A 114,170-nucleotide genomic window follows, 5' to 3' on the forward strand; every position below is an offset into this window, starting at 1 on the left:
TCAAATCTGTTAGGCGGCCTAATTGTAGTTGATCCACGGCGCGTTGTCGCCGGTCACCACGGTGACCGGTAAACAGAGAGGATGTACGGTGACAAGGTTTGCCTTTTATCTGTCTGACTCAACGTGTTTGACTGTTATTAAATAAGACACAAAACCCAGCTGGGAAAAGTCCGTTCAAATATGGTTTTAATTGATGTGTATACGTATGTTTTACACAACATTTGTATGCACATGTTATGTTGCTGGCAGATTTCTGGTTTAAATGATTTAATATGCATTAAGTGGAGTGCATATAAGGGTAGTATGAGACTGAATAAATAGTTGCAATGTGTTATAGTACCGCTAAAAGATGAAGCTAAAATAAGAAGCAAACACATATTATACATTGTAGGTTATATTTGTAGTCAATCTTGTAATATAAGTACTAAAAAATGTATTTACTAAAATCAATGTGAAAGTTTTTAATCTATACAATTGGTAAAAGTCCTTTGCCTTGCAAAACGTTCAGTCAAAACGAGCATCCAGACGCCATGAGAGCATTTAGCCTTTAGTTCCAGCCTCAGACAAAAGTCAACGTATGAACACGAGCTGCGAGGAGGAACTATTTGTCAGGGAAGTTTATTGGTGTAGTTTTGGTCATGGATGAAAGCAGCATTTGAGGAAGCCACAGAGTACAAGTTATTGCTCTTTTTAGATTCATTCATGTTTGAAAATATACAAAACACAAAGAAGATACTTCTTTATCAAATCTGTTTAATTCGGAATCAAATTGAATGCACACCATATCAACCAGCCATCATATTTTGTTGTTTGTAAAGCAAAGACACATTTGAAGAAAGAGTCTTGTTCGTCTTGTATTTTTTTTTTTTTACAAATATGGTACCAATAACAAAATATTATTTAAGAAATGACAAATAATTACCGAATACATACAAAAACACAAACAACTGCTGAATCAGACCTCATCAATATGTACTTTATTACAAGCAAGATATCCATTTCAACATCACTTTCACATTGATTTTGATTGTAGTGGTTTGCATCAAAGGCCAGGCACAAATCCAAGTAAATATTACAGAATGGGAGTGTGTACATCTGTTTAGGAAAATGTGTTGCAACTGTAGGAATTCAGTGGGACAAACGACTGAAAGGGAGTTTCCTGATTGTCAGTCATTTCGAAATCCATTCATTTATCCAATCCATCAACATCCAATCCATCAACACATCCAGACTGTAAAGCAATATACACATTCAGCGTGTGTGTGTGTGTGTGTGTGTGTGCCTGCGTGCGTTTGTGTGGAAAGGGGACCGGTCCTCTGTTCCTGCTGAACTGAGCCAGCCAACGTCACACACTGATTATCAGCACAGCAGGCACAGGAGACTGACCCATGAGGGGGGGGGGGGGGGGGGGGGTGCTCTATGCACACGCATGGACATAAACACACTGATGCTCATGCAGAAATCCACAGGTGGAGCATGAACTCAATATAAAGTCACACAACGCTACACACACACACACACACACACACGGTACAAATCAGAACATGAGCTGGGACGTCGCTCTCCCGACAGCAACAGGAGAGGTCTTTGACGCTAATGAGACGGCTGACATTTAGCAGACACGGACAACACTGAAGCTGCACAACTTCAGTCCATGAAACAGATTAGCAGCTTTTTGTTTTTGGCTCATGGTCAGTGGTAACTGCTTCCGCACGGCCCCCTTGACCACAATGCGTCATTCTTACGCTTTCACGACTAAATCGCAACACACAACATTTTTACATGTGAGCTGGATTTGAGCTGCTCTATTCAGCCAAGTTTCTATCCAAATTCAGCCACTTAGTCTGCAAAAACAAAATGGGAATTCACATTGTTTTTTTTTTATCCACCACTTTATTTGAAAATCCACATCGAGATAAAAAGCTTGTTTGCAGCCATTAAACCGTTGTAGATTTAGAGTGTGCAGCGAGATGATGTCCTCGTAAAGTGCCTGAAACAATTAAATAAAACATTAAATAAATTGCGTTTGTTTTATCTACTGATTTCAGGACGATTGCAGTGTTTTCATTGACTCATGAAGACACGTAGGTGGATTTTTTTTTCTTTCTTTTAATCAAAGCGAGCCTCACATTTCATCTCGTCTGAAGCTCTGGCGTCGATGCAGCTTGATGCGGTCCGGCTCCTCCCTGACCTTTACCCCCCGCAGGCTGCAGCCTTGTGGCGGCAGAACTTAACCACTGTGAACATGGCAGACACTCACTGCTCACATGTGGGTTAAGTCCTGCTGCCGCACAGCCGGGCCATCCCAGCGTCTGTTCGTGACAGAGAGCTAAGCGGCTTTGTTTGCATATGCAAATGGAGGAAAAAACATGGCCGCGTCAGTTATCAAATTCGACTGTGTTTCCGAGAAAGAGGTTGCGTTCTTCATGTCAGCCATTGGAAATCCCTGGCAATGTGATTCAGTGCGGTAGTCTCAAAAATCACTCTGCCAGGAATTCCCCTGGCCATCAGAGACGACTATCAGTTTCAGGAGGACTTGTAAAAGATGCATTAAACAAATAACATAACCGGCCCCCCTCCGTCATTGTTACCTCTAAGTTTGAGGCCCTACCGCTCATCTAAAACCTTTGTGGGAAAGAGTGAATTATCACAGCGGTCCGATGTGCTCGCCACATGCATTCACAGGTCGGAGTCATTGCGCTCTCTCAGCACTGTGTGTGCTGCATGTGCGTTGGTCAACTCCCAGACTTCCCGTGGCCTCTTATGAAAATAGCTTTTCAATGACAGAATGGAGAATTAGGCTAGCAGGAAGTGGCCAGTGGAGTGGCGCTCCCTCCAAAGACGCTGGCGCCCGCTCCGTTCCACTTGCAGGCCCCTTTATCGGTGCCCCTTCTGTGGAGAGAAAGAAAAGGGACGGCGGCTGCTGAGCTACCGCTACCTCTCTTCAGAAATTGTCAGGGATTTTCATCCCGACGATTAAAGAACACTGCTGTGTTCATGTGCTACTTCAGACCGACCCTGCCGAATGATACCCGATATCAACAGGCACGCCAGACGCATCGCCCCTGGAGCGCCGCTTAATACTCTGGATTCCCTTTTGTTGAAATGTACCTGTCTGGACACGACGTATTGAGATCCCCAGTGGATTTTTCTTTTTCACGCCCTCTTCAAGTCTCTTTACTTTCAGCAGCATGAACAGTCGCCCGTGTGCAAAGTATGAGTCAGTGGGACACCCTTAGGAAACTACGGAGTCTAACTGAGGGAGAGAGGGGGGGAACTGAGGTGCTATCACTACAGTTTACAGGCATTTTGAGAGTCTCCCTAAACAGTACAAAAGTCTCTCCAAGAAAGTGGAGCATTTTCAATACCACTCAGCCAAAGCAAAGCGGTGTTCCAATCTTTAAGCTGCAAGCCTTTGACTCGGTGCTGAACCTCCGTTTAGAGGCGTTCTAGTCTCCTCCGGGCCAATGTTCCCTCGCCCCCAGACTATGTTCCAATCCACCAATAACTCCAAATTAGAACACACTGTGATTTTGTTGCTCCTGGGAAGAAATAAACAGTTTCTGCTCTCTTGTAGAATTTTGTAAACTCTTTACACTCAGATTACAGTAGAAGAAGCATTTTTATGGATTACTGCTAGATTAGCGTAACTTGACGGCCAGGTTATGAAAGGTATTGCATGTCGCTCCATCCACGGAAAACTAAAGAATCCTCTTTGGACATTTTGTGTTCTCATTGTAATCTCCACATGTTTACGATTAAACGTGCCGTCTCGAAGGAGAAAGTCATTTGAGGTCCCGGGCGCCCATCAAAGACAGTCCGCTAACTCCTTTTTTAAACTCCTCTCCTCCATCAACATAAAACCCTCCATCCCGCCGTCCTTTCATCTGCCAGTGGCTCCTCTCGTGTGTTATTTTCGCTGCCTTTTCATCTTTTCCATCGGTTTCTCTCCCTCCCCACCACCCCCACCCTCCCCGTCCGAACCCGCAGCCGTTAATGTCCATGAGCTCATTCCTTCCCTCCCCCTGTAATGATGGCGCTCTGGTTGACGCACGCCGTCCAACACCTCACCTCAAAACGCTCGCCCGCGAGGGCCTCGGCGCGTCTCCCTTTCGTGCATTTCTGGCCCGCCTCGCTCTTCGTCGAGCGCTACGGTGGAAGGAGCCCGGCAAACCCCCGTTGTCAGGCTCCTCTCCGGTTTGGATGTTTATTATGGTTTGGAATAATCATACGTTTCTGCCCCGCGGGCTGCGACCCGTCGGCGGCTCATAATTGTGCCAACGTGTTTCGTCCTGACGGAGGCGCGGGATAGGAAAACGGGTGTCACCGGGTGACGATCGGCGGCAGATGGAGTCAGGATGTTTGCAGAGCGTATCTTCGTGGCCCGCGGGCCTCTGCGTGCGGCTGCTTTGATGGTGTTTAGGGTGTGCTCTGCGCTTGTTGTGCTAAGTTTATATTTGCGCACGCGGCGCTCGGAGGCCCCGAGTTGTCGACGTGGCCACTGGCTGGTTTTCACGAACCGTCCCTCTCCCCTTCAGCCGGAGTGCCGAATGGACGTTGCCGTTTACACAAGGACACGCGGTTAAGTGGAAAAGCCTCTGTTGAGACAGCTGGATCTCAACCCCGTGTTGTTTCAACACATATCTTCTCTTTCCCTATGCCCTTGTGTGCATACACACACACACACACCTTAAGAAATGCACACATCCTCACGGGCAACGCAATCCGCCTTTCTTGCACAAAAAACGCTCACTATCGATGGACAAACACGGCGAGCGAACATAGGATGCGAGTTAACCGCCTTCTCACCCCGTCTCTCCACCAGGAATAGAAGAGAAACGCATCGATCTGACATCATTCACACCTCCGGGCTGCCGGGCGCAGAGCAAACAGTGGGTGGGGTGACCCAGAGGCCGACTGTATGCGGCTTTTGTGTACTTCATTAATGGTTAGCCATCAAGCCGAAGCATATGTAATTGTAATTGTTCCCCTGCATCAGATCATTTTACGGAGAGCGGCGTGTTTCCATCCGCAGCCACATGCGAAATCAATCCTATCGAAGTCTAAAGGGTTCACGACATTATGCCAACATCAGAGCACAAGGGTTATAATAACGTCTGATTTCCCTTCTTAAAGCGTAAATACGCCATGATTTGCTTTTCGCGATCGCCGTTGTATCCATTACACCTCTGACACAGCAGAAGGTGGGGCAGGATTTCCTCTGCAGCTTTAATAACCTTTTCAAGACGTCGTCTTCAGCCTTTAAAATCGGCAGATCCGTCAAAAAACAACAAAAAAAAAAACTGCAGGGAAACGAGAGAAGACATCGTGTCACCTTAAACCTGAACTCACACACCTTACAGCGCCACACCCTGGCGCTCTTCCAGACAGACCGCGTGTCTGGGTATGCGTGCGCATGCGGTTATAAGATTGCTCCTTGCGTGTGAGGGCCTCATTACTGCTGCGGCCGTGACATTCACTGACATTCAAACAAGGGCTCTCGCTCTACTACGGGCCCCCTCTGTTGCAGTTGTCCTCAGTCTGAAAGGGCAGCGTTTCGTTGGCTCGGCCTCGAAGCCACACAACAAGCCACGTTACTGTCTTAACATGTAAAAAAACCCCCCAAAAACCCTGAAAAAAACGCAAAAAAGACAGAAAAGCTCAAAGTTGTAAAGCTCGCCCTCGGCAGTGGAGAAGCCAGCCCGAGCCCGTTGTCGGCTCCCTGTAGCCCGACGAGTGTAACCCTATCCGCGGCCCGATCTGTTGCCAAACACCCTCACCGCCACCAGCCCTGCTGCCACGGAACCACACATGCACAAACTGAAATTACACACACGCGCGCGCACACTTTTATTCCACTACGCCACGGTTTCCTGAGTCTTTGCTGCTGGGCACACCCACCCGCTAAAGGCCTCTGGATCCCCACCATCTCTCCTCCTTCAGCTCCTTCTGCTCCCCCTCTCCCCAACCTATCCCTGCCTCCATTCATCCATTCCGACCGCCATGGTAGGCGCTCCAATGGAATGATCTCCCACGTAAAAGGCAGGACAGCGATAATGCCCCCCCTCCCCACTCACACCTCCGCCCCTCCTCTTGCCCCCATCTTTTGTCACCGAGGTAATCAAGAAGTCACGCTTGGTCGCGGACGGAGCAACGCAGCAGATCCTCTCGGTTGGACCGACTCATTCTCGTCTTTCAATCTGTGCTTTCGGGCATCACGTCGATCTCCCTCAGTCCCAGAGGAGAACCGGGACGGGACGAGGTGGGGGACGACGGAAACAGCCGGGCCCTGGCCCGTTTGGTGAAACCAGGTTAGCTCCGGCAGCCGCTGGATTCCCTTCCTTTCATGGAGGTTTGAGAGCTCGCAGACTCACGCGGCCTCTGAACAATGAGAGGAATGTTTGAGCGGCTCCGGCCTCCTTTTACCACCAACATTACGCGTCTGGAGAGGCACACAGACTGATGGCCACCGATAGACGGACAGAGGACACGCATGTGGTGGACGGGTGACACATACATAGTGTAAGCAGAGAGGTAGAGGGAGAGGCAAGCTTGTTACGCTGTAATTAAGTCAGACGCTTGGAGATCTCATCAGTCAAACAGGCAGACAGACATTAAGCCCCATCTCATTGAAAGGAACTATTTACGTCTGACCTTTGTAATGGAGCCGGTCCACAGTGGCAGACCTCAGATCTGGGCAATATTCCAATGCCAACATTTCAGTGAACACACTTTACTGTCGCTCCACGCGAATAACTGTTCCGATCAACAGGTTGCAGGAATTGGCCGTGAAGGGACAGTGAAGTGCCTCAATGCGGAACCGGTGTTTCAACACACACACAAAAAAAAGAGAAAAGTCAAAGAAAGGCGAAAAACAGGTTTGCTGAGTCACAAAGTCATAAAACAGTAAAAAGGCAACAATGAACTTCTGAGCCGAGGCCATGCTGCACCTACCTGACACAATCGTTTTTTTTTTTTTACTCCTTTCTACAGCTCCTCTCTCCTCAGTGTCCCACTCTTCAGTTGAACTTCACAGTTGGCGCCCCCCCCCCCCCCCCCCCCCCCTCTCTCCTCCCCCCCGCCCTCCCTCTCCCCCTCCATCTCTGTTTTCGTCTGCGTCTGCCGGTCCTCGCCTCGCCTCGCCTCGGCGGTCCGCTTCTCCCTCAGCAGACAGCAGTGTGTGTGAACGCGAGTGTGTCTGGTAGCCAGACAGGGTGAGAGTAAGAGAGGAGGCGGGACCAACCCAGAGCAGGGGATTCCTTCATGACGATGTCAGAGGACAGGGGCCCTCCCCTCGCCTCTCCTCCTCTCCTCCCTTCCTCCCCTCGTCTCTCCTCCTCTCCTCCCTCTCCTCCCCTTTGCGGGCCGAGGCTGATGTGAGAACACAGGAAAGGGGGCAGGGAGATAATTGGCTGCACAGCTGCTAATAAATGAGCAAAGGTTGTTTGAGTAGCAGGGTTCAGTGTTTCAGTGGAAAAACCTACTGGGAAAGTTTGTAACGCTGTGGTTTTAATCTGTTCTTCTACACGTTTCCAGTCTGTTTGTTTATCGGAATGAAGTTATTTATCCCAAAAGAATATTTGTCTGGATGTCAGTACATGCTCTCAATACTATTTTGAAAGCTGTTTCTGATCATACCCAGAAACATGTAGCTCTGAGATAATAACATGAGATAATGACTTAATTAATGAATTCATTTGATTTGATGGCAAAGTTAACACAATTAAAAGGGTTTCTGATAAAGTCGGAACCTGACACGTTATGAACGTTGATGATGAAGTTGGTCTGTCTTGGTTTTGTTTCATTTTTGGGTGAAACTTTAAGATGAGATGACCTTAAACTAGAGCAGGAGAGCAGGGTCACATTATTTTGACATATTGACGTCACAAGAGACAGAACAGAATGTCTTTCTCCCTACATTTTATTGCCAAAAAGATACGTACATCAATACTAAGTGTTATTTCATTCACTTGTTAAGCAAATGCAAAATGCAAAAGCAATGCAAATCGGGTGCGTTTCCATCAACTGGTTTAAGAGGAATGAAACCAGCTACATCCGACTACACAGCTGCAGGCAGGAGATGGGGAGGACACAATAAAAGTCAACCTGAGCCGTCACGTTTGTTCATTCTTACAGAAATCTTCTATTAGGTTTCGGTAAAAAGGAGGTTTAGGAAAAGATCTCTGTTACAATAAACCCTTTTGGTTTGAATCCCTCCACATGTTAAACACCAGTAACTTATTACATCACAGTGTTTGCAACTTCAGATCTGGCTTGTGTGTTTGTTTGTGCGGTGCTTGTGTCCAAGCTCGGTTTGATCTGCACCTGTCAAGCATAGGACACCCTCCTACACACACACACACACACACCACAACACAACACACACTCTCCTTCCCCACGGAGAGACAGTAACACGAGCTTCAGAGGGGGGCTATTAAAGGCTTTATGACTTCCCCTTCCTCCCTGTAGCCTTTGGGTGTGTGTGTCTGTGTGTATGTGAGCGGCAAGGTCTCGCACAGACAACCACGCCCCTGCGAGGGAGCGGGCGTCACACATTCCACACACACTCACACACACACACACTGCATGAGTCTCTTAGCAACGCATACACTCAGGCTTAGTGAAATGAGTATGCCGGTAAGACACATGACGGCGACACATCGTTTATCTTCAGATGGGGTGATGTTTGATTTTTGGACCCTTTTGGAACTTGTCTACAGAGACAACGGTTACAACATTTCATAACTCGATGCACGTTCCGCCGCACTCATTACCTGAGCATATCTGTACCATCCGTTCATATAATGTAAAGGGTCAAAGTGAGACTCAACAGTCACCGGGCCAAATAGTCTGGAGACTTTGTGATAAACTCACAGAAGAAAAAAATCGTTTCCGTCTCATTTCTGTGGTCTGAACCCCAAAAGCGTGTTGTGCACGGAGAGGACAATTAGCACGCCACAACAGCGACGTCATGACGGAGATGGTGCAGCGATGCTTTCAAAAGCTCATCACAACCTTCAGCTTAACCAGTGCCTTCAGCACATTATCCAACATTATCCAAATAAACCTGGTATGAAACTTGCTGCTTTTCCACAGTTACCTATTGAGTGAGAACAAACTCTGGTGTGAAATGTTCTGCAATCACTCCTGCTGGCAAGGGAGACTTTTTTCGAAAGCCGCGCTGAAAGAGTGCTGCCTCTTGTCCGATATACCGCGTCTCATAGTCCTGTAAACGTTATCAGTTCTATGGAAAATGCAGCGATACGCATGCCCGGTCGTAAATGTTCCCACCGTGTGTGCGTGTGTGTCTCGACTGATTCCAATCCACTTTGAGATAACAGGCAGGTGTATCCAGAGCGGTTTGTGTGCACGTGTGTATGTGTGTTCAGTTACAGCGTGTGGGTGCATTTGTATAATAAAGGATCCATTCTTTGAAACATCGACCTGTGAGGTCACTGATCTCCAACTCCACTTTGTTTTTTGTGCTTTTGTTTTGCGTTAGAGGTCAAAGTACAAACCTATATATTCGTATGTTAGATGTATGCGTGTATATATAGTGTGTCTAACAGCGTGTGGTGTTTGTGTAGTGTAAAATGTAAATCAACTTTCTTGGTTGTCATGGTGACGGAGATTCAGTTATGCAACAAGCAGTGGAAAATAGTTTTGGAGAGGCAAAGACATGCGGGGCGAGAAAGAGCTGCTCATCTGTGCCAGCTGTTCTGTGAGGTGTCAAAGTCGAACGTAATCATCCAGATGTGTTGGCTGCGAGCGCGTTCTCATCGACAGCTTCCCCGGACAGGGTTAACCTTAATCTCTTCAGGATCAGTTCCTGGAGCATTTCTTTTCAAACACTGTAAAAAAAAAAGGCCACTCGAAAAATCGAGGAAACTAAGAATGAACACAACAGATCCAGCACATCTCACTGAATGTTACTTCTTAGGTGATTGTGTCACGTATAAAGTAGGATGAGATATATTGACAGTTATGCTTATCTACTTATCTATACAGTTATACTAATCTTTCACACAGCTCAATAGAGCAGATTGCTATATAGAGATACACGTCCTGTCAGCATTTCAGTTGATTGATGCAAGCTGATCCAAATGGTTTCTGCTACATTACAGAAGTTCTAGTGTTGGACATATGGACAAAATTTGATCATTCCCCTCGGAATGGTCTTCCTAATCTGGACAAAGCTCTGTTCCACAGCTGGATTTTGGTTATTTAACATGATCCTATTTTGAGGTTGAGGCCTTCCTCTGCATCAGAACCGAACAGTTTTACTTTCTTACTTATAAAATCAATCTTATTTATAATGTACTGCTCTGTGTAAGTAGGTCTAAGTACATTGAGTAGCTGTATTTGCCCTGGCAGCAGTATTGAGCGGGGTTGCTGGAGTGGACTGAACCAGCGAGGCGACCTCCCAAATCAACCTGACATTCCTTCATCCTCCTCCTCCTCCTCCTCCTCCTCCGGCTGCACCCTGAATCAGCAGCCTTGGGCAATCCCCCCATATTCCCGGCCTCTCACCACCCCCCCCTCCCCCACCCTCCACCCTCGACCAACGCCCAGAACATTTGAGGTCATAACTTAACTACACCTCATCCATGCTGGACCATGTCCCTGGCACCCAGTCCATAGAGTCCAGTAAATGGCCGGCGCGTCTTCACCGAGCTCCAACCAGCCAGTTGTGAAGCTTCAGAAGGATCCACTTGACTTTGACTGGTTTGTCCTTATTTTCTCTCTCTCTCTCTCTCTCTCTTTCCCTCACGCTCCCTCTCTCCTATACCTCTCTGGTATTTATGTGTTGGCAGTTACCATGGAAACAAGACACACAAACACTGTGGCGGTAGGCAGGAAGTGCTGCGGAACCACAATGGCGTCACTGCGGCTCTGCGCTCGCTCCCCTCCTCGTTCTTTCTCTCGGGCCCGCCCCGGCCCGGCGTGCACGCTACTATCCCTAGCGGGCCGCGCGGAGACCACACTGCTCTCTCTTTCCCTCTGCGCTCTCGCGCCGCTCTCATTATTATTAGCATTGCTTTTTCAGCTGTGTCCCCGCCCCCCCCCACCTCCATCTTCTCTCGCTTTCAGCGTTACACCACGCTAGCTGGAAAATCTCTCGTCTGCTTTGCGGTGTCTGGAAAACCGGTCTGCAGGGCGTTCACAGCGGATAAGCTGGTCCCATTTCAAAACTGGGTCAAGAATGTGTTTGGGTACACTGTTTGTTTTGGAGACTGTGAGAGGCCCGCGAGTAACGTCAGGGTGGTGCACTGGGTGCGTGTGATCGAAGGAGTCGACCGGTGAAGTGAGAGGCGGAATAACACGGATGTGTGGGATCCCATTGCAGACTCTTACATCAGACTGGCATCAGTGTACTGTACACATCCCTCCTGTTCTCCCTCTGTCTTTATTACACATCGCAGCTCTAAATATACTCTGGAAAAAAACCCTCGAGAAGATACCGCCCTCCACCAAGTCCACATGCTAAAAATACCCAGCCACCTTTACAACCCCCTCCTCGCTCGCCTTTCCTTCTGTCCACTCGCTTGATTGCTGCCGTTGTCACTTGTTCAGTTTATAATGTTACACAACGCAACTTTTTATGTGTTTCTTTTGTTTTTTTACTACTTACTTTAAATCCTTTTCCTGCTTGTTCCTCCTCCCTCTGTTGCTCTCCTCATGGTGGCCTCTGCTCCCGGTTCCTTGAGGCTGCTCAGGCTTTCTGCTGACATCAACAGCCAGCCTTCCCTCCATCACTCCCTCCATCACTCCCTCCATCAATCCCTCCATCCCTCCTCCCATCAATCCCTCCATCACTCCCTCGATCAATCCCTCCATCCCTCCTCCCATCAATCCCTCCATCACTCCCTCCATCAATCCCTCCTTCACTCCCTCCATCCCTCCTCCCATCAATCCCTCCATCAATCCCTCCTTCACTCCCTCCATCCCTCCTCCCATCACTCCCTCCATCAATTCCTCCATCCCTCCTCCCATAAATCCCTCCATCACTCCCTCCATCCCTCCCTCCATCAATCCCTCCATCCCTCCTCCAATTAATCCCTCCATCACTCCCTCCATCAATCCCTCCATCCCTCCTCCCATCCCTCCTCCCATCACTTCCTCCATCAATCCCTCCATCACTTCTTCCATCCAGCCAACTAGTCTTTGGACCAACCGGCCAACCACCCAGCTGGTTAGAAGAAGAGCGAAAAAAGCCATTGAACAGATGAGTTCCCTGGACACACAAACACGACAGAAACCGAGGGTTGGAAAGATTGAAAAGATTGAAAATAGACGTATCTTCATTGAATTTGGATCGTGCTTCCGGCCATTCTGCATCCATAGAAAACAATTCACACGCAAGTCAAGAAACAGTAAACGAGAAGCATCCAAGAACATAATGAAACTGATGCTAAAATAGAAAGCATTGTCTATTTGTCAACTAACGGGATGTAGGGGGACAATGGTTGAAACGTTAACAGCATAAATTATTGTGAATTGAACGCTGCTTTTTTGTTAATGGCCCTTTGCCTGGAAAAGTAGAATAGAAAAAAAAGAAATAAACAGCCAGTTATATATATCATATTTTTCCGTGCGAGGAAGTGTTAGTCGTTTACTGTACACGTAAGACGTATTTTTTCTGTCTTTGTTTGTGTGTGTTCGTGGTGCTCATTGGGAGAGGAAGCATATCTGGGGCCATATGGCGTTTCTGTTCCTGCTCAACTGACATAATCCGGATTGACACCCGGCCCGGTGACTTCCTCCGTCTCGTTAATCACTCTTGTGTTAACAGGCGCACAAACTCCAATTCCTTTGCCCTTTACAGCTCCGCACCACATTCCGCTCTCCCTCGTTAGCTCCTCGGCTCCAGCATCAGCCTGCAATGCTCCTTCCCAGCTGGCCCGGCCCACTAAGCATTGACCTCTGACCCTCCTCTTCCCTCCCATAAACACATCCATGCCATGCTTTCTCCACCTGTTGCTCACCTGCTGTTTGAGGGGTGAAACCAGACGGGAGAGGAGAGAATATGTCTGTTAGTATGGCACCGAGATAACAGAAGAAGTCCCTTTTTTATTTAGAAACACACAACATGCTCCCATGAGCGAGCCGAGTTCGGGCCATGAAGGAAAAACTCCCTCTTAACAGGAAAGAAACCTCGAACAGAACAAGAGTGGGCGACTATTTGCTTTGACTGGTTGGGTCCAAAAAAATAAAAAAGGAGCTTTGTTCTAAGTTTAGGTGTGTACTTTGGCTCGCCGGCCCTTGTGTTGTAAAACTGTGAAAATAGAAAAAAAGAGGTGGGGAAAAGAAGTGAAACAACCCACAACTGTTGGAGGACAGGTGATAGTTCTAGTTTGTTATCTCCACGAGATAAACCGGCCAAGTAGGATCAACGCCGGGCCGTGATTGGCTGATTTGAGCTTAACCTCTGCACATCGGGAGATAAAACGAGAGATTGAAGGTAGGGGAAAGTTGCACACAAAGAAAAACTTTTGGTGGTTAGATAATGACGATTGCTGTATGATTAAAACGCTACTCTGCAAACAATCTTGCATCTTACATTTGGCATAGTGATTTATATCATGGGATCAAAGCTTACTAAATTGAACTGAATGAAGAGGACAAGAGACGGATGGAAACGTGGAGTCATAAAGTGAAAGTTAGTAGTCAGCTTTGTCTATTGGAGCGTCCTTTCATGATACTGAAAAAACAGGGACACGTCGTTGCAGGAGGATGAAGGTGGTCTGTGTAGTGGTAATGTTTCCGCCGGTCTGTCAGGGTCAACAGTAGCCAAAACACACATTCGGTGTGGGATGAGCCACGGTCCGTAAATCACAGCCCACGCACACATAAATCTGCAGACTCCTCAGTGTAAATAAAGCCAGTGTTCTCCACCACCTAAAGGAGCCCTCCACCGAAGCAACCGGTCGTGGGAAAAGAAACACATCAGTCACAGGGGAGGGAGATGAAGGCGGACCCGAGAATAATCAAACTCCCCTCAACAGAGAGATACATTTTTTTTTTTTTCCAGTTTGTTCCAAAAACAGATATTTGTGAAAAGAAACAACTAGATGCAACGTTTGTTTGTGCAAAACCCGGTGGCCCTCCTCAACGTGGAGGCGACGGACAATTAATGGTTGTGTTTTAGCAAGTTAAGCCAAGGTGTGCACAACTGGGTGTGCCTTTGTGTGCGTTTCCGCTGCCGCCCCCACCCATGTGAAGTGTGCTGCTGGGAGAGGGAATGTGCCCGTACTCGTGCTCTCTGATGCGTCGGCTTCCCTTCCACTTTCAGCCCATGCGCGCTCCCGTCCCAGCTCCGCCTTTGCAGTCGCCCGTCTCTTCTTGACTCGGCTTTAATTTGCTTGATTTGTTTGTTGGTGTTGTTGTTGTTATGGTGAGCACCAACGATTCCCCTCTCTTTTCTAGTTTCTGCCCTCTCCCTCTCTGTGCGTGTTGGTGTTTCTTGTCCTTATTTGGCTTCTCCCTGAGTGAGGGGGAGTGTGAGTATGAATGTGACCGTGTGTGTGTGTGTGTGTGTGTGTGTTTCCTCCTGACTGTGAGTCACTGCTTGCCTGACTCACGAGCGCTAACAAAAACACACCGTTGCCATGGCGACCCCCTCCCCTTCCTCTCTCATCTCTCTCTCTGTCTCCCCCTCCCTGCGAGTCTCTGGTTTCTCCTTTCTTGCGGGCACCGCTGCAACCCAGGCAGCCCTGGCACGGGCACACGGGGGGCCGGGTGGGGTGGGGGGGGGGGCGCACTCTAACTCGGGTGGGATGAGAGCAGAAAGAACACAAACGCAAGTAAAGGTAAAACCTGGTGAAAACATTCTGTGCATACAGAAAACTTTAAGGAGGACAGAAAGCAAGCAAACAGTCGTCTATAACCAACGGCTGTATTGGCTGGGAAGGGCCAAACCGAAAGTTGCCACCCCGGGGGTCTCTTCTCTGCTTCCGCTCTCTCCTGAGTCGGCCCTGAACCGCGCCGGTCCTCTGACGTCACTGCTTGACCTCGCCGTAACCGCCAGCGAGGCTTGATATGTGGCCCGCGTGTGGCGCTGCGTCTCGGCAGAGGTCAGGTAGGGCCCTGGACGACCCATCGACCTCACGCTGTTTGGCTTACTTCCTGGAATGTCGAATGCTGGTTGTGCGCCAGCTAGTGGACGGAAAGCACACACGTACACACGCATATACACTGTGTAGGGCAATGAAAGAGGCATCTTCATTTGACTGTGGATTACACCAAATATATATATACAAAAAACAAAGCTACGATTGATTGATATGTATGCCTAAGTTATAGTTTCAGGCCCCTTCAGATGATGCAACTTGTTTCATCTCGGGGTCCTTTCTGATCGTCGCTGGCTGGTGGTGAATTGTCTGAGAACAGGGTAAAACTGAGATAAGTACGCCGGCATAATTGGAGGGGGCGATGGTTGAGAAAGAGAGAAAAGGAGGAAACGGGAGCAAATTGGAGATATTGTAATATCCCAATAAAATAGCCCAATAAACCACTGAGAAGGAGGAATGTGAGAGAATGACATAGTTTCAGCTACAGGATTACGCACTATGGGAGCTTTGAGAGATGACAACAGCAATTTAATATATTCAAAATCGCCAGTCACACTTTATTGATAAAAATGCAACCTGCCATATATACTGTATATGCATCAGTCATGGTAACACAAGAGTATTTTTCATTTTGACTGTCAGAACAAACTCACTGACGGATGCACAGAGATGAATACCCAACACGAGGGCTGATTCATGGGCACAAAACAAAGACACGACGTCCAATTATGGGAGTCTCCAACTTGCGGTCCCTCTCGTAGTGATGCATTTTTATCAACAGAGCAGGGATCAAGGCATCCATGCCTTCTCCACACCCACACGGGACTCCAAATGTGTGCACGACAGCTGTCCCTGTGTGTGAAGTAATCCTCAGTAGGCTCGCTGGCTCCCACAGTCTCTTTCAGCAGATCCTCCGGAGCATCTCTGACGTCACTGCCGGAGCCTCCGCTACACTCCCTCCGGCCCACGAACCTGCACGTCGATCCCGTCCCTGATCCTCCGGCATTCCATCCAGCTACTTCCGCCCCCCCCCCAGGCCCCACGGCCCCACATTTAATTAAAGGTGGATTCTAAGTTAGATGAAAAGAATTTTACACCATTCTAGTACTGTCCGTGTGGTGTCGCATGGAGCTATGTAGCTGGTGGTTAGCTTAGCTTAGCATAAAGACTAGTCACAAGGGACAACAGCCGGCCCGGCACCGCTAAAGCTCACTCACTAACGTGCCGCATCTTGTTTGTTTAATCCGTACAGAAAACAAAGCGTAAAAATGACATTGGAATTTTGGGCCCACCGGTTTGTTGACCCCCGACCTGTTTGCCAGGCAACCGGTAAAAAGTTACTGCGCCTAAACTAAGAAGTTCCGAACAGGATAAAACTGTGGTTTGTGTGAGACGTCCCGCGTTTGTGGTTCAAGTTTGCCCTCTGCTGGCCTCCTCCAATGACACACGCCTCACCGTGCTTTTGTCCTGAGAAATCCGATATTCGTCATTCACCTCGTCAATACATTCACTGCTAGTGGTGCGGCCCTTTGTCACGCACAGGCACACCGGAGCACTTTGGGAAAAGAGGTTAGAGGTGAAACACGATTAAGACGCAGTGCTAGACGACAAGCAACGTGAATGAGCTCTATGTGAAAGGAGGAGACGTCACACACAACCGCTGTCCTTCTCTGGGAGGATTATTACCCGACACCTGCGTGGGCTGGAGGTGGAGGGACTCAACTATTTCACAGTGATCTTCTGACAACTTTGGGAATTCCTCTGACCGATGAGCTAAAATATCACCATGAATATCCACAATCATTGTCGCATAGAACTCTAAATGCAGTCCGTGATGATGGGATACTGGTTTTTATATATAGTGTTGATACATTTTAAATATAAAAATAACTGTCCCCCTTATCTTTTAGAAACAAGGTACATTTGTACACAAGTACACATACACGGTGCTTTTCAAGACGCTCTTCCTTCCCAACAGTGGGATTTTACCTAATTATTCAGTTTATTCTGCAGTCAGACAGCTCTTTTTTCATGCTGTACTTTGAAGAGGGAATGAAAGCTGTTAAATGTTAAATCCATAGTGCAACTCTTTCCGTCCGTCACATTGAGTTCCAGGAAAAAAACGTCTTCTGTTGCATGGGGGATGTTTTGGTTCGTCCTCGTCCTCGCGCAGCGCTGCAGAGCGCTCACATCTCTGGTGTCCTTGGTCCGATGGGGGCGCGGCAGGAGCCTCAGAAATTGCTGAACAGCTCATATTTCTTCATCCAGTCCATTTGCGGCGCCTTCTTCTTTTCTTTGGCGTGCACCTTTAGCTTCTCCTCCGCCGCCGTGGCGCTCAAACTCAGGCCCATCTCAGCGAACGGGTCCGTCATCCGGCCGCCGTCATCGTCCGCCAGCTGCACAGAGACAAAGACAGAAAAGACTTGAAGGGTGCCGCGTGAGACACCAAAGACCAAACGCAGCAGCATCCGTGGACGCTCGCGCCCACCTGTGTGCTGTCGCCCCGGCTGCTGAGGTCGGAGTGGATGGACCTGATGGAGCGCGTGGTGGAGCTGCCGTTGATCCGGGGGTTGAGAGAGCCGTTGGACATGGACGGGCCGTCGTAGTCTGGGAAAGACAAACAAACGAGCAGATATGTTGTTGTTTTTCACGTATGTATGTACATTAATGACACATTATAAAGAATCCAAAATGCATGCTTCGTTCCAGGGGCGCAGCTTCCCAACATGTCCAGCTTATCGGTTGAGTCTTATTAGAGGGGAAATAAGGACGTTGTTGAATTAGTTTACCTCCACTTATTTGTTTAATGTCCATCTAGACAACTATCTCATGTCCTGTTACAACAAGCACCTTTTTAATTCCAGGCCCATCCAACTCTTCAAACAAAGCCAATTTGGGAATATTGAATCTTGCCTGTCCAATAAGTCAAAGATGACCTGATTTTTTCCAGCAAAATGCCGGCTTTGACTTTCTGATACGACCAAGAGCTTTTGCACAACTGCCTTACTAAAAGCTTAGGCTAGTGTGTGCAACATGGGCTTCAGAGCGGTCCTACCTCTGACGTGGCTGACCGCGGGGACAATCCCTCTCCTCTTGAACTCTTCGTCGGTTTCTGGATCCACCACCAACAGCCAGGTCGCATCTCCCCCTTTCTTTATGAAGGCCACCACCTCCGCATGCCGCATACCCTCGATGTTCACGCCGTTTACCTGGAGGACACAGAGACAAAAATGAAAGGGGCTTTCTGGTGAGAAGGAAGGGCATTTGTGATGGTTTTGTAGGTTTGTTGTTGCAGTAATAGGGTTCTCTATCAGCACACCAGTGGCAGACTGGGGCTGTCTGAGGGACTGCATACAGTCTTTTCCGCTTGAGGAGCACCCGATGGCCCTTAATCATGTTTTATCTCCCAGGGGCCTCCAGGAGGGCCCTTTTGAGGCAAATGAAGGGTGAATGTTATGTGTGTAAACCGATGTAAAAGATGTTACTTCCTCATCCATTTCTCGTTTTCAACGCCTATGACATATGACCATTTCCTCACTTTTTGGGATACATGTTTCTTTCAAAGAGGAGCAGTCAACCACTGCTTTATTATACTTTTGATTCAACTTGAAATTCATTTGATTAAACTCTATCACATGGATTGACTTTTACCCTTCTTAATTGTAATGTATTGCCCTACTTTGCCCCTTCAAAAATGCACAATAAATGTCCATTACCCAAAAGGTTCCCAGTTAATTGTGATTTCTGCTCCCTGAAACATAAACAACCAAATCATCAATCATCAGATTTTTTCTTACTCAAATCTCTCCAGGCCAGTGTGTTGTTTCCACATTATTTTGAATGCAACATCAGTCTTTTCTTCTCCATTGTTGACATTGTCAACAAACACTGTGCTACCGCATTTGTCCACTAGGGGGAGCCACGGCTCAACATACGGTCCATACACCCTTTAACATGACTCCTGAGAGCCTGCAGCTCTCCACAAAATGCAACGGTGGTTCAGCAAAGCCCTTGAGGACAGCTGTACATCTAGCAGCAAAGTTAGGATCTACCCAAATGAAAAAAATAAGTATTGTCCAAACTTTCTCAAGAGCATTTGAGGTAATATCAGGCCGAGAAACAGAGGGACACAGTGACTTTGTGTGCAGGCGACTGACCATTGAGGTGTCAATACCGCCGTTGAAAATCCCGATAGTCTGTCATTGCTTGCTCTCATCAAGGAGCCGCATGCGTCTGGATGCCTGCTCGGTCTTGACCGTGGCCTCTCTGAGGCAGGCAGCTTCGCCTCACGGCCAGTTTGTGTTGATACATAATCAATTATTGATGGCTCGCCTGGGCTCGTGGCCTTAGTGCGGGTTTCAGGTGTCCGAGTCCTCAGGGGGAATTTATTTCAATTTCACCGCTTGTGGCAAGACGGGTCATAGTAAAGAAGAGAAAAAAGGAACTTTTTTTGCTCTCACTTGTTGGTTAGGAAAGAGGAAATAGGTCTTTAGGCAAATTGGTTTGATGAGAGACTGGGAATAGAGAGAGAGAGTCCAAAGAAAGGGTGGGATCAACAGATGGAAAATAAAATATATCGAATCTTTTCTTCCCACGACTCATGCCATTGATGAGCCCCTGCGTGTCTCATCAATGGCACGAGTCGTGGGAAGAAACACAACAGTTTGATGCCGAGGGAACGAGCATCTTTGTATTCAGCAAAACAACAGGTGTGGTGTCACGTTTCACAGCCCTTCATTAACAGTCCGTCCCACACAGGACAATACACTCTGCCCACAGGGCTAATTGATACGCGCCGGAGGAACAGTACAGGCGCTTATTTCTCGTGGGACAATTCCTCTGGGAAGCTGTTAGTACCAGTGTGTGTCTGTGTGTGTGTGTGTGTGTGTGACATTCACCGGCACTTTTTTGATGCTGTGTGCGTTTTTGAAAGAGCATCCGGACGAACCTCGGATCAAACCACAACAATTTCAAATGCGTCTGCACATCTGTCTCTGTGACGCACGTATAACGTTCAGGTCTTTTTTTATTTATCTTCTTTTATCAGGATCCCCTTTAGCACTGACACAGTGGATATTATTCCTCACGCGATTAAACACGACACACACATAGCAAACATCAAGCCAAAGTATCATTGATAAATATCCTTCATCCTGCACCTGCACACAATCAATTCCAACTCGGTGCAGATTTCAATTCTTGCACCATAAACAATAGTTCAAACACAGAAAGAGTTCCAAATATAAGCTCAGTTCTCACAGAGGCCGAGCAGCCGACTATACGACAGGTGAGTAATGTGTTTCCAGGAATTGAAGCCTGTTGAAAAGTCCAGGACCAGGACACGTTAAACGTCCTGTTAAAGGTGATGGACGACTCAGCAAATGCACAGCCCGTTTACGCCTCCAAATTCATTCAGCAAATGATTTAAGGTTTTTTCTTTGCAGTAAAAAGATTATATTTCAGTCCGCGCAGTGAGATGTCCCGATGCCTCGGCTCTAAGGACACTATTTGATGATTGAAATGAAGGACAAAGGCTGTTGCAGAAGTCATTTTCCCCTTAATTACCATCGAGAATACAGCTACAACCTCACCAGACACACAGCTGTGCTTTGAGCCAAACGATAATGTCGAAATGCTCAAGAGCGAGATCAACGATGCCGACAGGCTGCTGCAAACCAGCTAAAAGGTTGGCCTAAAAACCCCGTGTGGTTTTGAGAAGTGATGTGTGTGAAAGCTCTGCGAGCCGATCTGTGTCCTATGACGAAACGTGTGTGGCGCACTTTCGTATGTTCATTTATATTTAGTGGCGTCAGCGCTTTCGCCAAACGCTGGCAGAGGGAGGAGCTCTCGTCTCGACCTGGGCCGCGGGGAGAGAAAGACAGAAGGGGACGGGGGGGACGGGGGGACAGAGACCCGCGTCACGGTTGTTCACCTCTGCAACGGGCTGCAGACAGATAACACAAACGGTCACTTGACGCATGGTCAGAGACGGATGCAGTTATCAGTGCGTGAACACACACACACACACACACACACACACACACACACACACACACACACACACACACACATATAATAGCAGCCAACTACATCACCATAGATTTTGAGTCCAACAAAACTTAAATGCCCGTGAAATACCAAAAGGCTAATTCAAGTTTCTATAAAACAACTGGCGTATTTGGCTTGTTTCAACTTGGCCTGCAAACAACCAAAACAAACATTCTCTATAATATCCATTTAGTTAGCAAATTGTTATCACGAACATATAAATCCTCACATTGGAACAGCTACGTTTAAGCGATATTCGTTTCTATATACTTAAAAAACCCAACAATAAAATTAGTTAATTTTTTCTAGACATCTAGTTATATTTCATCTAAGTTATATTCAAACCTTTGCTTTGGCAATGCATATTGCAAATAAAACTTTTAATTGGACTGAATTTGGCACAACTGTGATGCTAAATTGAAGTGTCCATGGAGATGACTGACTGTCACCAGTGAGCTGCTGCAGGATGTTCACACACTCATCCGCCATCCAAACAGTTTATTCATTTTAAAAAGGTGAGACGGAGTCGAAAAAAATGAACTCTGTCTGAGGTGAGACAGAGTTCATTTTTCTCCAGTGTGGTTTTGACCCTGATGTACAGCCAGTGGGGTCAAAGGTCATGGGAATGAAGGGTGAATGTTGTGTGTTTACGCTCAGATTTAAAAAAAACTTTAGGATTAAAAATGACCAAATGACTGCAAGAAATGTAATCGATAGGCAACATATCAAGAATTGCCCACGGATAACTGAATATTTTTAAAACCCTTTTGAAACACTACATCTTGTCTTGTCAGATTTACAATTCTCCAATGTTCCATTGCGATCTGCATCTATCTTATATACTTTTTGTGTTTAAATAAACACTATGGACAGAACAGACAGAAATAACAGACAGGTGAGGAGCTTCACCCAGTTAATCACTTCATTCTCCGACATGTTCCAGACTAAATAATAATCACCTCATTAGTGTGCGCGCATATTTCATGATCTCCACATTCCGCTACCCGGGTCTGCAAGTGCATGAAAGCGTTGACATAATACTTAATATTCCTCCGGTTTATCCCTTCTACTGTGGCGGATTCCCTTCAGCAGATAAAACCCCCTCAGAATGCTCCACAAGTCAGACTCAGAGAGGAGAGAACCTCCGTACCTCTTTATGCCACGTAAACATCTGGATTGGTATCGTATTTGGACCTGCGCCAAAAGTCGCCATCATTTGCTAAAGTCCTCATGAGATGAATATTGAGAAGAAGTGTCAACATTTCATACACAACAGCCACTCCACCCAGGCTACCTCCTACCTCCACCAGCCTGTCCTGAGGCCGGAGCCCGGCGTGGTCGGCGGGGGACCCGGGGTCCAGGGAGCGGATGTACTGCCCGGGCCTGGACCGGTCGCTGTGGAGGTTGAAGCCGTAGCCGGCGCCGGAGCGCGTCAGGTGGCACAGACGCGGGGCGAGCTCAGGCGGGTCGGCTTGGGGTGGTGGCTGCGATTCAGCCGGGACGGGAGCCTCCTGGAGGAGAATGGGGGAGAGAAACAAAAAAAAAGTGTGTGCTCGTGTTTTATACAGGAAGAGAGAGAAAAAGACACAAATTTCATGTTCACATGACGACTAAACACGTGAAGAAGAAGACAGCAGAAGAACTCCATGAAGGTATTGTGATCATTCTCAGCTAAAAGAGGCTCCCGACAATTGGCTCATTTATGTTTTCGTTGCGTGCTGCCATTCGGTAATGGAATGCCGCTTGTTCCGCAGTGAAATTGTCCATTTGCAGCAGATTACCGATTGCTGCTGCAACAGCACCAGGCGAAGACGTCGATGGAACCCGTGCTTCATTTCACCTCGAGCTCTCCAACGTAATCACACTGATTTACCACCTACACGCCCGCGGGGGGAGAGAGAGGGATGGCGGCTGGTATCACGGCGAGGACGGGTAGGGTCTGCATGCGGTGCACATATTGTGTGCATGGGAGGAATGTGCAACACTGTTACGTAACGCGAGGAGTCCACTGTTTTCACTATGTGACGCCAACATCACGGTCCAGCTTGTGCCGCCTAAAAATACATACAAAGTGTGTGGGCAGGGAGAGAGAGAGTTAGAACTTATTCATTTATCTGAACTCTATCTCACTGTATCTCTTTAACATTCCTGTGTGATTCCAGCTAGTTCATGTTAGGAATCATGGCTGACGCTCGATTACCGCGACACTGCCTGCAAATTCACTCTTCAACTGTTCAAAGAAAAGATCACAGATGACAACGTGTAATTTCATTTCAGGCAGTGAAATTCTTGAGGAATTCTTAGCGGGGATCTGGGCCGCTCGCCCCGAGAAGGAGGGAGAGCGAGAGAGAGAGAGAGAGAGAGAGACATTGACAGCATCTCTCACAAATCCCCCAAGATCCTCCTCTTCCTGGCTCGACATGAGGTGCCTGGGTTGGGCAGCTGGGTTAGAGCTTCCAAGTGCGAGAAATACATATTTAAAAAGCAAAACGAAGGAGGAAGAAAAATGGCAGAAGGAGGAAGAGGAGGACAGGAGCGAGCGAGGAGGAAGAGCAGCGTGGGAGGGATAGAAAACGAGATGCGGCGAGAGGGTTGAAAAAGAGAGTTCAAGAAACAGAAACCGCGGAGTTGAGAGCAGACAGATAAACAGGGGGAGTTACAGGGGTGGGTGAGGGGGGGGGGAGGGGTGAGTGACAGGGGTTTCCAGTCCGCGGCCACGGGGACCAATGGAGCTCCTCTAATGTAAACAGTGTCAGTAACGCAGCTGGGAGTCATTATGTGGGGGGGGGGGGGGGGATGTCCGCACCTCGCTGATCACCCTCTGCTGCCCGGCGCGCCCGTCTCACACAGCGCCGGCCTTTGACCTTTGAGTGCGTTTCGGAGGTCTTTTATACGTAAAGGACAGAGACTCCCGGTGGGAAAGATGTCAGGAGCCTCAGGGCGCCGAAGAGGCGGAGAGGGCCGCGAGCTTCCCGCAGGGCGCCGCCGGAGGCCAATTGAATGAAAACGGATCACCGTGTTTGTTTGAACAGAGACTGTTGAAATTGACTTTTTTTTTTTATTTGAATGAAAATCAGTTTGATAGGAGAGGGAGAAAATGAGACTTTGGTCGTTTTTCAGCATGTTTTGTCCCCCGATGTGACGACCCGCTGTGGGAACTATTGCAGAATCCATGTTTTTTTTTCCGGGCTCGTGAATGTCATCATGGAAAATGTGGCCGTAAATCTGCGTGCTTTTTCCAAAATCTACAACAACATGGAATGTTTCACACCCACAGCAGAACATTATGAGGTTTGATGCCCCAACATAACACACACACACATGCAGTGACCGCTGGGACTGTGGCCCACTGAGAGGATGTGCTGTCGATGGATCCCACTACTTTCCCGTCACAATCTGCCTTTGTTTCCGTCAGTCTCACCATATGCATGCGGGGAAAGTGCGCCATACACTCAACGCTTGTGTTTAATAATGCTTGTGTTACATTGTCACACGGGATTGTGAGCTTTTTCAGAGGGAACGTGAGTTTAATGTCTAAGTTTAAACATGAGCTATATTCCCACTCATGATTCACTGTTGACTAACTGCCGCCCCCCTCGTCGCTGTGCCCATCAAGCGTTGAGTGTTTGCTTCATTATTTCTCCACTAAGTCATTTCATCCACATTAATGATTATTTATCAAAACTCTTCAGCACCAGAGGGCCACTTGTGTGTCTGTCGGTGTATCTTGCTCTGCATCCGACTGCTGGCAGCGGCATTGGGGCGGCTGATGAAACTAAATCGCGCCCCGTTGAATAATTGAGCGGCGCCCGACTGCGATGGTTGGTGACCACTCTTAACCCTTTCACAGCCCTCGCTTTTGTCCCACAACACAATGAAGTGCGTACGGCGTGCACGTGTGCATGTGTGCGCGGGTTTGTGTGTGCATGTGTGACATTATACGTGTCTTTGAGTTGCTACAAAGAAACTTAAATCCAGTGTCTGGGTGCATGCAAGCGTGTGAAGCTTTGTTTGTCAACAATGCTCTCACTTGGAAGCTTCCCAAAAGCGGATTAACGTTAATGAAATATGGCCATTCTGATAAAGGTTGAGTTTTTCCTGCTGAGTTTGGTTTGCTCAAGACCGGTGTGACGTCAGTAATTATCCTAGCAACTATTTTCAACGTGACGTGTGGAAACTCACTGCGGACGTTCAACTACACTCCAATAATGCGAGCGTCACCTATTGAGTTCATTTACTAAAGCCAAAGAAAACATTCCAACACGCACTGACAGTGTATGTGAACTGATCAATCAACAGACAGCACGTTAAACGAACAACAAAGCATCAGGTCAAACCACTGAGAGTGAAATTCTGCAGTTAAACTAAACAAAAAAATACATTTTTATTCCATTTTTGAAGCCTTTCCATCGCTCCACCAGAGTTTTTTCATGACCTACAAACTTTGCCATGTTTTTTAATGTTATTTTCCCGGCCTGGAGCCTACTGTCTTTTTTCCAGTTGGAACGCCGATGTAGAAATGACAACAAGCCTAACTGTTAAAACAGCTGAAAAGAAATGGAACTTTCTGGCAAAACATTCCAATCAAAGTGTTTGTTTCACTTTTGACAATTGAACACGGGTCCCAGAATGTTTAATTCCGTGGCGAGTATCACAACAATCCAGGAGTTTTGAGTCCATTGTGGGAGGAGAGGCCTGACTTTGATTGTCAGTTACTGTAAAGGCATAGCAACGGTAACTAAGGGTGGTGTTTAAAACTGGTCGCTGAACGAAAGCGTTGCTGTTGTAGCGCCATGCCAGCACCAATAACAGCAGCACGTGGGACCTTGGCTGACGTCCTGCTTGACGTCTTGTTGTCATGGAGACAGCAGTGGAACCAGCAAAGTCAGTTCCCTCTTCGCTGTATTTACAGCGAAGAGGGAACTTAATTTAGGTAAGGAAATACATGCATACATATGTTTGTTATTAAAGGGAGGTTTAAATTGTCAGAAGAGTTCGTACATCGCTCGGTGTCTTTGTGACGGCACGATACAGACTTCGTGAAAGCGAAGCCCACATGAGGCTTTAAAAAAAATTAAGAAAAATGCTGTCACTCAGATGGCCGTGACAGCCCTACCCTCAAATTGTTATTGTGGGTATCCGTGTGTGTGTGTGTGTGTGTGTGTGTGCGTCTGCAGCTGCTTTGAGTGTTGCTCAATCCAAGAGGAAAAGAGCAGAGCTGGCCAGTTCTCAGTGGGCGAGAGAGAGCGAGAGAGAGAGCAACACCAGAGAAAGGAAATGACAGGCAGCTGGACAAGACCAGAGAGGGATTTGGAACTTGTAAAAATGAAATGAAGGAGAAGGGGAGAGCAGGGAGGAAGGAGAGAGAGACAGATGGGGGCAAACGGAGAGCGAGATGCGGCCCGTGGAGCAACAGCAACAAAAAGGTTCGCAGCAGATAGGACACGGGTACCGGCCACAGATCTCCATCACCAGCGGTCCGGCCCACTGGGCATGTGGAGTATTGCGTAACTCAAACTATAACCTCTGCTGTTCAGCACAAGTTTAATCATTTGGAACAAAAAGATCACCCGTTTGGCTCAGTTTGTTGTAGAGAATTGATGACAGGTTTGATAAAACCTTTCAGGGCTGTTTGATATGAAGCTGGAACGCTGGTTAGCTTATCTTTGCGTAATGATTGAAAAGGGAAAACAGCTGGCCTGGCTGCGTCCAAAGGAAAGAACATCTGGCTCACAGCACATCCACCGCTCACTATATCAGCATGTTGTCTGGTTGTTTGCCTTGATGATCCACTGAGTAAGATGAACCTGCTGACACGCACGTCTCTTCTTTCTTCTGATGACATTCAAACTGATCCGTCTGCAATATGCTTTTGATTATAGTTGCAACATAGTGGATTGAAGAAGGATTTGTTTTCAAGAACAGCACTAGTCCTTAACTTAAAAAGTGAGAAATCAATCATCAAAGTCAAATAATGAGAAATTAGCACAGAGCAACAGCTTTGATGCCCATCTATTATTACTTGTTTCACTCCATCCCTCCTTTATGTCACGTTGACTATCACGCTCCATGTCACGCAATGTCCTGCGTGCTTTCAGTCCAAGTCCTTCCCGCCCTTTGACTTTTATTCTGTGTATTATTCTCCCCCATTACCTTTAAGTGCTGCGTATATTTTATGCAGTCAAGTGGCTGCAGAATACATCATCTCTGCCTTTTTGCATTTAAATGTCAATCTAAAATGTGTGGGCTGCTGGCGAGGCTGATATATTCTGCAGTTATGTGCTGTCATGTGTGTGTGTGAGTGTGTGTGTGTGAGTAGCAGATGAAGGAGTGAGATTGTCAGGGTGAATGTTTCTATTTCATCCTCTTATCATGTTTATTTCAGGCTATCGTTAGATAACTTTTTCCATCTCTGTTTTCACGGCTGACAGGACAGCAGTTACTATTAGCAATGCAGCGTGTGTGTGTGTGTGTGTGTGTGTGTGTCCACACCCCTGTTATCAGTATGTTGCAGACGTCCCTCGTCACTCGTTTGGAAACTTTGGGAAACTGTAACACACGTAAGAGAACACAACATAAATGTGTTGATTAACCGTGAAACTAACAAGTAGATTGATTGATAATAAAACAATCAGTAGTTTTAGCTCTTTATGTGCTATAGTTTGTAGACCTCAGGATACTGCAGCAGAGAAGAGGCATTGACCTTATGGATACGTTATGATGTCATCTGTGAGGCCTCCCCCACACAGAGGCCTCACAGATGACACCCGGAGTAAGATTTAAGTAGCTGTGTGTGCGTTAAGTTTGCAAGAGACAGCAGATGGATTTCCATTTATCTCTCGCCTGCATTCCAAAGCATAATTAATCGATTACAGGGGACTCATGTCACGCTTTAATGCACGCTAGCTTCACCTCTCACACATAAACTAAAGCTGTCCTTCCCCCCCGAGCACCTATAAAACTACCAGCTCATCCACACAAAGTCTCTCTGCCATCACATCCACTTGACTCCCACAAAGAGACAGAGTGTGTGTGTGTGTGTGTGTGTGTGTGCGTGGATCGACGTGTGGGTGCGCGTGCCGGCCTCACAGCTGTGACCACGTGAAGACACCGAACGCGAAGGTGTGGCGAGCAGCGAGTGACACGCGCGGTTAAACCTCTCAAACAGTTGTGACACCTGCTAAAGGACACGTGCGCTCAAACACGAACACGCACAGCGGCACACACACAAGCTGCGCACGGGAACCGCTAACGAAGCATCGCGTTGAGGGTTTCTCTACACAGCGCTGGTTGCTCATTTCCTCGCTCCCCTATTAGTCGGCAGTGTGGTTGTGTGGGCCGCACGCCGATGGATCCTCGGTCCTTCTCTCCGCTGCAAGACTTCGACAGATGGAGTCAAGAACAGCAGCTGTGCTTCTAAACCTGACATTGTTTCTGCTGATAGAAGGTTCTCCATACACGTGTTGATGATTTCAAACAGGGGGAATCAGAGGTCAGTCCCAAAGGATTCAAAGATGGAAGACAGGCCTGTTTTCACATGTTGGGATCTAGTAGCTAAATAAAAGTAGCTCGATTTATGAATAATGCTGAAGATTTGGGTCAAGTTTCTCAATTGCTGCACATCATTTGGAGATAGGAGCAGATGTGTCGGCTTCATAATCAGTAGAAATCATAGTTTATAACTATCACACTTCATCTGTGTGAAGAAGGAGTGGAAATTTGTATAAATTAAATTTTTATAGAACTTTAGCTGTTGTGTATTACTCTATTTCTGATGAACACTGCAGCTTAATCCATGACGCAGTGACAAAGACATTTCCTGTTGGAGTCAAACGATATTCTTGAGTCTGCAGAGAGAGTCAGGTCAATGTCTTCTGGGTTAACAAGGGCAACTTTCAAATATATTATCAGTGCGTGGGGAGATGATATGTGGACACACACAGCTGTGTTCAATCACACACCCACATTTAACACAATACCCTCGGTTGTTCATGTCCGTCCCACGTTACCCACCTTACTTATTCTGTCCCGCACACATCTGCTTTCCCCACTGGTGACCCTTCCACTTCCTTCGTACTAGGTTTTTTACCCCAGGAATTTGGTTTACTCTTTCTCAAACACACGCACACGTATGCAAACACTAAATCTGGACCCCTGCATCTCGACGTAACACAGTCGGTATTCAAACGAGGGGGGCGGAGGGGGGCTCCAACACCAGCTCCAGATGTTGTAAAAAGCATTACACACTTAGCTACTCATCACAATTGTGCAGTCACTTACAAATCGAATGCATGTAACCTCATATTTCATCTGACGTCGACAGCAAACAATTTGTCAGTGGCGTCGGAGGGTGAAGGTGGAACAAATGGAAGAACGTGGCGCTTGATCGACGGGCGACGACCTCACATTTATCTGGCCCATCCCAGTCGCCCGGTTGACAGGCAGAAATGGCGCTGGATGGATCACACGGGCCGAGGCGCTGACGGCCTCCGGGCGACTCCGGTGCCATGTGCTGTTACATTCGAGCCGACAGGACACATCTTTTCCTCATGTATCCCGGGCAGCGCGAGTGAGGGAAACGAGGGAGGGACGTCAGGCGGCCTGACATGGTCCGTCATCCCGTTGTTATAAAGTAACGGCAGACACGATTGTGCTTTGAGAGTCCGGCGCCACAAAGGTATCTAAACAAATGAGAACTAACATTTGTACAACATCTGCAAAGAGATGGATGAATAATTGAGAACAAATTGTGGGATTATTTACCGCTGATGTTTCTAACCTTGTCTTGCCCCTGAAGACATCCCTTCTGTTGACATCTCTCTATCTCACAGATCCACAAGCTTTACTATTTGTGTTTATTCAATTCTGACCCAATGACCTCCAGCCATGACCCTTCAAAGCGGTGCTCCGCGGTGAGGTTTTCCCACGCGGATCTCCTTCACTCCCGTGCACATGTTTGAGTGTCTACAAATTCTCTGCAGGAGGATTTTGTGCTTCTTGTATGTATTTCATCTCCACGTTTGACTTGTTTAGTCTCTGCTGGTGTTTAAATGGAGTTTGTTGAGGCCTCGCCACCTGCGACACACATGTGTAACTCCCACAGCTGACGAACTTACACACACGCACACAATGAGCAGGACATAATATAATGTGTATCTTCACACAAAGTGTAAGATTCTTCATGGTGAGAAGACACATGTGCAATCAGAGACCACCTCCACAAACTCTGACTGTTTTAACAGATGTGTGTGTGTCTGCGTGTGTGCGCTCTACAGGGAGCTGACTATCCCCAGCGGGCCTCTGTAAACCCTGCACATGATGCAGTGAGGTGTATTACAACTTAAAAGTGCTGTTCACCTGTTACGTTTCAAAGCTCTTGGAAATACACATTTTAAAAGGTCAAACTAATAACGGACAGTTTAAAGAGAAACAATGAAATCGCCCCTGAGATTTGTTCTCTTTGCCGCGGTTTCTCTTTCTCACACACTTAATATCCATCTTTCACTTTGCTTTCTTTCTAGCACACACATTCTTCTCACACACCGTGATGTACTTGACAACCAGAATACGCAGCAGAACCGAACAGAGCCTCAGCAAAAGACCACAGTATGTTTTTGTGTGTGGTAAAAAAAACGCTCCCTCAACCAGCAGAGAGGAAAAATTCCAACCAGGGACACAAAATTCCCCAATACAGCTACTTCCATAACTAAGCCAGGAGATGTCTGCTTCCATGGGGATGTGGAATAAACATCTGATATTGATAACATCTGCCTCTCTGCCCATTAATAGAGGAATAAAATGCTCATCAGAATAGCTTGGAGTGAAACGGGATGAAAAATTCTAACATCTCAGGACTTTTGATCAATAATGGAAATGCATGCTGTTTGCAAGTGTGAGTGCCTGCGAGTTGAAAAAAAAGGGTTCCTGTGGGAAAGTGACACCTGACCCATTACCTTGAGCTTCAATGACACACCTGTGTGTGAGTGTGTATTTTACCTCATCAGGTCGAGTCCAGGTTTGTTTTGAGGAGCCCACTTTGTTTTACAGGCTTTCACTTTCAACGTACCATTAATCCTTCACTGTGATACTCATAAGTCATGTCAAAGGCACACAGCTTCCTTTTTTTTCACAGAATTGTTTTCAAGGAAAAAGTGCACAGTCTCACATGCTGCTTTTCCAGCAATCAGCTTATATCAACTCCACGTATTGCACAAAGTGCACAGTGGGGACGCTGGCTAATGGATAATACGTCTGGTTGGACAGGAACGGCAGTCAGGGCAATATGCTTGATGTGACCTTAAACTCAGGGGTTTTATATTAAAAGTTAGTGATGTTCTCAGTGACAGCAGCATTTCCACTACAACAAAACAGCTTTGGGCTATTACAAGCCCCCAAGTGAACAGGCTTATATGCCGCTGTGTGATGCGCAGTAGCTCTTTGTCAACGGCGATGACCTGAACCCGACATGGCTCCACTGTATTTGTGCCGGAGAGCTTTGTGAAGAAATGAGCAAAATAGAGAGAATTGCTGTCTGGTCATGATTGATTTCTGACAATGAGTTAGAAATGGTGGACGAGAGGCAGTAAAATTGAAAAAAAAACATACAGGCGGGGTCCTATTACCCAGGGAACACACACACACACACACACACACACACACGAAACCCCGGAAAATCTATTCCCCAAATGTTTAAGTGATTACAGCAGAAAAGGCTTCATGTTTACTACCTATGTTTCTGCTGTGAGCTTGTTTATGTGGCTGTAAATGTGTGTGTGTGTGTGTGTAGTCTATGAAGTGTGTCCTTATGCCCCTTAGACTGAAATAATCCTATTGGTTTAACAGCGAGGAGGGACGGGGAAAAAGAAAACCAACTGTGGCAAATTCCCGTGTTTTGGTGACACACAATTTGAGTTCATTGCCGTATTATGGGAGCACAGCAGTACTAGCGAACCTCTTCAACAAGTCTCCCACTCTGTGACGCCGCCGGGGGGGGGGCACTTCCTGAATCTTCAAGGATGTTATTGGCTTCCCTCGGCCCATAAGCCGACTGCTCTCCATCTTTCTTTCCTGCCTTTTCACGAGGACGAAAATATGAGAAGAAACGCGCTGCTGTCAGCGAGTCTCGCTGAAACGTTTCACGGCAAACTGAGCTGACTGTTAGACAACCGTAAAAAAACATACATGTACAGTATATTCGTTTTAGCTCAGGTTAATCGTCTGGGTGATTAATGGTTGCTTCGCTGGTCAGTTTGTTTTCCCCTCTGCTGCCGTGGTGGTGATTACATTGCGCTGATTGCCAGCCGCATGCATGAATGACTGCTACACACCAGAGGCAATGTGCTGCATCAGCGCGCCGCGTCAAGACCGGGTCTTCTGATCTGTGGTGCAACACGGGACAGCAAACGGAGAGAAGCAGACGCTCGAGGTACCGATCGAGGGAGAGGGGCCAGTTTCAGAGCAACGGCTCAAACAAAAGATGGTTTATGGTCAGTCAAAATCTAAATATGTATTTGCTTCATTTGTCACTGAAGAAAGAGAAACAAGAGACTTATTAACATTTCCTGGACCTTCTCTGGGCCAATCCGACCCCACCAGGTGCTTTGATTTTATTCCACAGGTCGCAAAGCCTTAGCTGAACAAAGAAACACACACACACACACACATACACATTTTAGATTTAACTGATTGGCCCCGTCACCGCTCTAAATTGTGTCTGAGTGCCGCTCACATATGGGCAGGGTGAACCTAAGTGGAAACACATGTCTGTGTAAATGCAGAAAGCAGGAGTTGAGCCTCTAACACGGGCCACGTGAAGCCAAAGTCCATCAGATCTTTGTGTTCCAGGGGAGGCAGAGCGGACGGAAACATATCCTGTTTTCCATTTCTACATGGAATAACATAACAGCGAATTATTTAAAATGAAATGTATCCAATGACTATTGGGCATTACGCAACCAACTGTGACCACTGTGTGTAAATAAACACAGGAAGACGAGATGTGAGTGGCCTGCAAGACAACATTCCCTCTGGAATATCATCAGGCGTTCAGAAAGGGCCGTCATTCATACGTATCTTTTTACAATTTCCGTGGATTTCCGGTCCTGCAGTGTCACTGCGTGCCGGATTCCTGACCTCTGACTGGTCCCGACCTCTGACCTCTGGCACCCTCTTTGACCTTTAACGCAACATCTGTGTTGCTTTCAGTTAGCTGAAATGTTCTTCCCTCGGGACACGCGCGTTAATAAGCAGACATGGGCGGCTGCAGAACCAGATGGAAACGATGCCTGGCATCCTATAATCTAATCCTATCATCAAGAGAACAGGTCTGAGGTGAATGTCTGAGCTGAGGAGAATCTGCTGAAAGCAATGACTCAGTATCTGCAATCTGTTCGCTAGGTAGCACTTTATAAGCTCTTATGGCACTTATTTGTAGCACTTTCCGTGGTTCTTTGGTTTGATTTCACTTGTAATTCGCTTTGGATAAAAGCATCAGCTCAATCCAAAAAGCGTTCAGTATTCTTAACTCTTGACAAAGAGGTTGCTGAATGTCTGAGTGCTTTGTCTAGTTCTTTGGGCTCGTCCTCTTTACGATTTCCAGGGTCCTCTTTAATCTTAAACTGGATCTATTGATGTGTAGGAGTGATGATTGGTCAAAACACATCATTTCCATACCGGCTTGGGAAGTTGTGATCCACTGTCGAGACTTTAAATGTCTATCTGACAGACGGGTCTGAGTAGAGCTTCCATGGGGACGAGAACTGGCCTCCTCAAAGAGGTGCATCATAAGAACCTTGCTAGATTAATACTCATGGATCCACCTACGAAAATCTAAATGTTGAGTCAACAGCAGCATGACAGAGTACACAGTTCACTCGTGTCTCTGCTGCGTTGGTGGAGCACCAGCTTACCTTCTTCGCAGCCTTCGACGGAGACCTCCTGGTGGGCTTCTGCACCTGGCCGCTGGGCGTGACCGGCTGCTTGGACACCGAGCCGTTCTCTCGTTTCTTGCCGGGCGGTGACGGGTCCGATGGCGGGGGAGGTGAGGGAGAGGCCGGGGGAGAGGATGGGGAGGATGAAGGAGGGTGTCCGGCCATGAGGACGGCCATCTCCTCCGTGGCTGTGAGGCGGAGGCTGCGCAGACTGTCGTGCGTCTCCTGATCCACCACCAGCAACCTGGTCTCGTTGTCTACGGCTTTGATCCGCTGCACCACCTGAGGGACGGGACGGGACGGCCACATACCGGTCATTTTGTTTTGAAATGGAATGCAGGGAATGGTCAATGCTGCAGAGAACCGACAGCCACAGTCCCTGTGAAAGCATCTAGTCAGCTCTTTCCAAGTCAAAGAACATCTTTCCAAAGTCTTTAATATTCACACTTTTCTTCATCGTGTGGGTGTTAGAAATACAAGCATATAGACCAAAATATCAGATGTGATGGAGATTCACTTTCCAAGCAAAAAGCCCAACATTTGACGGTTTCAGCCTGGACATTTCATGGTTTCTTTATCACTTTAAGTGTAAAATATGCTCAGAATAGATCCGCTGGGCTCTATGACAATTCATGGCAAACATCATTATCTGACAAATCTAAAGCAGTTTATTATTTAATTATCTTTTGTTTTTGAATTAAAAAGCAACAATAACAAGCGGTTATTGGTGCTGGTGTTGTTATTTTTTTGTGAGCATGGGGAATTATTATCTGCTGTATCTGCCAAACGTTGAACAGCTGTCTCAGTCTCGTTTGTCAGCGCATAAATACTCACTGGAAATTGTTTATGTCTCAGTACCACTATTGCAACACTGCGTTTTTATTCAAAGCAACGCGTGCTTTCATGTGGGTAAAATTCAAGCATCCCCCCCCCCCCCCCCTCCCCTGCGCGCGGAGGGAGGAATGTGTGCTTGGCTGAAAACGTGCCAGTGCCAGGACGCACGCACCATTCCGTGTGGCCCGTTATTATTGACCTGACCCATCACTGCACAGACGTGCAGCTAGACTTAAAACCACAACAATGAATGCACACCCACTCACCTGGTGGTGTGTTTCTTTCTCCACGTTGACCCCATTCACTGCAACCACGCGGTCCCCGGCGCGCAGCCCCGCCGCTTCTGCAGGGGAGCCGCTCTCCACCTTTCGGATGTATTGTCCGCTCTTCCCTTTCTCGCCATGCAAGTGAAATCCATACCCGTCCTCAGCTTTTGTCATGACACAAAGCCGCGGCTTCCGCTCGCTGGCCATGTCTCTCTGGCGGGTTAAGCCTCCTGCAGTATTCGGTTTGTGTAACGAGGAAAATAGCAAAGATGAGCGTCTAGGAGAGCGCGGCTTAAACTTTCACGGAGCGAAAACAGATCTTTCCGATGCGCATGCTTCCCCCCATGATAAAGAAAGACGGAAACGAAATGCGAATAACTCCAAATGCACGTAAAAAGAATACACCGCACTGTTATAAATGCATGCAACCCCCCCTGCGACCTTTAAGAAAACAGCGCGACTGGTCCTCCGGATCGTGTGTCCGACTGAAGCGCACTGCTGGCGACTCCAAAAGTGATCCGTCGTAGCGCGCGCGCAGACTTCACAACTTCCAGAGGAGCATCCCCGATATTCACCGCAGACGTGTTTTGAGTTGAGAGGTTCTTTCTTCAAATGTATCCATAACAACTGCTCCGACAATATGCCTGCAGGTTCTAACGTAGAGAGCGCAGGGTTTGCGCCTTGTGCGCTGTAGCACCACCTCCCGCTGGCTCGGTTTTCTATTCGTTTCTCTAAAGGAAAGTGAAATGTTCAGGACAGAGGGTGCAAAGCTATACAATGCTGCCCCTAGGTGGCGGTCCTCGGACCGGGGTCAGGCATTTGATTACTTCCCATCATAAATTGAAATGGTTAGGTTCAAACAATACACTCTCTGATAGTGGGGACTGCTTGTAAGGGGAATGAATGGGACGAGGAGAATTTTGCTGTGCTGAAGACACAAAAAACAACTGCGGTCAATTTAGCAGACACTTTGAGTGAACCTATATGGTGTAGTTTACGGTAAACACAATCAAACGGTCCTTATCAGGAGTGAGCGGAGAAAAGTTAAGGTGTAAAAAACACAATTTACTACATCTAGACAGAAAATATAACATTTTACTGTACCAATTCAGATATTTTACAATGTAAAATGTCTCTATTCCAACAGAGTCAAAACTTATTTCCATATTATGTATTTCGTGGAGACCAACTTTGTTAAGATTCTTATTTTGAAAACCGGATGGAATGCGTTTACCGTGAGCGTCAGAATAGAGGTGCACTAAAATTCACTTTTGTGCTGAGTTAACCGCATAGTCTCACAAACAGGTGAGTACAACAACACACTTATTGAACGACAACAACCGCGTTTTTTCCTCCAATAGTTGTATGCTGCCAATGTGGGCTTTATTTTGTTGTATCTCTACGTTGATTGTTGTTAGTGGTGCTTTTAAAATACTGGTTATTCGATTACGCCATTTAACGCACGTGGGCTTAATATTGCTTGTTTGTTGTTAATTTTTGTTTATTGTTTGTTTAAGTTGTGTGTCCTTTGTGGTTCATTGTAATCGCGTCTGGGGTTGTCGTCCTTAACGACAGTTGTTGAAAAATAGTGGAACAATGTTTTATTTTGAAGGGTTTAGCTGGAAGCGCATATATATATATATATATATATATATATATATATATATATATATATATATATATATATATATATATATATATATACACACACGAGCTGGAGTTACTACAACTATAATGTACTCAAGTAAAATTAGTATTGCTTTAAATACATTTTATTCGGGTGAAAACTGTTTTGTAAAAATGTAATTTAAAGTTTTATTCAGACTGAAGAAAATGGTGATGCATTTTCTAAATGTGACCACCAGAGGGCAGTAAACACTTCTGTATTTATTGTATTTACTCTTCGGTCAACTTTGCCTTCTTCTAGCTTCGAGGCAGACAGCCTGCTGACACTTCCTGTCAAAACGGTCAAAATTAAAACGTATTGTATCAAACTGACATAAATGAGATAAACTGGTCCAGAAGCAAGTTCTTGGGACACATTATATGTTGTGCTATTGGTTGGGTACAACATGTCTAAAATGAATATATGAACAGTAAAATGGCTGCTAATGAATACCTTAATAGATACAGTACCTACAATCAACCATTCTGGTATATTCCCATTATGCTATTTCACATATTTGTTTGAAATGTTGTTGTCCACAATGTGGAAAATGATCTTTTAAAAAATATTGAGTGACACCGAACAAGACACGTGAAGACGGATATAAAAATAAACTGTAGAGTGCAACATAATCATCATCCTCTGTTAAAAATCTCTTGCTCCATTTCCCCGCTCATCTCCCATTTTCTTATCACATCACATTATATCACAGCTGCTCCAATGGAGATTGTATAATGTGGTGACACTTGGACCTTTTTCTGTTTATATGTAATAATGGACGCACACACACACACCCACACACACACACGCATGCACATACACACAAGCCATGTTAACAGCCCCGATGAGGTGTTTTGATTAAAGAAGACAGTGGCTGCCATCAGGGTAACATCCCCGGAGGACAGTCCAAGTTTAGTTTTCACTTAAATACCTCCAAGAGTTGACAAACACACGACACATAAAACCTACGCAACACATTTTCTACACTCTTTTCGGACATGTTTAGTTACTTTATATTTATGTATTCTGTAGCTACCTGTCGTTAACGCTTTGGTAACCCTTTTTCGATGTTATGTTCATCCACAAATACAGGCTCTTGTGGATTGCAGGATTGATTTATAAGCATCTACTGCAGTCTTAATCTGATGAGGGATATCTAACATCTATTAAGTGTTTGCGTATTTATCGGGCCTGCCAGCGCTGCGTGTGGTTTTCTTGAGATTGCCATCAAAATCAGATGAGGAAACTTGGAGAGGGGTCAAGTGCTTATGAAGCGTAGACATCCTGAATGCATCTGGTCTGGTTTACTGAAGGAGTTATCTTGTTATACACTATTGAAGTGGTTCGAGACATCCTGCCTCTCCCAGGCAGAGGGAGGGAGAAACACAGTGTGCTGCTGAAGGTCACCGCTCTCAGCTTGAATTAACCACACAGGGCTCCTTCTGATTCCCTTCGCGCTCCTCTACCTGCCGACACATGCAGCTAAAAGACGCCACAAACTGCAACAACGGCGCTGCTTATTTTTGTTGTTTTACTGCAACGCAGATGAAAAATAAAGCCGAGCTCCAGGGGGTTTGAAGGATATCTTAGATTTTTGACTTGTGGTTTGCAATGTGTTCTGGTGTTTTTTTTTGTTTTTTACATGTTTTTTACATTTTTACAGCAGCTTCTTTTGTAAAATCCCACCCGCCAAAAAGAAAATAGAGCCAACAGCCAAATACTTACCACTAAAGTACAATTGGGACCGATTGGAATGTCCTAAGTCTACGCGGGTCTTATTTTGGGGGGGATTTCGAAACAACTGTTTAGATTCATGGTCAGCAAAACCGTATCATCTAGCACCTGGCACTCAGCTTTTATTGTAACCCGATCTGAGAAGAATATTAGGCGCTGATTATTTAAATTTGAGTACAATCCAGCCGTCTTTCTCCAGTTGTAACTGACAAAGAAAGAAATCCCTTTCAATCACATTTAAATATACTTTTGCAGTTATTCTTTTGGGGGTTAATATTTTTTTTTGTTTTATCTTTTGAGTTAAGTTTCAAATTCAACACAAATAGAAAGTGACCAAAAGATGTGACACTGTGCCTCAGTGACCCCCACCTCGCGGGTCGAGAGTCTCCCACAAAGACACCCGTCAACAACTGGAGTAACTCTTTTGTGATTTAGTCTCCAAAAACATAAACAAAAGCTCTCCAGAGCATTAGTGAGCATATACAGTATATTTACCCCTTGAACTTACACTAGCCAATCATAGCGCAGCATCGGGCCTTTAAGGCTGACAAATCTATGGCTTTAAAACACCTCTGAAGTTTGTCTGTTAAATATACTGAATCCTATCTCGATGTTTCATGTATGTTTGTTTATATGTATATGTATAGGGGTTATTTCACTCAATCGAGTTCTTCGAAAAATGTGAGCGTGTCATCAACGATTTTTCTTAGAATCTCAGAGATGCAAAACCAAAATCTGTTGTAGTGCAATGTGCTCTTTTCCATGCTCCATAATCATACTGTTTCTTTCCTGCAGAAGGCACAGAGTGTGTTGCCACCCCCACACAGACACAAAAACAGGTTGTCGGTAAATAGACATCATACAGGCTGCAACAGTGCGGTAAATGTTATAGAAGTACACAATCTAAAGGAAGGAGAGAAGGGCTGATTTTAGGAGCAGCAAAAATGAGAGATTTCGAGACTGTTATAAGCTTCACAGAATCAAAACCTGTCTGTGACAAACGGCCTAACAACTTCATATTGTCAGTGCTCCCGTTTTGAGCCTGCATCAGATAATCACAGAGGTTTAAATAAGCAATACACACACACACACACACACACACACACACACACACACACACACACACACACACACACACAGTACCAGTGAAGTTGGGACATATTTTTAAATGCGAAAGAGTCTAAACTTTTGATACTGTATGTATACATATCATTTGAAATAATTGCACAACACATTGTGTTTTATTTAGTTGCATTTATTAAAGAAACTGTGAAACAAGACCCCACCACCATTAATAACAAACAACCAGTCGGCTCACAGGGAAGCTCTGAACTGCCTCCCTTCGTTTAACCTGACATCGGATATGTATGTAAATGTGTTTTTGAGGAAAGCCATCTGGTCCCATACACCTGACCTGGAATAAAAAAAAATATGACTTTCTTCTGCACTGCTATTGCGTTAAGAATACACAAACTTGTTGACAATGAATTAAATTAAACTGAAGCAAGATTACCATCCGAGCATAAAGCTGCCGATCTGCTCTGTTTCAACTGGAAAAAGCAATAAAGTTATTCAGGCGAAAACAGGCGCATGACCGCAGGACATGTCGGCAGCCCTCGGCCGCGCTGTGTTGAATTAATTAAGGTGAACATGCAAAAAGGACCCGATCGTTTATTCATATTCATGATGTAACAGAAGGACTAAGTTAGGATTTTTTTATAGGGCTGTCATGGAATTCAAGATACCAAAGTTAAAATGACCTTTAATGTGAAGTTTTTAACCCCTTTGAATGCACACAGAAATGTCTGCTTTAAGGAATCCTTGTTTCCTCAGCTCCATTTTAGGGGGTAGTTTTTAATACCAGCGCACACTCACCATGAACACCGTTCACATGGTCTCGCTTGGTTCTATTAATAACTATGGAGATGCCAGTGTTGCCAGCAACTTCCCTAAAATGTTGGCATCGAATGAAAGCTCATAGTCCAGCATGATAAACGGTGGCTTACCTTCACCGTGGAATCCACCTTGTTTTCCACATTTGAGAGACAAGAGATGAATGCTTGGCTGAGCTACCTTTAGGCCTTTTTCACAGCTTTGTAACATTGAAGTTAAGGTGTTGCAAAAAGCCAAACTAACAGACAAACAAGCCAAAAGAAATATGATTGTCATAAAAAAAACAACACTTAGAACGTTTACAATCAACCGACAGACACAAACTAAATACTGCAAGTTCAAAATAAAGAGAGACCAGCGGTTTAGTTTCAAATGACGGCACACAAAACGGCCTGAGGGAAAAAGAATCACTGACCCAACTGCAATGACCTGTATGAACATGGCTCACATGACACATAACCTTCACTTCCACAGAACTCATTTTACAGATTGACTTCTTAAACGGAACGTTTTTTAGGACGCTTAGATCAACACCCTCCTCTGTAGTGTCCTAAGTCACAGTGAAATGGCGGTCCTGGGCTGTTAGGCTCAGTGACATTTGCTCTGCTCGTGCGTTTAGTTATATGACAGAAGTATTAAACATTACAACTTTATTATTAAACATTATAGCTAAAACAATAAAGAAAAATCCACGGTTTTACAGAGGGTGGGTCAGACTTTCTGACTGTAGCTTAGAAGCCTGTTAAATAGGCAGAGATGAAAGTGGTATCTTTCTTGTCATGTAACTCCAGCTGGATGTTCCGAAGCGAAATTTCCAAAAATGATACTGCTGGTTTCCCTCATTGTTTATCCGAGTCTTTCATTGAGTAGGACAACTCAAAAGTTCCTGCTCACATAGGTCTCAGTGCTGTGCAACGTACATTATATACTGAATTAATCAAAATAACGATATAGATGAATAAAAGCAAAAAGCATTGACAGCAAATAAAAGAAAAGCACACGAGAAAACAAGGGTTTTCTTACTTAAATATGATCAAATATAAAACTGAAAAAAAACATCTTTATATAAAGTAATGGTTTGTACAATGCACAACGACATGAGGGACCAACAGAAACGCTGAGATCTGGGATGAAGGCTGGTCCACTCCTCAAATGTCAGTCAGTGAGAGAAGATCGGCCATGAAGACAGGAAATACCAATGCAAGTTCCAGAAATAAATCACCCCGGTCCCATCATGCTGTGCTCTAATACATGGGGGAACTCATGGCTGACCAATCAACTCAGTCTTCTGAAGCTCAAGGTCCCCAATAACTTCCATCTGGACAGGCTCCTGAAACAAAAACAACAGCGACACAGAGATTAGGCAAACAACAAGACTGCATGACAGACTTTGACCCAAGATATCGTTCATCAAAAGAGAGTTGAAATGATTCCTGTCTGTTAAATAAATATCAGACATTAAGGACACTTCCAAAGTATAAATATAAGTATAAACAGTTATTCTTAGGACTGTACAAATTGATGAGTGGCAAACGGACCACTTTACGCACAGCTATGCTGAGCTAGCTGCTGGGCTACTTCCATCTCAACATCTACCCTGCGCGGCACGCTGTTTGCAGAGGACCACCACTGTTGACCTAGTTTGGAAAACAACTTGGATAAATGTGGGGAGATGGTTGGCACTTTAAACACAGCCGTCAGATGATGGAGAGTTGAGAGCAAAGTGCACGAGGACAGCAGGACGAGTCGCTGGTTCAACATGTTCCACCCGGTGGGATTCTGCCTCCAAGATGATCAAATGTTTGTAGTTTTGTGCTTAAAATACACACTTTCTGAAGTGATTACTCATTACTTGTAAGAATTAGTCCGTAGAAGAAAAATCGCAATTAATACATTTCAAAATGTGCGATTAATCAGTTAATTTTTCTATCTATCGACAGCCTTAGTTATGCTTAAGACTTTCAATAAGATAATTAAAATGTTAAATTTATTTAGAGCACAGTATGTCTCTCGCTGTTCCACCTTCCTTCAGCACACCTGCTAAAAAAGGCGATAATAAAGACGGGTGTTTGTCTTTCCTGCATCCAACTCTCCCCCAATTGGCATTTGTGTGCAACGCCTTTCTTACTTACTTTTTTTTGTCAGTTGGACGTTATGTATTCCCTACTTACTGCAATGTAAACACATCTGCATGACTATGATAAAATCCACAAGTAACGTTGTATATCATGTGAGATAGGCTGCTTATAGTGGGTGGAGAAGGGGGAGGAGGCCGGGAGGGGATCGGCCAAACAAACACAGGACTTTTAGCCAACAGAATGGTGATCAAGACCGGTGCTTTCTGAAGTTACTATAGTGGGCTTTTGTTGCGTGTTATCTGTACTAACGTGACAATCATTATTTAGGTATTCTTCTTAAATCACATGGTTGTCAAGTTGTGTCATTAAAAACAAGTTTGTGTTGCTTATCCAGAATCACATGATAACATGAATATTATTTGCACAATACCTGAATGCTCTCCATATTTCCATTCTGGGTGTAATTTCGGAGTGGGAGAGCAGCAATGTTGTTTTCCTTGGATGATGTCTTTCTACCGTCCATCTGGCCTGTGGTGCAAGAGCCCTTTGGTTTTTGTAAGCAAAGCACCTTCTGGAAGCTCTGCTTGAAGTTTTCAGAGAGGAAGCCATAGAGGATGGGGTTGGCGCAGGAGTTGACGTAGGTGAGGATGACCAGGAAGAAGTAGACTGCAGCGTTGTTCTCAGGGATGATATAAACTAGGTTGACGAGGTTGGTGGTGAAGAAGGGCAGCCAACAGAGTACAAACACCATCACGATGATCACCACCATGCGCGTCACCTTCCGCTCCGACTTCCGCCGCTTAGTCAGGCCCGCACGCACGCCTGCCGACCTCACCTGAAATGCAGATGGTCATTTGAAAAGGTTTTGGATTTGATTTTGGGAGCAGAAACTTCCATTTTTTTTAAATTAGACACCAATCAATAAAATAGAGTCTGCATTACCTTGATGACAATAAGCAGGTAGCAGAGGCAGATGACAACCAGAGGACCAAAGAAGCCCAATATGGAGGTATAGAGGATGAAGATGATGGACTGCAACTCATGTGGCTCAGGCCATGTTATGTTGCAGGCATTGAACTCCTCTTGTACATTTGAGTAGATTGTAACCGGCAGCACAATTAAAAAGGACACAACCCACACAACGGCATTAAAAATCTTGGCCACCTGTGGCTTCCTCCACTTAGCACTGCGCATAGGATGAACCACAGCCAGGTAGCGATCAATGCTCATCACTGTGAGGCAAAAGGTGGAGGTGAACTGGCTCATGGCATCAGCAGTCATGTACACCTTGCAGAGGAAATCCCCGTACGGCCAGTAGGAAAGCACACTATTAGTGCCTAGAAAGGGAATTCCCAGGATGTATAGTTCATCTGCCAAGGCTAAATTAAGGATGTACAAGTTGGTAACAGTCTTCATCTTGGTGTAGCGGATGACCACATAGATGACGAGTGTGTTACCCAGAAGACCCACAATGAAGACGATGATGTAGACTACCGCGGTGATGATATTGAAGGGCATTAGCGCCGTGTCCCAGTTACTGTTCTGGGTGGAGTTGGAGGAGGACCAGTTGGCGTTATTGGGTATCACCGTCCAATTGTAGGAGCCATCCATATTGAAGGAGGGAGTGCTGGTATTTGGTGTCTGTTTGGATCACAGTAAAGAAACAACATGGACACAAATTTACAATCACATAACAATTTGTCCTTCAAACAAAAACATACTGGTAGTTTATTGTTGTGGGTGTTCTACGGCTTGTGACCTTTAGTTTTTTGTGGTAAGACTACTCGTTTGCACCAATAATTGGGTAGTGGGCATTCTGGGCAAGATGCCTTTGTATAGTAGACGAGACGAACTTTCCACCTAATTGCCTTGGCCAATGGCCATTTTACTATTTCTCTTACTCGGGAGTTGCACTTAAGAAGATGACGTTGAGCGTGCTCCAATACTGTCACTGCAGTTAAATGAAAGCATTCAGCCGAGTGGCCGAGCCGCATTGGCACAATATCAGTTTCCTTTATTATGCAGACGTTACTCAGAACCAACACCTGTGAACAAACCACCATCAACACTGTCGACCTGCTGAATTGTCTTAATGACACCTGCATGTGGATGTCACAATATGTCCTGCAGCTCAATGCTGTTAGGTTAGAGATATTGTACATTAAGATCCCCCAAAGCTTACGGTCCTGCTTCAATAACTCAGCAGTGCAATCATGGGGTCATTTTCTAAACCTCAGTTTATTAAAGCATGTTAAATCAATGGTTAACTCCTGCGTTAATCATCTCAGAAACCTTTCAAGGAATAGACCATTTCTGTCTTCCACTAATCAGGAAACCATTCACAACCTTTTCAACGTACATTGAAATAAATGCACTGAGTTTGATTCCAGTTACTGACTAAAGCAGCTGGATAATGGACCGCCTTTTATCTGATTATTTCAAAAGAATGACATAGTATTCATTATTTGCATTCTGTCAATCTGAACTAAAATAGCCTAAAGATAAAGATATAACAAGAGCATCAACCTCAATCTCCTATCATGTTTTGTAAAGGGTCTCAAGCTGGTGATGGTTTAGACATTTAAATAGTGACATACTTTGACATATGTGAAATTAGAACAATGGCCTTTGTGGAACTGCATCTCTATATGTCCTTACCTGGGGCCTTGCGGGTGAGTTAAAATAATAATTAACCTATAACAGTGGCCAGACGTTGCAACCCGAGGCTGTAAAAATGTGTTGCACAAATAAATTGTGTGACGTGAGAATTCACTGAACCGCGCTTCTAAACACGGGAGTGACGCGCACCCCGCATCTTGTTGTTGAGAAAACAAACATAAGCCGAAAGGGTCTTGACGTTATACTGTCCACCAAACCGTAATATCTGTGGCCCTCAGTCTCTTTAATGCGTGGCTCGGGAAATCCGAGTTGGAACAAATACATCTTGTCTAAGGTCGTGAGAAACATGACCTTAAACATTCCAAACACTCATGTAAATAATAAGGATCTTCTGAGGAAAAAAAACACATTTACACTGCGAATTTAAATTATTTTGTTTTGTCAAATAGCCGTTGTTTTCTTTTAAATGGCGTAAATATTCGCGGATGGGGTTGAACTCACCTGTGCGCCCCGGCGCGTCTTCTCCTCTCCACTATCGGGTGGCGTGATGCGCGTCTCCGCCGGTATTCGCCAGGTCCAAATCAACTCTCTGGTTCCTTTCCCTGGCCGCTTGCAGGAGAATTCCCCTCACGCATGACTTTTCATCTTGAGGCATTTTCTCCATGTGTCAGCGCGCTCAGATCTCCGTTTGCAGAGGCGCAACAAGCAACATCTTCTGGGGTTTTGCTCGCTGCGCGCACGCACGGACGTTTCCCTCGTCCGACGAGGTTCCCCTCACGCAACTCATCGATGCGCCTCGACGCGCTGGCGGTATTTATGTGGAAAACATCACCCCGCCTTTGCGTGGAAAGGTCCCACCCATGGGTGGTTGTAATCCCATCACAGCACAGCACCAGTTTTTTAGGGGAAAAGCACACCTTTGATTCCTCTTTTCTTGTGTACAGAGCTTCCAGTGAACCATGAAGTGATACAAACTATTTGTTTGGCCTCTGTGGGAGAGCCAATAAAGAGAGGAATGAAAAGGGGACAGTTGGATGTTGATGGCGTATCCTTTATTGGCCCTGTTCGACCGGTCCCAACCGGACCAAATGTGAAGATGTATGAGATTTGTGAGTGTAAAGTAAACACTGTCACTTGGCGGTGCATGGAGGCTTGCCCTGCAGGGACAGTAGCATGTAGCGCTGCTTGAAGGATAATATGGCTCATTTACCAGCTCTTTTCCTCCAATCTGTACCAGCTCTCATTTTCAAGGTTAACGACGGCGTCAACAAAAGCTCTTTTGTCCATTCCCAACAAACTTGTGTCTGGCAGATAAACCTGTTTGTCCAAAATCGAAAAACAGTTCCTTAGAGGTCAAGAGAAAAAAAAAGCTGTTGACATTACAGAAGGAGCATCAAATGAAAACGTGTTCAACCAGACCAAAGTCCCTAAACAAAAGACTCCATGCGCTGTCCACCGTTACGCTTCACCTCCACGCCAGATGCCCTGCAGACTTTCTCCTTCCATTGCAGATCCTGCCGCTCTGCCTGGGAACCACCTCATCGCCCCCACCTGAGCGGCTCTCTACACCTCCACCTCCGCCCCTTACTCCATGTGAATACGCTGCGGCCCACAGTCAGTCTTTGGCTGCATTGCCTTTGCAGCCTCCCGTTGCCTGACGTCTGTGTTCTGGATTCCCTCGCTCCTCGTTGGAGCGAGAGACTAAACATCTGATAAACCATGGACCTGCCACACTGCGGATGGAACACGTTTCTTGCTTTTTCCAGAGCAGCTCATGCTATTTGCTACAGAGGCCGTTGAAGTTGTCCTTAAATGTCCTTTGTCGTGTTGCTTGTGTCTTTACATTATTACATTTGCTCCTAGATCTAGTTTCCTCGCTTAAATGATTTTCCTTTATCAAATAAAAAAACAAAACAAGCCGAGTGCAGAAATACATTGATGATACCTGCATGACGTGGACGTTTCATGCATGTTTAGACTAATCCGAATACTTGTTTCATGCTCTTTTTTGGTGAAAACATTTGCCACATTTTGGCGCCACGTGCATTGTTGTTTTAATTTCACTTCTGGCCTGTGTCTTCTGTTCCGTGTCACAGGTCCTTTCTTTTTCTTGCTCCGATGAGTCACCCTGGCTTCAAGCTATTTACGCGCGCCTCTCGCCTTTCCACATCTGGCTTCTTGTCTACCGGCCTGTGCAACGACTGTCCGGCTGATGACAAAAAGCTGGCGGGGATCGATCGGAGAACTCTCTTAAAGGTCACAGGATTGGGACCTCTGTGGGGTGTTTGTGGCCGACAGGAGCTCTCAACCAATCAATACTCCACCTTTGATGACCAGGACGAGGAAGAGCCTTGTGTGCGTCTGTTTCTGTATGTAGCGGTTGATTGAAGGAGAACGTCACGAATGAGATTACCCAGAGTGGCGACTCAGTGGCTGATGCTCTGCGTTTATGTCAGAAGATGAAGCACTCTCACAATCAATCGGTCTCGGTGTGTCTTTAATTTATTTATAATGAGCCAGCCTATTGAAAAACTGAAAATAGCTGTTTTTATGCGGCAAACCAACGAGTCCACTTATTGACTTTCTTCATACGTTGTCAAATAAATTGATTGAGAAAGGATGAATTGACATCATGAAAGTTGTATTGGTTTGTTTTTGAAGCCAGTTAATTAAGCTGTTAATTTGCCCGCAGACTCCAGATGGAGCTGTTGAAGGCCGTGGACATAAAATAAGGAAAATATTGAGATGAACTCTGCTCATCGGATTAGAGCCTTAACACAATTTCACTTTCACTACTTGTACATCAAACAGGATGCGCGAAGAATAAAACCAAACTACCAAGTTTTTCACGGTTTCGCCTCTTCATCTGGGATTCTTTCAGGCAGTTTCTAGTCCCAGCTGGGATGCTCACTCAACACCGGTGTAAAATCTTTGATCAGGACATTTATTAAATAATGTTTGCAAACAGGAGACAAATTTGACACACATACAAGTCAGGCGTCAAGGCTACTCAAAGGTCTTCATCTTCGTAGCGGGAATATATAGTCGGAAGATGGAACATGCTAAAACATGGGGGGGGGGTGTCTGTGGGAAGAAACCAAGTGCCGGTAGTCAACCTCGGATGTAGACGATCATCTTTGGCACCACAAGGTCATAAACAGCAACGCACAAATATCTTGATTATCAGATGACCCAGAACACCGTGTACCTCTGTGCAGAAGAGCAGAGACTTTCTGTCGTCCGAGCTCTGTTGTTCTTACAGGATCGCGTCTTTCATTGACGACAGACTGAAGGTATAAACAAACGCCGGGATCAAAGATTCCGCGAACCTGTATTTGGTTCCAGCTGACGCCAGTTTACTACACAAATAAGACCTGGGATTTCCTGGTGAATATTATCCAGGAAACATTTCCCCTAATTTGGAGAACCTTAAAAAAAGGTGCTTCCCCTTGAGGGACAAATCAGAGTAGCCAATTAGGAAACACCGAAAGGCGATTCGAAAATCATAATAATCATAACTTGCCAAAGTTGACGTGAGAAGGAGTTTCCCTAAAAATACCTATAATTCAACATTAGCAACATTAGATAGATAGATACTTTATTGATCCCTCAAGAGGGAAATTTGTTATCGCAGCATGTACAGGGAAGAGTAGAATAAAAAGATACACATTATATACACATTATATACAATATAATATTAATATAATAATAATAATATTAGGCTGTTTGCGGAAGTGAGCGTCAGCCTGCGTTTAACCCCCGTCTGCCGTAAAACGGCAGCTCAAAATGACCACTTCGGACGCTATGTGTGTGTGTGTGTGTGTGTGTGTGTGTTTGTGTGTTTGTGTGTTTGTTAGAGAAACAAAAAGTTGCCAGCGTAGCCAGATAAAAGGGTAAAGTGGCGCATGCTGAACATATACTGTATTACTGTAAACAAACCCAGGATTTTGCAGAGGATAAAAAAATCAAAACGTGCCTCGCTCAAATCCTCAGAAGAAGTTATGACCCTAAAAGGTGTTTCTGATTAAGACCGTGGAGACCAGGTGTGCTTCGTCTGAGCCGGTGACATTGGAAAGCAGCAGGAATAATTTAATAATCAGACAAACTGCAGAGACAACGTTACATTATTCTAGATTTCATTTAGTCAACGTTAAATGGAATGTTATTGTGATATGTTTATCGGCACCAAACCAGAGAACAGGAATGTCTGAATTTCTTTCCGTGATTATCTTTCCTGCTAGAAACACTGCGAAAGCACGAAAAAATGTTTCCATAAAAAGTATAATTTAAGAAAAAGTCAACTCAGAAAATCGAGCCGCTCAGAGACGGCATATTATTAAGATTCTGACACCAAGTTTCATCATTCAAAGTAGGAACATTAAAACACGGTTGAATTTCATACATGCAATTATGATTGGATTTAAATGTGTTTTTGAGCGTAAGACACATTTCAACATTTTTACAGGTTGTCGGTGATACTAAAACAAACCTGTGACTCTCAGCGTCAGCACTTTATAAGGCTTGGAGTTGTAGTTGAAATGATTTGTTTTTAAACAGCAGGACCATTTGGTGCACAGTGTTGTGTCACCTCTAAACGGAGACATGAACCGTGTGCCAAACAGTCATCATTTAAAATCTCCGAGGCTCTAAGCTGAAATAACATTATGGAAAAAGACTTTGGGATAAATCTCTCCAAACGTTGTCGTAAACTGGGCCTTGATCTTGTGTCATTCTCCGTGCAGAAGCAGTGAAATATCTGAACATAACCCGCTGTGTGACAATGAATATGTCAAACAGGTGCTCACGTGCATGAGAGACATGCTTCCCACACACACACACACACACACACACACACACACACACAGACACACATTAGCATTATTAGATCCAGCAGCTGGGCCCCGGTCATTGGACGAGGATAACCGGGTTAGCTTGATTTGATTGTTGATTGTTTGACATCGGACTTGATTCTGTTATGCTACAAGAAATATGGGGGGCTCAAAATCCCTTTTTTCAAACCCAAACGGTTATGTCTGTTGTTGCTGTTGTCTGCACATTAAACACACAGTTACAACTGTTAGCTACAAGCTGCTGGGTTAGCCGCCACTGTATCGAGAGCCAATTGAAATGCTCTAAACTGGTATGCAGTTCCTTTTTAAAGTCGTTATAGTTATGCTTTAGGAAGTGAATTTGTAGGGTTACACAAATGCTTGTTCAAATGTACAGTGTATGTATTGACACTCTTGAAGTAGTTACAACTAATTTGTGCTTCTTTTCTTTCCTTTGATTGCTGCTCAGTTGAATTGAAGTTTATTAACAGATAAAAATGGCAAAAAGACCCCCTGAAAAGTGAAAGGAAGTCAGTGCGAGGGTGAGTGACTCAGCTTACAGCTCGTTATCCACTGAGCTGCCCTCAGTGGATCGCCGCATGCAGCCAGACAAGAAATCACATCTCAGTGCCATCCGTATTAAACTGTGGATACAGTACTTGTATAATTACATCTGACATAAAGTCTTGTGATTCCAGTACCATTCAAACTGTGTTGAGAAAAAGCGCAGCTTGTTTCAGCTCAAAGTAAAAATACATTTGGAAAGCTTTAAAGATCGTTCGACCACACTCTTAAACCAACGCACATGAGTGATAATACTCACGTATGCTTCTTTTTACGAGGTCTCAGACAGAGCCGAGTCTTAGAAAAGGACATTGCATAAGTAATACACCAAAAACGAGTGGGCTCAGTGAGAACACTACATTTTTTATATTGACCTTGATCTGGCTCACTTGTCACACATCCGTCTGGCCGGTAGCCATGGCACTTCACCGCTGACACATCCAGGTTTTATGTGGAGCTTTTGTGACGAACACCCCCCTCCCGCCTCCGTCTATTGGAGCCCATTACATTTCCATTATCCAAAGACCACTTGTTAATGATTAATTATGAGTCTGACAGCTAGTAAATCTAATGTTATTACCGATTCTATACTTTTTTAAATTGCTTTTGGACTCATTTTCACAGCATTTATAAACTATATTTCAAAAAAGATTAAGAGTAGCATCATATTCTTAATAAATTCAGATCTTGACTCTTAACGGTCTGACTGAATATCAGAAAAAGTAATGAAAAGTTATTTTTCATTTACTTTATGTATTACTTTTTTTCAAGAAATACTTTTTTCCATGATAATGTTTGACCTAATATTCTTTTGACTTTTTTGGAACATGACAATTCGACCTAACATATTCGGGCTTTTTAAAGAAATATATTTTTTTACCTTTTATTTTTTTAACTTTATCCTTAGAACCTTTCTTTGACTTTTAATACCATGTATTTTATTTTATTTTGACAGTTAAAAAATAAAAATAAAATTCAACTTAATTTTTTTCTACTTTTTTTTTCTCCATGGTATTTTCTTACTTCATTTCCCCCCCAAAAATGTGACTTTGGATTTTTGAAATGATGATGAATTTAACAACTATCAGCATGACTATTGACCTACAGCTACGGTTACATACACTTGTTTTATGGGCACTAAAAGCTCCTACTAGTGAATTGCATTGTTTTAATATACAGAACAATTTATTAATGTGAACTACTGGACCACACTTTGAAAATCACTTGTCTGGTGCATTTCTGTCCCCTCGGTAATCCAAATTAAAGTGGCCCTTATCTAACCGATACCGTTGAACTAAATGTGCACAGTCTTTCTGACTGACGTGAGAATAAAAGCTAAATCTCCTTTTGGCCGGAGCTCACTCACACAGATTGGTGTACCAGCGAGCACAATAGCAGCAGGATTACATGTGAGATTTGGGAGACACCTCTTTAAATTCCCAATTGGTTAAAAAAAGGAAAAGAATGTATTGACGTCATACTTTTTCTAGACGTCCATCCCGCTACGTCACTGACAGAGAAAAGCAAACAACACCTTTTAACAAATCTAACTCCCAACGCTGCAGCTGACTGTTGATTAAAGCATTTATTTTTCATTTTTCTCACACGTGTTTCCTAAAGCTGTAAATCTCTCTTTCTTCCTCTTGTTCCATTTCTTCCTGTCTTACCTTTCGTTGGAGGCTTTGTTTGCCCTTCAGTGTTTGTGCATTTGCATTCATTCCTCAGCTCTTTATAAGTATTTACTTTATCGCAGAGAAACACAGGACAGTGCTTTTTATGCCACTAGGATCAAAGCGATAGTACATTTACTAAACACTTGCACTTCTATGTTTGTTTATGCTACAATAAACACAAAACTACCACATTGCCGGTTAACTAGCTTCGTAACAAGATCTGCATGCTTAGAGGTGCAGGCAGATGCTATTATTTGTTACCTGATTATTTCCTGTCCAGGTGCGCTAACTTCTTCACTTGTTTAAGGCGTAGACATGAGTGCCCTTTCTAATTTGAAATGCATATTGAAAGACAAAAGTGAAAACACACTTGATTTGAAAATGACACTATAATAAACTGAGTATGAGCTCAGTTTATAGTGTACACTCTTTGATTACTCTTTCTGCTTCAGGATCCAAAGTTCTGCCAGGCTATGTTTTATTTTTATGACAGTGATACAGTTTTAATCATTAACTAACTCAAATTATTTTCCAACGTACTGTGCTCCCAATGTTTCATTGTCGTATTAACTCAACGTTGAGAACACTTGGTGAAGAACATTAGCAGAATACAAACACATATATTACGTTACGCTTCCACAAAATGAATCGCTCTAAAAACAAGACAAAATTGCCAACAATTCAAACCCAGGACTCGGTCCCCGTTCGTACTGATAAGCAGCAGCTCACTGGCTCCTAACACAGAACACAAGGCGTATGGAGTAGGCAGTGTCCAGGGTGTAAACAATGACGTTGAGGATCGTCATGAAGGTGACCACCACCAGTTTATCCCAGGCACACAGGTGGCCACAGTTACTGGGTCTCTTGTTGCCACGGAGACTATAGAGGGGCCAGATCACCGTAGCAGTCAGATACATAACCGCCGCCAAAATGTTATAGACGATCACCAGCTTTTCAAAGGGGAACGGGAAAAAAGAGGCCAGCCGTCCAGCGGAGAGGATGATTACGAGGATGGCGAAGATGAAGCACAAGCAGTACACGGCCACGCACCACTGCAGTCCCGGTGAGCCGACGTACTGGCTGTTCTCCAGGGACGTGAAGATGAGACAGGCGAGGAACGCCTCCAACATCTTCATGATGCCGGGCAGCGACGAGAGGAACCCGCTGTTCTGCCCGCTCGGGCGCAGGCGGGTCAGAACCGCCTCGGCCGCGTAGAACCCGAAGCAGACCCAGGACACCACGGAGGCGCCGATCTGGCGGGGGCAGGCCTGGCAGGTGAAAAAGACGGGGTACATTATGGACACGGAGAGGCACATGAGGCTCGCCAGCAAGGCGAAGGCGGTGGTAAAGTCATCCCAGGCGAAGGGCAGTTTGGCGTGGACGCTTGTGAACTCCAGGACGAGAATGAGAAGAGTGAAGAAGAAGCAGAAGCACCAGGTGAACATGCACCACGCCCAGTAGGGGGAAGAAACGACGTGTCCCGCGGACGCCACCAGGCTGAAAGACACGCAGGTGAAGACGGTCGCCATTAATCGCACGACGCCCACCGGCTGGGTGAGCGCGCGTGGGTCGACGACGATCATGGCTGGACGGGGCGACAGGAAGATGTTCTCAAAGTCAGTTGGCTCTGCTCAGAGCACGTTCCCCAAACGAGATCCGGTTGGAGAGATCCATCGGGCCGCTGTGCTCTTCCGAAGTGAGACTGGAGGTGTGGTTGTGTGCCTTCAAACGGAGCATCCTGGGCTTATCTGACCACTTTATGGCTGCATTTCACTCCACGGATTGGATGCCGAGTCGAGTGTTATCGCGTTGGCCTCAGGACACACATGCTGGACTCTTGCCCTCTGGGCATACCTGATTCTCCATGACGAGAAGGGCAGGTCACATCCTGCGGACAATCACTCCTATCCTGCTTTGGATTTACTGCTTTTGGGTGGAGAGTTCAATTCATTGCACCAAAGAAGAAAAACATTTTTTATAAAATTACAAAAAAAGAAACTACAGTATACAACACAACAGAAGCAAATTATATATATTTTTTACACCACCTCTGTCTGTCCTTGATCTTGTGATTATTTTTTGCTCCCTATATCTATCCTCTATCTATCCTGAGTCTCCAATGTTACTTTTTTGAGAGCAGCAATACTTGGGCCGGTCAAAGTTCATCCCATGTTTAAACTAACATTAGCAAACCTGGCATTAATTCTGACCAATTATTCACTGGCTTTTGTTACGTTGTTAGAGAGAGGCTGAACTCACAAACTCTACTCTCGTTCCTTTCCTCATTAAACATGTTAACACAGGGGAGTGAATAGCGGCAGGGGAGTAGTGCAATCGTTGCCTATAGCAGTGTGTGTTTCAGGGTATGCACACTGTGACACACCTTTTGTAAATATGCTTTAAGAAGAATAGGAGCGGCTCCACGGTAACTGTAGTATAAAAGTATTAAACCAAGAAACATATCGCTATTATAAGGGATTGTAATTTATCACTGAAGTGCAGAAAAATAAATAGCGATGCTCGTGGTGAAGAGTGCAATATAAATCCAAACTTTTATTTAATTCTTTTGCAGTTTTTTGCAGGTTAAGAAAAATGTGCTGTAAAAAAACAACTAGCGAAGATGCTGGGATTAGATGTTAATAATTAGACGCAGTGTCATTTACTCTGAGAATACATGGTCTAAAGTGAGAAAAAAATCAACCACAGTGAAATATGTTCTACAAGACGTGCACAGGAAGTGCTTTACATACCATTCTCCTGCTCTCACGTAATCAAGTCCTTGTGGACTTATATGACACAGATTTGCAACTTAGCTTCTACTGATGAAGAACACCAGCCTAAAAGAATAAACCGTATCGGCCAAGTAAGTACCGAGGTTAAAAGAAGTCATGAACGTGATAACCACTAAATTATCCCAGGGACAAAGCAGATTCTGGCAGTAGCTCGGCCGGGGATTGTTCCTGAAGCTGTACAGAGGCCAGATGACCATAGCGGTGATGTACATCAACACTGCCAACACGTTGCAGACAGTCAGCACTTTGTCAAACGACGCGGGGAAGAGAGCCAGGAGGCGGCAGATGGTAAAAACGATGACCAGCAGGGCGAATATGAAGCAAATGGAGTACACCGCGACGCACCACTGGAGCCCCGGGAACCGCGAGAAGTGGTTGTAGTCCAAGCAGATGAAGATGATGCAGGCCACGAAGGCCTCCAGGACCTTGAGAAGGCCCGGGACCGTGGACAGGAATCCACTTATCTCACCCGGTTTAGCCCGGGTTAGCCCGACCTCCACAGCGTACAGGATGAACGCCAGGCAGGAAGTCACGGTTGCACCGATTTGCCTGCCGCAGGTAGAGCAAGTGAAGAAGACGGGATAGATGATGGACGCAGCCAGCACCTGTAGGAGTGAAACGTAAGTCTGTTACTTTCTCGCAGTTGATTGTACTTTGTGTGATCATGAGGATAATTGCGAACCATATTTTATTAGTCCTATTGCATCAGTTCAAAGTAGACCAGTACAGAGTACTTATATAGCTATATAGCGGAAAATTGTGGAAGACACACCTATTATATTCCATTAGGCCACGAGATTGCTGGGGCCACAGGCGGTCACGATTACCTTTTTATTGGGCATCAACTGTTATTGTTAAGAAAATAGACTTTGAGCCTAAACGGGTGCCGCAAGCGCGGGCGACGCCCATGAGACGCATGGGATAAAAATGCGAGCGCATCCGCTGTCTGAGGAGTGCGAGCAAAGCTCACGTGTGTTCTATTTGCATGTTGAATAAACTCAATCAATCAAATATTTGTAGACTCACCTCGGAGAGGTCAGCTGATTCTAGTTACTCTGTCTCTTCATAGAATTTAGTGGTACACACAAAACAACATGAATATAATAAAGTTCCCCAACTTCAACACTGCAGAGCCTCTCAACAGCTACATCATTTCATTTTTTTGTGTGTTGATTTTGCTTTAAAAGTATTGTGTGATGTCTTGTGTGATTTAATTTTGCGTAGAATGTTTTTTGTTTTGTAAACTATTTCCCCGATGCCAGTTGCTCGTCGCCAATGTCTCCCACCAATAATCTGCCGCCAGTTTTTAACACGAAATACAAGGAGTCAAATAGGGTACGCACCATCAGAGTGGCCAACATGGCAAAGGCGGTGGTGAAGTCATCCCAGGAGATGGGCACCTTTTCGCTGAGGCTGGTGAGTTCCAGGACGAGTATGAGGATGGTGACGCAGAAGCAGAAGCACCAAGTGAACATGCACCACGTCCAGAAGGAATCTGTGCTGTGGCCCACTGACGCCACCAGGCTGAAGGAGATGCAGGTTAAGACCACCTCCAGTATCCGCACAACCAGCGTCCTGACGTCCAGGGTAACCATGGCGACTCTAGTCTTGTGGTTCTGCGTTTATCTAGATACCGATTCGGGTTGTCTCTCCTCACCAGCTTGTCTTTTTCAATCCTCGCTGATTTAAAGTATCTTTTTATGTTCTCATGAAGAGCCGCTTGGTTCCCGTCAGTCCTCAGCTCTCATCCTGTGAGTGCCACCCGCATGGTGAAAGGAAGAGAAATGTGAACACTTTGGCCTCTCCCTTTACGCCACACCTTTATTCTTCCCTATCAAACAGATCAAACATTGGATGTGCACGAACAGGGGGTGTTTGTGGAGGAGGGAAGTCTGTCCGTACTTATCAGTTGTGTGTCAATAAACGCAGTCAGATATTCTAGCAGCATGAGCGGCTTCCCCTTTATGACGCACCCCTTTCAAAGTACTTCTCATCCGTCAAGTTTGACAAATTAGCTGCTCTCCCATATATCAATGGGTAGAGTCTGTTAATGTGTTACAGGCCGAAGAAGAATTGGGCCTGCAGCGGTAAAATGTGAGAAATACAGTTTAGGAGATGGCAGTATTGATGTATACTGAACTGAACTGAAACGCGGGCGTGAGATATTGCAACGGAAGATTAGGATATAGTTTTTTCTCAATCAATCAATTAATGAACTGTGAACCATACTGCCAATTATTACTATTTAATCCACAACTTTAAATCGCGTCTCATACATCATCACATCTCACGTATCTGGTGTAAGAATGAAAGTAGTGATGAAAACTATATGAGAGCAATTAAACTATACTTTTACAATGCTATAACCTCAAGTAGTACAGTATAAAACACAGGCACGACTTATGCAGTTATTCCATTTAACTATAATACAAAGATCTCTGTCTGTATGTCATTGGCTTCCCTCAAGAGCCCATCAACCAATCAACTTGCCCTATTATTGTGTATTATAGTGATACTTGTTGCTTTCTACATGGAAGTGTACATGAAAAGCACGCAGAGTACTGAAAACAAGACATTAACTCGACCCAGTAACCAAACTCCCACCCTTCATAGTTGCGGTATTCAAGGACACATCCATCAAATGTCCAGTTATGACTTAGGAGTAAAAGTTGGAAAGCATAAAGCTGGAGGGGGTTTGGTTTTGGCAGCCGCTGGGAAACATCTGGCACTATTTCCTCCTCTCTCCTGTGGGTCATGGGATAGAAAGTCAGCGGTGCAACGGTTGGTAAAACAAAAATCAGTGTGTTGCTTAAGCAGCTCATATTTCTGCTGTTGAGCCATGCTGTTTCCCTCAAAAGTACACCTGCTGCAGCCGCAGAACCTGTTCATGTGTAAAAGCAATACGTAATCTGTGCTTTTAAGAACATTTTGTAATCATTTACCTCTATATATTGTACAGATTCTTCAACAATAAATTATTATTAAAGTTATTTTACATAAACCACTAACACCCTCACTTCTTTGAAACCCTGATGCGTGTCAAACTAACAAAAACACACTTTCTGTCCTCTCCTGCTCGACAACTGTATGTCTGATTGGCCGTCCTGTCAATCAGCCCTCTCCCCTCCTCCTTCCCACCTTTGTGCCGCCTTCTTTGCAGTCGCTTATCTGCAGGAGCAGAAATGAAACAGAAATGAAAGATCTGAGACACAACGAATCCGATGAAAGGTGCAGAGAGACCGGAGCGGCCATCGGGGGGGGGGGGGGGGGGGGTCATTGAAGACGTATCCCTTTCTGTCACTGGTTTGAGTCCTCCAGAGTCAAACTGTGGTGTTTTCTGTATTCTACATTCCTGAATGCGCTCAGCATCGCATCAAGGCTCCACTTCTTTCTGTAAAACCTTAGTGTTACTCCACTCTGTACAACACGGAATCTACTTTTTTATTGAAGTACTTAAGTGGGAGTAAGTCTTAGGTGTGCGTGATGAAATCACCTACAAAAGCTATCAATTGTCCAACGACTTGACATTTCCAAAAACATTTTTAAAGTGATTTATAGTACTAAGAAAATAAAAAGACAGTTTAACATCTTTGCAATCACATCAGCTTTCACCGTTGTTTTTTTAAAATGTTTTTATTAGAGTTGCATGTGGAGCAAGTAACTGTTCATGGAGAATGATAAATAGCAATAATCACATGATAAAGAGCGACTTGTCAGTGGGTCAGAAGTCTTTGGGGCAGGAAGCATCATGGGTAACGTGGTGGGTTCTGGTATCCCTGAAATGACCTCACAATCTGCCCTCTGTGGGAAACAATGAACAAACCAAACATGCTCATAGTGCATATCTGCTGCCCTCTAGTGGCCATTCACCAGAAATAGCTATTCCCTCTGGATTTCCTTCCCATGTCAGCACCCTTGAAGTGTGTTGCAATCCAGATGTGTTGGGTAATGTCCTCTGAGCTCTCGGTATCCTCTCCCGTCTCCTGACTCTCGTCTGGCGCGCGTTCTCATGCGTTCTTCACACTTCACAATTAAAGGACACTGACGAATAATCAGTATTTCCAAAAACGGGTCATGTTTTCTTGGAACTCGTATCCTTTTGCCAAACTTCCCACTGATGCGACCCATATGTAGCCCACATTTAAAGACCCTGCACATACGTTCTTCACCTTAAAAACGAGTCACTGTTGCTTCATTCATAAGACGTAGAAAAACTAAACTATCCTGAACAAAAAAACACGGCGTGTGAGTTGCATACAACGTGGTTGAAAGGATTTTAAACTGTAAAGAAAGTGGAGCAAAGGTTATTTTTGTGTGGAGGATGGGGGCTCTGACAGATGTTTGTGATCAAGTGAGTGAGAGCAGCGGAGCACAGAAAACAGAGGTGGGCCAACGGGAAACGAAACCGTTCTTCTTTAAGCACACAGTTTTTTAAGCAGGCCCTGTCAGAGTGTTCCTAAATGCTGACGTACTGAATGTGTGCGCTCTGTGAGCTGCCAGAAACCGCCACGGATCCTTGATACAGCGCAAAGAATACTTTGTTCTCAGCAAAAACACGTCTCTCTGCATCTCTGTTCGCTGACACATTCCTGACTCACTGATCGATATTTGAATATAATAGAACAAACATACTTATTCTGGCAATTTCCTTAAGACCCACCCAGTGACGTGGCGTAAAAGGGGGGGAGGAGGAATTAATGACTCCTGGACTGCAGTTGCCTTTACACTAGAAACACAAGCAAGAAATCCGGAAATATCACCCTCCTCTATGTTTATTCCACCCGCCGTGGACTCCTCGTGACTTTCCCTCCCTCAGTACCAGGCTCCGTTAGAGACGGGATGTAACTTTCTCTTTTATTTTGATGGGAAGAAAACAGGTATGTTTGTATAACTATCATCTGTAAAAGCTATTATCTGTATGATGTGGATGTAGACCTTGTACGGCGGATCCTATTATTTCATTACTGTTTATACAGATTCGGATCGTAGATGATCGTAAAAGCTTATTCCGACACATTGACCAAACAAAAGAAAGGGTGAGGCACAAGTGCATTGCTATGGTTGATCTAATTGATTTATCATGGATTTGTGAGGAGACCAGGAAGTGTAGCAGGGACTGGCTGGGCTTGTCGAGAGAGATAAGCATGAATTAGGGTGCCGCATTGTTCTGTTTTTCAAATGAAGCATTAAAGACGGTTGGTTTGCTTCGCTGAAAGATGCTCTTAAGGATTTGGACAAGTACAGAGCTACATTAAACTTTTAAACTTGAGCTCTGTTCAGCTCTGCTCCACTCATGAATGAACAAAACAACATATGTAGTTAGCTTATCAGATGCGATGCACTGTAAATGATTCTCCCAGCAGTGTTTTGTGACTCCCAAAGCTCCCACAGCTTCCTTTTTTTTAAAAAAAAAGCAGAAGAAAAGTTAACACAGTACAATACCCACTTCATCAGACAGAAACATGCTGTAGGAAGTCCTGAAGCATTTATTGTAACTGCTAAATAGCCAAATATTTGTCTCACGAGATGGTGGAGTGAATATTGGATTTCCTGTTTACGAGACAAAGAGTGTTGCGGAGTTTCAGGTCAGTGTGGTGTGTAAAGAAGATGTGAAACTTGGTCAGAAGGTGTAAAAACACTAAGGAACAAGGCTTTTCTTCACATCCTCTTGCTGCTGTGAGCAATGAGTCAGAGTTGAGTTCAACCCAGCAGTCCAGCCTGATCATCTCTTAACAGTATTTTGTAGATATTAAAAAGTGGACACGTTGTGAGGTGTGACCGTTTGCTTCTACGTCTACATTTGCAAAAATCTATTTGCTAATTTCCAAATGATCCAAAGTTTGATGCAGGCTGGGTCACAATACAACATTTAGTTTTGCTCCAGTTTATAATAATAGCCTTTGCCATCGCCACGTCGCCATGTAATAAATAGTGTTCACAAACTGCAATGTCTTATATTTATAACTAAGCGTATAATAAAATTGTTCTTATTAACTTGTTCATGACACAAAGACAAATGTTAATACACATTTCTCACATGCAGTAAAGCTTTCTGAAGATGGAAAAAGGAAATCCACCACAGGATTTAGCTCCACCGTACCCCGGCCCACCTATCAACTATGGAAGTGCAGTGCAGCAGACGGGGACGTACCCTCAGCCGGGGACGTACCCTCAGCCGGGGATGTACCCGCAGCCGGGCTTCCCGTCCACTGGGCCTCCGCCTGCTGTGTACCAGGGAGGTCTGTGTCCGACCCGGTCGACAAGCTGATTCTGTAACACCACGTGACACCATTCTCTTTCAAACAAATGGACCTTCATTTTCAAGCTGTGTGTGTACAACTATACCACGTACTTAAGAGTACTTTTAGCAAAGCCAGTTACTGTGATTTATAGATATCATTGTTTTGAACTGTCCTTTCCTGGTTTTTCTCTGACAGGCGTGCCCTACATTGTGGCCCCGGTTCCAACCACCTCCACAGGTTGGACTGTTGTTTTTACGCAACACAAATAGCATTTGAATGAGACAATGGAATTTTCCACAGGGTGCGGTAAATTACACTGTGTGTGTCTCCTGTGAACTAAGTACTATTGTGGCCTAAGTGTAAGTAGTAGTAGTATTAGTTTTCATGTCTAAAGCTGACAAAGCACTTCTGTTACATTTTTGTCTTTTTTGTTTAGAGTTTGTAAAGTCTTTTACAAAGTCTTTCTAAGCCAAACGCTGGTGTTCTTTACCAAACCTAAATGGACCTAAATAAGGTTTTAGGCTTCTCACATCGAAGGATGTGTCGCAATTCTCATACATTGATATCAATGTACTAATTACCATGACACAATGAGAGGGATCTGACCTCTAGTCTACCATAAAACCCTCTATGTTTGGATGCCTCAATTACATCAATTACAAGACGGAACAAAACCTCACTAGTAAGTTACAGTTGCTTTGCTATTGGCAGCCTCTGCTGGTCTTGCTGAGTGAGTGCAGTAAGTATATTTTATCCTCAAACCTGGTAATGAAATCTCAAGCTGGAAAGTCTTCAATAACAACAGTAACACATATTATTAGAAAATTGTTTTTGCTTTTACCTATAAAATGAGAAGTGAGGAACAGGGAACTTCCCTTATTTTCTTTGCACAAGCTTTTAAAGTGAAAATGGAGAACCAAGAATATGACAATAGATCCTGAACTTATGCGTTGTGCGTTTCTCGTCCTCAGTGACTCACTTGGTTGTAACACCGGCGCTACAGGACGTCCCGGGACAAACTGTGTGTCCCCAGTGCCAGCAGACAGTGATGACGCACACAGAGCACACTGCCGGCCTGCTGACCTGGGCCATCTGTGGGGGCCTCGCCTTCTTTGGGTAAAGAATTGGTTTTGGTTAGAAACTTGTCTGGCATCTATTTCATAAAAAAATTAAAAATTAAGTTCACAATTCACTTGGTTTTCACCTACAGGTGTTTTCTCTGCTGTTTCATCCCGTTCTGCATTGATTCCTGTCAGGATGTGGAGCACCGCTGTCCTTCTTGCCAAAACGTCATCTACATATACAAGCGAATGTAAAATTGAGAATGAATGGAGGTAATTTCCTAATGCTTGTTTGTAGCCTCTGTTGCTCTACACTTTTTAATGTATTATTATACAAAATGTACTTATCCTATGTACTTATCTCCATTGTGTCACTCTTTCGCCCTATCATTAAATGCTTTTTATATGCATTGTACTGTATGTAAGTTATCCATCCATCATCACTCCACTTGCACGGAGGATTGCAGGGGGAGACAGGGTACAGGGATTGGTCGCCAGCCAAACGCAGGGCCACACAGAGATAAACAACCATTCACACACACATTCACACACCTACGGGCAATTTAGAGCCCCCAATCAACCATGTTTTTCAACGTTAAAATATTCAACTACAAAAAATTCAACCGCAAATAATTCAACCGCAAAAATTCAACTGCAAAGAATTCACCCGCAAAAATACAACTTCGGCTTGTCGACTATGATGACCGGATTTCAGCCATGTCCATTAATAATGGGGCTTCGTTGAGTGTTTTAACTTTATGCCATCCGTGGAGAGACAGCGAGATCCTCCTTGTGGGGGGAGGTGGGGGGGGGATCGGGTGTGTTCCGCGGGGGGGTCGGTGGTGTTTCGCGGCGATGTGTAATTCAGTGGCAACAGTGGCACTCAATGGCACAACTCGTGGCCACAGTGGCACATCAGTGGCACTCAATGGCACAACTCGTGGCCACAGTGGCCACTCTGGCAATTCATTGGCAACCTGTTAGGCGTCCTCAAAGCGCCACTGGATATCCAAGCTGCCACAATAATACCTCTAGATGTCAGAGTTTATTCCAAAAATACTCTTTTTAAGGTTATTTTATTCTGTTATGTTTTCAATTAAAAGTGCTATTGGAACAGAAATTCAGTTGCACATGAAAGCATAAATATTTGCCTAATCAATAGAGCTGAAGTTGTCATAAGTGCGACCATTAGAAGAATTAAATAAACTGAACAAGTCCCACTCTTTGAACAAAGCAATGACTTTGTAGCCCTTGTCAATAAACTGTGCCACAAACATTTGGTAGTCACTTCTGTACTGGAATTCCACGACAAAGACATTTATCGGTGCGTCTGCGTCGTCCTCATTTTCATCCATGGAGTTCTTAAGGTCTTGCAATGCTCGTAGCTGGTTGCCTCTGTCCTTGTTGGTAATTTCAGGCAAGGTTACCTTCCCCTTAAATGCTTTTGTCTGCAACCACTTTGCTGCCAACAAGGTGTGTTCGAGCATTTTCATTTTGCCCTCATTCTGCATTTGAAGAAAAGGAGTATCATAAAAAAGGCATACATTTTAAATATATATATTTTTTAATTAACGTTGACTATAAAATATGAAACAATAAAAAAGCAATCCATTGTATTTCAACAAGACTGTATGTATATATTCTATGTATCTAGCATAACAATTACCTGTTGGTCTTTCGCATCTGTGCCTGCAGTGCTGCTGGTTGGGCTATGCTTCACTGAACATAACGAGAATAAATCATCACATTACTTGCAGGATATACTTTTCTCTAAAAGATGAAAAGTCCAGTTATCCGAAGCAACTACATCATTTTATTATCACACATTTCTAAATTTATTAAAAAATGTAATTTATCTGTTGTTAATTGTTGTGGTAGAAATCCATAATTTCTTCATTCAACACATACTTAGCACCTAGCATACCTAGCACCTCTATTTATACAACCTTACTTAGAAATTAATTCAAACAAACATTTACGTCATTAATTTCATTAACTTCACACTTAAAAAAAAACAGACCACAAATTGTCTGTCTCATAATTTTGCCTGCAGCAGCCTTCTTAAATAAAACCAAAATCCACTTCTTAATATATTTGCTTTTTTTGGGGATAATCAATTTATATTTCATTTATTCAATACATTTAGAATTAGCCCCTATTTGTGTCTTTTTTTATTATTAACAACAAATGTTAAATACAAATGGGGAAAATGCTTCATACCCATGATGAAGCTTCATGGGATGTGTACAAAGGATTCATTAACATCAAAAGTGTTATTTTTCAAACCATATATTTACTACATATACAAACAGAAAATATGAAGATCATTCATTAATTACACAATGGCCATGACAAATTACCATTACAACCATTTATTTTAAAACATCACATGTAGTGTATATACAAACAATAAAGAAAAAAATGAATATTGATTCAGTTTAGTGTTTTTTTTCCCACCTGTCCCTCCACAGAGGCACGGCTGCGGCTTTAACGGAGCGTGTGCAGACGCATAACCCCGACAGTACTTGCAGGTTATGCTGTTTACATGCACGACCATTGCATGTCCATGGTGATGGGGCTTCGGTGTGTTTTAACTCTATTATATGCCATCAGTGTGATTTGTGTCTGTAAGATTCAGTAATAGACAGCTGACATTTGTACATTGGACGTGAGCGGAAGTTAAACGAGATGACGTTCGGTTGTTGTTTTTTTCAAGCTCTCAGTACGATGTCATATATTATATAGTATCATAAAAAAAACACCAAAAACACGAACATATCAGACATATACACATTATAGTGTGACAAAGGTGTATTGTCCCATACGACCTTACAGTTGTGAAGCAGAGATTGTGATCTGTCACTGAACTTTTAAAAAGTTCTTAAAAGTGAAGACAGTTGAGTAGAAGTTGTGATACTAGTAGTTAACGTCTGCACACGCTCCGCTAAAGCCGCTTCCCCCCCCCACTACGCTGCAGCGGCTCCTATGCGCTCTACAAGCGCGTTCCTGGTTTCAAAACTCCGCCAATCACTCCTAATAGCTTGTCGAAGCATCCCAGCATCAGCTGTCTATTACTGAATCTTAGAGACACAAACCACACTGATGGCATGAAGTGAAAACACTCAACGAAGCCCCATTATTAATGGTCATGGCTGAAATCCGGTCATCATAGTCGACAAGCCGAAGTTGTATTGGGGCGCTCGCTCCTTTTGCTTGACGCACGCTCCCGATCTTGAATCTAGAATCGATTGCTCTTCCTTGGGTTCCCGGATGTTGCGGTTGAATTTTTTGAGGTTGAATTTTTGCGGTTGAGGGTATAGGAGGAGAATAATAATAATAAGGCCTCTTTAGACCAAATCTCACACTGATCTATAATGCCTGAAGAAGGCCCTTTGTCTACCTGCAGGACACTCAAGTTGTTTTTCAAGCTCAGTCATTGGGTGAGACTCAGGTGATGGAGCAAATATGCAACATTATCTGCAGAGATCAGGGAGGCCAGTGCTGGCATGTTATTGAAGCCCAAAGCTCACTGTTATCCGTCAAATAAAAAGGAAAATGAAAGGATTCTAAAACAGTTAAAGCTGCGGAGCTTCTCACAATAATGTTCAAAGAACCAAACACCAAACAGGCATTAACAACTTTGTATTTCTCCGGATTCTGTTATTTAGTTCTGTGGTCACATAATCAGATTAGTGATTATCATTTGGTCATTGCAGTGAACCATCATTACTTTCTAAAGGCAAAGCAGTGGAGATAAGATTGTTTTAAATATTATCAGTTATAATATTATAACCTTTGTAGCACAGTCCGCTTTTCATAGAAATAGTTTGCAACATGAACAAACTTCTTTTTTAAATGCTGCCTTACTGTCCGTTTGCAGACATGGGCGGAAGATTGACAAGATTTCAGGACATTGTTTGAACTCAAAAGAATAGGTTGCTATAGTCTACTTATCAAAAGTGGGGAGTGGTAAATAATATCCTGAATGTTGTCCAACATAGAAAAATACATTTGATGAATAAGATACAATCAAATCAAGATACAAATGACTGATTTGTGTTTTGGTTATATTACATCATTGTGGGTTGTATTACATCATTATGTGCCCTCTACTTGTCAGCTTTGATTGAAGATTAGAGGAAAATACGATGGGGGTGACTGGTGTGTTTAACTCATGGTGCCTCTGGTGTTGTTTTTTTAACTAACTTTTTGAAACTCAAACTGTACAACTGCACCAATTATTTGGTTGTGACTGCCTCTTGTACTCTCAATTTGTGCATGTGGTCAGTTTCAGTTTCATGGTGGTTTAATTTAATAGGTGCCTCTGGCAACAGTGGAGCTATGACAAAATATTAGTAACATGAATAAAACTGATAATAATGTTGAAGTGCAGTGAAAGGATTTGACATATAATCTTACCTTTTCTTTAATAGGCTCCTTTTGTTGTATTCTAGTCCTATAATTTCTTGTAATGTAATACGTTATTACATTATATTGTATATTATGTGTTAAGGCAGCACAACAACACATCTTAAGAAAAATCCCAAAACTGCACCGGGGCATGAATCGACCAATTATTATTAAAAATTATATAAAAATTATAAAAATTGAAAATTACACATCTGCCACTGTCAAGTTTCGTGTGTTTTTTCTGATTAATCGCGGCTCTGCCCAAACTTGAAAAGAGCTTTCTCTCCGGTGGACACAAAGGATAACTCGAGAACTGTTGATTTTATGATCCTTTATTCCTCTTAAGGGTGGTTTGGTGGATCGGACAAAGAACAGAGCAGGTTGATAACCTTTCAAACAAAGCAAAACCCATGAATTAGTCGAGTACATTTCGATAATAACTTTCTTAAAGTAATAACAAATAAATGCGACTGAATTCCCAAACCAAACCCAAATTATTCAGATAAACCTAGGATAAGTCCCCATTACTTAATTTAAATGACACATTTCACTAAGTAAAGCAAAGCATGAACAAACAATAAATCATACTGTCCTACCAGTTGCGTCTCTGGGAGATTAGGAGCCGTGGCCACAGTGTCCTTTTCCTCAGGGCCGAGTGAGAGGGCCATCTGAGCTCTCCACAAACATTTCATGCCATGCGCTTCCTGTTCGTACGCAGACACTTCCTGTGGGTGGAATCTCCATTAGCCGCATCGTCGCTCCCTGCAGTCTGGGTGCGCTCCGACTGTCCGGGGTGGATATGGGCCTTGAGTTCTCTGTGCGGCTTGCGACCGGAGATTGACGCAACAGCCACAGTGGCTGGTAAGCAAAAATGTTAATGTCAAGCTTCTAGGTTACGTAATCCTTTGACAAACGCAAGCAGGAAGCGAACGTGCACCAGCTTATGATTTTTTACTTCCTATTTTAGTTTTATGTGTTTCAGCGTCAATTTCTTCTTTCAGAGGAAATGTATTCTTGTTTGTTTTTTTACTTTTTGTTGATGTTAGGAAGTAGAAAGGCACCCTAGCGGTAGAAATTATGTCTGATCATAACTAGTGGTAGAATTATAGCTTATTAGATATTATATAATTATGTTAGATTAATAACCATATTAAAAATGAAATATAATATATATATATATATATATATATATATATATAGAATTATATATATTGTGGCAATCCAGGGGAGAGGGACCGGCTCCCTGCATAAAATAAGCGGCTCGGAGGCAGGAAGTGCAAAAACAAAAAGGGTCCTTTTAATATTAAGATCAAAATACAGGCCAAACTCAAGTAGAAGTAGCTCTCAACGCGTGGGTAGTGACTCCAGTCTATTCCATGGCTCCTTCGTCCTTTGAGGGGTAGCGCAGAGAAACGGGGGTGAGTCCTGCCGCTATCTTGTCTCTGCTACTGGGTCTCTTCTGTTCTCCTCTCGAGTTGGTCTCACTCCCTACATGTATCCTCCACCTCTAATTACCTGATCGCTCGCAGGTGTGACCAATGCCACGTTCCCAGTGGCTGCAGCACCTGCACAGGATAATATATCCCCTCTATTACCTCCCCCAATCAGAGCTTGGAGATCTGCCTCCTGTGTTTGGTTCCTCCCCCTGGTTCACCACAATATATATAACTGTACCAGAGGAAAGAGTCAGAAACTCCCTGAGAACCCTCTGTGTTGGTCATATTGGACCGAGGACGAGAGAGTCTCTATTTCCCGAAATATTACACTATTCATAGCGCAATTCACTTTGTAACTGAACTTGTGTCACAACTTCTTCAGTTAGAACCCAAATGCAGGCTATGCAAGGTAGATGGTGACAAGGTGAGTAGGGGGAGTGGTATTCCCGCCATGCAGATACTGTAGATGAATTTCGGTGAGGTCGTTATGTGGGGGAAAGGTTCAGTTTGCCAGGCCGGAGTGACGGGAATCTAGGGTGAATGAACTAGAGACAGAGCATCAAGAAATAGATAAGCACACAAACCACTACAAGAGGTGAACAGAGATAAATTCACTGTTGAGGCTGACACAGACCTCCCGCCTTGTCGTCGTTGCTCGGCAACCGGAACAAACAGACACAGACAAACAGGAAAACATACTCGGGGAGCTGTGGTCGTGGAAACTTGCTTCTGTTAGTTTTTAAATCATTTTTGCCTGTTGATTAATTTGGATTTGCACCACCGGCGATGGAAAAGTGAAAAATACGCTCGGCCTTTGTTCTGGGAAGAGGTTTTGACAAAACACCAGCTCGGCCATTGATTGGTTGCTAAATCATGACCAAGATTTCACACAGATGTAAATTCTGTAGTATCACATTCTCCCTGCTCTGTTATTACTACAACCCTGTTTCCTCTGCGCTCTGATGTCACTATGGGAGACAAAGACATGTAATGAATCAGTGCAAATTACTTACGATGTTAATGACGAACATTACATTTGGTTCTGATTGAGTCTGAGGCGTCTCGCCACCTGTTTACATCATTAAAACTAATTCACAGCCATCTAGTTTCTCATTTATTCTGAACTCATTTCTGCTGCTGTGGTTCTTTGTGCATCAATCTGCACAAGAGGTTGTTTGATTCAGTCTGCATCATTTATACATGTGTAAATACCTCAAATCAAGGACTTTGTTTCCAAGCTGTCTCTGTACAAAAAAAGAAAACAAATATTCCAAAATGTCAGGTGTATTTTTAGTAAAGCCAGTTGCAGGTGATTCATAGACATCATTGTTCTGAACTGTGCTTTCCTGCTTTGGTAAACTGGTTCTTCTCGAATAGGTGGACCTAATGCTCCAGCCCCGAATGAAACTACCTCATCAGGTTGAACTTGCTTTTACGTAACACAAATAAGTTTTGAATGAGTCATTGCATGAAGTGGATGAATGTTCACTGTGTGTGTCTCTTGTGAATTAGGTACCTTTGCTTAACATAAGCAAGTATTAGTTGTCATGCCTAAAGCTAAAACAGTACTTTTGTTACATTTATGTCTTGTTTTGTCTTTTCAAGCAAAACCCTGTTTCATTTTATTAAACCTCAAAAGTCATTTGGTAGTGTTTTTGCTTATGTATTGTTCGTTAGCCACATTTCGTGGAATAGTTTCCCTGAATTATATTTCAAAGTGCAGTTTATACTGTATGTATGGAAACTTAATTATATAGGAAACATGAGAACAGAGGTGTGAATAAGTGGAAATGCCTTAAACTTTTCAACAAAAAGAAAATATTGTTACGGCAGAATAAGTCTTTATCGGTACATCTGTTTTAGTCTGCTGTTAAAGTAATACGTTATTGTTCATTTAGTTGGCCTTGGTGTAGTGGGGAATGCTTCCCTCATCCAACAACATATTTGTATGGTTAGTGAAAACAGCTGGCTTGACTCCTCCCCTAATTCTTTCCCCTATAAGATTATAAAAAGGTACCTATCTGCTCAACTTTTGTCTGTTGTTTAGCGTGGCTGAGGGTGTTTGGGGTTCTTGCTGTAATTTTAAATGTTGGCTGAGTATATTTTGTGTTGAGACTCCATTGCTGACCTGCCTACCTTGTTGTAGGGTCACAACATTAAAGCGTACAGCCAAAGTTGCTCAGTGGAGAGCAGTGTGCAGCAACACATTTCTTCATGCATTTAAACTAAATTATACCCAGTACCACTAAATGTTTAACTGCAAGCTTATTTATTTTATTTATTATGGAATCATTCAGATCAGAACATTCAAACAAAAGTTTTTTGTTTCATTTTTTTAGTAATTAGTCAAAAGTATTTTCGGAACTTTAGTCAAAGTACAGTTTGTGCTCAATTAGACGGAATAACCAGCAAGGAGAAGTAATTCATCAGTTTTGTTCTCATATACAGTACCAGTTTTATTATAGAATCAGGATAAAATTATACATTACTCTAATCATATCCTTCTCCTATTGTGAATGAAGTCACATTATTGTCTGTATCTGAAAGTGAAAGCATAAAGCCTAAAGTATATAAGAAGATTCTTCCTGCCTGAAGATTCTACTTGACGCGACACTCTGCGGAGCCACAGCTACAAAGGTGAGTGATTTCTATCATGTCTACCAACTATTTTGATGAGAAATGTCATTGTAGTGTATTATCATTATTCTCCTGGTGTTCTTAAATATTCCACTGAAAGATGTAAATGACCTGTACATCCAGTGCTAGAAAAAATAGTAAATGAAACATTTTCCCTTCTAGCCCCAAGGGATGTTTGATTTAATTTATTCATAAGGTTGATACAGCGTTTTTCTCTGTATGACTTTTTTTAAAAGCGATTTAAGACTTAACTTTCACTTTGACCTCTCTATCTAATTAATGAGCGAAATTTTAAGTGAAAATTGTCTTGACTTTCATTTCAATTTGGTATGCGTTGACAAGACTGTAAAAATAATAAATGGGTTTTCTCAATTTTTTTACCATTGTCTTAATGGTTTTAGAGGTTGTGTCTTGCTTACTTCTGTGTTTTTAATTCTTTATTACATTGCCTATTTCCTACTGCGAGGCTTAACCTGTTACTCTTGTTAAGTTTAATATTCAACTTTGCTAAATCTCTCCAAAAATGAATATAATTACAGTATTTCATTTGAACTTTTTATAGGTAGGTCTTTACTTGCCAATAATGAATTTTAGGCATTAGCAACATTCATTCTCGAGGAAATTGTATTTAAATTCATTCACATTTACATTTTTGGTCTCCTTTTACAGCAATGGCAGGTACGTCTTGACCTGTCATAACTTCAGCACCTAAATATTTAACTTGTTGCAAAAGGTCTTTGAATATTTAATTATGCCACCATTAACAAAAAAACCCTCTTTAGGATTTTTTAGTCATCGATGGAAGAATATTACATAGTGAGTATGATTCATTGAAGTCTGTTCAAAGGTGATGAGTTGCAACATACACGTACACACACGTACACTTTTTTATTTTATATATATATATATATATATATATATATTAGTAAATTATGTGTAATGTGTAAATATTGCCTTACTGTCCTTTTGTAGCATGTTTGGAGGATCACCACAACCTGAACCTGAGAGTAAGATACTCAAAAAACATTGTTCAAAGTCAAAAGATTACTTTTCTGGTCTACATATCAGAAGTGGGAAGAGTAGATCAAAAGTGTAAATAAAATCCAGAACATTGTCCAACATACAAAAATACATTTGATCAAATATACTGTTTTTGTTATATTACATCATCATGTGCCCTTCACTTGTCCGCTTTGATTGAAGAATGGAGGAAGATACGTTGGAGGTGAGTGGTGTGTTTAATTTGTGGTGCCTCTGACAACAATGCAGCTACCACCAAATATTTTCAACATATGGAGAACTAATAATAAGGTTGAAATGGAGTGAAAGGACGTGACAGATAATCTTACCTTTTCTTTAATGAACAGCCAAAAAGAGGAGGACCTGCAGTTTGTGAAGGATTATCAGCCTTTCAACAAAGAAGTCAAACAGCTCAGAGTTCTGCTTCATGGACCTACTGGTTCTGGAAAGTCCAGCTTCATCAACTCTGTCGACAGTGTTTTACAAGGAAAAATCACTGGTCAAGCTTTGACAGATACAGCTTCCTCCAAAACGTTCACCATGAAAGTATGAATCCCTTCTTGTTTAACTGAGGTCGTATGTCATGCACTGTAACACTTGAAGTTAAATAATTCCTCCACATATTGTTGATTCACTCACTTTGTGTTATCTTGTGAAGATAATTGCAGCACACAGATAATTCGAGCAGCACTTTGAGCAGCTTATGATAATATTTATGAGCATGAGATAAAGTTCCTCATAGACATTCATCAAAAGGTTTCAATGATGTCATCATATCTTCTTTTTTCTGTTTTACAGCGCCGAACCTATAAAATTGACAAAGGAGGACCAGGGACATTTTACCCTTTTGTCTTCACTGACATCATGGGCATCGAGGGGTTAGAAAAACAAGGAATTTGTGTGGAAGACATCAAACTGGACATGAAGGGACACATAAAAGACGGTTACAACGTACAGTCCAATTAATTACTGACATCATTGAGTATTGTTGATGTATTTCAATAAAACCATCCAGCTTCCCTTTCTGTTTTGTATCAAGAATTGTATTTATGTAAAGATGTTTCAATAAGTTTTCACAAAAGTTATCATTTGATTTACATTGTTTTTACAGTTCAATCCGTACTCTGAAATATCAGAGAATGATCCAAACTACAACAAGAGCCCCACCCTGGAGGACAAAGTTCATGTTCTGGTTTGTATCATCGATGCCAGCAAAGAAAGTCTACTAAGTAATGAATCTAAGGAAAAGATGAGGGAGGTCAGACTTGCAGCTAGCAGACTGGGTAAGGTTTATATTGTGTGGTTCATAGATGGAATCAAATAACCTGTCAAACATAAACCTGTTGTATTCCCCTTTGTATTGGCAGTGATTCCTGAAGTGGTTGTTCTCACCAAAATTGATGAAGCTTGTTCAGAGGTCCGCTCCGATGTAAATAACGTGTGTAAGAGCAAGTACATAAAGGAAACGGTAGGTTTCTATTTCATGAGTTGGTAGAATGTTGTTTTTAAAATTGAAAACACTTTCAAATTCAAATTCACAATAACTTTGTGAGCAGCATTTCTTGATTGTGAATTTTTTCCAAATTAGGTGGACAAAATCAGTGTGGACCTGGGCCTTCAACCAAACTACATCTTTCCTGTGAAGAACTACAACACAGAGATGGAAACAAATGATGAGATCGATTCACTGATCCTGAGCGCAATGAAACGGATCATTGACTTTGGAGAAGACTTTGTCAACAAGCTGCAGGCCTAAAATACTGCGGAGGCAAATCTTGCTCCATCTCAGCTTCAAAAAAAGTATGTAGTAATATGATTATAATAAATGGGCCTTTTTTCAGTTCTAAAGCTCTAAATGGTCTTACCTATAATAAACAATTAAAATAAGTATGTTAGGCTGTATCACCCTCACCACGCTTTAGTTTTTGTATTATTATTTTGATTTTGTTGATTTAGGTGGTAATGTCCATGTTCAAGCTCCCCAGGTAATCATAAATCTAAAAAAAAATCAAAACAAATAAGTCTAGATGGGGCTAAATTTGATTGTAAAACTTGTCTACTGATTATTCATTGTTTTATTTTAATGTTTTGACCTTATATTCACACATTGTGCTAGTACTGCTGTTTAGGTAAACCCACAATAAATAACATAAATACTGTCATTTGTATCTGTCTCCTTCTATTGTATTCCTTACAGTACTTACCATTCACTATATTGTAATGTAATGCAGTATTACACAATATTGTATGTGGTAAAGCAGTAACACTTCTTAACCACTTCTTAAACCCCCACAACTGCACCAGGGCATGAATTGAGCAATTGTGGCTTAAATAAAAATGTAAGTAAAGTTATTGTAGGAATAATTTCAGCTTGATTCCAACTGAGCGAGTGCAACTGGAGGTGCCTGCTGAGAAACATGTACAAACAAGGTGTGTTTAGATTCCATTTAAATGTTTGTCATTTGCGTCCGGATTGTTAAAAAGATACTCACGAAATTAATCTTTATTTTTATCTATGACCAAATGTGAAAAACTGATAATTATTTCGTGGCATATCTTCTTTATGACGTCAACACATGACCTGGTGAACAGCTCGGCTGAGGTGCTATCTTCATGAACAATTGGAAATCTTAGAACTAGAAGGCAACTCCGACGAAAACAATTTCTGGTTACGTTTTCTCCATTATTTTCTCTGTCATATCGATATATTACCAACACATATTACGGTGCCACACTGATCCACTATAGTGCAACAAAATATGAGTTTTATTCCCACAAAATCAAACCAACTTTTCCGGTCGCCTGACTGCGATTTTGGCGTTAGAGTGAACCTGGAAAGCTATGAAAAAGCCCGTGAAGGCAACAAGGGACAAGTGGAGGGAAAAGGGGGGAGACGTCCACGTATCGTCTCTCCTGCATCCCAGCCGCGTAATGTCCTCAATGTCCAACGGTACGCGTGTCGGATGAGACGCTGCTCGCAGTCAAGCCGATAACGTGTCCACGGTGGCGGCGTGACGCGGAAGGGAGAGGAACTAAACATGGAGCTGTACCAGGACGACCCGGGGACATCGGCGATGATGACTGAGCGGGTGTCGGGCCTGAGCAACTCTATCTACCGCGAGTTCGAGAGGCTCAGAACCTGGAGAACCTGGAGCACGAAGTGGAGCTGTAGCTGCTGAAGGAGGACGGCGAGCAGCTCATCACCGCCACCATCTGGACTGGAGTGTGTAACAGGACTTTATGCTTTATGTATGTGTGGTGGAGGGGCGTGGTTAGCTCAGCTGCAGGGGGGAGAGCGGGGGAGTGGTTCAGGGGACGGTGCTGGTAGGTGAGGAGTAACCAGGTGTAAATGATCTGCACTGATTGTCTTCTACATAAGCAGTGAGCAGGATCCAGGTCGGGAGATCGTGAGCAGAGCAGAGCGGAGCACGAGAGCTGAGCTGAGCGGAGCCGGACAAAACGAAACCGACCATGCACATAGAGCGACCTCCTTCCTGCTCACTGCCTTCCCCGTTTGGACAATAAAGACTGGTTACCCTCATCCTGTGTCCCTGCGTCTTTACAAGAACCCGCCGGTGGTAGCGCTATCACGGCTACAGTGGCGCCTGGCTAGGGATGGACGCTAACGACCACGGAGAGGGCCTGATGCAGCCGGCGGTGGCGCTTGGACGGATGCTGGGGGAGATCGCCGCGATGCAGCGCGAGCAGGCCGAGGCCAACCGGCACTTCCTGGGGGCGCTGCAGGCTGCTACAGACCGGCAGACCCAGGTATTGGAGCAATTGGCGGCCCGACCGGTCGCTTCCCCAACGGCGCCGGGTCCCTCGGCGTATGAGGGCGTGGTGGTGCACAAGATGACCCCGGAGGACGACGTACAGTCATACCTGGAGATGTTCGAGGCAATGGCGGGGGCGTGTGGCTGGCCGGCGGACGAGTGGGCGATCCGCCTCCTGCCGCTCCTAACCGGGGAGGCGCAGACGGCGGCCCTGGGCCTGCCACCCGGTCCCAGGCACGTCTACGCCAGCGTGAGGAAGGCCATCATGGATCGACTGGGGCTCTCCCCCGAGGACCATAGGAGGCGGTTCCGAGAGGCGAGGCTGGGGCCGGGGGACCGCCCGTTCGCATTTGCCCAGCGACTCACAGACGCGGCCAACAGGTGGCTGCAGCCGGAGGGCGCGGGAGGGGCGCCGGCGGTGGTGGAGAAGGTGGTGACGGAGCAGTTCCTGGAGGGTCTTCCGCCGCGGACGGCGGCCTGGGTCCGCTACCACCGGCCGACGACGCTGGAAGCCGCCGTGACCCTCGCCGAGGACCACCTTGCGGTGCACCCCGGGGACCGTGGGGAGGGCGGTCGGCTCACCGCATCGACGCAACCCGTTCCCGCGCCACGACGGAGTTCCCCGCGGCCTGTTGCGACTCGGCCCCCTCCGTCCCCGCGCGCCCTAGCCCCTCAACGGGGTACTGATCCACCCGGCCTGGCCGGCACCCTCCCTGACCTACAGAGGGCTCCTCAACCGCCAGGGCAGGAGTGTTGGAGGTGCGGGCAGCCCGGACACTACCGGCGGGAGTGCCCGCTAATGGAGGTGGGCCAAACGGTGCGGGTTGCCGGGCCTCCAGCACCCTCCCCCGGTCTGGGAGCGACGTACAGCGTTCCGGTAAGGATCCAGGGGGGTATACATCAGGCGATGGTGGACTCTGGCTGCACGCAGTCTATGATCCACCAGAGACTGGTTCGACCCGGGGCATTGGTGGAGGCATCCCGGGTGAGTATAAAGTGTGTGCATGGGGATATTCACGACTACCCAGTGGTGCCGATAGAGATTAGGTTTGGGGGTAAAAAGCATAGAGTAAGGGTCGCGGTTAGCTCCCGCCTGACGCACCCCCTGATTTTGGGGACAGACTGGTCGGGGTTTCATAGGTTAGCGGGGCAGTGCGCGGGGGTGCGTTCGCGACCGGTAGGGACATGCGGGGTGTGTGCGGCGCTCGGCGGTGACGCGAGGTTGTCCGACGCTGCAGACTGGGAGGAGGGTCCGAGCCCCGGTAAGAACGAGATTCAGTACGTCCTGGACCTGCGAGCCAAACTCCACACACTGGGTGAGTTGTCACGTGAGAATTTGCTCCAGGCCCAGGAACGTCAACAGCGGCTGTACAACAGAGGGGCCAGGCTGAGACAATTCACACCGGGAGAGAAGGTGCTTGTATTACTTCCTTCTTCCAGCTCAAAACTTCTCGCCAAGTGGCAAGGGCCCTTTGTGGTCACACGGCGGGTAGGGGACGTCGACTACGAGGTGGTGCGATCTGACAGAGGGGGAGCCACACAGGTCTACCACCTCAACCTCCTTAAAGCATGGAGAGAGGCTGAGTCCGTGTCCCTGGTGTCTGCAGTGGCGGAGAGCGAGGAGCTGGGCCCAGAAGTCCCAAAGTCCACCGATCCCACCCGGCTCCCGTCCGATGCCAGTCTCTCTGCAGCCCAGCAAGCGGACATAGCCCGGTTGCAAGATCAATTTAATGATGTGTTCTCCTCCCGGCCAGGTCGCACGGACCTCATAGTGCATCACATTGAGACGTCCCCGGGTGTGACGGTGCGGACGCGGCCCTACAGGCTTCCTGAACACAAGAAGAAAATGGTTCAGCAAGAATTGGCCGCTATGCTGGAGATGGGGGTAATAGAAGAGTCCAACAGCGCCTGGTGCAGCCCCATCGTTCTTGTCACCAAGAAGGATGGCTCAATAAGGTTCTGTGTGGATTATCGCAAGGTGAATGCGGTCTCACGGTTTGACGCTTACCCGATGCCCCGGGTCGACGAACTCCTGGACCGATTGGGCACCGCGCAGTTTTTTACGACACTGGATTTGACCAAGGGCTACTGGCAGATTCCCTTGTCACCAGAGTCCAGGCAAAAGTCGGCGTTCTCCACTCAGTTTGGATTGTACCAATTCACCACGCTTCCCTTCGGGCTGTTCGGCGCCCCGGCCACCTTCCAGCGCCTCATGGACCGGGTGCTGCGTCCGCACGCTGCGTATGCTGCCGCCTACCTGGATGACGTCATCATCCACAGCACCACGTGGGCGGAGCATGTGCGGCGGGTGGGCGCGGTGCTGGAGTCCCTGAGGCAGGCCGGGCTCACCGCCAACCCGGGGAAGTGTGCAGTTGGACGGAGGGAGGTACGGTATCTGGGGTACCACTTGGGCGGCGGGCGGGTGCGCCCGCAGGTGGACAAGACCGCAGCCATTGCAGCCTGCCCACGGCCCAAGACGAAAAAAGAGGTGAGGCGGTTTTTGGGGCTGGCAGGTTACTACAGGAGGTTCATCCCGGGCTTTGCGGAGCTGACCAGCCCCTTAACTGACCTGACCCGGAAAGGTGCCTCAGATCCGGTCCAGTGGACGGAGCGGTGCCAGTGGGCGGTTGAGGGGGTGAAACGAGCCCTCTGTGGGGAACCATTGCTCCATACACCTGACTTCTCTCTCCCTTTTGTCTTGCAGACTGATGCGTCGAACAGGGGGCTGGGGGCCGTTTTGTCCCAGCAGGTGCAGGGGGTGGACCGCCCGGTCCTCTACATCAGCCGGAAGCTGTCGGAAAGAGAGGCCAGGTACAGCACGGTTGAAAAAGAGTGCCTGGCCATCCGGTGGGCGGTCGACTCCCTGCGGTATTACCTCCTGGGACGCCAGTTCACTCTCTGTTCGGACCACGCCCCGCTGCAGTGGCTCCACCGCATGAAGGATGCCAACGCCCGGATCACTCGGTGGTATCTGGCTCTACAGCCTTTTAACTTCAAGGTGATCCATAGGCCGGGGGCGCAGATGGTCGTGGCGGACTTCCTTTCCCGCCCTCAGGAGGGAGGGGGGGGGGAGTCAGTTCGGCCGGATGGCTCCCCGGCCTAAGTCGGGCGGTGGGGGTATGTGGTGGAGGGGCGTGGTTAGCTCAGCTGCAGGGGGGAGAGCGGGGGAGTGGTTCAGGGGACGGTGCTGGTAGGTGAGGAGTAACCAGGTGTAAATGATCTGCACTGATTGTCTTCTACATAAGCAGTGAGCAGGATCCAGGTCGGGAGATCGTGAGCAGAGCAGAGCGGAGCACGAGAGCTGAGCTGAGCGGAGCCGGACAAAACGAAACCGACCATGCACATAGAGCGACCTCCTTCCTGCTCACTGCCTTCCCCGTTTGGACAATAAAGACTGGTTACCCTCATCCTGTGTCCGTGCGTCTTTACAAGAACCCGCCGGTGGTAGCGCTATCACGGCTACAGTATGGTTAAGACTTTATGTCCAATTCTCAGTTGAATGATGACACCTTTCTCCTTGTCGTGACATGTTTTTGTATTCCAGTTTCCTGATCATCCCAATACTCCTGCCAAACTGTATTTGTATATCTTCTGAAAAATTGCTTAGCCTCAATTTACTTTTAATTTACTTAATGGAACTTGTATGGAAAGTGTTTTTTTGGCCAGAATAACCACCTGTTCATTCCCCTCCACACCAACGTAAGCTGGAACCCGGATGAAATGTGTAGCTTTGCCTCTAATTTCCATCCTATACATTATGAGTAATATTTCTTTAATTCCATTTCATGACATGCAAGCTACACATCCAGAGTCAAGAACAGACCTCATTAAACCCAGTATATATTGTTATTATATATACTGTATGAATAATGTACGGAATGATGTAAACTTGCTGCAGTGCCGTCAGAGATGTGAGATCTGCTGCTTGGTTTCGGTACGGAGTCGTCGCTGGATGATACATCGGAGAAGTCTGCTGTTAAAGTAATATGTTCTTCTTGGTGTAGTGGGGAAAGCTTCCCTCATCCAAGAACATGTCTCATATGTAATTCCCCTATTAGGCCCAGATTATAAAAGTAACCCGTTGGTCTGCTCGTATTTTGGTCTTAGTTTGTCGAGGCTGGTGGTTGTAGAGGAAAAGTCCTCACTGTCATATGACTCATGTTCAGCTGAGGGACACAATACACAACTGACCTTGACACATTTCTTTATTCATTTAAACAAAATTATAATGAGTCTCTTCTCTCGCACCGAGACCAGTCGCACCGAGGAGCAGCTCCGCTCATTTTTTTCCACTTTCACCTCTGGCAACGGCAATCGCTTAACGAAACAAAGATCAGGAGCTCTTGGATACTTACAAAACCAGTGGGATTATATTTTCTTTTAGATAAAACAGGCATTTTTCAATATTTTTACGACTTCCTCAACGCTACGCGAGGAGGCCTACCAAACAAGATAATCCTGAGCCTGTGCTACAGTGCTAAAGGTAATTAGCAGAAGCTGCCTCCCTTCTCTACGGAAGATTACCACAAACTCGTACAGAAGATTTTACGGCTGGAAGCAAAAGTTAATCGGTTAGAGGTAAATGTAGAAGTAAATGGACCATGTGGGAACAACACCACTCTAGCAATGACTCAAAACAGTGGACAAGAGCATGCTAGAACCCAGCTAACTAGCAATGATGGAACTATGAAGAACCTGGAGGACTCTGTACAGGGTAATAAATCTACCAGCGACAATCCTCCCTGGACCACACTTGGTGCAAAGCCAAAGAGAAGACCAGACAAGGGAGAACGGATAACTTGCAGGACGCAGCGGCCCGATAGCTGTGATCTGGCCGACTGGCCTGCGTTACCATCCAGGCATAACGCCTCCTCAACCCCCGTGCTTCGTAGAACAAAGCAGCGGACAACTGAGAAGAGAGGAACTACCAAGAAACCTCCCCAGCAAACAGGTGTAAATCTACAAAACAGGTTTGCTCCACTGTTGCAGGACCATGGATCCCCCTCTAAATTTCTGGATAACCCTCCACCACCACGCAGCAGGGTAAGACCTGCTAACTTAAAGCCACAGAGAAAGCTAACGACAGGGCCTGAAAATCTGATTGTGAGTGATTTTTCTGTAAAAGATATGAAAAGTAGTAACAACACCAAAGTACTCTGCTTCCCGGAGGATATGGTGTCTGACTTGGAAGAAAGAATTTTGGAAATTGTGGCTGAACACCCAACTGTGAAAAACCTAATTCTGCACATTGGCTCTAATGACATTGAAAAGTTGAAAGAGCACTTCGATAATCTCCTAGAAACAGTCAGCTCTGTGAATGCTGAGGTGTTTATCAGTGGTCCTCTGCCCCCGACCGGGAGAGGAGCTGAGAGATTCAGCAGACTGTTTTGGCTCAACAAATGGCTCTTAACTGCATGTGCAGTTCGTTCAATGCATTGTATCAACAATTTTAGCTTTTTCTGGGACCGCAGGCATCTTTTTAAGACAAATGGACTTTGCCTAAATAAGATGGGATCAAAGCTTTTCATTACCAACATGTTTTACATCATGCGTCATCCATCTGTCCCCACTGCCAAGGACACGAGACAAGAAGAGGAGCCCACAAAGAAGGAAGAGAAAACACAGCTTATCAGAAACGGCGAAGAAGGACCGCCATTGCCATCCCCCTCTAACCCTCCTTCCATTACGTGTGAGGATCCCTCTCCCACCCCCCCAGAGCCCCCATCCAGGTCCACGTCTCCCTCATTCTCCCTCCCTTCAGTAAACCTTTCTCTCCCCTCCTCCCCCTTGGAGTTCCAAGAGTTACCCCCTGCCCTACTCCTATTTTTACTCCCTTAGATCAACCTCAGCGCCCTCCACCCTAGCGTCCACCTGCACCAGCTCATCTCAGCGGTGACGCCATCTTACGCCGATCTGCCCCCCCACCTCTACGAAGACGTGCTCCACCTCCACAAATCCATCCCAGCTGTGACGCTGCTCACTCCCCCCCCTTAGACCCACCCCCTCCTCCTCCTGACAGCAACCCTGAATATTACTGAGATAGAAAAGGGTTCAGCAGTAGACCGCATTATCAGCTGGACCCAAGGTCGCCTACGTCAAAACATGGCACCTTCTGCATTCCTGTTGTGACCACCAAGAGAGTGAACATTGCGAAACTTAGACACACTGCTAATCTAACAAATCTCATTCCTATTCTCTCCAGCTGAAAGTCAACCCCGAAGCCTGTGAATAACACCATCAGGATGGCTCTGCTTAATGTTAGGTCTCTTAATAACAAATCGTTTTTAGTCAATGATTTTATTACCACTTCTAAACTTGATTTTATGTTTTTAACTGAAACATGGGTAGAAGAAAATAAGAGTGCAAGCATTAATGATTGAGGCAGCACCCCCCAACTATAACTTTATTGATGTATGTAGATCTGGAAAAAGAGGTGGAGGGGTTGCTGCTATATTTAGAAATATATTTCAGGGGAAACAGATGTCACTTAGTGATTTTCTATCATTTGAATATCTTTGTGTTGTATTGAAAGGTTCTCCCAGAGTTCTCCCGGTAATTATTTACAGGCCACCTAAATATTCTGCACATTTTTTCGACAATTTTACTGAATTATTGTCTAGCATCTCTACCGACTTTGACTGTCTAGTTATAACTGGTGACTTTAATTTTCATACTGACGATTTGAATGACAAGGGTGCAAAAGAACTTTTGACTATTTTAGACACATTTGAACTGTCTCAACATGTGAAAGAGGCTACTCATTGTAAGGGACACACCCTGGACATGATTATCTCTCCTTTTACAGCAAACAGAAGCGGTGAGTCTTGACCTGTCATAATTTCAGCTCCTAGATGTTCAATCCATTGCAAAAGTGCTTCGAATTTTTTATTATGGCAACATATAAAAATGTGTCAAAGTTATAATAATTCATTGAACCATCTCCTTTTCTTTTTAGAGGCACAACAGTTTAGGTATGATTCTTTGAATATTACAAATCAGATAAAAATGTAACTAATATAATTGAGAGATTAAACCACAATTAAAGAATCAGAGTCAATTAAAACAACACATATTCATTAAGAATACATTACAGGATTTGCTTGTACAGCACCTGAGTCTGTTTTAAAAGTGATGAGTTGCAACATGTCTGAACTTACGCTTTTTTATAATAAATTATGTGTAACAATGGTTCTTGTTTAAATGTTGTCTCACTGTCCTTTTTCAGCTATGGGTGGAGGAGAGTCAACACCTGCTGCTCCTCCTAAAAGTGAGATAATTACAACATTACAGAACATTGTTTACTCAAAAGAATACTTTGCTTGTCTACTCATCAAAAGTAGAAAGAGTAGATCGAAAGTTGTAAATAAAATCTATTGCAAAATTGCTTCAAAATTTAAATTATTCCAACATTAAAGAAAAAGAAAATGCCAGTTACCATATGTAACTTTCTCTTTAGTACATTTTGGTCAGCCATGGAGGGATGTAAAAACGTGAGTATGATTCACATGTTGTACATTTAATAATGGGAAGTATTAGTGTTCTAATTATTTGTTTCTTTGTTGAAAAGAGGCTACCTGAAGAATTATACATTTCTGAATTCTTACAAACCTGGACACCCAGATGTCAAAAATCTGAGAATTTTGCTTCACGGACCAGTCGGGGCTGGAAAGTCCAGCTTCATCAACTCTGTTCAAAGTGCTTTAGGAGACAGCGTTGCTATTTCAGCTCAAACGGATGCAACCTCTGGAAGCAGCTTTACACGGAAAGTATGAAAATTGTGTAAATTGTTTGTGGACTCTAAAGAACAGTTAAAACAAATTCATACCGCAATTGATCTATTGAGCTTTGTAGGCCAATGCAGGCATCATTCAGCCAGAACAAAAGAGTTTAGAGCTGATGATGTTCATGTCAACCTCCCTAAGAGCTTTAAAAAATGATGAATAACTTATCCGTGAAAACAACACAAAATTAATTTAACATGTGTGCATATTTGCATAAATAGAAATACATTACTATACAGAGAGATTGAAATAGAGGAATACAAATATTTCCCCCTAAAGCCCAGCCTTGTGAACCCATGACTGTTCAGATGTTGCTCAAAGTACACATTTATTTTGTTACCGTGCTGATAATGGAAGCTGAGAAATCACTTGAATGCCTCACCTATTGTTTCTTGGTAGAAGTAATAATGCAAATAATTCCACCTTCTTTACAGTACAAGGCTTACAAAATAAAAAAAGACGATGGAAGCTATTGCTCTTTCATTTTCAATGACATAATGGGCCTTGAGGAAAAGACCGAAATGGGAGTGAAAGTGGAGGATGTGAAACTGGCCCTAAACGGACACGTGTCAAAAGGTTATCAGGTAAAGCGCTGAAGTTATCAACTTTTCTTTTTGTGACACTTTTTGCGTTACTTTTTATTCCAAATCCTATTGTTTAGCTGTTCTATTTGATAGTTAATAGTAGTTTCTTTTTTTAATTGTTTTACAAGTTCAAGTCGGACCTCGAGATTCAGGAGAATGACAAATACTACAACTCATCTCCCACTCTGAATGACAAAGTTCACGTCCTGGTGTCGGTCATTCCTGCTGGTTCAGTGTCTATATTAAGTGATGGAGTTGTGAAGAAGATGAGAGAAGTCAGACTAGCAGCCAGTGATATGGGTAAGAGCAGATATCTCAATGGAATCAAGTCTGTTTTCATGAATCAAAACACCAGCAAAGTAGAACAAATTATGTTTCTGTCTTTACAGGAATTCCTCAACTGGCTATTCTGACTAAAATTGATGAAGCGTGTCCTGAAGTGAACACAAATATGGACAAAGTATATGGCAGCATATACTTGAAGGAACTGGTACGTTTCTATTGTTGACTTTGTATTTGTTGTTAGAGTATATATAGAGTAATATCCTGGTATCCCGTCTTAGGTTGACAAATTCAGTGTTTTGCTCGCCATTTCTCCAAACTGCATCTTTCTCGTGAGGAACTACCACGAGGAAATCGACACCAATGATGACATGAATGCGCTGATCCTGACTGCAGTGAAACAGATGATTTACTTTGGAGAAGACTTTGTCGACAAGCAGTAGACCTTCAAACTGCTGAGACGTGTGGTGGAAATTTGTGGATTAAGCCCTTGTGAGAAATCAAAAGTATCTTGAACTTGCTTTGTGACTAATTACTAACTAGAATATAGAAACATGATAAAGAATACAGAAATCATCAACACAAGCAGTACAGACAGAAGTCAAATGACTGCAATACACCTGAAAAGGGGCAGATTGTTCTTTCTCCCACAGAGGAGCTAGAAGATCTGACCAAGTTTCTGGGGGAGAACAGGAGCTTTTATACACATGAAAGGTTTGTGTCTAGGAAAACAGAAGACCCCCCTACAAAAGGAAGATTTGTTGTAAACAGATGTCGCTGGGAGACGCCCGTGACCCCTCCCTTAAACGGGCCCAGTCAATCATAGTTTTCCAAGTAAGGAAAGGTTCCTGAGACAATCACAATTTCCAGCTCAACCAATTCTCCCCCAACAAGATGAACCTTAGCATGACAACATTGCTTTGAATACTTTCTATTACGCATTTGGGCATGTTCTTAACATGAAACCAGGTACATAATTTAAGTTACATAAGAAACTTTTACTCAACACCGGCGTGAAATCATTTAACAAGACATTTATTAAATGCTTGCAAGCATGGAACAGAGTCAAAACATTGATCGAGTAATCATCGATCTGGTAAATAGAAGATCAAAACAAATAGTTAAGTCTAGACGGGGCTAAATTTGATTGGATAATCAGTAGACTAATACAAGTTTGAATGTTTTTAATGTGTATTTACACATGCATGCTATACTGCTGTTTACGGAAACCCACAATAAATAACAAATAATGACATTTGTTTCTAGTCTCTAGTTTTGTTGTATTCCTTCTAGTACTTACCGTTCCCTATATTGTCTTATAATGTAATACAGTATTACACAATATTGTCTTATAATGTAATACAGTATTACACAATATTGTCTTATAATGTAATACAGTATTACACAATATTGTCATGTTGGTTGCGGTGCAGGACCAGCTGCTGGAGAGCAGAACACTGAGCAGAAGAGGTTCAACAGTCTTTATTATTTAGATAATTTTTCCTTGAACAATATATTTAGGTTTGACAGGCCTCATGCATCCAGAGGAAGAGGAAGGGCAGGAATATTAAGGCCTTGGCTTGCTCCGCTGGACAGGATGTGGACGCTGACACACACTCAGAGGTCCTCCCATTAGAAAACTGAGTCCAAATCCTGCCCCTCTAATGCTTATTCATCTTTGTGTAGAATACCCGTATTATTCTCATACTACTTATGTTGAAAATAAGAAAAGTGGCTAATGCATTAATGGTTTCAGGTTCTCGTTAACTTTTAATGACACAGAAGAGTTTTTTAGCTGAAATTATTATCTTTTTATTCTAATATGTTAATAAATGACAAAGGGATCCAGATTGACCCTACAACCGACTACATGAGTTTTGATGGCTTTGGGATGAAGGGCCAGTGACCACGCTCGTTGCTGCGTACCAGGGAGGTCTGTGCCCGAGCTGGGCCCTGTTCCTCGTACGTGGTTCAACTAAGTCGATCAAATGTCCGATTATCCAGCTCAAATTACAAAGATGATTGAAATCAGGCTCTCGGTTCCTCGAAGGCGGATCGGCGTTCAAACCGTCTCGTTCGTTTGAACCAGATGTCAATCAGGATAATGTTGTTACGTGGAAGGGTCGATCTGGAAATAAACAAAGCGTATCTTCAACCCAACAAAACTAAGGGGAGGCACTCCAGCTCGTCACACGTGAGACAGACGCAATGTAAAATACAAAAAGGTAATTTTATTAAATTCAATTTACGGTTTAAAAACTGTAAAAACCTCACTCAGTCTGGGACGAGCAACGGGGGAACCAATCAGGGCTGAGACTTAAGATGATGGACTGTCCAAAGAAAAGGGGACCCAAGGAGCACCACACGCAAAACTAAAAGTGAAGCAAACTCAAACACGCAAAAACATGAAAGAGGGACACCACCACCTCGGACACCAATCCACCATATCTTTCTAAATTTGATTTTGAGTTTAAAAAAAATATTTTTATGTGCTCAGACTTGTGCTCCGACCATGTGTATGTGTGTGCATGTGTGTGTGTGTGTGTGTTTGTGTGTGGTTTAAAAATGTAGATGTGTGAATCGGCCTGCCAGCCTTGAGCCTTGAATTGAAGAGAGACTTGTCGTGACTCAGACCGTCTGTCCCAGCTCTTTTGACTCGGGGCCTCAGGACATCGGGGACAGTGTGCTGTGGACACGTAAACGTCTCTGCACACTCATTGACAGTGAAGCCGTGTGACAGCTGGACGCACACAAACACTCACACACATGCTGCACACCGTGACCATACAGTGTGTATCCTTCACATGTGCAGTAAATGCTCAGTGTGCTTCAAGGATGTTTGTCTCCTTCTTCAACAGATTTTATTCCTTATTTTATCCTTATTTATTCCTTGTTTGGGAGCAAGGATGTCGTACGTGTACAGATAGGAAATCCCTCTGCATGACAACCGTAAAATATTTTATGTAGTTTATGATATTATTTTTAATTAAAGAAGCTTAAGGTGAAATATTGTCATATTGATGAGCCTGGTAAGGTGAGCGAGGGGAATTCCAGATTTGCTCACCAGATGGAGACAAATGTGATAAAATAAATAAAGGTGATAAAATGCCTGGATGTGGATGACAGCGGTGAATAACTTGGGTGGAGCTATGTTTGGATGTGCATCCAGTCACATCATTCAATAAAAACACACCCCACAAGATACATAAAAACTGTACCAGAGGAGAAAGAGTCAGAATCTCCCCGAGAACCCTCTGTGTTGGTGATATTGGACTGAGGACGGGAGATTCTCTATTTCACGAAATATTACACTATTCATAGCGCTTTGTAACTGAACTTGCTTCTGTTTTTTGTTTTCAACTTGAGCCAGTTTGATTAATTTGGATTTGCACCACCAGCGATGGAAAAGTGAAAAGTACGCTGGGCCTTTGTTCTGGGAAGAGGTTTTGACCAAACACCAGCTTGGTCATTGATTGGTTGCTAAATCATGACCAACATTTCACACGGATGTAAATTCTGTGGTATTATCACATCCTCCCTGCTCTGTTATTACTACAACCCTGTTTCCTCTGCGCTCTGATGTCATCAGGAGACAAAGACATGTAATGAATCAGTGAAAATTACTTACGATGTTGATGACTAACATTACATTTGGTTCTGATTGAGTCTGAGGCAACTCGACACCTGTTTACATCATTAAAACTAATTCACAGCCATCTAGTTTCTCGTTGCTTCTGAACTCATTACTTATTTCTTTTGTGTATAAATCTGCACGAGAGGTTGTTGGATTCACTCTGCCTCATTTATACATGCGTAAATCCCCCAAATCAAGTAGAACTTTGTTTTAAAGCTGTGTCTGTACAAAGAAATGAAAACCTATAAACCACGCACTCAAGTGTATTTTTAGCAATACATAGATCTATAATTGATGATAGATATGTTCTGAGGTGTGCTGTCCTGCTTTGGTAAACTGGTTTTCCTCTAACAAGGGGACCTTACGCTTCGCCGCGACTGAAACTACCTCAACAGGTTGGATTTGCTTTTTAAGTAACACAAATGAGTTTCGAATGAGGCTACGGAATGTTGCCAAGTGCGTGATGGATGAATGACTGCACATACAGGAGGTAACTTTGTGTGTCTCTTGTGAACTAAGTACTTTTGTTGCCTAAACATGAGCAAGTATTAGTTTTTATGCCTAAAGCTAACAAAGTACTTTTGTTACATTTTTGTCAGGTTTTGTTTTCAATCATTCAAAGTCTTTTTGAGTCAAATCTAGTTGTTATTTATTAAACCCACAGAGTTGTTTTGGATTGTCTTTTGTCTTATATGTATTGTCCCTTAGCCACATATTTTGATCAGTTAACCTTAATTATATTTCAAAGGGCAGTTTATTCTGTTTGTATGGACACTTAATTATATAGGAAACATGAGAGCAAAGATCTGAAAAAGTGGAAATGCCTTAAACTTTTCAACAACAAAAAAATGTTGTTACGGTAGAATAAATCCAGTCCAGCTTTAGGGCGGGGCTACCTTGTGATTGACAGGTTATCTTTTGCGGCCAACCCAAACCTTTAATCACAACTCTGATCAAAACATAAACTAGGGATGAATAAATGACCTTAAGAATTTAACCAATTAAAAATGTATTAACCGACAATGTATGTTTTGTATACCATTTTCTCCGGAGCTCATGTGCCGTGTTTTCCGCACAATAAGGCGCATAAGATACTGCAGTCTATCAGCGCAAATTAGTGATGGCAAAGTGAAGCTTTCTGAACCAGTGAAGCTTTCCAGCCAATCGTATCGGGAAAAGGTTCATTCATTCAACGCATCGCAAACTCTATGGTGACCTCTGCTGTTGAAAACCTATAGTGCAAATGTATCGAATAGCCTACCAGTATATTTTGGCCCAGTCTCTGTGGGTTGAACATGATTATGAAACGTTGAACCAATAAATCATCTAATAAATACATGGATTCCTATATGAATGAAACTATTGTTTTCAGGTTTGCAGTGTGTCCTTGTTTGTGTATTTCAATTCTCTGTACATTGGGAAGAAGTGGAACAAATACTTATCTATGTGTCTTTCTGCACCTTTGTGCATGTATGTTTGTGATCATACTAGCAGAAAAATGAATAGAATATATATGATATATATATATATAATGTTATATGTAGGTAATATAATTTAAAATACCAGCAAGTGCTTCCTACTGCATGTGCAGTTCATGGCAGTCATAGGGACTTAAGTGAATTGTTTGAATGTGGGAAGTGATTTACAGAGGAAAGGTCAGTGGGGCAGTGATTATGCTTTTGGACATGTTTCTTATGACAGGATATTGAGGTGCTTGTGGACACATGGGATGGGGCATGAAATTATTATTGATTTTTATTGAGAAACACAATTTTCTTCACAGTATTGGGGTTGAGTCGGTTTCTTTTTGTAGATACTATTTCCCCAGCTTTAGAAAAAAGGCGCTCACGCGGCACGATGAGGCAGGAATGCTCATAAGATTACGTGCTAATACAAACAGATGTGGGTACACATGTTTGTGTTTGACCCAATATTTTAGCGGGTCTTCACTCTGTGGAATGTTTGGCTCAGCCAAATATCTGGTGGTCTCCACAATAAAAATAAACATCCATAATTACGCAATACAAATGACAGACTTTGCCTGCCTATCGCCAACCGTGTTAGAGGAAATCAAATTGAAGTGCTCCCACATCTCGAAAGTTCCGGATCCAAATTTTACTTTGTCAATTAATTATGATTTGCACCGGCCACTGAGGAGGATCTTGTGTGTGTGTGCTACCCTCAGCTTCACCTGGGTTCTTATCTCAACCTGCTTTGCATCTTCTCGTAACTGGCACGGAGAATGTCCTTCACATGTGTATAAAAACTCAGCGTCTTTAGTGCTCGGAGACGCCATTTCCACAGAGCACCGTGATACGTGCTAGTGTATTTGACCTCCTGCTTGCAAGCAATAAATGGACTTTTGCAACTTTGATCATTCATCAAGACTCTGTTTTATCAGACAAATCATTCTCTACCGAGCTTTTATTGAAATATTCCATAACACCATATCTACATTTTATGTCCTGTTGTTGATATTGTTGTGTCTAGTGGAATTGTTCTGGTTAATAACACAAACACACTGACTGACACATATTCCATAGTTGTCTTTTGGGGATGGCTCTTCATCTGTCCTAAATACATTTTTTTAAATGGTATGTTGTTTTGAGTTTGTATTACTTATTATAGCTTGTATCTACAATTAATTTTGAGCATTTTGTTTTGCAAGCAAAAAATGAAGCTTCCTTGAATGCTAAAACTAAGCATTTTCAAAAAATAAAAAATAAACTAGCAAAGCCGCTTTAAAAACTAATTAAAACTAAACTGAAATTGAAAACAAAAAGTTAAAACTAATTAAAAATAAAAACTAGTGAAAAATTCAAAACTATAATAACCTTGCCCTCAACCTCAGAAATTCTCAGAAACCACCGTGAATAAATCACCTTTTAACTTGTGGAAAGTCCCACAGACTGAAAACAACCCCCTCTGTACTCTCTGTACCCTCTGTAATGATTTATTGCCCTCGGTACCATTTCAGGGCAGTTTGCTTGATTGTAAGCTGTTATGTTGGTCCTTCTACGCAGAAGTCAATGAAATATACAAAGACAAATTTCTCTCCCTTTATTCGGTCAAACGTCTACCACAGGGGTGTTTGGGGTTTTAGCTTTGATTTGAAATGGCTGCGCATATTGTGTGTTGGGACTCCGTTGTTGTCCTTTTGCACAGTGGAGAGCAATGTGCAGCGACACATTTCTGCAATTTTAACTAAATTAATCAGTACCACTAACTGTTTTAAGGGCAAGCTAATTTATTAGATTTATTACGGAATTATTAAGATCAGAACTATCAAACAAACATTTCCCTAAAGTATTTTCTGAACGTAAATTCACTTTAGTCAAAGTACAGCTTGTGCTCAATTAGACGTAGTAACCAGCAAGCAGATCCATCAGTTTTGTCATATACAGTACATATGTTACAGAAAATCAAGATTACATGAGACATTATTCTAATCCTTTACTTCTCCTAAATCACATGATTTACTGTATCTGAAAGTGAAAGCATAGCCTACAGTATATAAGGATCTTCTATCCATCATTACTGCACCATTACTGCACTGCACCACTTCGGCACTGTGCAGAGCCACAGATACAAAGGTAAGGGATTAATATTATGGCATTGTAGCATATTATCGTTATTCTCATGGTGTTATTATTAATCTACTAAAAGATGTAAACAACCTGTAGATCTAGTGCTTGAAAAATGGAAGTAAATTAAACGTCTTTCCCTTCAGCCCCAAGGAACGTTTTATCAACCTTATGAAGATATTGTGTTAAGCTCAATATATTCATACGGTTGATAAAGTGTATCTGTTTTGACTTTTAGAATTTTATAAAAGCAATGCTTTACATATTAAAGAGGGTTGATTTCACTTTGAAATTATTTTATATTTTTGTCAAATTCGTGACTGTTGTCTTGATGGTTTTACAGATTGTCTCCTGTTATCATTTGGTTAACTAGTGATTGCTGAAATGTTCTTCGTTGTTCATAAAGTCTTACTTTGCATGCAGGTGTACGCCAAAGTTGGTCATTTGCATGTTACAGTCTCCTTTTACAGCAAACAGTGAATGTTACAGTCTCCTTTTACAGCAAACAGTGAATGTTACAGTCTCCTTTTACAGCAAACAGTGAATCTTGACTTGTCATCATTTCAGCTCCTAAATGTTCAATCCATTGCAAAAGTGCTTCATTTTTTATTATGCCAACATATACAAGTGTGTCAAAGTTATAATAATTCTAATTGAACCATCTCCTTTTTCTTTTAGAGGCACAACAGTTCAGGTATGATTCTTTGAATATTACAAATCAGATAAAAATTTAACTATATAATTGAGAGATTAAACCACAATTAAACAATCAGAGTCAATTACAACAACACATATTCATTAAGAATACATTACAGGATTTGCTTGTACAGCACCTGAGTCAGTTTTAAAAGTGATGAGTTGCAACATGTCTGAACTTACGCTTTTTTATAATAAATTATGTATAACAATGGTTCTTGTTTAAATGTTGTCTCACTGTCCTTTTTCAGCCATGGGTGGAGGAGAGTCAACACCTGCTGATCCTCCTAAAAGTGAGATACAACATTACAGAACATTGTTTACTCAAAAGAATACTTTGCTTGTCTACTCATCAAAAGTAGAAAGAGTAGATCGAAAGTTGTAAATAAAATCTATTGCAAAATTGCTTCAAAATTTAAATTATATATAACATTAAAGAAAAAGAAAATGCCTGTTAACATATGTAACTTTCTCTTTAGTACATTTTGGTCAGCCCTGGAGGGATGTAAAAACGTGAGTATGATTCACATGTTGTACATTTAATAATGGGAATAAATGAAGTATTAGTGTTCTAATTATTTGTTTCTTCGTTGAAAAGAGTCTACCTGAAGAATTATACATTTCTGAATTCTTACAAACCTGGACACCCAGATGTCAAAAATCTGAGAATTTTGCTTCACGGACCAGTCGGGGCTGGAAAGTCCAGCTTCATCAACTCTGTTCAAAGTGCTTTAAGAGACAGAGTTGCTATTTCAGCTCAAACGGATGCAATTGCAACTGGATGCAGCTTTACACGGAAAGTATGAAAATTGTGTAAATTGTTTGTGGACTCTAAAGAACAGTTAAAACAAATTCATACCGCAATTGATCTATTGAGCTTTGTAGGCCAATGCAGGCATCATTCAGCCAGAACAAAAGGGTTTAGAGCTGATGATGTTCATGTCAACCTCCCTAAGAGCTTTAAAAAATGATGAATAACTTATCCGTGAAAACAACACAAAATTAATTTAACATGTGTGCATATTTGCATAAATAGAAATACATTACTATACAGAGAGATTGAAATGGAGGAATACACATATTTTCCCCTAAAGCCCAGCCTTGAGAAACCATGACTGTTTAAATGTTGCTCAAAGTACTAATTTCTTTGTTACCGTGCTGATAATGGAAGCTGAGAAATCACTTGAATGCCTCACCTCTTGTTTCTTGGAAGAAGTAATAATGCAAATAATTCCACCTTCTTTACAGTACGAGACTTATGAAATAAAAAAAGACGATGGAAGCTATTTCTCTTTCATTTTCAATGACATAATGGGCCTTGAGGAAAAGACCGACATGGGAGTGAAAGTGGAAGATGTGAAACTGGCCCTAAACGGACACGTGTCAAAAGGTTATCAGGTAAAACGCTGAAGTTATCAACTTTTCTTTTTGTGACACTTTTTGCGTTACTTTTTATTCCAAATCCTATTGTTTAGCTGTTCTATTTGATAGTTAATAGTAGTTTCTTTTTTTAATTGTTTTACAAGTTCAAGTCGGACCTCGAGATTCAGGAGAATGACAAATACTACAACTCATCTCCCACTCTGAATGACAAAGTTCACGTCCTGGTGTCGGTCATTCCTGCTGGTTCAGTGTCTATATTAAGTGATGGAGTTGTGAAGAAGATGAGAGAAGTCAGACTAGCAGCCAGTGAAATGGGTAAGAGCAGAGATCTCAATGGAATCAAGTCTGTTTCATGAATCAAAACACCAGCAAAGTAGAACAAATTATGTTTCTGTCTTTACAGGAATTCCTCAACTGGCTATTCTGACTAAAATTGATGAAGCGTGTCCTGAAGTGAACACAAATATGGACAAAGTATATGGCAGCATATACTTGAAGGAACTGGTACGTTTCTATTGTTGACTTTGTATTTGTTGTTAGAGTATATATAGAGTAATATCCTGATATCCCGTCTTAGGTTGACAAATTCAGTGTGTTGCTCGGCATTTCTCCAAACTGCATCTTTCTCGTGAGGAACTACCACGAGGAAATCGACACCAATGATGACATGAATGCGCTGATCCTGACTGCAGTGAAACAGATGATTTACTTTGGAGAAGACTTTGTCGACAAGCTGTAGACCTTCAAACTGCTGAGACGTGTGGTGGAAATTTGTGGATTAAGCCCTTGTGAGAAATCAAAAGTATCTTGAACTTGCTTTGTGACTAATTACTAACTAGAATATAGAAACATGATAAAGAATACAGAAATCATCAACACAAACACTACAGACCGTATTCAAAGGACTACAATTCACATGAAAAGGGGCAGATTGTTCTTTCTCCCCCAGAGGAGCTAGAAGATCTGACGAAGTTTCTGTGGGAGAACAGGAGCTTTAATACACATGGAAGGTTTGTGTCTAGGAAAACAGAAGACCCCCCTACAAAAGGAAGATTCGTTGTAAACAGATGTCGCTGGGAGACGCCCGTGACCCCTCCCTTAAACGGGCCCAGTCAATCATAGTTTTCCAAGTAAGGAAAGGTTCCTGAGACAATCACAATTTCCAGCTCAACCAATTCTCCCCCAACAAGATGAACCTTAGCATGACAACATTGCTTTGAATACTTTCTATTACGCATTTGTGCAGGGGCATGTTCTTAACATGAAACCAGGTACATAATTTAAGTTACATAAAAAACTTTTACTCGACACCGGTGTGAAATCATTTAACAAGACATTTATTAAATGCTTGCAAGCATGGAACAGAGTCAAAACATTGATCGAGTAATCATCGATCTGGTAAATACAAATACAAATCAAAACAAATAGTTAAGTCTAGGCGGGGCTAAATTTGATTGGATAATCAGTAGACTAATACAAGTTTGAATGTTTTTAATGTGTATTTACACATGCATGCTATACTGCTGTTTACGTAAACCCACAATAAATAACAAATAATGACATTTGTTTCTAGTCTCTAGTTTTGTTGTATTCCTTCTAGTACTTACCGTTCCCTATATTGTCTTATAATGTAATACAGTATTACACAATATTGTCATGTTGGTTGCGGTGCAGGACCAGCTGCTGGAGAGCAGAACACTGAGCAGAAGAGGTTCAACAGTCTTTATTATTTAGATAAAATGAACAATATATTTAGGTTTGACAGGCCTCATGCACCTCTCTGGGAACCGTCACCTTATCGTGGTGGAGAGGTTTGTGTGTCCCTATGAACCTGAGGGCTGTGTTGTCGGGAGCCTTGTGCTCCTGGTAGGGTTACCCTTGGCAAAGTGGTCTCAGGCGAGGGGCCAGACTAAGAATGGTTCAAGACCCCCATGAAAAAACGGAAGAGGGAAGGAGTTACCCGGCCCGGAGGAAGCCCGGGGCCCCCATTTGGAGCCAGGCCTAGATGGAGGGCCCGACAGCGAGCGTCTGGTGGCCGGGTTTACCGCGGAGCCCGGCCGGGCACAGCCCGAAGGAGTGACGCGGCAGCCCAACACTCTACTCCCCATGGGCTCACCACCTGTGAAGGAAACCGATGGGGTCGGGTGCGCTGCTACAAGGGTGGCAGTGACAGTGGGGGGTCTAGACGGAACAGACCTGGGCGGCAGATGCTGGCTCTGGGGACGTGGAACGTAACCTCTCTGGGGGGGAAGGAGCCGGAGCTTGTGCGGGAGGTGGAGCGTTATCAGTTGGATCTGGTGGGGCTTACCTCTACGCACAGCCTCGGCTCTGGAACCAAACTCCTGGATAGGGGGTGGACTCTATTCTACTCCGGAGTGGCCCATGGTGTGAGGCGCCAGGCGGGTGTGGGGATACTCATAAGTCCCCGGCTGAGTGCTGCTACATTGGAGTTTACCCCAGTGGACAAAAGGGTCGCCTCCCTACGCCTTCGGGTGGTGGGGGGGAAAACTCTGACTGTTGTCTGTGCATATGCACCAAACAGCAGCTCAGAGTATTCGGCCTTTTTGGAGACCCTGAATGGAGTCCTGCATGGGGCTCCTGTAGGGGACTCCATAGTCCTACTGGGAGACTTCAATGCGCACGTGGGCGACGATGGAGATAACTGGAGAGGCGTGATTGGGAGGAATGGCCTCCCTGATCTGAACCCGAGCGGGTGTTTGTTACTGGACTTCTGTGCTAGTCACGGATTGTCCATAACAAACACCATGTTCGAACATAAGGATGTTCATAAGTGTACGTGGTACCAGAGCACCCTAGGCCAAAGATCAATGATCGATTTTGTAATCGTATCGTCTGATCTGAGGCCGCATGTTCTGGACACTCGGGTAAAGAGAGGGGCAGAGCTGTCAACTGATCACCATCTGGTTGTGAGCTGGGTCAGAGGATGGGGGAAGACTCGGGACAGACCCGGTAAACCCAAGCGTGTAGTGAGGGTGAACTGGGAACGTCTGGAGGAGGCCCCGGTCCAAAAGATTTTCAACTCACACCTCCGGCGGAGCTTCTCTCACATTCCTGTGGAGGTAGGGGACATTGAACCAGAGTGGTCTATGTTCAAAACCTCCATTGCTGAAGCCGCGGCGGTGAGTTGTGGCCTCAAGGTCTTAGGTGCATCAAGGGGCGGTAACCCTCGAACTCCGTGGTGGACACCGGTGGTCAGGGAAGCCGTCCGACTGAAGAAGGAGGCCTTCCGGGTTATGATATCCGGTGGGACTCCAGAGGCAGTTGCAGTGTACCGACAGGCTCGAAGGGCAGCAGCCTCTGCCGTGATGGAGGCAAAGCAGCGAGTATGGGAGGAGTTCGGGGTAACTATGGAGAAGGACTTTCGGTCGGCACCAAAGTGTTTTTGGAAGACCATCCGGCACCTCAGGAGGGGGAAACGGGGAACCATCCAAGCTGTGTACAGTAAGGATGGGACCCTGTTGACCGCGACTGAGGAGGTTATCGGGCGGTGGAAGGAACACTTTGAGGAACTCCTGAACCCAACTACTACGCCCTCTTTGGTGGAGGCGGAGCTGGAGGCGGAGGAGGGATCATCGTCAATTAGCCTGGTGGAAGTCACTGAGGTAGTCAAACAACTCCGCAGTGGCAAAGCCCCGGGGATTGATGAGATCCGTCCAGAGATGCTAAAAGCAATGGGTGTTGGGGGGTTGTCTTGGATGACACGCCTCTTCAACATTGCGTGGAAGTCTGGGACAGTGCCAAAAGAGTGGCAGATTGGGGTGGTGGTACCCCTCTTCAAAAAGGGGGACCAGAGAGTGTGTGCCAATTACAGGGGTATCACACTACTCAGCCTCCCGGGTAAAGTCTACTCTAAGGTGCTGGAAAGGAGGGTTCGGCCGATAGTCGAACCAAGGATTGAAGAGGATCAATGCGGTTTTCGTCCTGGTCGTGGAACAACGGACCAGCTCTTCACTCTTTCCAGGATCATAGAGGGGGCTTGGGAGTATGCTCAACCAGTCTACATGTGTTTTGTGGACTTGGAGAAGGCGTATGACCGGGTCCCCCGAGAGATACTGTGGGAGGTGCTGCGGGAGTACGGGGTAAGGGGGTCCTTGCTTGGGGCCATCCAATCCTTGTACGCCCAAAGCGAGAGCTGTGTTCGGGTGCTCGGCAGTAAGTCGAAGGCGTTTCCGGTGGGGGTTGGCCTTCGCCAGGGCTGCGCCTTGTCACCAATCTTGTTTGTGGTCTTCATGGACAGGATATCGAGGCGTAGTCGGGGGGAGGAGGGTCTACAGTTCGGGGGGCTGCGGATCTCATCGCTGCTTTTTGCAGATGATGTGGTCCTGATGGCATCTTCCGTCTGTGACCTCCAACTCTCACTGGAGCGTTTCGCAGTCGAGTGTGAAGCGGTCGGGATGAGGATTAGCACCTCTAAATCTGAGGCCATGGTTCTCAGCAGGAAACCGATGGATTGCCTACTCCAGGTAGGGAATGTGTCCTTACCCCAAGTGAAGGAGTTCAAGTACCTCGGGGTCTTGTTCACGAGTGAGGGGAAGATGGAGTGTGAGTTTGGCCGGAGAATCGGAGCAGCGGGGGCGGTATTGCACTCGCTTTACCGCACCGTTGTGACGAAAAGAGAGCTGAGCCGAAAGGCAAAGCTCTCGATCTACCGGTCAATCTTCGTTCCTACCCTCACCTATGGTCATGAAGGATGGGTCATGACCGAAAGAACTAGGTCACGGGTACAAGCGGCCGAAATGGGTTTCCTCAGGAGAGTGGCTGGCGTCTCCCTTAGGGATAGGGTGAGAAGCTCAGCCATTCGCGAGGAGCTCGGAGTAGAGCCGCTGCTCCTTTGCGTCGAAAGGAGCCAGTTGAGGTGGTTTGGGCATCTGGTGAGGATGCCCCCTGGGCGCCTCCCTAGGGAGGTGTTTCAGGCACGGCCAGCTGGGAAGAGGCCCCGGGGAAGACCCAGGACTAGGTGGAGAGATTATATCTCTGCACTGGCCTGGGAACGCCTTGGGATCCCCCAGTCAGAGCTGGTAGATGTGGCCCGGGAAAGGGAAGTTTGGGGTCCCCTGCTGGAGCTGTTGCCCCCGCGACCCGACCCCGGATAAGCGGTTGAAGATGGATGGATGGATGGATGGAAGGCCTCATGCATCCAGAGGAAGAGGAAGGGCAGGAATATTAAGGCCTTGGCTTGCTCCACTGGACAGGATGTGGACGCTGACACACACTCAGAGGTCCTCCCATTAGAAAACTGAGTCCAAATCCTGCCCCTCTAATGCTTATTCATCTTTGTGTAGAATACCCGTATTATTCTCATACTACTTATGTCGAAAATAAGAAAAGTGGCTAATGCATTAATGGGTTCAGGTTCTCGTTAACTTTTAATGACACAGAAGAGTTTTTTAGCTGAAATTATCTTTTTTTTCTAATATGTTAATAAATGATAAAGGGAACCAGATTGACCCTTCATTCTGCAACCGACTACATGAGTTTTGATGGCTTTGGGATTAAGGGCCAGTGACCACGCTCGTTGCTGCGTACCAGGGATGTCTGTGCCTGAGCTGGACCCTGTTCCTTGTACGTGGTTCAACTAAGTCGATCAAATGTCCGATTATCCAGCTCAAATGACAAAGATGATTGAAATCAGGCTCTCGGTTCCTCGAAGGCGGATCGGCGTTCAAACCGTCTCGTTCGTTTGAACCAGATGTCAATCAGGATAATGTTGTTACGTGGGTTAGGGTTAGTGTTAGGGTTAGTGTTAGTGAGTCTGTAGTGTTTGCGTTGTGTGGGTTTATACACCAGACCTAACACAGTTTGATTCATATCCACGGGCGTTTATTCTCCGGCTCTGGTTTACACGTTACCGTACTTCCTGCTCACGTGTCTTGCGCGTCTATCTCTGCAGATGACGTGGTTACGTCATGAACATCACAGAGTCGATCACAGAAAACCAGGATTTTTTATTCTAACAGGAAATAAACTTAAAGCGTATTTCTCCACCGATGAGCAGGAAATGATCATGAACACATATGATGAGATAATGTGAATTTGAATCATTGCTGTCGGATGAATTTAACGTATTATACATGTAGCGACACGAGGCGTGATGTATGGGTGAGGGCAGTTTAAAAATTGTAATGTTGCCAAACAACGCCACCCTAGGAATTTCACCCAGGAAATTGTTTTAAATCTTCAACCCAACAAAACTAAGGGGAGGCACTCCAGCTCGTCACACGTGAGACAGACGCAATTTACAATACAAAAAGGTAATTTTATTAAATTCAATTTACGGTTTAAAAACTGTAAAACCCTCACTCAGTCTGGGACGAGCAACGGGGGAACCAATCAGGGCTGAGACTTAAGATGATGGACTGTCCAAAGAAAAGGGGACCCAAGGAGCACCACACGTGAAACTAAAAGTGAAGCAAACTCAAACACGCAAAAACATGAAAGAGGGACACCACCACCTGGGACACCAAACCACCACCGCAGACTCAGCACCTGAATGGGGGGGGGCTGTCTCTCGTACACAGTTAAAATATGTCTTGCCCCAGTTAGGAGGCCCTCAGCGAAGCACGCAATGAGCAATGTGGAGAGGCCAAAACAAAGCAAACCCAAACAAGGTGAACTTAGCCAAAGGCAAAGCAGCAGTGGTCTCTGGCAGGTTAGCGGGTGTAGTGCTGCTGCTCAATGATCCTTGCCCTGCAAAGGAAAACAGACATGAAAGCCTTAGCCATAACCCATGATGCCACGCCCCTCTCTGTTGATGCCCCGCCCCCCAAGCCACCTCAGGCTCAAAAGTCTGAGTGTGAAAAAAAGAAAAAGATTTGAAACGTGAATAACAAAAAATATATTTAGATGAATGGAAAAATGCTTCCCAAAAAAAAAAGATAGACCTCACGCCCTGATGTGTGTGATTGTGTCATTAGAAGATCTATGTGTATCAAATGTGAAAAGGCGTGTGTGAATCATCCTCCAGGCCATGAGCCTTGAATTGAAGAGAGACTCAGACCATCTGTCCCAGCTCTTTTGACTCGGGACATCAGGACAGTGTGCTGTGGACACGTAGATGTCTCTGCACACTCATTGACAAGTGAAGCCGTGTGACAGCCGGACGCACACAAACACTCGCACACATGCTGCACACTGCGAGCATACAGTGCGTATCCTTCATATGTGCAGTAAATGCTCAGTGTGCTTCAGGACCGCCCGGGAAATGAGGAGCAGTTTGTCCCCTTCTCCTGAGCAGTCTGTTGGAGAGCATTACTTCCAGGTCATGTGATCCGTTGTTACGCACAAGCAGGAAGGGAACCTCCACCAGAAGAGGTTTTGACCAAACACCAACTTGCTCATTGATTGGTTGCTAAATCGAGACCGAGAATTCACACGGATGTAAATTCCGTAGTATTATCACATCCTCCCTGCTCTGTTATTACTACAACCCAGTTTCCTCTGCGCTCTAATGCCATCAGGAGCAAAAGACATGTAATGAATCAGTGCAAATTACTTACGATGTTGATGACTAAAACATTACATTTGGTTCTGATTGAGTCTGGGGCGTCTCGACACCTGTTTACATCAATAAAACTAATTCACAGTCTGCCTCATTTATGTGTAAATACCCCAAATCAAGTAGGACCACAGGGTTGTTTAAATGATTCACATGGTTTTGCTGCATATGGAAAAATAGGGTAATTTGTCATTGAACAAAGTATATTTGGGTTTGTCAGCCACCGAGCAGACTGCGGTAGGCCTCATGCATCCAGAGGAAGAGGAAGGGCAGGAACATCCGCTGGACAGGATGTGGACGCTGAGGTCCTCCCATTAGGAAACTGGGAGGACCTGGAATTTCCAAATGAGGCATTGAGTCCAAATCCTGCCCCTCCAATGCTTATTCATCTTTGTGTAACAGAGTCCCTTTTTCCACCGATACATCTGTATTAAAATGGATGTTCTTTTCTGACGGTTAAAAAGTGACGTGGATAACACCCACTTACACAGAAATACATTCAAGAAAATATATTAAAGGAAAGACCTCCAAACTCACTGCAGCAAAACTTCTTTGGGCTTGGATGAGGGGGTCCGGTGTAAAAAAAACAAATAAAAGACAAAGCAAAACCAATAAGAGGACTGGACATGAGTTTTGTGTTTGTAACTATTTTATGAATATAAAAACATCAACTTTCTTTTTGGCTTTATATATAACAATGTAATTCTAGGGGTCTTGCAACGTCCATACATCCTCTAAGGGGGCTCTGACAGAAAAAGTTTGGTAACCACTGGACTAGAGGGACCTCAAACAACTGTAGATTCCTCACTGCATATGGTTATTCAGCAATTAATTCCACTGGTTTAATGTGCTGGAAAGAAACAGAATCAATGACAAATCAACACGCTATTTTTCTCCTCAACTGAGTTGTAGCAGAGTTGCAGCAGCCTGGAGCTTATTGTGTGTTGAGATTCTTTACGTATTTAAACTTAAAGATCGCTGTACGCCAGCGGACCCCATCCAACTTGAAGCAGCTGGAGCAGTTTTGCCTTGAAGAACGGGCAAAATTCCCAGTGGCTAGATGTGCCAAGCTTATAGATACATACCCAAAGAGACGTGCAGCTGTAATTGTTGCAAAAGGTGGCTCTACAAAGTATTGACTTGGAGGGGGGTAATTATGCACGCTCAAGTATTCAATTTTTTTTTGTCTTATTTCTTGTTTCACAATAAAACATTTTGCATCTTCAAAGTGGTAGGCATGTTATGTAAATCAAATGATAATAACCCCCCAAAAAATCTATTTTAATTCAAAGTTGTAAGACAACAAAAAAAGAAAAACGTCAAAGGCGGGGGTCAATACTTTTGCAAGGCTCTATATGTCCAGAGGGGAAAGAAATGTGTCATCTTTCAGCTGTGTCTTTCCGTGCTGAAGACCTGTTTTGAGTAGTCTTGATCTATGACTTTGTACGTGTGTCATTTTGTCTCCTGCTTGCACGTATTATTTAATAAAATGTCCTGTTTAATGATTTTACATCGGTGTCGAGTAAGAATATTTCTAAAACTCATTTGTTGGATTTTGTTATGGAATCATTCAGATCAGAACTAGCAAACAAAACTTTCCACAAAGTATTTTCTGAACTTACACTCAAACACAGTTCTCAATTAGACGGCAAGCAGAATGATCCATCAGTTGTTGTCATATACAGTAACGTACATTACAGCAAATGAGCCAATCCTATCCTTCCCTTTGCTGCAATAGGAATTCTCATTAGATATGTGATTAACAAATTGTTCCTCACCTGTGTTCTTTTTGTAATGTTTTTTTTTTTGTTAAGTCATTTTTTCAAATGTACTGTGGGCGCCCGACCTCGCAGGGTACGCCAAGGGGTCACAGGGGAGGAGAGGCAGACGACAAGCAGGGTGAAGTTAACAAAGGTTTATTATCAATAATTCAACGGGGAGAGGGGGAAAGGGAGAGGGGAAAGGATAACTCAAAAGCTCTTCACCTAGGTGGCCAGGGACATCAGGAGGCTTCGCCAGATTCCTACTGGTGCAGCAGAGAGAGAATGTATTTCATTGGAACTGTCTCGTTTGAGGAACATCCCCGGGGTCTCATCCTCCTCACGTTCCGGCTGTCTCACTCGCTTTCTTCCCCCATGTCTCCTGGGAGGAGGGCTTAAAACAGGCTCCTGATTGCCTGCGTGATTACCGACACCTGGGAGGGGAGCTCAGTGACACCTGGGGTAGTACCGCCCTTCCACTACCATGCCTCTTGGTGGCCCTCTCCTGGCGGTTTCTAGCCACGTGGGGCACTGCTCACCGGCTGGGCCATCGCAGTACCTACTTCCTTCATTGGTACTTTCCATTGTCGTAATCTGTTTCAGATGAGTTTGCTGACTTTGCTCTCTGATTATCTTGGTGTTGACAGGTTGGGTGATCAAGTTGGTAAATGATTTTATGAGATAAGATATTCCTTTATTAGTCCCACAATGGAAAATTTCACAGGATTGCACAAACAGCAGTGTGTCAAACTGATGCCAGTTTTGTAAGGGAACGAAACTTTTTAGGAAACAGATTTGTTATGTCCTACAAAATCAACAATAGCAGCATTATATCTGTGTGTAGCTGTATCACAGCTCATGTTTTTTTTTTTACACTTTAAGAAAGTTACTGGGTTAAGTGAACCCACATAGCTCCTTACAGGACATTACTATACATGTAGCGGTCACTTATCCAAAACGCCCATGGTTTGACATAATTTTATGTGCAGTTACTGGGGGTTAGGGTTCTTGCTCAGGGACACTGACTTGTCGCAGGGAGGAGCCAGGATTCGAACCGCCGACCTTGCGCTGCTCAGCACACCCTCCCTATTGCATGCGCTGCCTTCGTGTGTCGTTTTCAGTGGCTGGAATGTAAATATTATATAGTCACAGTTGATCTAAAACACCTGTGCAGTTCAACATCGGAGGAGCTTCTCATTGCCTCAAGTAACGTTGGTAAGTGTTATTTGCCTAGCTTGATTAACATTCCTTGTATCTTGTCTTCATCTTTGTAATTTCAATATTTTACCAATGACTGTTTCTATTTTAGTACGTGTCAATATAAGGTAACATTGAAATAAAACAATGGATAATACAAGTTTAACTATCAAATTTAGCCCTGCCTTAACTTTGTTTTGATCTGTATCTACTGGGTTTTGGTTCGTAAATACCCGCCGCGAAAAGCTTCTTAAGATTAGGGTTGAGTTACGTAGATGGGGTTAGGCAGTTTAGAGGGGATGCTCAATGAGATTATTTTGTAGTTTGTGTTGCGCACTATTGAGGTCAATACTATACATTCTTTTGTTTACCGGGAACTGATTGCTGTTCATTGGTGAGGTGGTGTTAATCATTGCAGGAGTAGATGAGTTCATTGCTTTTCCTTGGGAGGAATTATTGGATCCGTGTACAAGGGATCAGTTGTTAAAGCTGGCTGATCATTATAAAATCAGCGTTGGTGACAGGAGGTTAAAGGAAAATGTTCGATCTACTATAAGGGCACATTTGTACGATATGGGTGTTTTAACACCTGTACAAAAAATCACAGTTCTACTAATTTGGCTTTGGATAAGTTTGCCGGATGTGGCTCATAGTGTAGCTTTACATTTTGAACAGTGTAGCGACACAAGGCGTGATATATGGGTGAGGACAGTTTGAATATTATGTTGCCAGACAACGCCACCCTGGGAATTTCACCCAGAGACGTTTTAAAATCTTCAACCCAACAAGAAAAAGGGGAGGCACTCCGGTTTGTCGCAAATGAGGCAGAGACGTAATATAAGACAATGTAATTTTATTAACTTAAATTTACGGTTTAAAAACCACAGTAAAAAACCTCTTCACTCAAGCAACGGGGGAACCAATCACGGCCGAGACTTACGATGGACTGTCCAAAGAAAAGGGGACCCAAGGAGCACCACACGCGAAACTACTAAAAGTGAAGCAAACTCAAAACATGCCAAAAACATGAGACACCACCACCTGGGATACCAATCCACCGCCGCAGACTCCGCACCTGAATGGGGGGGGGATGAGAACAGGTCTAAAATAAAACAAAAACAAATTTAAAAAACAGACAAATGACAAAGGATCCAAACAAATAAGTAAGGCCGGTCTCTCGTCCAGTTAAAATATGTCTTGACCCAGTTAGGAGGCCAAAACAATACATACATGCCAATACATGCCGCTGAAGCCAATCAGCGTGGGTCGGAGGGATCGACGCTACCACGAGAAATACCAGCGTGGACATTGGGTGCATCAGGTGGAGATTAGTATGCAGCCATACCAGTGAGCTTCTAGGACACAAAGAGCACTTAAATGAGCACTGGACGGACAACGTGGGAGCGAATACAGTTGCTGCCGACAGCCTACCGGTCACCACACGGCGCAGGGTAAAAGACGCCAGGCGGTGTCGTAACCCCAGCCTCTGGCAAATGAAATGCAGACAGGTGCTCTGAAGCCACCTTTATACCGCATTGTCATGCAGCGATTGGCTGTGATCCAGACCCAGCTGTTAGAGAAGGAGTTATGGAACAGATGCGGCAGCAAGCAGAAGTTGATAAAGTGTTGGCATTAGAAAAAATGAGGCAGCAAACAGAAATGGCAAAGCTAGATTTGGAAAGTGAGAGACTGAGGTTAGTTAGAGAAGGTCAATTCTATGACTTCTTCAGGAATGAAGAGTTGGCTCGAAGCAGCGATAATTCACGTAATACTTATAGTATCTATTATAGAATAGTTTACGCTTGGTGCCTAAATTTGGTGAGAAGGATGTTGATGTATTGTTTGAGCGTATTGCAGACGCGAGGGGCTGGGCTCAGGAGGTTTTTTTCCTTGTTGTCTCCGGAAGACCGCGGTGATTATGCCAAGGTTAAAACGGCTGTACTGAAAATGTATGAGTTAGTCCCTGAAGCATACCGTCAGTGTTTTAGGAGTTGGAAAAAGGGAGATAAATGATTTGGTGATTCACTTTAGTCGATGGTGCTCGGCCTCAGAAGTGAAGGATTTTGATGACTTGTTTAACTTGATGGTGGTTGAACAGTTTAAGAATTCAGTCCCAGAGCAAATTGCCATGTACATAAGTGAACAGAAGGTGAGGACAGCAGGGGAGGCTGCTGCCCTGGCGGATGATTATTTCTTGACCCTCAAAGGTAGCGGTGTGGAAGTCTGCACGCATGCTTTGTCTGGGGGAATTGTTGTGCCTGCAGGAGGGATGTTTTTTTCTAGGCGGTCAGTTGGGGGTTTTCCTTGAGACCAGAGAGTTGATCATGGAGTCCGTGACTCTGAGTGTCAATTCTGTCATAAATACAGTCACTGGAAGAGAGACTGCATGGCGTTTAAGTTACAGAATAGGCAGTAGCAACAGATAACCAGCAGCATATCCACACGCTAACAATCAATTCATATCCATCTTCGGCATACCTAGAACCATTCAGAGTAACCATGGTTGTTGCTGGCAGCAAGAGAGGTAGCCCAAAAGAGTACAGTTGTCAGTCCAAACGAGTTGGTGTTCGGTCATACTGTGCAGGGAGCCGTTAGCTGCTCTGCAAAATAAGTGGAAGGAATCTCAGGCACCTCAAAATTTGATTGACCATGTCAATGGTTTCAGGCAGCGACTTTACTCTGCTACAGAGTTACTCAGGGAAAAGCTGACTCTTCACAGGAGAAGATGAAACATCTTTATGACCGAAGAGCGGAACGGCGTAGTTTTTGTGAGGGCGATTAGGTTTTGGCTCCATTACCTATTGTCTATACCTGTTACACGGTAGTGAAGAAGTTGTCAGAGCTAAACTACCTGATTGCCACTCCAGAACGTCGTATAAACCACCAACTTTGGCATGTCAATCTGTTGAAAGCATATCATACCTGGGTATCTCAGGAATTGAGTGCACCGGCAGATGATGCTCATCTAGTGTGTGTTGGTAACACAGTTTTGTCTGGTAGTGAAGCTGCTTGTGAACATGATTTACCAAATCATAACTCTAAGGTTCTTTCAATGTTAAACAGTGTATTGTCTCACGTGTCTGAGCTTCAGCGCACAGAATTAATGGAGGTTATACAGGTGTATTCCAGTCTGTTTGGAGATGTGCCATCTCGTACACATGTTTTGGAGCATGACATTGAAATAGTGGGCGATGTAAAGCCAATCAAGCAGCGTTTTATCGAGTAAGTCTGGAAAAGTGGACATTTTTGGATGCTGAAGTTGAGCATTATCCACCTCAGCTACAAAAAAGATCTTTCTTGGTTTGGTGGGTTACTACAGAGGTCTCTGTAGAAATTTTTCAACTGTGGTATCACCATTGACAGATCTTTTGAAGGGTAAGGTAAAATATATCTGGTCTCTTAGCTGCCAAACCGCTTTTGAAAATGTGAGGGCAATTCTGGGCAATGCTCCTGTTTTGGCAGCTCCTTCCATGGACAAACCATTTAAACTTCAGGTGGAGGCCAGTCATGTAGGGGCGGTTGGGGTGCTGTTACAGCAAGATGAGTTTGTTATTGGCCGACCGGTGGGTTTTTATTAAAAAAAAATTACCAAACATCAGTTGAACTATTCTGTAATTGAGAAAGAAGCATAGGCTTTGATTGGGTCCTTGCAACACTTTGAGGTGTATATGGGTTCAGGTCCGGTGATTATTTATACAGATCGCAAGATTTTTTAACTCGCTACACTGCCCAAATCAAAGACTTTATTTATCCAGTCATACAACTTGGATATACATCATGCAAAGGGCAGAGATAACAAGTTGCAGATGCTTAGTCCAGAGCCCCATGTCAGTGATTGTTCTATAATTCTTCATTGTGGTGTCTGTATCTCACTCTTCAATCGCTTCCAGGTACCAGTTGCCATGGTAACTGACCCTGAGCTTTCGTTACCTCCCTTTGTGAAACGGACAAGCCAGAGTTTCCGTCATCTCAGGGTTGACAAACTCTTTCCACTAAACCCGCTTCTCGAAACGGACCCCAGGTCTGTTATTTATTGTTCACAAAAGACAATTATGTTACTTTCAAAATTCCGTCTTTATATTATCTTTAAACTACGGGCCGTATCAGACTTCAAGCCTTGTTAATACAAAAACACATTCGCAACAAACGAAACGTTAAAGTAACGTTATTGTTAATATTATCTTATGTTCGTGTGTGAGATTTTAGCTAACGTTAGCAAAAACCGATTTGCCAACTATGATAATATACAAGGGAGTGCAATAAAAAAACGAATAAGATGCAAACACTTATCGCCAGTGGACACAACGTACAGTTTGACATTGTATTTTCAAAGAAAATCTTTTAAGAGCAATGAACACACGAGTGCTGAAGGTTAAAAGTACCGTGGTTACTCCGCATGTCGGATGCAAATCTCAGACATGCAAGTGAGATGCAAGTCAGTACGTTTTAATTGGCTGTTTTGTAGGCTTGAAATCGCAAACTGTTACGTTGTTCTAATGAAACCTTACTGAATACATTTAGTAATTTTAACATAGCAAAGTTACACAATGTGAACAACATGGCAATTCCATTTCATAGAGCTGACAGCCTCGTCCTCTTTGGGTAAAAAGCGAATGTAAAACTGACAATGAATGGGGATCAATTTCCTAATGCTTCAATTAGCCTCGCTTGTTCAACTTTTATACTGATCAATATTTTAATACAAAATGCACTAATCCGACACTGTCATTTTGTGACTTTTACCCTATAATTAAAATGCTTTTGATATATGCATTGTACTGTGTTATCTGTAATGAATTTAGCAACAAAAATGGCAAATTAAAAAACACTCACCTATTTTGTCTGGTGGTAAATCAAGTTGGAGTTTAATAATGGTTTGGTTCAATCACAAAATTTCTTTGATCCTCAAAACAAAAATAAGCCTTGATGCCAGTTTCGTCCGGTTCCACCGGGTGGGGGGGGGGGGGGGTACCGACTTTAACCGGACGACACCGGGCCCACCGGGCCACATTTGCATATTACGGTCTCCTTTTACAGCAAACAGTGAATCTTGACTTGTCATCATTTCAGGTCCTAAATGTTCAATCCATTGCATTTTTATTATGCCAACATATAAAAATGTGTCAAAGTTATAATAATTCATTGAACCATCTCCTTTTCTTTTTACAGGCAAAACACTTCAGGTACGATTCCTTGAATATTATCAAATCAGATAAAAGTTAAACTATATAACTTGTCGAGAGATTAAACAAGAATTAAACAATCAGAGTCAATTAGAACAACACTTAATAATTAAGAATAAATTACAGGATTTGTTTGTACAGCACCTGAGTCTGTTTTAAAAGTGATCAGTTGCAACATGTCTGAACTTACGCTTTTTTATAATGAATTATGTGTAACAATGGTTCTTGTTTAAATGTTGTCTTACTGTCCTTTTTCAGCCATGGGTGGAGGAGAGTCAAAACCTGCTCCTGCTCCGGCTCCTGCTCCTGCTCCGGCTCGTGCTCCTGCTTCTGCTCCTCCTCCTGCTCGTGCTCCGGTTCCTCCTCCTAAAAGTAAGATACTCACAACATTACAGAACATTCAGGACATCCAATACATGCTCGTGCTCCTTCTCCCCCGCGTGCTCACACTCCTTCTCCTGCACCTGCTCCTAAAAGTAAGATACTCAATATATTTGTAAACCTTGTTTAAACTCAGAAGAATACTTTGGTCGTCTACTTATCAATATCAGAAAGAGTAGATCAAAAGTTGTAAATACAATCCTGAACGTTGTCTAGGATGTATGAAAATGCAAATGTATAACGACTGATTATTCATTTGTGTTGTGGTTATATTACATCATCGTGTGCCCTCTACTTGTCAGCTTTGATTAAAGAGTGGAGGAAAATACGATGGAGGTGAGTGATGTTTAATTCATGGTGCCTCTGACAACAGTGCAGCTACCACAAAATATTTGTAACATAGATAAAACTGATAATAATGTTGAAGTGCAGTGAAAGAATGCGACAGATAATCTTACCTTTTCATTAATGAACAGCCAAAAAGAGGAGGACCTGCAGTTTGTGAAGGATTATCAGCCTCATAACAAAGACGTCAAACAGCTCAGAGTTCTGCTTCATGGATCTACTGGTGCTGGAAAGTCCAGCTTCATCAACTCTGTCGACAGTGTTTTACGAGGAAGAATCACTGGTCGAGCTTTGACAGATACAAACTCCTCAAAAACGTTCACCATGAAAGTATGAATCCCTTCTGGTTTAACTGAGGTCGTATGTCGTGCACTGTAACACATCGTGAAATTCTTTCACCTTTTGTTGATTCACTCACTTTGTGTTATCTTGTGAAGATAATTGCAGCACACAGATGATTCGAGCAGCACTTTGAGCAGCTTATGATAATATTAATGAGCATGAGATAAAGTTCATCTTAGACATTCATCAAAAGGTTTCAATGATGTCATCATATCTTCTTTTTTCTGTTTTATAGCGCCGAACCTTTAAAATTAACAAAGGAGGACCAGGGACATTTTACCCTTTTGTCTTCACTGACATCATGGGCATCGAGGGGTTAGAAAAACAAGGAATTTGTGTGGAAGACATCAAACTGGACATGAAGGGACACATAAAAGACGGTTACAATGTACAGTCCAATTAATTATTGACATCATTGAGTATTGTTGATGCATTTCAATAAAACCATCCAGCTTCCCTTTCTGTTTTGTATCAAGAATTGTATTTATGTAAAGATGTTTAAATAAGTTTTCACAAAAGTTATAATTTGATTTACATTGTTTTTACAGTTCAATCCGTACTCTGAAATATCAGAGAATGATCCAAACTACAACAAGAGCCCCACCCTGGAGGACAAAGTTCATGTTCTGGTTTGTATCATCGATGCCAGCAAAGCAAGTCTACTAAGTAATGAATCTAAGAACAAGATGAGGGAGGTCAGACTTGCAGCTAGCAGACTGGGTAAGGTTTATATTGTGTGGTTCATAGATTGAATCAAATAACCTGTCAAACATAAACTTGTTGTATTCCACTTTGTATTGGCAGGAATTCCTGAAGTGGTTGTTCTCACCAAAATTGATGAAGCTTGTCCAGAGGTCCGCTCCGATGTAAAGAACGTGTGTAAGAGCAAGTACATAAAGGAAACGGTAGGTTTCTATTTCATGAGTTGGTAGAATGTTTTTAAAATTGAAAACACTTTCAAATTCAAACAAATAACTTTGTGAGCAGCATTTCTTGATTGTGAATTTTTTCCAAATTAGGTGGACAAAATCAGTGTGGACCTGGGCCTTCAACCAAACTGCATCTTTCCTGTGAAGAACTACAACACAGAGATGGAAACAAATGATGAGGTCGATACACTGATCCTGAGCGCAATGAAACGGATCATTGACTTTGGAGAAGACTTTGTCAACGAGCTGCAGGCCTAAAATACTGCGGAGGCAAATCTTGCTCCATCTCAGCTTCAAAAAAAGTCTCCATGTAGTTATATGATTATATTAAATGGGACTTTTTTCAGTTCTAAAGCTCTAAATGGTCTAAGCTCTAATAAACAATTAAAATAAGTATGTTAGGCTGTATCACTCTCACCACGCTTTAGTTTTTGTATTATTATTTTGATAGTCATACTTTGTTGATTTAGGTGGTAATGTCCATGTTCCAGCTCCCCAGGTAATCATAAATCTGAAAAAAAATCAAAACAAATAAGTCTCAATGGGGCTAAATTTGATTTTAAAACTTGTCTACTGATTATTCATTGTTTTATTTTAATGTTTTGACCTTATATTCACACATTGTGCTAGTACTGCTGTTTAGGTAAACCCACAATAAATAACATAAATACTGTCATTTGTATCTAGTCTCCTTTTATTGTATTCCTTACAGTACTTACCATTCACTATATTGTCTTGTAATGTAATGCAGTATTACACAATATTGTATGCGGTAAAGCAGTAACACTTCTTAACCACTCCTTAGACCCCCACAACTGCACCAGGGCATGAATTGAGCAATTGTGGCTTAAATAAAAATTTAAGTAAAGTTATTGTAGGAATAATTTCAGCCTGATTCCAACTGAGCGAGTGCAACTGGAGGTGCCTGCTGAGAAACATATACAAACAAGGTGTGTTTAGATTCCATGTAAATGTTTGTCATTTGGATCCGGATTGTTAAAAAGATACTCACGAAATTAATCTTTATTTTTATCTATGACCAAATGTGAAAAACTGATAATTATTTCGTGGCATATCTTCTTTGTGATATGACGTCAACACATGACCTGGTGAACAACTCAGCTGAGGTGCTATCTTCATGAACAATTGGAAATCTTAAACCCACAAGGCAACTCCGACGAAAACAATTTCTGGTTACGTTTTCTCCATTATTTTCACTGTCATATCGGTATATTACCAACACATATTACGGTGCCACACTGATCCACTATAGTCCAACAAAATATGAGTTTTATTCCCACAAAATCAAACCAACTTTTCCGGTCGCCTGACTGCGATTTTGGCGTTCGAGTGAACCTGGAAAGCTATGAAAAAGCCCGTGAAGGCAACAAGAGACAAGTAAAGGGAAAAAGGGGGGAGACGTCCACGTATCGTCTCTCCTGCATCCCAGCCGCGTAATGTCCTCAATGTCCAACGGTACGCGTGTCGGATGAGACGCTGCTCGCAGTCAAGCCGATAACGTGTCCACGGTGGCGGCGTGACGCGGAAGGGAGAGGGACTAAACATGGAGCTGTACCAGGACGACCCGGGGACATCGGCGATGATGACTGAGCGGGTGTCGGGCCTGAGCAACTCCATCTACCGCGAGTTCGAGAGGCTCAGAACCTGGAGAACCTGGAGCACGAAGTGGAGCTGTAGCTGCTGAAGGAGGACGGCGAGCAGCTCATCACCGCCACCATCTGGACTGGAGTGTGTAACAGGACTTTATGCAGAACCAAAATAGATAAATAAAGGAAAAAAAAACATTAATTCCCCAATAGACCTGACAGTGACCAGTCGTGATGTTTTGCCTTCCTTAGTGATTGAAAAAGATGATTCCTCTGGATTATGAAATTCCCACATTATAACAGTACATGTTCAACAGTTTCTGGTTGGTTACAATATGAGAATTTCCCTGGAATGTATGGTTAAGACTTCATGTCCAATTCTCAGTTAAATGATGACACCTTTCTCCTTGCCGTGACATGTTTTTGGATTCCAGTTTCCTGATCATCCCAATACTCCTGCCAAACTGTATTTGTATATGTTCTGAAAAATTGCTTAGCCTCAATTTATTTTTAATTTACTTAATGGAACTTGTACGGAAAGTGTTTTTTTGGCCAGAATAACCACCGGTTCATTCCCCTCCACACCAACGTAAGCTGGAACCCGGATGAAATGTGTAGCTTTGCCTCTAATTTCCATCCTATACATTATGAGAAATATTTCTTTATTTCCATTTCATGACATGCAAGCTACACATCCAGAGTCAAGAACAGACCTCATTAAACCCAGTATATATTGTTATTATATATATTGCATGAATAATGTACGGAATAATGTAAACTTGCTGCAGTGTCGTCAGAGATGTGAGATCTGCTGCTTGGTTTCGGTACGGAGTCGTCGCTGGATGATACATCGGAGAAGTCTGGGGTCGTCGTGGCGCAGGGGTTAGAGAAGGTGTGCTGGGAAGCACGAGGTTGGTGGTTCAAGTCCAGGCTGCCCCGTGTTCTATGTCGAAGTGTCCCTGAGCAAGACACCTAACCCCTAATTGCTCCCTGGGCAATAATGTGAAAAAAGCCATGGGTTTGAAAGTGTAATGTAAGTCGCTTTGGATAAAAGCGTCTGCTAAATGACCTGTAATGTAATGTAAGTCTGCTGTTAAAGTAATATGTTCTTCTTGGTGTAGTGGGGAAAGCTTCCCTCATCCAAGAACATGTCTCATATGTAATTCCCCTATTAGGCGCAGATTATAAAAGTAACCCGTTGGTCTGCTCGTATTTTGGCCTTAGTTTGTCGAGGCTGGTGGTTGTAGAGGAAAAGTCCTCACTGTCATATGACTCATGTTCAGCTGAGGGACACAATACACAACTGACCTTGACACATTTCTTTATTCATTTAAACATAATTATAATGATTCTTAAGTTACTCTGTACCACTAACTATTTTAATTGCAAGC

At 43.9% G+C, this 114,170-nt stretch overlaps 10 protein-coding genes and 2 long non-coding RNA genes across 17 annotated transcripts; 7 read left to right on the top strand and 5 right to left on the bottom strand.

The window, feature by feature from the left end:
* Positions 1 to 15,603: 15,603 nt before the first annotated feature.
* LOC120827503 (Na(+)/H(+) exchange regulatory cofactor NHE-RF2) lies at positions 15,604 to 35,891 on the bottom strand. 3 transcript variants are annotated; one of them, XM_040190440.2, is made up of 7 exons: positions 35,590 to 35,856; positions 35,149 to 35,378; positions 34,028 to 34,330; positions 22,421 to 22,630; positions 18,127 to 18,280; positions 17,560 to 17,678; positions 15,604 to 17,467 (listed from the first exon to the last, which is right to left on the bottom strand). In XM_040190440.2, the coding sequence occupies exons 2-7, from the start codon at positions 35,353 to 35,355 to the stop codon at positions 17,303 to 17,305; spliced, it is 1,158 nt and encodes a 385-aa protein (XP_040046374.2). In that variant the 5' UTR covers positions 35,356 to 35,378; positions 35,590 to 35,856; the 3' UTR covers positions 15,604 to 17,302. The 3 variants fall into 3 exon arrangements, with proteins under 3 accessions (XP_040046374.2, XP_077940018.1, XP_040046372.2); XM_078083892.1 differs by having other exon boundaries at positions 34,028 to 34,427; positions 35,590 to 35,764; XM_040190438.2 differs by having other exon boundaries at positions 35,149 to 35,891.
* Positions 35,892 to 36,400: 509 nt separating this feature from the next.
* LOC144384542 (uncharacterized) lies at positions 36,401 to 47,982 on the top strand. Its single transcript, XR_013451333.1, has 2 exons — positions 36,401 to 36,453; positions 46,083 to 47,982. It is a non-coding gene; the product is annotated as an uncharacterized LOC144384542 (long non-coding RNA).
* On the bottom strand, positions 39,783 to 46,124 carry LOC120828285 (somatostatin receptor type 5). The gene is made up of 4 exons (XM_040191776.2): positions 45,640 to 46,124; positions 43,462 to 44,160; positions 42,950 to 43,354; positions 39,783 to 41,771 (listed from the first exon to the last, which is right to left on the bottom strand). The coding sequence occupies exons 2-4, from the start codon at positions 44,128 to 44,130 to the stop codon at positions 41,703 to 41,705; spliced, it is 1,143 nt and encodes a 380-aa protein (XP_040047710.1). The 5' UTR covers positions 44,131 to 44,160; positions 45,640 to 46,124; the 3' UTR covers positions 39,783 to 41,702.
* Positions 47,983 to 52,097: 4,115 nt separating the features above from the next.
* Positions 52,098 to 54,591, bottom strand: LOC120828419 (myeloid-associated differentiation marker). The gene has a single exon (XM_040191978.2). It carries the CDS (start codon positions 53,785 to 53,787, stop codon positions 52,930 to 52,932), a length of 858 nt encoding a protein of 285 aa, XP_040047912.2. The 5' UTR covers positions 53,788 to 54,591; the 3' UTR covers positions 52,098 to 52,929.
* Positions 54,592 to 54,730: 139 nt separating this feature from the next.
* LOC120828421 (myeloid-associated differentiation marker homolog) lies at positions 54,731 to 56,828 on the bottom strand. Its single transcript, XM_040191979.2, has 2 exons — positions 56,340 to 56,828; positions 54,731 to 55,601 (listed from the first exon to the last, which is right to left on the bottom strand). Exons 1-2 carry the CDS (start codon positions 56,589 to 56,591, stop codon positions 55,014 to 55,016), a joined length of 840 nt encoding a protein of 279 aa, XP_040047913.1. The 5' UTR covers positions 56,592 to 56,828; the 3' UTR covers positions 54,731 to 55,013.
* Positions 56,829 to 59,453: 2,625 nt separating this feature from the next.
* On the top strand, positions 59,454 to 62,709 carry LOC120828112 (lipopolysaccharide-induced tumor necrosis factor-alpha factor homolog). Of its 4 annotated transcripts, none has more exons than XM_040191467.2 (5): positions 59,454 to 59,873; positions 61,040 to 61,235; positions 61,434 to 61,475; positions 62,210 to 62,354; positions 62,449 to 62,709. In XM_040191467.2, the coding sequence occupies exons 2-5, from the start codon at positions 61,055 to 61,057 to the stop codon at positions 62,552 to 62,554; spliced, it is 474 nt and encodes a 157-aa protein (XP_040047401.2). In that variant the 5' UTR covers positions 59,454 to 59,873; positions 61,040 to 61,054; the 3' UTR covers positions 62,555 to 62,709. The 4 variants fall into 4 exon arrangements, with proteins under 4 accessions (XP_040047401.2, XP_040047400.2, XP_077940024.1 ...); XM_040191466.2 differs by having other exon boundaries at positions 59,479 to 59,873; positions 61,040 to 61,323; XM_078083898.1 differs by lacking the exon at positions 59,454 to 59,873 and adding an exon at positions 60,280 to 60,581 and having other exon boundaries at positions 61,040 to 61,323.
* Positions 62,710 to 63,106: 397 nt separating this feature from the next.
* Positions 63,107 to 69,592, bottom strand: LOC144384541 (uncharacterized). The gene is made up of 4 exons (XR_013451332.1): positions 67,306 to 69,592; positions 63,966 to 64,018; positions 63,214 to 63,804; positions 63,107 to 63,181 (listed from the first exon to the last, which is right to left on the bottom strand). It is a non-coding gene; the product is annotated as an uncharacterized LOC144384541 (long non-coding RNA).
* A 1,166-nt stretch (positions 69,593 to 70,758) lies between these two features.
* On the top strand, positions 70,759 to 73,964 carry LOC120827267 (interferon-induced protein 44-like). The gene is made up of 10 exons (XM_078083894.1): positions 70,759 to 70,782; positions 71,452 to 71,460; positions 71,565 to 71,598; positions 71,755 to 71,789; positions 71,986 to 72,007; positions 72,150 to 72,348; positions 72,601 to 72,753; positions 72,914 to 73,085; positions 73,170 to 73,270; positions 73,391 to 73,964. The coding sequence occupies exons 2-10, from the start codon at positions 71,454 to 71,456 to the stop codon at positions 73,556 to 73,558; spliced, it is 891 nt and encodes a 296-aa protein (XP_077940020.1). The 5' UTR covers positions 70,759 to 70,782; positions 71,452 to 71,453; the 3' UTR covers positions 73,559 to 73,964.
* A 150-nt stretch (positions 73,965 to 74,114) lies between these two features.
* LOC144384540 (uncharacterized) lies at positions 74,115 to 78,982 on the top strand. The gene has a single exon (XM_078083893.1). It carries the CDS (start codon positions 75,418 to 75,420, stop codon positions 78,676 to 78,678), a length of 3,261 nt encoding a protein of 1,086 aa, XP_077940019.1. The 5' UTR covers positions 74,115 to 75,417; the 3' UTR covers positions 78,679 to 78,982.
* A 3,805-nt stretch (positions 78,983 to 82,787) lies between these two features.
* LOC120827271 (interferon-induced protein 44-like) lies at positions 82,788 to 85,477 on the top strand. Its single transcript, XM_078083895.1, has 7 exons — positions 82,788 to 82,842; positions 83,032 to 83,065; positions 83,143 to 83,341; positions 83,791 to 83,940; positions 84,069 to 84,240; positions 84,330 to 84,430; positions 84,504 to 85,477. Exons 1-7 carry the CDS (start codon positions 82,803 to 82,805, stop codon positions 84,663 to 84,665), a joined length of 858 nt encoding a protein of 285 aa, XP_077940021.1. The 5' UTR covers positions 82,788 to 82,802; the 3' UTR covers positions 84,666 to 85,477.
* A 5,939-nt stretch (positions 85,478 to 91,416) lies between these two features.
* LOC120827270 (interferon-induced protein 44) lies at positions 91,417 to 95,081 on the top strand. Its single transcript, XM_078083896.1, has 9 exons — positions 91,417 to 91,449; positions 92,119 to 92,134; positions 92,388 to 92,429; positions 92,616 to 92,649; positions 92,735 to 92,936; positions 93,385 to 93,534; positions 93,663 to 93,834; positions 93,923 to 94,023; positions 94,097 to 95,081. Exons 3-9 carry the CDS (start codon positions 92,390 to 92,392, stop codon positions 94,256 to 94,258), a joined length of 861 nt encoding a protein of 286 aa, XP_077940022.1. The 5' UTR covers positions 91,417 to 91,449; positions 92,119 to 92,134; positions 92,388 to 92,389; the 3' UTR covers positions 94,259 to 95,081.
* Positions 95,082 to 103,851: 8,770 nt separating this feature from the next.
* LOC120827266 (interferon-induced protein 44-like) lies at positions 103,852 to 111,848 on the top strand. The gene is made up of 8 exons (XM_040190040.2): positions 103,852 to 104,010; positions 109,434 to 109,547; positions 109,859 to 109,892; positions 110,033 to 110,231; positions 110,479 to 110,631; positions 110,792 to 110,963; positions 111,048 to 111,148; positions 111,263 to 111,848. Exons 2-8 carry the CDS (start codon positions 109,436 to 109,438, stop codon positions 111,428 to 111,430), a joined length of 939 nt encoding a protein of 312 aa, XP_040045974.2. The 5' UTR covers positions 103,852 to 104,010; positions 109,434 to 109,435; the 3' UTR covers positions 111,431 to 111,848.
* The last annotated feature ends 2,322 nt before the right edge of the window (positions 111,849 to 114,170 follow it).

The sequence above is a fragment of the Gasterosteus aculeatus genome, chromosome 11 (genome assembly GCF_964276395.1).
Source record: "Gasterosteus aculeatus chromosome 11, fGasAcu3.hap1.1, whole genome shotgun sequence".
Classification (NCBI taxonomy): Eukaryota; Metazoa; Chordata; class Actinopteri; order Perciformes; family Gasterosteidae; genus Gasterosteus; species Gasterosteus aculeatus.

Excerpts from the sequence above, each read along its gene's own strand:
- LOC120827503 (XM_040190438.2), bottom strand. The coding sequence starts at position 35,355 with ATGGCCAGCGAGCGGAAGCCGCGGCTTTGTGTCATGACAAAAGCTGAG. Across the intron at positions 34,331-35,148 it reads AGAAAGAAACACACCACCAG|GTGGTGCAGCGGATCAAAGC; the intron begins GTGAGTGGGTGT and ends CCCGTCCCTCAG. Across the intron at positions 17,468-17,559 it reads GCCGGGGCGACAGCACACAG|CTGGCGGACGATGACGGCGG; the intron begins GTGGGCGCGAGC and ends GTCTCTGTGCAG.
- LOC120828285 (XM_040191776.2), bottom strand. The coding sequence starts at position 44,130 with ATGGATGGCTCCTACAATTGGACGGTGATACCCAATAACGCCAACTGG. Across the intron at positions 43,355-43,461 it reads ACCTGCTTATTGTCATCAAG|GTGAGGTCGGCAGGCGTGCG; the intron begins GTAATGCAGACT and ends TCTGCATTTCAG. Across the intron at positions 41,772-42,949 it reads GAAATATGGAGAGCATTCAG|GAGCCTGTCCAGATGGAAGT; the intron begins GTATTGTGCAAA and ends TTTTTGTTTCAG.
- LOC120828419 (XM_040191978.2), bottom strand. The coding sequence starts at position 53,787 with ATGATCGTCGTCGACCCACGCGCGCTCACCCAGCCGGTGGGCGTCGTG.
- LOC120828421 (XM_040191979.2), bottom strand. The coding sequence starts at position 56,591 with ATGGTTACCCTGGACGTCAGGACGCTGGTTGTGCGGATACTGGAGGTG. Across the intron at positions 55,602-56,339 it reads CCATGTTGGCCACTCTGATG|GTGCTGGCTGCGTCCATCAT; the intron begins GTGCGTACCCTA and ends TCACTCCTACAG.
- LOC120828112 (XM_040191466.2), top strand. The coding sequence starts at position 61,116 with ATGGAAGTGCAGTGCAGCAGACGGGGACGTACCCTCAGCCGGGGACGT. Across the intron at positions 61,476-62,209 it reads GGTTCCAACCACCTCCACAG|TGACTCACTTGGTTGTAACA; the intron begins GTTGGACTGTTG and ends TCTCGTCCTCAG. Across the intron at positions 62,355-62,448 it reads GGGGGCCTCGCCTTCTTTGG|GTGTTTTCTCTGCTGTTTCA; the intron begins GTAAAGAATTGG and ends TTTCACCTACAG.
- LOC120827267 (XM_078083894.1), top strand. Across the intron at positions 72,349-72,600 it reads CCAAAACGTTCACCATGAAA|CGCCGAACCTATAAAATTGA; the intron begins GTATGAATCCCT and ends TCTGTTTTACAG. Across the intron at positions 72,754-72,913 it reads ACATAAAAGACGGTTACAAC|TTCAATCCGTACTCTGAAAT; the intron begins GTACAGTCCAAT and ends TTGTTTTTACAG.
- LOC144384540 (XM_078083893.1), top strand. The coding sequence starts at position 75,418 with ATGGACGCTAACGACCACGGAGAGGGCCTGATGCAGCCGGCGGTGGCG.
- LOC120827271 (XM_078083895.1), top strand. The coding sequence starts at position 82,803 with ATGGGTGGAGGAGAGTCAACACCTGCTGCTCCTCCTAAAA. Across the intron at positions 82,843-83,031 it reads ACCTGCTGCTCCTCCTAAAA|TACATTTTGGTCAGCCATGG; the intron begins GTGAGATAATTA and ends CTTTCTCTTTAG. Across the intron at positions 83,941-84,068 it reads ACGTGTCAAAAGGTTATCAG|TTCAAGTCGGACCTCGAGAT; the intron begins GTAAAGCGCTGA and ends TTGTTTTACAAG.
- LOC120827270 (XM_078083896.1), top strand. The coding sequence starts at position 92,390 with ATGGGTGGAGGAGAGTCAACACCTGCTGATCCTCCTAAAA. Across the intron at positions 92,650-92,734 it reads CCCTGGAGGGATGTAAAAAC|AGTCTACCTGAAGAATTATA; the intron begins GTGAGTATGATT and ends TTCGTTGAAAAG. Across the intron at positions 94,024-94,096 it reads GCATATACTTGAAGGAACTG|GTTGACAAATTCAGTGTGTT; the intron begins GTACGTTTCTAT and ends ATCCCGTCTTAG.
- LOC120827266 (XM_040190040.2), top strand. The coding sequence starts at position 109,436 with ATGGGTGGAGGAGAGTCAAAACCTGCTCCTGCTCCGGCTCCTGCTCCT. Across the intron at positions 110,964-111,047 it reads ACTTGCAGCTAGCAGACTGG|GAATTCCTGAAGTGGTTGTT; the intron begins GTAAGGTTTATA and ends TTGTATTGGCAG. Across the intron at positions 111,149-111,262 it reads GCAAGTACATAAAGGAAACG|GTGGACAAAATCAGTGTGGA; the intron begins GTAGGTTTCTAT and ends TTTCCAAATTAG.